The sequence below is a fragment of the Rhinolophus sinicus genome, chromosome 17 (assembly GCF_057876585.1).
Source record: "Rhinolophus sinicus isolate RSI-liver-muscle chromosome 17, RSI-T2T, whole genome shotgun sequence".
In the NCBI taxonomy this organism is placed as follows: domain Eukaryota; kingdom Metazoa; phylum Chordata; class Mammalia; order Chiroptera; family Rhinolophidae; genus Rhinolophus; species Rhinolophus sinicus.
The window spans coordinates 156,171,500-156,293,395 of record NC_142517.1 but is presented as its reverse complement, the minus strand read 5'-3'; the positions used below and the strand labels follow the sequence as shown (position 1 = coordinate 156,293,395).

Below are 121,896 nucleotides of genomic sequence, written 5' to 3'. Positions count from 1 at the left end.
GATCCTTTACATTCTCATACTTAATTCCCCTTTGAGAAATCAGGTTTGTATATTACTGTGTCTAATCCATAAAACCTATTTATTTGGTTTAGGAATACCATTATTTCCTTCTCCAACACCAATGGCTGCTTATGTAATTGAAAGGAAATTGTAGTGAATGTTCCAACAAGAAGTAACTACATCTGTGAAAGTGATCTCCTCTGGATTTATAATTAAATTCTGGCTTTCACTGCTTTGGGTGGAATGGTGGGGAAGACATGGGGAGACAGGACGACCTGATATCCATCATGATCCTACAACCTTCCTCCCCCCTCTCTCTTTAAAACATAGCATTGTGGTGAGGTAAGAAAAACCCTTACTATTCATTCTCCTCCACTACTAGAGAGAGAATCAAGAGTAATTTTAATGCTTTTTTAAAGAAACTTTTTATAGAACATTAAATATTTGTGTCCACAGACACACTGATTTATAGACACTTGAGAAACATTTTAGAATAAAATCAGTAGAAAAACAAATCCAATTATTTAGGCTCAATACATTGTAGGTGATTTTAAAAATGGCAATTTATGAGTGAAAAATCACAGGCCTGTAACAGTTTTGATTCAGTAAATTCAAGTTGGGGGTCCCCAAATATTTTTATATCATGTTTGATAAAATAGCTTATTGTGTGTGTGTGTGTGTGTGTGTGTGTGTGTGTGTGTGTGTGTGTGAGTGGCAGATGGACTTTACCACAGTTTCAAACGTTTACCTTCTAGTAGCTACAAAATATTCTGAAACCAATAGGCCAACTTTGTGCTATGAAGAAATTGCAACTTTAAACTTGCTGTAAAACTAGCTGGCTCTAGTCCTAAAAGAGGGTTCTTAATTGCAGTTTCTGCATTTTTAAAAATCAAATAACAGGTAAATTCCACATTCATTTCTGGCTCATTTTCAAAATGACAAATTAACCTGAAAAGAAAAGAGTTCATCATTTTCTGCTAGGAAATGTTTTCTATTTCTAAAATAGTAGCAACTAAAGGCCCTGTTTTTAGAAAATGCTTGGGGAAGAGCAAGGCATTGGTAGTAAATCTTTGCAGAATGCGGCATAAACCAAAAAAAAAAAAAAAAAATGTACTGGGAAATTCACATCTACAAAAGCAAAATTCTGAGGTGGTAAATTATGTTTACTGTGGGATCACATCAGTACAGTGCTTTAGAAGTGAGTTCCATTTTCCCAACAAAGCCAGGATTTGAAGCCAGGTAATAAAGTGAATACAGTGGTCCGATGTATTTAGAATCATAGGGTCTGGGTTCAAATTCTAGCGCGGGGATTTGCTGTCCACGTTGCAATCACTCACCACTCCATCAGAACACCTGCCACCACACACAGCTTGAGTGGCGTCCCCATTATATTTTCTGGGACACCATCCCAAGATCAGACCACTGCCCAGGTTTAACTCTAGATACGAGCATCCCAACTCCTTTTCCCCAGGAAGGAGCTAGCTTCATGTCACTAGGTGAGCCAAATTCCCAAACAAATTACTAGAGAATCTATAAACATTTCTGCTTTAAAAGTCATATTTCATTTATAATTCTGAGCAAAGGAATCCAAAACTCAAAACATAATGATCTGAACATTACTTTGGGAAACTGTTGGCCAACGATCAAGGATGACCCCCGTCAGCCGGCCAGGCCACAAGTTAATTGAGGTAACTTTTTTCATAAGGCAGCTGGATAAAATGTTCAGAACTCCCAAGAGATGGAAATTAGGGCGAATGTTTTGGTAACAAATTTCCTGTATTTTCCACACAAGAAAATATTCAATAGTATTCTGAGATTAACCACATGGATTCTTTGGCCTTCTGAAGTTGAGCTCTCTTTCCAAGTACTAATCACAACAGGGGATTCTCCTGTCTTAGAACTGAGTCAAAAAGACCTGGTGCAGATTTTTCCATCTGAGTGACCTCTCTTCCTCTTTAATACCCAATATTTACTGACAGTGATGATGTCCCACTACAACATTCCCTTTCTCTTTTGGGCATTGAGCAGTGAACTGCTGCCACTAGGCCCCAACAGAGCCACACCAAAGTAACAATCTAATTCTCATGATGTAGAGAACTATGCAAAAAATATAGGACATCATTTGCTTTCATTCTCTTTGCCTTGTTAGAAATTCCCTCACAGGAAAGGCACAGCCCAAGCATCTTAGCCGGGTTAGCACGTCCATGTATTCACAGGTTGAAGAAGCATTGACACATAGGAAATGACCAGTATATTCTTTCCACCTCTGCGATAAGGTTACAGAGGATTTTCTGGAATGGCTAGCATTAAGGGTGGGAGGAAAAGAAAGAAAGTTACCTTTTCATTCTTTGAAACTGGAACCATAACAGTGAGAAAGATGTAACAGAGAAAATTATATCTCAATAAATTAACTTGCTGCACAAGGATAAATAAAGTGCAGAACTAGTTCCATGGGGAGTTTATAATTTGGGAAGTGAATAAGATATGTACATAAAATTCTTAGCACAAGGTCAAAGGGGACAAATGCAATAACGTTATAAGGTAGCACATTATAGTGTTTCACTTTAATTTATCTTTAGCCAACTTTTATGAATAATAGACTTTAATTGAGTACTACACTAATTTAACAAAAACCTCATATTTTGCTTTTATGCCAGGTCTTATATGAAGAATATGTAAAGTTACCATTTTTGATAAACTCCTTTAGCTCTGACTAGACATTTCTGAATGAAATGTCTTGTGTACAGAATGACAAGATATTCATTCATGAAACATACTTATTGTGCAATGGGAAAGATGTTGGCCTATTTTTTTCAGAGTCTGTACCAGACCAGTCACTTTTTTTCTCTTATGCCTAATGCTTTCAACTTAACAAATAAGTTGTAATATTCCACAATATAAAATGTGCAGTTGTTCTGTAATTAACAAAAGAAAAAAGATTATAGCTACTGAGAAAGCAAAGAAGACGTTAGAAAAAAAAAATATGTGACCAAAAACATTGGTAGAATTTTCCATGTATAGATGGGAGGAATGGCTGTCAAGAAAAGTGAAGATTGTGAGCAAAGATAGAGAGGTGGAATGGTGGAGTATGCATTGAAAGCAGCGTGTCTTTCTTTCTTTTTTTTATTAGTTGCAGGTGTACAAAACAATGTAATGGTTAAACATTTACACTCCTCACAAAGTGATAACTGCCCTCCCCACAAGGTACTATCCATTTGCCATCATGTAAAGCATCTTGTCTTTCCATTTGCTTAGTGTCAGAGTAAACACCAGTGGAAGCATGTTGATCTGGGTTGTTCACTGATATAACCTCAGTTTCTGGAAAAGTGACTGGCATGTAGCAGGAGCTCGAAGAAGTGAATAAATGAAGTGCCACATGCCCAGACTATAAGCAGCATTTGATAGCTTTTAAGGGCTAAAGCGTTTGGATTCCTGCAGTGGGTGAACTGGTTAGGACTCCACAGAATAACAGAAACCAAGTTCAACTAAGCATAAAAGGAGTTAATTTGTGTCTATCATGGAACCTCAAGTCAGAAAAGTATCTAGGTCTTGGGAAGGAAAGTAGCTGGACAGAGGAGGTCATTGGGAGTTTGATGGCTCTGTCTTTTGTCACCACTTCTTCCATACCTAGATGATTTCTTTCCTCACGCCCTGGCTCACCTGGTCCTGAGTCTGCATTGTGAGGAAAGCTGGACCCTACAGCTGCCAGCATCTCAAGCAGCAGTTCTCTTCGACTAAGTCAGATGTTCAGACACCCTCTTCTGCTCTGTTCCTCTGTAACCAGGAGCACAGGCTCATTGCTGGGGATCAGACAGGGAGAGCAGTAGAGGGGACTGTTACGAGCAGACACTCAAAAAATTGGGCCCTATAATAGGCAATTAGAAGGCACTGAAGTATGTGGCCAGAGGTGTTCATATTTTTATGCATATATGTCTAAACCAGGAGTACTACTCGTATAGAATATGTTAGTCTGAAATTAAAAAAAAAAAAATACTGCATGTTAGTTCACATATTTTCCACTTCTTCTTCATCTCTACATCCTGGTAATTATTTACCAAATATTGCTCACCTGTCTCTCTGGCTCCTTTCAATATTTCCCGGACTCTATCACAGACTGAGCAACACCATTTCTCAGACACTGACGAACTTTAATTAACATGTTCATGCTACCTTGACTGGGCTTTGCAAAAGTATAGGATTTTTGAGTTGGAACTGAAAATGATTACCCAATTTCTTTGTTTTATAAATGAGAAGATAGGCCCATGAGTAATTTATAAATAAGGGTTAGTAAAAGCTTTGCAAACATAGAAATAAAAATTACATTCTTGTGATTCTAAAACAGGGAAAGAAAGGTGGGCTTTAGAGTATGTTGCAAAGAAAAATGGATTTTGGGACTAAAAGCCTTAGTTTTTATTGTTTTCCAAGCTGTATGCGTGAGCTTGAGCCTTATTGATACGGCTCAGAGAGCTTCAGAACACTCATCTGTACAATAGAATAACTATAATATTATGGATTGTCACTATCATACAGTCCTGTAGTAAGGAACAGAAAAAGAAAATATTAAAGGTGATGTCATTTAATAAATGGTAAAGCACATGGAATGATAGTTATCAACAATGCGTTTTGGGTAGAAAACAAGGGTGAAATATTTACTGTGAACTACTGCAAATGACCAATCACCACATAGTTAATTGTGAGTTTATGCATGACCAAATGTTAAAGACTGTTTCAGTTTTAAAGTGCAGTATATAATATAGAAAGCTCTACTTTCAGTTCCTGGAGTTATAAATAGTTTCACATGGATTCTCCATTGTCTTAACGAAAACCTGATGTATATATGGCTTTCATAATTCTATCAAGAGGTAATACTTAATTGGATTCAAAATGTGCTTACTAAAACATATTATTGCAATTAAGCTTTAAGTCATGTCCACAAGATGGGGAAACATATTGTGGTAAAAAACCGTAGACATTTAGAATAGGAAGATAATCTTTAACTGCTAAGTACAGATGAAGATGGGAACATGTAAGTTTTCATAGAAAAGTTCAATTACCTGCTAAAAGGCACATGCTCATTAGTGTTGAATTCGAAGAAAAACTCACATCTTCTCACTTTGAGATGTTCACTATAATACAGAACCTATTATTTAAACACAATATTGAAAATGATAAAAATTTTGAGTAGATCCCCAATGGAAAGCCATAGATCTGTCATAAATGACCACCAGTTTTCTTCTGGTGAAATAAAAAGACAAATAAAGTTTTATTCACAAATTCTGCAATTTGTAAAGACAACAATGATTCATAATGGGAATAAAGCAATACTTTTAAACCAAAATAAAATAGAGAAACAACACTGAAGTTATTCGCTAAACTTGAAGATATTTAGTTTTAAACTTTTTCATATTTGAGTCATTGGGTGTTTTATATGATAGAACAATTGGGAATGAAGGAGAAACAAGAGGAAGCAATAATAAGAGAGCCAAAGGTAAGAAGGGAAACAAGTAGGCTGAGAAGAGGTTCAGAAAGAATACAAACTGGCTGGATGAAAAAATATTTAATGTTTGGCCACTAGATGGCGATATAATGTAAGGTGCTGCCTCGACTTTTTTTTAACAAGCTATTTGCTGATTTGTGTTAGGTACCATAGAGTGAGGCGAGGATGAAGCCGAGAGGATACTGCAGAGGTCTCTGGTGCATGTGTGTATGTGTGCGCGCGTGTGTGTTTGTGTATGTGTGTTCTGCCCCAGTGAGACTGCAGCCCTTGTAAATACTTGCTCACCTTTTGCGAGAAGGAATCTGAACAATTGCAACTGAAGGCACGTTATCATCCGGTCTTTGGGAGATGCAGCTCCTCATTGCAGATGGGTAATTTTCCTTTTTATCAGGTAAGCCATCGGATTCTTTCGTCGCGATGTTAGGCATATTCATTCCAGTTATTGCTTTGGAAAAAGAGCCCGTGGAAATACAGTTTGGGCAGATCAGGAAGTCCATTTTTGTCTGTGAATTCGGACCAACTGACCCCCTCCTCCCTCTCTTCTCCTCCCCTTCTCCTCCCTTTCCCCTCCCCCCTCCTCTCTCAACCTTCACGAACTGAAATCAGGTTTGTTTTGCAGTTCAGCGTTTTGATACAAGATGGGATTCTTTGGCCTGAAATAGCTTGGCACCTGGCCAGTTCTTGCCTTTGCTTGTCTTCGTCCTATTCAAAGTCTCCTTTCGAAGCCCCCCTCCTTCACTGGTGCAATAGAACTGAACTAGCTAGCTTTGAATAGAGGTCATAGTGTTCCTAAGGAGGGAGCAAAAATGAGAGCTCAGTGTTAACCCCAGGAAGAGAAGGCAGGGGGGCTGCTGCTGGAGCCTAGCATCGCAGGGGTGTCCAGCCTCCCCAGGCAGAGGCTGGCCTTTCCCGGAGAAATGTCTCATGGCTTGGGTGAGAGGGGGACAAGGGTTTATTCCCCCTAACTCTCATTGAACTACGCTCATAAAGGAGCTTGAGGGAAGTGGGCAAGAATCCCTTCTTCCACGGAGCGCCAAATGGGAAATATTGAGTTACTTTTAATTACACAGAGGTCACTATCAGCAATGATACTGCAGATGCTGTTGGGTTCCCAGTGTGAACCGTCTTGCTTTTCCAAATGGCACGAGAAATGTCTAGGTGAACGTGAGGCTTTTTCACTATGTATTCCTTCTCGCCTACCTGTTTGAGGCATGTGTTTAAAGACACGAACCCCCCACCCCCACCTCCACCACGTTAACTTCTCATATTTCTTTTTGTTCCCTTCACTTATTCACTCCTCTTTAACAAGTCAGTCTAAACAGAGTGGTGATAGGTGCTTTTTCACATGTCTGAAATGGTTAAATGCAAAGCAGAGAAATGTTCTGTCCATATGTGCCTGTCACTAAATGTTTGAGGTGCAGTAGCAAACTTGGAAATTGCCAAACGCTGTTGCTATCACACTTATAAAATGTGGCTGGTTTTTCTATGGATTTACAGGTTCACGTGGTATTTCTGATGCGCTACTGTAGTAACAGAACATATTTCTCAATAAAGCACTTTAAATCATCCCAAGAGGATGGTGCCAGACAGAAATAGGAAAATTCCATGCTGAGGTTGGTGATTTCCTGCTTTGGGAGCAGTGGGTAGCTTACCTTTCCTATTTGCTGCAATACCTGGCATGCCAGGGTGATGCAATTTGGAGCTTCTGCACATTCACAGGGTGACTGACACATTCTTTCCCCTCATCTGTGCATTTTGAAAGCAGAATAACTATGGTGAAAAACTCCTGTAAACCTCCCCTTTGTAGCTGCTGCTTTTTAAATTGCTTTCAAGCCACTGCACCCCTCTTCTAGGAGCAGTGTTGCAAGTTAGGCCTTCCTCCACAGAGCTCCTTGAAGAGATTTTTAGATGTGTCTATTTTAGGAACATAATGTGTAGACAGGAAAGGATGGCCACAGAGATTTATGGGAAAACAATTTCGTGGAGAGGGTGAGGTAACATTATAAACCACTAGAAGAGAGCACAGTGGCTGGTTATATCACATGATCCCAGCAATGGAAATAGTTTCATTAAACTCACTGCGACTCATTTGATGGCTTCTTTTCTTCCCTTTTCACATTGTTGGTCTGTTACCCCAAATATCTCTTTAGCCAGCCAGTGCATCCAGAATGCTCATACTGGTAAAAATAATTTGTTGGATTTTGCTGCCAATACTAAAAGCCCCCACTTGCTGTGAAATTTTATGTATGCAGACTCATTTACTAGGGCAATTTCCCTTTAAGAAATCTAGAGGGTTCTCTATCTATGGGAAGGGAGAGGATGCACAATTGGAGGCCTAATTAATTATACAGCATCCAAGAAGGCACTTGGGGATCTCAGCCAGGATTCTTCATTACCAACCAGAGATCAGGGTTTAGGGAAAGATTAGAGACCCAGAAGTAAACTCTATGTCCACTAAAACAGGAAATGAAAACTCCGGAATCTCACAGAGGAGTCCAGTAAGAAGCATTCTAGTTCCTAGTGTAGAGGACACTCTCCAGGAACCCAAAGATTCAGAAAGGAAAAACATAAGAGCACTTTTTTTCTGGGGGTTGCAAACAAGGAAGGGAAAAATCTGGGGCTAGTTTGGAGTTACTCCTAGTACTTCACAGACCAGGCGGTCCTCGTGGGTTGATACTGGTATGAGCTTGACACAAGAAAGCATCCCTCCAAAATTTAGCCTGGGGGCCCATACCAGGTAATGTTCCTGCTGGGTAGCTGGAGAAGCCTAACCCCTCACTTTCTCCCAGCAAATACCGAGAGCACAAGACCTGATCTCCCAGCTACCTTGAAGGGGGGTGGGGGTGTGGACGGGAGGAGAAAGAGATTACAATAGTGGAGGGTGGAAGGAGAGTGGGAATCAGCAAATGAAGCTCTTGCAATGTTCAACTCAAAGTCCATGAGGCTGTGGCTGTGAAGTAATCACATCCCTTTGAAATTCTGATTAGCCAAGTAAACATACTTCAGGGCTCTGTTTAGATTATGTTGGTATAGTGTAGAGGTGGGGAGGAGATGTATTCTGAGATTAATTGTAGTCACGAAAAATGTTAAGCCCAATTTATTTCCCCCAAACTATGCTTTTCCAACTTTTTCTTTTGTCCATGTTTCTAGGTTCCCATTTATTAATTATTTCATTTAACAAAGATGTATAGCATTTATTCTGTGCCACTCACTATTCTAAGCAGTACTTTAAAAATATTTGGAAGAAAATAAAGCAGGGTAAAAGGATAGTAAGGGCGGGCAAGAGGGGCGTGCAGAGAGAAAACGACAGGAAGGAGTTGCTGAAAGTGATTTTTATCTGAATGAGGTGAAAGAAGTGCATTCTGGGCAGAGAAAACACAAAGATCCCAAAGGGCACAGTGTCTCTCAGGTATGAGGAATGGCACCTGCCTTGTGAGCAATCGTGAGAGCTGAAGAAATGGAAGGAAATGGGCCACACAGGTGACCAGCACGATCTGTGGTGTCTCAGCGAGTGTGCTTAGGATCTAATTGTCCCTGCTTTTATAAAAAAACAATTTAAGTCTCATATTTAATGGTGACAAGTTACTAGGTAAAAAAAAAAAAAAAAAAAAGAAAAAGAAAAAAACTAAACTAGTCATTTTCACACACAAAAAAAGTTTTAACAATTTGTAAAATTTTATGAAAAATACTATTGTTCCTAGAATATGGTGAAATTGGCTCAAAAGTGTTTAAAAGACACCATATTTTAAAGAAAACATTGGCTAGATTGATACAAACCATCAGTTAAAATAAAAATAGCTTCAGTGACCCAGTTGGTCTTGCTTGCCCTTAAGGACTTCCCCCTGAAATGACTAAATTGAGGAGGTACAGACCCGAGCAGACGTTAAGGATAGAAACTGTTCTGTGCATCCCCATAGAGTGGTCATATGATCATCCCCATAGAAAATCGTGATGTACAGTTCAGAGATGTTTGAACAAATCATTTTTTGCAAATGAATTAATATTAATGTGATTTCAGAGTAATAAGGTAAAATCCAAACACTACCTTTCATTTTTGTCTATATTAAACCTGTTGTTATACTTCTGTTTCTTCAAAACTCACTTTCTAATGGCTTATCTGTTTATATTTTCTGGCTCTGTGCTCCCACTCCCTCTCTGTTACCTACCGACATTGTAGTTCCTCTCCAGCAAACGTGAGTGTCTCATCTAACTTATATCATGGTTCTTATGTTATCCCTGTAGATGGCAGAAAGTCCTTGTCCTGTCATACGGCCTCTTCCTCCTTCTGGTGCTCCATCTACAACCTTCACTTTAACTTTGATGAAGTATCTTTAATCTTTGGCTTTAATTGTTTTCTTCTGTCACTTGTGCTTTTGATATCATGTATAAGAAGTCAGTGTCTAATTCAAGGTCATGAAAGTTCTTTTTTTTTTTTTTCTACAAGTTTAATAATTTTAGCTCTTACGTTTAGGGCTATGGAGCGTTTTGAGTCAATTTTTGTATATAATGTGAAGTAGGGGTCCAACTTCATTCTTTTGCATGTTGATATCCAGTTATTCCAGGACTGTTTGTTGAAAAGACTATTCTTTCCCCCATTGAATTGTCATGTTAATCTTGTCCATGTCATATTTATGTGCATCTGTGTTTTGGCATATAACTGTTAGCAATAATTTCATACCCTGGGTGCTAGGGACAACTTTTTTACTTAAGAAAAGAGCAGTGAGATGCTCATTTCTTGAGAATCCACATAATTTTGAGGTATGAGAAAAGTGAGCCATATGCCCTTAACTGTTACACACTTGTTTGACCTAGCTTCATGTCAAAATCATCTTATAATTGAAAGCGTATTAATTTGTGACAATACTGGAAATTTAAGAAGATTGTGATGTATAATTCAGTAATGAGCTAATACTTTTGGAGAAAGATAACTAGTTATTTCTAAGAAAGATCTCTATTGCATGGCACATGCTTTCCCAAAAATCTACAAATATTATCCATGTTCTTTATGATATATGTTGCTAGTATGCTTTCGTTTCACAAACTTCACTGGATCGAAATCATTGAACTTGAGATAGAGGAATTTCATTCATACAGGGTTGGTTGTTGCATTTACTTGAGGGGGCTGCCGTAACAGAATGCCACAGACTGACAGCTTAGCAACAGAAATATATTTCTCACAGGTCTGGAGGCTAGAAGTCCAAGATCAAGGTGTTAGGTAGCAAGTTAGGTTTTTTTGGAAGCCTCTTCCCTTGACATGCCAATGGCAGTCTTCTTGTTGTATCATCACATGTTTTTGTTTTTTTCTCTGTGTGTGTGTGTGTGTGTGTGTGTGTGTGTGCATCCCTAGTGTCTTCTTTTGTGTCCAAATTTCCTCTTCTTATAAAGGACACCAGTCAGATTGTAATAGAGACCCCCTAATGGCCTCATTTTACCTTAATCACCTCTATTTGGAAATAGATAAAGGCTCTATCTCCACATACAGTCATATTCTGAGGTATTAGGGGTTAGGGCTTCAATGTATGAATGTTAAAAGGATCAAAATTCATCCCATAGCAATTGCCTTTGGCTAGACTTATGACTGCTACAATAATGAACAAAGAAGATTGAAAGTGATGTCATTTTTTGTTGTTAACATTGTTGCAGTTATACTAATGGTGAATTTTCATTATTCATGCCTTCCTCCCACTGGATGATACAGAGTTGGCTGTTTATTAGTTAATAGTCCAATAAAGGCAATTAATTAGGTTTGTATTTAAAGGGACATGATGAATAATGAAGTAGGCAGAAGTAAAAATGGTGGTGACATTGATTCCATTTGTACACCTGTAATGTCATGTTTATGCTCATAATTTATGATAAGTTTACTATGCTAAGGCTCTTATTTGTGCCAATAAGAAAAGTGACAAAATATACAAAATATTGGTTATTCATGAGCAACTTATAAATAAAATAATTAATTTCAAAGTGTTTCAATAAGGAACTGAAATAGTCACTTAATTTAAGTCTAAAAGTAATGTCTTAGAATGTTGTTGTAGCTCACAGAGTTGAAGGGTAGCTAAAATCTAGACATTGGAAATGACAAGAGTAAGGAAAGCTGTGATGGTCAGGTAGCCTAGACTTTGCACTTTTTGGTGGTTTTTGCAAGGTGCTGTTATTTCCTGGGATGAGTCTGCTCAACTGCTTTCAGGCTGTTTTTATTTGTTTGTTTGTTTGTTTGTTTACTTATTTACCTATTTGTTTATTTGTTTATTTTCATTCAGGTTTAAGATTAAAATCCAAGGAAATGAGCATCTGATGGCTCCAGTTTGGTTTATGAATGTGATCCCTTTAGTGAACTGGGCCCCTTGACTGACAGTCCCACTAAACTATTTCCCTATTTTGAAGAGTAAGTCCACCCAAACAAAACTGAAAACAGTCTACATACATAGTGTTTAAAGAATCATTAAATAAATCAGGGTCCATGCAAATAATGAGATGTTATAAAGCCATGAAATGCAATGTTTCAAGGAATATTTACTTCTATGTCAAGTAGCTCAGGATATAATGATGCATTAAAAAAGGACCATGTAAATACAAATATCTAGTATGATCTCATCAAAAAACAGAAAACAAAAAAAAATGTATTTGCTTAGAGAAAAAAAAACACTGGAACTAGTGTGATAGTTATCTCTGTTTTATGGAATTGAAATTTCTATTTTCTTCTTTATAAATTTCTTTTTTAAAAAATAGAATATTGCATCTTATTTTTCTTGTAATAAAAGTAATACATGCTAATTATATAAAACAAAAAGAAAACTATTAAAGAATAAAGATGGTAAAATGACCCCATTAATTCTACATGAGCAAAATTATCAATATTAATAATTTATTTTATATACCAAAATATTTTTGTACAAATTCTCTAAAATAAGCATATTTTGCTTTAAAATCAAAATATAAGTTAGCATATATCATTTTCAAAAGGAATTGGCTAAGTCTTTGGACTTTGTGGTAGTTTCTACAAGGTGTACTTTTTTGTGCAAAGATATTTATTGTATCTCTAATCAAAATACTAAACTCAAAGTTATTGAGGAAATAGTTGAATGTTTGAATATTTTATCAATACTTTGTCAGCCCCCAAGCCCTCTGTAATAAAATTATAATATTTTGAAAATTTCATAACAATAGATGAAGGGGTCTAGTATAAAGTCAGTTTTAAAATGTCATTGTTGTCCCGAAAATTGTGTAATTCGGTAATTTAACTTCTCCCTTTAGAATTCAGCAGAATTTTAGGAAAGTCATTTTATATTCATGGAGCATCTACTATTTGCAATGATTATTTTTAGTAAAAGTCGACAGACTGAGAACACTAAACAACAAACAAACAAACAAAAAATCCTGTAAATACTAACACAGTATGAACATAAATTTTAAAACTATTTAGAATAAAACTCATCAAATTGGCAAAATCAAGTTACAAGATTTCCATCATTATCAAATGAAATGATAACAAGAGTAAATTAACAGTGTGTACTATTGAGCCAGAAGTGGTGGAGTGGAGCACTGGGGGTCATTATTAGTGTGTGTTGCAGCTGAAGATGCAAAATTGTTTGTGTTGAGGGTATAGTGGGAAGAATCTGTGTGAAGGGGAATAGACGGTTGATGACACGTCTTAGATAACATATCTAGATTATTTTAAGCAATTATTAATAATTTTAAAATGAAAAATAAGTATTGAATAAAGAAAAGAAACCAGAGTTCAGGGTTTCTAATTATATATTCATAGAGAAGGGAAAACTAAGAGAACTCTGTTACATAAAATATTTCAATCTAAGAAATTCAGTGGATTTGAAAATCCTGGAAAGAGTTACTTTGAGACGACAAATGCTACCAGGCAGCAGTTTGATATTACCCTGGAATGTGATATGCCCTTTAAAAAGGCCAGTGGTATTTTGAGCTATGTATGTCAGTGTGTTGGGACACAACCAAAGAAGCAACAGACTGATTTCATGTCTAGAATACCATAATTTCAGTACTACCAGGGCCTTGGTGTTTCAGGTTTTGGGTGATTTGAGGAATCTGGAAAATTGCACACTATATTTTAAGGCATTTAGCGGACTGTAGATCAACTTGTATGAATGAAGACAGAACTGCCTTATGAAAAAATTCCAAAAAGGAAATTTGGACATAATGAAGTTAAATAGAAATATGTAAGCAAACAAAAACAAAATAAGAGGGTGCTCTCCATTAAACTCTTCATGGAATAACAAAGAATAGTATCTCAGATTTCTCTTCTCTGGGGCCAAACCTTATCGTACTCTCTTTTAACTCTTTTTTTTTTTTTTTTAATTCCTAGATACTTTGTTTTAGCCTCTGGTTTTGCATTTGATTTCTAACCCTCCCTCCACTCAATAGTTCTGTAAAAATATTTCCACAATTGTGTTCTCAATATGTTCATAGTCTTTGATGCATTTAGAATATAATCCAAAAATAGGAACATTATTAATGTGATTTCAGCAGCTATTGTGATCCACAGATCCCCTTGAGTTCCCTAGAAACCTTTTAGGAAGTCCATCCGGTCAAAACTATTTACATAATAATACAAAATTATTTTTTGTCGTTTTCAATCTATTTATGTTTGTGTTTTTGGTGTAAGAACAACTAAAAGTCCTAGCCTTGACACGTATCAAGACAGTGGCACCAAATTGTGCTAGTGGTGATTGTATTCTTCACTGCCATTCACTCCCAGTAAAAATAAGTAAATACATAAAATTAAAAGCCAGTTTTACTAAAGAAATTTCTTTGATAGAGCAGTAAAAAGTATTAATTCTATTTCACCTGGATATGCAGTACACAAATTTTTAATATTCTCTAGTTTGAAATAGGAAGTATGCATAAAGAATATCTGCCACATGCCAAAGTATGATTATGGTTGATTCAAAAAAAAAAAAATTGCAGTGGTTTGAGTTGCAAGCTGAACAAGATGCTTTTCCATTTTTACTTAAAAGAATGACTGACAGATTGTGGTTATTCAGAGCTGGTTATTTGGCAGCTGTTTTTTAGAAAATGAATGAAGTGATTCTGTCATTTCAAGAAAAATAACTGACAATATTTGTTACCAATGACAACGTTTGAACTTTCAGGAGAAAAATAACAATTTTGGAAAATTTGTATCTGCCACCGTGTGCTCAACATCGTCTCCAAAACTTAAAGGGTTTTCTGATGTGATTAGTGATGATGTTAACGATGGATAATGAAACGTTGAACATTTCAAATATCTGAATAACTCAGTCAACCAATATTTTACAGATGAGCAATGCATAACGATATAAAATCATGCATGGATAACGGATCTATTCAAAGTGCATGATAAACCAATAGATTTGAGTGTAGCAGAGTATAAATTTACCGATATTGTTTCAGATTCGACTTGTCTAGTTTCAGTAGACTACCAAAGAAGACTATTCATAATTATGTGAAAAGGCTATTAAAATTTTCCAACTGCATGTTTATGTGAGGTCAGATTTTCTTAATCAAATGTAAATTATAACAGGTTGCATGCAGAAGCAGATTTAAGAATCTAGACATTGTCATGTATTAAAGAGATTTGGCTTTTTTTTAATAAAATAATGCCACTCAGTAAATTTTTTAAAGAATATGATTATTTTTCACCTAAGTTATTATTTTCTTAACAGGTTATGGTTTGTTGTTGTTATTTATAAATTAATTAAAAATATTTTCAGGGTTTCTCTATTTTAATTTCAAATATAATAAATATCAATAAACAACCCACATAAACAAAATGTGAATATTACTGAAGAAAATCAATATTTTTATATTAAATTTGGAAGATTTTTCTCCATTATAATGCCCAATGTCACACCAAAAATAATTAATATACAGTCGGTGAAGAACAATCATTCTTGACTTCATTCAAGTGTTGTAGTTATTGTTTCTATAAAATTCTCAAATTCTAGAAACTCTAAAAAAGGTAATAGACAAAAAATGAATTAAGATATTCTGATTCACAGAAAAAAGAAAGGAATCAAATAATTATTACTGCTTAAACGATTATCATTGTGGTGTTAGCTTCTTTTATAGTTCAGTACTTTTAAATATATTTACAGAGTTATACAACCATCACTACAACTTAATTTTTCAACATTTCCATTGAGTTGTAAAGAAAGCTAATGCCCATTTGTAGTCCTTCCCCACTCCCATTCTCAGCCCTAGCCCTCATCATTTACTTTCCATCTCTGTACATTTGCCTTTTGATATTTCATATGAATGGAATCATGCGGTACATCATGTTTTATGTCTTGCTTCTTTCACTTTACATAATATCTTTGAGGTTCATCCATGTTGCAGTAATTTATTATTTTTATTTGTGCAGTAATATTCCATTGTATGGATATTACCCATTTTGTTTATCCATTCACCAATTAATGGAAATTTGGGTGGTTTCTACTTTTTTCAATAAGCTATTATGAATAAGACTGCGATGAGTATTCCCATGCAAGTTATTACATGCATGTATGTTTCATTTCCCTTGATTAGATACCTAGGAGTGAAATTACTGTTATACCTATTTTTAACATTGTGGGAAACTGCCAACATGTTTTCCAATACGACTGTACCATTTTACATTTCCACCAGCAAGATATGAGGATTCTAGTTTCTCTACATCTTCAACAACACTTGTTATTATCTGTCTTTTTTATTACAGTCATCCTAGTGGTATGACATGGTATCTCATAGTGGTATTGATTTGCATTTGCCTCATGGCTAATGATACTGAGCATCTTTTGCTGTGGTTATTGGTTATTCATATATTCTTTGGACAAATGTCTATCCAAATCCTCTGTCTATTTTTAAATTGGTTTTGTTGTCATTTTATTATTGACTTGTGTTTTTAAAAAATATATTCTGTATACAATCCCCTATCAGATAAGTGATTTGCAAACAATTTCTCCCATTCTATGGGTTTTCTTTATTTTCTTTATGTCTTTTGAACTATAAATAATTTTTTACGAAGTCCATTTTATTGTTTTTTTTCTTTGATCACTTTTTCTTTATGTTTTTGGTGTGATACCTAAGAAATAATTACCGGATCTAAGTCATGAATAATTACTCATTTTAAAACAATTTTATAGTTTTAGCTTTAATATCTACGTCTGTGATTCATTTTGAATTAATTTTGGTATGGTCTTACACATGGTTTCAAACTCTTGCTTTTATATGTGGATATCTCATTTTTTTCAGCACCAGTTAAAAAAATTATTATTTTCCCATTGAATTTTCTTGGCATCTTTTTCAAAAACAGTTGAGCAATATCTTATTAGTTGCTAATCACAATCTCAACTGATAAAAATTCTTATCAAAGTTGTGTTTTTTTCTTATTTATTCAAGAATGAATCAGAATAAGAAAACATTACTACTTACTTTATATATATATACATATAAAGTATATATACACAAAGTATACATATATATTTTATATATATACACACACATATATATGTATATATACATATATATACATATATATGTATATATATGGAAATATATGTATATATATGGAAAACTATTTGGTCACTATAAAATTGAGACCCTCCCCAAAATTGTATTCATATCATCATACAGTGTCCTTTACTGTACAACATTCTGTCATTTTAGCTTTTGATTTTTATTATAGCTGTTGAATTTTGAACTATTGAGCTTTGCACCTCTCACTCTTGGGAGATGGCATTATTATTTCTATTACTTTATTGATTAATTCAGCAACTATTTATTGTGTGCCTGTCATAAATAAAGCACTCTGCATAGTATAGTGAAGAACGCATAGATGAATGCTGTTCTCAAGGTATTTATGGATGAAAACAGAAATAAAACACATTCAAAAGTAAACATAATGGGAGGTGGATGGCAGGTAATGTGAGAGTTGCAGCTAAATGCTTATGGGAATTTGAAGATGATTTGTGTTTGTTTTGGAGAAGTCCCAGTGGATGAAGTGATTAACAGTCTATATGACAGCAACTTTGACTCCACATTGGCCTGTAAAAGTAGTAAAGGGGTTCAAAAAGAATGAGCTTTAAGTATGTGATTGGTGAAAATAAATTAAATATATATAGCTATTAGGAAGTATGGCTTGTGGTAAAAATAATTATGAATAACGATATTCATTGTACAATACATGCTAGTTACCAATTTTCTCTCAGCTCCAAGTCATGCTTTGGTATCTACTAGCAAGCGATAGTGTATTGGGCTTTTTAAGCATTTGTCTTGTAAGGGGAAGGAGAATGCTGTACAGGGCAAATACGTAAAGAGGGCACTGAAGGGACATTGCAAGAGTCTCTTCCTGGTTCTAAATGTGACAACTTAATTTTACTTGCTCCTGGTGCATGGTCTATTAGAGGTGTGTGTGTGTGTGTGTGTGAGAGAGAGAGAGAGAGAGAGAGAGAGAGAGAGAGAAAGAGACAGAGAGACAGAGAGACAGAGAGACAGAGAGAGAGAGAGCGCGTGCGTGAATATCTGGTGATAGTCTTCCCCAACCAGATGCCCTCTTAGGGCAGTCCGTTGGTGACTTCACAGCCTAGATAAGGGCCCAGTGACCACCTTGCTACATCCCTCACAACACAGACTATGCATGCCTCTGGGCTCATGCCCAAAGCTGTTCCCCGCTCCTTCTAAAGGTCCATCCAAAATCTTGGCTAACCTGTGCCCTGGAGAGTTGTTCCTGCTTGCCGTACAATTGTGGCCCGGCTCTGACCTGAACACCTCAGCAAATTATGGTGCCATACAGAAAGACAGCTTCAACCACATGTTTTCCAATGAGGTCTGAACCCCATTCTTGGGAAAGAGAACCCTTCTATGTCTATCTTCCTTTGGACGCTTTCGTTCAGACCTAGGACACCCTTTATACTTTTCTTACAACTTTACAGTAGTTGTTTTCCCATCATAATTTAATAATTCTTCATATTAAATTTTTCATGTTTAAATCAGCCTGTGGTTTTTGTCTCCTAATTGGATCCCAGACTGGGACCTGTTTCTGCAAGTTCTTTTGCTCAGTTAATATTGGTTTTCAAGTTCTTCAATTTATAGAGGTAAAGGCTTAATTTCATATCACTATCTATGAAAAAGAATTAAACAGGCTTGACATATCATCCTCTCACCTGGCTTCACAGAAGATGGCTTTTTCACTAGTGAATAGTGGATATGGTCTAGCACTCCCAGTTAGAAATAAAAATTAGGCAGGCAGTCTTTGACCAAATATAGTGTCAGTGATCCTATTTCCAAGTCAAATGCTTGGTTTCATATTGAGTTATCTGTATAACAGTTTTCGTAGGGGTCGATTGTTTTGGTAAGCCAAATGAGATAGTCTTAAACTATTTTCATGTGGTCATTTATATGACGATTTTTTTAATGTAAAGTTTTCAATAAAGCATAACTATGTAAAAGTTTTAAGATATATGAGGTTTATAGTTCACAAAATCATGTATTAATTATGACTTTGTTTTCACTTCTATTGCCAGAGCCTTAATTTATATTCAGGCCTGGTGCTAGCCATGTTAATAATTAAATTCAGTCCCTCATCTTTAACCTTATGATCTTTTGGCAAAAGGAAGAAATCTTGGATAAAAAAGCAGTTGTAAAAATTTTATAATTCATTTTTTAAACTCACACAATTTTAGCTCAAAGATTTTAAAAACAACCAAAAATAGGAACAGCCAGGCTACACGTTCATTGACTCTGGGATCTTGTAAAAGTGAAAATATTTACCATTTTCTAAAGAAGGACCACTGAATAGGGGTGAAGCATACCAAACAAATATGTATAAAGCAATAAACGAAGAAAGCTACACATTCATATAGCAAAAGTCCCCCCAAAAACAGGATAAGCTCTTCCCCTCAGGATTTAACTGAGTTTCTTTGAAACATTTCAGAAATAAACTGAAAATTTATCTCATTTCCTTTTAGAAGTGCTCTCCCAGAGATAAAGTATTTTCTGTTATTTTTATTCCCCAAGGAAATACTTTCTTAGGACCGTGATATTGTTTTCTTCCTCACAAGCAGCTTTTCACTTTCTTACAAACAGCAGGCTGGCAAGACAAAGTGGCTAATTCATTTCAAAAGATGAAGGAATTTTTCTGTTAAAGTCTGTTGACTGAGTAATATCAGTTGAAGTTCCCATAAATAAAATGCACCTTAATTTACTTTTAAGAGGAATTATTCTAAACGGTAGATATATAAAATAGTGAAAGGATATTGGTGCAAAATGGAATGTTAGAGACGATCTGATCCATCCCTTGGTTTCATGAAACTGTCTTATAAGTTCAACCCCACATTTTGTAGATGAACAAAAGATTAAGAGGTTTGAAATGATGTATCTCTGCTCACTAAAATAAGCATCTGAGTTTTGAACTGTTTCTTCTTCTATTTAAGCCTCCTTATTCCTCTGTGTTCTCCACACCCACCTTCTCAGAGATCTTAGTCCTCTCTACTTACGGTAGCTCTTTTTCTCCAGCATATAATAGGATGTCTTTTCCTTTTTATCAAAATGCACCTTCTCCCTCTAGCTCGAGTAGCATATTGTCATTCTATCATAGTCAAGTCGCTTGAAAACAGACCTCTTTAGTGCTTCCATCTCTTATTGCCCATGCACTTTTTAAACCACCACAATCATGTTTATATTTCTAGCGCTTTACAACTTTTATATGTTCATGAAAGTGACTAAACTAATCCAATGGACTCCTTTGTGTTCTTACTTTACTAGATTACACTGTCACATTAGACAATGTTGATCATTGTCACTTTCTTACTCTCTCTTCCCCAGTTTCCTCTTCTAGAAAATGAGGATTAATTCTTTCATTTCCTGCAAAGATTAACAATTGAGTTTTAAGAATGAAAACATTTCTTTTTGACTAGTGTCTAGTTTCATCCTTTTCCTTAAAAAGTTACGATAAATCTGTTCGAGTCTCTCCTCCTTTTTCTCAGTTCTTTTCTCTACTATCTGTAAATACCACTGATGAAATTAACTGACTCAATTGAGATTGGTATCAGATCATTCACTCAGTAGATACTCATAATCATAGTACCAGGCACTATGCCACAAACAGAGATGTATTTCCAGCAAATATGATGTAGTGGAAGGAACCTAGGGCTGGAGTCAGACAAACCAGTATTCCTATCCCAGTTCTTCCTGTATACTGTATCACTTTGGTTGTTTAATTTTTCTGACTTTTTTCTCACCTGTAAAATAGTGATAATAATACATACTTGCAAATTATATGGTAAAGTCTAAAGTTCATGTTCATGGAGCACAATGCTTGGCACCGAGTAGATGCTGTTAGCGTTTTGTTTTGTACGTTTTTCCTAAGTGATCAAAAAGATTGTATTAATTTTGCATGCCTTACATGTCCTCAGAACCTTTTCCTTTTTCTTTCCGGTGAATTTTCCTTCATTTTATAAAACCCACTTTAACTCTCACCTATTTTGGAAGCTTCCCTTAGCATCATTTCTACTCCTATTTCCTATCCTGAAAGAATTGATCATGACCTCTTCTGTGCTTCCTCTATGTCTCATAGATAAGTTACTGTTACGCTTACACAATATTGTAATTTACTGGTATTTATGTATGTTTCTCCTAATAGTCTGTCTGCTCCTCCAGAACAGAAACCATGTCATATGTATATATATATATATATATATATCCCAAACTCAAAATCAGCCTTGGAATCTGTTAGGCAACACAAGAATTGTTTATTCTTCAGCAGATTAAACCATGCTTTCAGGTACAAAATTCTCCATTATACACAAAATAGATAACATCAAATATTACTGAAGCTTTATTTATTGACTGATATTTTCTCTATACCTGTTACATCTGAATAACAATGAGATATAATATATTTATAATTATTACATTATCTAAATAATTCTGGATATATATAACAATAGTTTTCTTTAATTCAGTGAATTAAATGCTTCTCAATGCTAAAATGTTTTTCACTATGAATGATAAGTGTTTTACATACTTTTCTTAGAGATCACTATCACATTAAAATACTTAAACTTCATCTTTAAGTTAACAAAGATATGACCAAGTGTATTCTAACTCTTCAGTCTTAAAGTGACTTCTTTTTTTTTAAATGCATTGATTCAGATAAATACAATAAGATTATTTCATCATTTGTTGTACTTTTAAAAGCTCAGATATTTCTTATTTATGTTATTGTTTTAAATCTCAGACAAGTTTATTTTCTTAGCTTTGAGTAGAGATGCCAAATTAAGGACTGGCCAGCCACATTGATGTCTAAGCATGTAGTAATTCTCATGTTGGATATTCATATAGTATGTTTCTGTAATTATGTATGCAATGGGCCAATATAAAACTTTTAAAATTTCAGTATCCTAAAATATAGAAATCGAAAAGATGTTTGGTTGGCAAGTAGTTTTAATTTTCAAACACATAAATTTACTCACTGGCTCTTGTTATTTTAAGTGAGGAGAGTCAAATAAGATTTATCTTTCATGTAACTTTAATGAGTAAAAGCCTTACAAATCTCATATTCAAATTGCTAGAATAAAATTCTCTACTTTATTATTAATCTCAGTGCATATATATATATATATATATATATATATATATATATACACACATATATCCTTTTTGTGAATTGTTTTATATGCAGTTGAGAAGAAAACTACATCCAAACAGATTGCACACAAATATTTCTACAATGATCTCCATTTATCGTGATATAAGTGTTCTAATTCTTCAAGTCTAAAATAAACCTAAAATCAAGAATTTGAACTTCCAGATATCGTTTCCATTGACTTCAAATTGAAGTCTCGATGGCCTCACATATAATGTTTTTGAATAGACTCCTATTAAAAGACATCTCCTTCAAACTCTGGCATTTGGAAAGAGTAAATTAATAGGGACTAGAGGTTGATGTAGAAATAGAGTTCTAGAGTCTGACATTCCCTTCCAGGCAAGAAGGGGTGAGAAGAACTTAAAAGTAGAAACAATGTATAATTACTGTAGATTTGTGAGCTATTAAATAAGAAGACAGAAAAAGCATAATAGATTTTTTAGAAGATTTCTGTGAGTTGTGATGAAAAACTAGAGAGTTTTGTTCATGTGGTAAACTGCATGAAAGGGCAAATTTGGAGGTCTGTCTCTGAGAAAAGTGATTAAAGAACTTTAGGGACCTTCATCTTAACTCAGTATATTGAAATATCCTCTTTAAAAACAAGAAAACAAAACAACAAAAATCACACATATAATGAAATTGATAGTCACCTTGAATAGTACAGATAAAAATCGCTAGACCTTGTGAATAGAAATTGTGTCAGACCAATTTAATTTCCTTCTGTGACAAAATAAAAAGTCATGTTGATCAAGATGAAAATGATAGATATCATGTATCTGTGCTTCAGGGAGGTTTTTGCATATCTGTACATGATCTTTCATAATTGATCCAAATTTTATATCAGAATTATGAAGGACTACCACATAAAAGAAGTTGTAATTTCAATGTCTGTTGATGGTAACAACAGACTGTCAAAAAGGCTTCTATAAAAGAATTTGTATTTTATTAAATACTATCGTATGTAATTTTAAAAGGATTATAGTATGAACGTGTGTAAGGCATGTATTCAGTATGAATCAAAAGCTGGAATGGGCATTGTAGATTCTTGAAACCTTTAGAATAAGGCTGAACTTGATTTCCTGCAAATATTGGTCTATGTCATATTGCTGTTAGGGTAATGTTCAAGTGATTCAAGATGGTTAACAATTATTTCATGATAATTATACTCTAACAAAATCAATCCTGAGACTATTACTGTTTAATAAATTTTCACTGATCTGAATGTTGAAACTGAGAATAAAAGTTTAAGTGGTATATAGTAAATGATATTAATAGCTCTGAGGAATATAGGAGTAGGAAACAGATACCTTGAAACCTTTCGAAACTGGTTCATTAAGACAAGAGAGACTCTAGTGTGTAAAGTTCAGCCAAAGTATAGTGTGTATGCTATTTTAAACCAAGAACAATAAGATGGTGGAAAAAGTAATTAATCACAAGTTGTTGGAATCAATAAGGCCCTTGTGTTTAACAGGAATTTGATAAATATTTGTTGTTTCTGATTAATTGCAGGAAGAATAGGAGAATCACAGGATATTTTTACATGTAAAGATCGATTTTGTTGTTTCAATCCTTTTTTTTTAATGTTAAATTGATTTGTAGAAAGAAACAGTCTAAATAAAAAAAAAGATATCCTATTACTAAAAGACTTGACAGTAATTGTAATAAGGTAAGTGTGTGCAAAAGTCAGGCATCATCTTTATGCTGTTCTTATTACCATTTTCCTATTAGAGTGTCTAAACAGATCAGTAAAGTTGGACAGAAATTGGAAAGGAGCAAATGAACAATGCAAATAATTATGTAGTTGAAACTGTTCTATTGCATTGAAAAGTTTTCAGTTTCTTAATGAGAAAACTAAAGGGAGACACATGACTGCCTTTAAGTGTCTGAGGTTTGTCCCAAAGAGAGTATGACATTTGATCTTTTATCTCTATGGAAAGGTAAGTCACTGAAATGGGCATAAAGTGGAGCAAGGGAAAGCTTCACTTGGTGTATTTCTTTTCTACTTTCAAAAATTATTTGATCTGAATTACAAAATCAAATAAAATATAAATCAGAATAATGAAGAACAAAAATCCAAAAAGGGTGGTGAAGTAGATGTCGCCAAATGCTAAAACATAGTAGTGATTTTTTTGTTTGATCTTGAGTTTAGCTTTGTGCTCCGAACACTAAAGGGACAGGTTGGGAAAACGTGGTGGATTCTATAGATAGATTCCATTGTCTACTCAGGAAAGTTAGTAATTAAAGGGGAGCACACTGTAAATCTCTGATGGCCCTATGTCCTCTAGCATGTAACTTAGCATAGTTGTGGTGTAGTAATTACTTTGGTGATTGATTGATTGGCTGATTGGTATTTAATGATCAGTTTTTGTTGAATTCTGTTCTACGTATATGCCTAGCAACTACATACCTATGCCAACTGAATAGAAATTTCTGTTATTTTTCATATCCAATTTATTTTCTGCATTTTTTGGCCCTACTTTGAAACATCTAAAACAGTAGATATTTTTATTCCAAGATTCTTTGGATTTGATGTGCCACATTTTGGGTGTTATTCCTATTCCTGCCAAACGATTATATAATAACATATAAAGCTGTGACTTCATGTGGAAAATAAATTTGGCTCAATTTAATATTCTGGGCAGAACTTAGTGTCAACTGCACTAAAACTTATTCTTTCTGGCAGATGCTCTACAAGATCTAAATTGATCCTTTAAAAGAACACTTTCAACCGCTTGACTCATTAAGTGGTTCAAAACTTCCATTTGCAGGTAGCCGTTTCTGACAGACCTATCAGTATACTCTTCTCCTCAAAATCAGTCATTCTCCAAGTGTCATTTTTTTAAAGGTCTAAGGTATAATAATAATGGCCGCTTTTTTTCCTGCTAACAATTTTTATCCATCCTTTGTAACACAGAGCTCTGACATCCCAGCTAGGTATTTGTCCAAGTGCTTAAAATTATATTCAAGACCATTTTTTGAGGATGATTTCTCCTGGAATGATTTTTTTAGTTTATTTTTATTAAAAAGTAGATAGCTCAATTTCCCAGTGAGAAAACATGGTTGGGGCAATAAATGTTTCTAATAAAATATCAGCCTTGCGGCCTAAATTTCTGGTTTTAAAACAAGAGCATTGAACTATGAAACACTAGACTCAAATTCAAATCTCAAACTTCCTATGAACTACCTGACTGAATCTAATCACTCTTTTGTCTGTGATACTTAACTTTCCTGAAACTCCATTTTCTCCTCTGTAAGGCAGGCAATTAAAATTTAAGAACTTTTTATGTGCAGTCTTTTTTGCATTTCTCTTTATTTTGGTCAGGGAACACTTGTTTTCAGGGAATAAAAACACATTCAAGCTAGTATAAGTAAAATGGGTTGTTTATTGTAAACATACAATTGGAAATCCCATGACCAAAACAGAGCTAAGCCATAAAGAGCCTGAACTGGAACTGAGAAGTCAGGAACCAAATAAAAATAACCTACTTTTTCTCAGTGGTTACATGCTTGCTTCTTGTTTTTGCTTATCTCTCCTTTGCTCTTTTGGCTGGTGTCCTTTGCTTGCTCATAGTCAGACTTCCCCTGCTTCAACTCTGTATCACTCAGTTCAGGTTCCCACAGCACTCTGACTCACTCAGTCTGACTCCAATTTAAACATTCTCCAGAAAGAGGATCTCATTGGCTCAGTTAAGCTTATGGATCGGTTGCTCTGTAATCAGTGTCCTTATTTTAACCTACAAGATTATGGTTGTGGGAGAGGGATAGGAATTTTTCAGATGGTATGAACATGGTTGTCTAGGTTCATCTTTTAGCACAACTTCTATATGGGGCACAGTTTCCAAAAAGGAGTGAGGGCTGGGTAAGCACCTAAAGTGTAGTATTACAAGACTTATTCCCATTTCATAAATGATGGAATTGAAGCTGACAGAGCTACTTTAATGTCACAATTTTATTAACGATTAGAACCAAAATTTGAACCAACATATTCTCATTCTAAATCCAGGGATCTCACCATGAAACTTCCATGGTTGAGAACATAAATCTCTGGGTCAGAAATGATCCCTTCCAACATTTAAATTAATTAAATCATGGACTCATCTTTAATCAACAAGCAAATACTTGTATGAATTAACTCAGTTCCTTAGGTAACAAAAGCTTGCTTTTGATATTTGTAAATGATGCCTTACTTAGTCCATTCTTCTACTCCAGTGTTTCCCAATAGTTGTCCATTGATCAAATACAAGCTCTACATCCTAATCACCTGGAGACATAGAATGAAAACAGATTTTGAGCCCAACTTCAGGTCTCTGAAGCAAAATCTTAGATTATATATTTTTGAAGAACTCCTCAGATGATTTTTATGAATTTAATGGTTTATATCCTCAAAGATCAGTGTTTATTAGATAAACAAGCAATATGCCATATAATTTTAGTTCTGCACAAATTACACAATATCTTCACTTAATTAAAATTTTATGTTACATTCCTAGATTTCATAGAAAATGGGAATCTTTATCAAAATGAAACTCTGAAAAATTCTGTTGTGGCTATGTTTCAGTTCTCTTAGTTTGATGATAACATGCATGTTAGAATGAGATGAGAGAGGACAGTGGTGTTGTCGGTTTTATGATCTGTGCACTGAAAAGATGGCCTAGGGTAAGCCATTAATTATGCATTCATTCATTCATTCATTCATTCATTCACTCATTCAAAATATTTAATGAGCACAGCAAGGCACACATTTTGGTTCTCCAATATGTCAGATAGACTAATTATATTTCTAAGGGAGTTGGAGAACATAGGGCTCAAGAGATTTTGTTGATTTAGTTCTCATTGAATATTTGCACAATTTGCCTTTTTCCTCAGTGCTGAAGTTGTCTTTTCTCCCTTCCTCTTTGGCAGAAAAACAAACAATGGAGCAGCAGCAGAAAGGGTCTTGACTTACTTATGCTGCCAGCAATATTTATCAGTTTACGAAAATGCCGTAGTGCTGCGTAATGCCTGCCAATGTAACAGGCCAGTCAGCCCCTTCTCTGCAGCTCAGTTAATGTCCTCTCCCAGTGCAATTTAATCCCTGATGTTTTTATAACCCTGTTTCTAAGCTCAACATGAACCTCAAACTAAACAGAGCATATAATAAATTTATCTTTTTATTTTCCAAATCTTTTCTTTATCCAAATCAGTAGCATCAAAGTCCCTCTTGTAATAAGGACCCTCTTCTTTGGGTACTAGGTTGATAAAAATATTTAAGTGCCATGTCTGTATTTTCTAAAAATTGCTGAACAATTTCCTAACCTAAAGACCTTTCCTTGTAGCTAGTGTTTAAAGCAATTAATGTTAGATTAGTGATGTGAGTTTTTGAAAAAAGGAAAAGAAAATTTCTTTTTCATCTCAGCGGAGAGCAAGCAGTGTTGCTCCAGAAAGAAATGGTTTTATTCCCAGCCTCTCTGCAGCATCTCTATACTGCATGAGTACATAGCTGCAGAACTCTGCATTGTATAACTTCTCCCATCAGTCAGTCAGCTGTTCAACTCTCTTTCCCATAAAAGTTCAAGAGGGGGCAAAAAATAAAAATATAATTCAGATTAGTTCATTATGTCCTGACATCTGTTTCATGCAGATTGTGGTGCAATAAAATGCTAGTAACTGAAATAGAATGTAATTGTAGTTTGAGTTAATTTTGGTAAATTTGGTTATTTCAAACACAAATCTTAGGAAAATGAAATTTTAAACTTGGATTATTTGGTTAAGAGTAACAAATAGCAATATGAATAAACCAATAGATAATATAACAGATTAAATTTTGGAATTTGAATATGTTTGAGGGGGTTTGCTTAAAAGATAAATTCTAATTAACAATTTTCCAATTGACCAAAATATTTGGAGGGTCTGTTAAGTACATATTATTCTTCTGGGTGTTATGGGAGGCAAAAAGGAGTATGTAACTATGGTAAATATATAACATAGGTACATTTTATAAGAAAATATCTCTCTTGTGCCCAATTAGTGGTAAAGAAAATACAATTGGCCCTTGAATAACATGGGGATAGGGGAGCCTACTCCCCCAAATGCAGTCAAAAGTCCACATATAACTTTTGACTCCCAAAAAACTTAACTACTAATAGCCAACTGTTGATGGGAAGTCTTACCGATAATTTAAACAGTTTGTTAACACATATTTTGTATGTTATACGTATTATAAAGTGTATTCTCACAGTAAAATAAGCTAGAAAAAAGAAAGTGTTATTAAGAAAATCATAAGGAAGAGAAAATGCATTTACAGTATTTACTGAAAAAAATTCATGTATAAGTGGATCCACATAGTTCAAATCCATGTTATTCAAGGGAAAACTGTGCAAGCTGTGAACTGTGGTGACTAGGGAAGGCTTTATGGCCTGACTCTTAAGAAGAACTAAATGTTGCCAATCCCTACTTACTCTTTCACTTTTGCTAGGAATACATTGCATCACCTCTAAGATTGAAGGGAAAAATATAATCACCGTATCTCTCAAAATTGTATAGGTTTATGAGTCAAATGGATATTTAAGAGAATTTTTCTTTTTGTTATAATGGCTGTTCAGGTTTAGCAGTTTCATCCATAGTCACCTGAAATTACCTTCTCTTTATTTCCTTGTGAAAATTTGCATTTATAGGACCTACTGAGTCAAGAGTGAAGTGATAAAATCAGCAAAGGAGAAAAATCATTGATATGGAAATATGCACTACCCAAACCTTTGAGGATAATCTCATGTTGATAGTCTTTATAATGAAAAAAAACTTGACTATGTATGCAGCATGTGAGGAAACATATTATCCATGCCAAGAACTGGGTTTTCAAAACCTTCTATTTGAGATTTCTGTTAAAAAAAAAAAAAAAAAAAAGGAAGCCCATGTTATTAATATAAACATCATAATTTACACATATTGAGACCATGATTAGTTAGTTAACTGGATTTATCCTGACATTTCATTCATTTCTCCTTTCCCTCAGCTATGTCCTCAAAAAATGAACAGTGGCTGTAGTAACTTTAGCACAGTGTTGTAACTAGTCGGTAGGTTGAGATTCAGGCAACCTCAACATATATTCCTACGTCTCTCAAATACCTATCTATCTACCATTCATCCTTTCAACAAGATTTGTTGTTTCTATTGGACCAGGAACTGTGCTGAATGTTTTGAAAGAGAACTAGGAAATCACAGCTGCATATTTGAATGCAGAGGTGGGTTGATCGAGTTCAGTGTACCTTCTAGGTCTCACAAAGGCAGAGCTTTAAATGCTGGAGAAACCTTCCAGACTTTATCTGAGAATACTGCTTAATTATACATTGACGTTCATAGGAAACATTATCAGCAAGGTTGTTGTTACATCACATAGATGTTTTCTTTCTATATATTGTTCTCTTGATCCATCAGACATGGGACTGAGGAAATCAAAGGTAGGGGTTTGGTCTGTTTCATGGTAACAGACTGAGTTCCTAACCATAGTGATTCGTCTGAATAATACATGTATAGATACAGTGAAAAATCTATCTCCACTACTTGGAAAGACAACTCTTCTACTTGGAAATACAGCCCCTTCTAGGAGCTGAATGACCTAGTCACAAAACCCTATACATATTTGACCCTTTTATAAATGGTGTTCTTCCTCTGAATTAAATGCAGAATACTTCTTTATTAACTCAAGTAATCATCATTGCCTAGTCCCTAAAAAAAAAAAAAAAAAGATTCTCTTTAAAAATTAAAATATAAAGTTGGTTTCACTAGTGTATTGTGATATCTCCATTTGCGAAAATCTGCTTTCTACATATTTTAACACTTGCCATTATCCATTTTTGAAAAATAAGTCCCACCACTGAGACCCCTCATTAGTTAAGCTTGTCTTCAACAGAAATTCTAGAATAAGTGAGTTTTCTCTGGCACTGCTACCTTACACTCTATCCTCATTCCATCCTTTTATAATCACTCCTTGGCATTTTGTCAGAAAACCCCCACTAAAAATAGTTCATCCACAAGTATCCTTCAATTGAAATGAGCAGTTCTCACCCAACCCCACACTCTATCTCTTCCCACTGAAAAAAGAAGTCCGAGACCCTCAGTCTGAATTTGTGGCCCACTTTGATACTGAGAAATAAGTTAGATATTGAAAAGTAAGCAGTCTCTTTAAATTACCGAACACTGGTGTATGAACAACCCATATACTTCCCAGACATATTTGTTTTTTGTAAAAACTTGTAAACAATACTGAAAATGTTAATTAATATTCATTAGTCAATGTGAAAAGGAGTTTTAACAGAGAAGCTGTTCTTCAGATTTAGGGTTGTTAGGTTAACAAATAAAAACACAGAATGTCCAGTTAAATTTGAATTTCAGGTAAATAATGTATTTTTTTTTAATGTAAGTGTACTCCAAATATTCTATAGGATATGCTTAAAATGAAAACAAAATCAGTTGTTTAGCTGAAACTCAGATTTAACTGGGTGCCATGTGTTTTTCCTGGCAACCCTATTCCGATTTCTGATATCAGCCTGGTGGTCACCAGTGCCCATCTCCCATGGCTTAAGCTGGGCTGGCTCTCCCTTCCTCCAAGCTGCCAGCACAGCCCCAGCGAATGAGTTGGTGTTTGGATACCGTTATGTCTCCTCTACCCAATACTCTACCCAGAAAAGGACAGCAGTTGTCAAAATAAATCAAGCACTCTTCTAGGTTAACTCTGTAACGTTGTAAATACAATAATGTCCTGTCTAGCTCAAGGGCGTTAGGACTTCACTGGGGATTAGAATGGAGTAGCAGGTGAGAAATGTGGGGGAATGAAGCAGAAGGAAAAATAATTTGATTGTAAGCTTCAGTTGAGTGTTATAATAGTATTTGAATTATTTATAAGGTTTTATTTAACAAAGCATGTAACTGAATGACTTTAGCTGCCACCTGCTATTGAGGATAACAAAAAGGAACTATTTCTTAGCACTTAAGAAATGTAGATGAGGGTAAAGGGGATCAAATACATGGTGATGGAAGAAGGACTGACTCTGGATGGAGAACACACAATGTGATTTATAGAAGATGTAATACCGAATTGTATACCTGAAATTTATGTAACTTTACTAACAATTGTCACCCCAATAAACTTTAATTAAAAATAAATAAATAAAAATAAAAAACAAAATACACAAGTAATCGAAACAGAAACAAGTTCATAGATACAGAGAACAAACTGATGGTTGCCAGAAGGGAGGTGTGTTAGGCGGCTGGGTTGAAAAGGTAAAGGGATTAAGAAGTACAAATTGGCAGTTACAAAATTGTCACATGGATATAAAGTACAGCATAGGGAATTATGGTTAATAACATTGTAATAAATATGTATGGTGCCAGGGGGGTCTAGACTTATTGAGGAAATAACTTAGTAAGTTATATGAATGTCTAACCACTATACTGTAACTTGAAACTATTATAATATTGAAGGTCAACTGTAATTCAAAAATTTTAAAAGTTTAAAGAAAAAAAACAGAAATGTTAGAAAATATATTGAGATGGAAGAACAGAACTGGATCCAAAAAGCATGCATTTTTTTCTTTAGGAATTTTTGTTTTAACTATCTCTTTCCAGGTATTCATCCCTGAGACTTGAGAAAAGGTATTGGCCCCACGAAACTGGTTGTTAGGAGGAAAGAATGCAGGACGTGCATTGAACTTGTTTTGTTGTCTCACATGTTTATTAACATTCATTGTGGCCTGTGAAATTTGTGTGAGACTCTGAATACAGAGAGCTGAATGATTGCCCAATTATTAAGACATGGTTTACTGATAATTCAGAACAGCGTTGCAGCTGACTGCCCCCCCCCCCACACACACACACACTGACTTGACTTGTAGGATTTAGAGAGATGTCCAGTTTTCAATGCTTAGATGATCAACCTCCATTTCCCTTCACTATGGGACTTAAAAAATGAATCCATTAAAATCAGAAATACCTAGTTCTCCAAGTCAAGGTCCAGATAGCCTAAAGTCCATTTCATAAAGCATCTTGTAAAAAGAATCTGCTTATATTGCAGTATTCTCAGTATTATTCTTTTCCACTTCCTCACTCATATTCTTCATAGCCTATGCCCACCAAGTACATGGTATTCATTCAATAAATACTTGAGTGAAAAAAAACTTGATTTCACATGTCATGTGTTTTCAACCCAGAGAGGAATGGACCTGGCGAAGGCTCTGCTGTGAGACATGCTGGACATCTGATAGCCACTCTATACAAACCTGTGATAATCATCAGCTGGCAGGCCGTCAATCTGGATAAAACTGTAATAGCAGGGGTCACGTTAACCCAGACCAGTGTACCACAACATTTCACACCCTGAGCTGTCCATGCAACATTCATTAAGAGTGAAGGGTGAAAGTCATAAGAAAAAGAAAAATAACTATGAGTTCGTAAGAACATGAATGCCTAGACATACAGTAAAGATGCTACCAAAGAGATGTATTATATTTATCTCAGAAAGAGTCTAATCATGCATGTCATGAGTCCTGAAAGGAATTACATACCGTTTGCATTATTTCACTGAAATGGTTATCAAGGTAGATATCTGCAAAGAGGGGAGAGTGTTACAGTTTTTTCTTTCAACATCTTGTGCTAAAATGCTACTGCTGGTTTCTTTTTCCTTCAATGAGAATTGTACCAAGCAGGCTTGATTTTTTTTCTCTCCCATTACTCCCATACCAATAAAGGGGCAAATACTGACACTAGCACTATTGCCCCTGGCTGCTACTTGTAGTTACATAACTCCCACCTTTAACAGCACCATCGGCACAGATGACTAGCATTGCATGAGAGAGAGCAGCAAGAGTAATGGCATTCGTTCCGTCTGTATTTTTGTGGGGTTTATATTAAATTATTTTTATTATTTTTTTTAATTTCAGCCAACACCATTTGGAACAGAGATAACTACCCAGCTGAACTTGTCATAATTTTTAAAAATATGTTTTTTAATTTTTCAATTACAGTTGTATGATACTGTATTAGTTTCAGGTGTACAGCATAGTGATTAGACACTTGTATAACTTAAGAAATGACCACCCTGAAAAATCTAGTATCCATCTGATACCATATATAGTTATTATAATATAATTGACTATATTCCCTATGCTATACTTTTTATCCTTACGACCATTTTGTAACTACCAATTGGTTCTTCTCCCTTCCCCTATTTCACCCAGCCCCCCAACACCCTCCCATCTGGTAACCATTAAAATGTTCTCTGTATCTGTGAGTTTATTTCTGTTTTTGTTTGTTTGTTTTGTTCTTTAGATTCCATGTATAAGTGAAATCATATGACATTTGTCATTTCTCTCTGATTTACTATATTCAGGACAATACCCTCTAAGTCCATCCATATGGTTGCAGATAGCAAGGTTTTATTCTTTTTTATGGCTGAGTAATAATATTCCATTGTATATATTTAACACTTCTTTATCCATTCATCTACTAATGGACACTTCGGTTGCTTCCATATATTGGCTAGCATAAATAATGCTGCAATGAACACATAGATGTATATGTCTTTTTGAATCAGTGTTTGAGGATTCTTTGGATAAATACCCAGAAATAGAATTACTGGGCCCTTCTTTATCTCATGATAGCTTTTGTTTTAAAGTCTATTTTTTCTGGTATACGTATGGCTACTTCAGTTTTTTATTTCATTTTCATGAATTATCTTTTTCCGTTCCTTTACTTTCAGTCTGTGCTATTGATCTGAAGTGAGTCTGTTGTGAGCAGCATATGTAAGGGTCTTGTTTTCTTATCCATTCAGACACCCTATGTTTTTTGATTGGAGCATTTTACCATTTACATTTAAAGTAAGTGTTGATAGATACGTAGTTACTGCTATTTTATCATTCATATTTTTTATCCTTCCTCTTCCTCTTCTCTTTCTCCTCCTCCTCCTCCTCCTCTTCTTCCTCCTTCTTCTTCTTGAAGAAGTCCCTTTAACATTTCTTTAATACCAGTTTGGTGATGATGAACTCCTTTAGCTTTTTCTTGTCTGGGAAGCTCTTTATCTGTCCTTCGATTCTAAATGACAGCATTGCTGTTTAGAGTAATCTTGGTTATAAGTCCCTAGTCTTCATCACTTTCAATATTTCATGCCAATCCCTTCTGACCTACAAAGGTTCTGTTGATAAATCAGATGATTGTGTTATGGGAGCTCCCTTACAGATAAATAACTGCTTTTCTCTTGCTGCTTTTAAGATTCTTTGTCTTTAACCTTTGACATTTTCATTATGATATGTCTTGGTGTGGGCCTCTTTGGGTTCATCTTGTTTGGGACTCTCTGTGTATGCTGTGCTTGTATATCTATTTGTTCTGCCAGGTTAGGGAAGTTTTCCATTGTTATTTCTTCAAATAGGTTTTCAGTTCCTTGCTCTTTCTCTTCTCCTTCTGGTACCACTATGATGTGAATGTTGGTACGCTTAATGTTGTCCCAGAGGCCCCTTAAACTATCTTCATATTTTTGGATTCTTTTTGTCATTTTGCTGTTCTGAATTCATGTTTTCTGCTACCTTATCTTCTAAATTGCTGATTCAGTTCTCTGCTTCATCTAATCTACTGTTGATTTCCTCTAAAGTATTCTTTATTTCAGTTATTATAGTCTTTTATTTCTGACTGGTTCCTTTTTATGTTTTCTGTGTCCATTTCTATGTTTCCTATCCCTTTGTTGAAGTTCTCACTGAGATCATTGCACATCCTTATAACCAGGGTATTGAACTCTGCATGTGGTAGATTGTTTGTCTCCATTTTGTTTAGTTCTTTTTCTGGAGTTTTCTCTTGTTCTTTTATTTGGGACATGCTTCTTTGTCTCCTTATTTTGGCTGACTCTCTGTGTTTCTATGCATTAGATAGGGTTGCAAAGCCTTATTCAGTAGGTATCCTGTGGGGCCCAGGGCACAGTCATCTGAGTCAGGTGCTCCAGATGTGTCCTTTGTGTGGGTTGTGTGTGCCCTCCTGTTCTAGTTGAGCCATCGTTGCTCTTTGTATGTCAACGGAGGGGTTGACCCTCGGGCTTATTGTTTGTGAGGACTGGCTGTGACTACAGTGGAGGAGCTGTTGTGCAGAGGTGACCCTACAGAGCAGGATTCAATTTAGCAGGGCTCTGGTACCTGCACAATCTAAATTTTGGGTGTGTCATCTTTGGAGGCAGCCAGGTGATGCTCTGGCTTGCTCCAAAGCTAGCCACCAGGCGTACCATACCTGGGGCCTCCTGACAGGATTCTCACCATAGGCAAGTTCAGCTGCAGTCTTTGCCCAGCCAGGGCACCCTGAGCCACGAAGTAATCTGAAGATGGGCTTGGAGGTGCCTCAAGAGGCCAAGCCACAAACTTACGCCCACTTTGGATAGTGCCAGGCTTAGGGCTGCTCAGCAAGAGGTTCGGGACATGCTGAAGCCAGATGCTGCTTCTTTGAGGTCTGTGAAACTTTGAGAGATTGTAGGAAAGTCTACAGCATGAGCCAAGACAGGCCGTTTGTACAGAAAAGCCATTAGAAGCTACTTGGGTGGACCTGAAAGTAGGTGGGGCAGTTTCTCAGAATTACCAGGGTGAGGCAAACAAATGGTGTTAGCCAGGTCAATGGAGATTTAGGTATGGTGGCCACCTGCACCTGCACACTGGGAGTGGGGAGGGCTCGACAAAGAAACAATGGTTTCTGTCAGCTCTTCTGGGAGAAATCTGCCCCTCCATTCCTCGCCCTGAAGCCAGATAATTCAGTTCCTCCCCTATGTCACTGGCATCTTTGTAGCTGCTACCCCAGTGCTGGAGCTCAGAACAAGTCAGTCCGTCAGTGAGTGAGTCTGTGTGCGGTCCCTTTAAGAGGAGAGCTTGGGACTGTAGCAACCCTTGTCTCACTCAGCCACAATCTCCGCTCATTTTTACAGCCAGAAGTTAAGGGGACTTCTTTGCCCAGCACTGGAACCCTGGACTGGGGAGCCTGGTGTGGAGCTGGGAAACCTTGCTCCTCTGGGTGGGACCTCTGCTGTCAAGATATCCTCCCCAATCTTTAATGGTCACATGCAGGTGTCGGACAAGTTCATCCCTTGTTTCTCCCCCTCCTACCAGACTCAATGTGGTTTCTTCTCTATATCCTTAGTTATAAGACTTCCATTCAGCTCAATTTCAGGTAGTTCTCAATGATGGCTATTCTATAGTTTCATTGTAATTATGATATGGTCATGGGTGGAGGCAAGCGCAACATTTACCTACTCTGCTATCTTGACCAGCTGTCATTATATTAAATTCGTTTTAGACAGTGATTTTCAAAAAAAAAAAAAATAAATGAGTGGACTCCTGACATTTCTACAAATGAAGGAGCAGGTTGGGAAGTGTGGGGAAGATGAGCAGCAGAACTGATGTGGGGACTCAGGAAAAGGAAGGAAATGGAGAATCAGGGAGAGAAAAGATGTGCAATGAGAAAGGGATGGTTGAACAGATGAACAGGACTGGCCACCCCTTAGCCTGCTCTCTCAGTAACCCACTTTGTTTAAAACCTGCCAAATATACCCCAGATTTAGGTACTGCCTCCCTCATTCCCAACTCAACAGGCTTGGGAGGCCCACATTCATCTTTTAGTGCCTAGCACCTCACACTTGGGTTCCCAAAATCTGCAACCACAGACACAGCCATGCACAATTAGACTTCTATCCTCTATATCCTCCCAAATCTCTGACCAGACCACTCACCCACCCAAGTAAGATTATTTTCTTACATGGAAGAATTTTATTTAAATAACTTGTTTATAATTAAAGCCATTGCTATGTTCTTGAAACAAACTATTCTGAGTTGTTCAAAGGAATTTCCTTAAATTATTCTGAGTTTGATTATCAAGAAGAGATCCAGAAATTCACAAGGTTTTCAATGTGGACTATCCACCATTCCTACTTTTTATAACTGTCTTCCCCGTAAGGAAATAAAAGCATTCTAATGATACTTATGTTCTTCACAACAGACAACAGAAAGAGACTTTGACTGAATCTAAGTCAAAAAAAGTTTAGTAGGAGATACTATGTGTTCTTATTATTGTTTAATCAGTTTACTTCTCTGGTCATTGATTAATGGCTTTCTCTGACAGATTAGTTAGCTTTGCTGTGTTAAACAACCTTTAAGTCTCAATGTTTTACAAACTTGTGAGTGGCTGCCGGTTGGCTCTGGTGGCTCTGTTCCACATATCTTTTTATTGCAGGACCCAGGATGAGGGAGCAACCTCTATCTGAGACATGCCATTCTCAGGGTAGAGGGAAAAGAGCAAGAGGCTGGCTGGAACCACAACATTGCTTTGAAAGCTTCTGTTTGATTGAAGACTATGTTTGTCATCTCACATTCCTTTGACCAAAGCAAGTCACAGGGTGAAACAACAATGGGGCAAGGAAGTATATTCCAGGAACCCCATCTACCAGGAGGGCTAGCAGGTCACATGGCAGTTGGTGGAGATGTATAATCCCCTTACAGGGAGCAAGTGATTGAGCGTATATCATAATTGAATACCACTGAAATGCCGGTTTCATCCCTTCAAGTCTTTAAGACCTGCTGCTGTCTGCCGTGTTTAGTGTGTAGGAGTTTGGGGCAAGATTAAGATACTACCTGTTAAGAATCTATCCTCCCACCTACCCCTCTGCGATTTTGTCACCTGCCTAGGACACTACCATCTCCTTCTCTTTCAACAGACTCTCATTACTCACGCATGCAACTCTCTCCCCTGTCTCATTTGCTCTGGGACTTCTAACATCATATCAATAATGCATTTAAGATTTTACCAAGAGAGAGAAGAAAGCATGGACTTTAAGTAGCTTCTATTTACTGCTGCACTAAAATTCCTGAGATAATAAAGACCTCACAATTTAATTTGCTTGAACTGATAAAGGAAAAAAATATAAGCGGAGCACACACAAATTTATATTTCCATAAACTATGCCACCACATAAGGAGTTTTCTAATGGCTAAGGCTCTCAGTCCAAATGTAGAACACATACATCTCAGTACTTCATACTCTCAAAGCACATTTTTACTCAGACATACATTAAGTGCAAGATATGTCTTGTGCTAGGTAGAGGCTGAATGGTTTCCAGAGTTCAGGAAACAAACTGATAGTATAGTTAAAGGCATAGTCTGAAAATGTCAATTTCCCATGAGACTAGACCCAATGAATTATTTTGCCAAATAAAATTTACCACAGGGCAAAGAAAACTAGAACTAAAAACAGGTTAATGTCTATTAGAGCTACATTTGAGTAGGACATTTCTGTGTGGGGCAAGAGCCTGTGGGCTGCAGTAGCATTTATATGGTCAAGACCTATGGGAACCAAACTGAGTGAACCAATGTATTTTTCTTTAATTCATTAAATACTGCCTCAAACATGTTTCCAAACTAGGATTTTATTTAAAGTTCATTGATACAATTGGAACATTGGGGCCTATTTTGTTTTCCTAAACATTTAATTCAGTAATTATACAGTAAGGCAAAAAGCATGCCCCGGTTGCACAATTTTATTAATAAAAAGGTGATGTGTTTTATATTTCTTGATTCCAAGCATGCCTAGAATGCGATGTTTTACTTTAGTTTACCACATAGTATTTTTTATCTCACTCTGTGTTAACTTTGCATTAGTATCTGAAGTAAATATAGGCCATCTATTCAGTATGTTAATTAAGTATGTAGTCAATTTGAACAAAGTAGTTTATTGATATTGGATGGGAGGCAGTAGTGGATTGAGTAAATTTTGTAGTTCATAGCTTGTTATTATGATGTCCTGAAAAATACCCTGAAAATACACAAATATAGATGTAGACATATGTGAGCTATGTGACCATATTTTATGTAATCTGCATGTAGCATGAAAATTTAGGGGGTAGATAATAATGTTTTAAAGAATGTAAATGTTTTAAACATACGTATGATTTATGTTGTTTAGTTAATCCCAATTATAATACTAAAAATGGGTAATATTAAAAAACAAGTGAAATAAAGACTTTTCTCAAAAACATACAAAACAAAATTATTTCTAGAATAGAAATTTATAAAACGGCATTTCCTAGGCTTGTGAAATTCTTTGTAAAAGCAATATCTTTCTTGGGTGTTAAAAAAAGTTATTTGAGATCACAACTGTACAAATAACATTTTATCCAATTATTTTTATTGTTGTTGGCAGTAATGTTCTTCAGTGAAGTGGGTGACAGAAACACCACAAAATCCACTGAAACACTTCTGCACGAATTGCCATGCCCAGATGGTTTATGTCCCCAAAATAGTAGTAGAATCTACAAGGAGCTGGCAGTCATTTTGGCAGCAGTTTGTTTTCTCCTCAGCATGAAATCAAACAATTTTAAGGACAGAATTGCAGGTATATGAGTTTTCTCCATATCAAATTATACTGTATAAGGTGGTCAAGATACCTAAATGTTGTATTATTATAACTTTGGTGTTAGGAAATCTTTGAGGAGATTAAATGGGGCAGATAAATTATATAATCTGCTCAGTTGGTAACTAGACGTAACCAGATTTAGCACAACATGAAAAAAGTTATAGAACTAAAATATAAAGTGGCTGTAGAAATATACTTCATTAGGTTTCAAACCTGCATAATATAGTGTCTAAATTTAAATATTATGACCATCTTTTTTTTTTTAGTATCTTCTGTTTTTAAGATTTTTAAGACAGTCTCCATTGCTGCCAAAATACTTCATTTATTAGATTTATTTTGAGTTTCTTCAAGTATATAATTGACTGAGTGAATACTAGTTTAATATGGCTACTTGTGTTATATTTGCATACATTTTATTTAAGTTTAAAATCATGTAAGTACTTGAAAACTATTAAATAACATAGAAACTGGCAGGCAGTGGTTTGGGAGTCAGGAAATAAAAGTTTTGATTCCAGTTCTACCATTAATAAGCTGTGTGACCCTGAACAAATTACATGTTTATTTGGAAGTTGGAAACACACAAATTCTAAACAGAGAAATGTTAACTTTTCTTTGATTCACTTTGTTTTCTGTTAAATGAGAAGGATGGATTAGATGTTCTCTAACTTTTCTTTCAACATTTGCTATTTCTTGATTTTGATTTACTTATCTTTGACTATTCTCTTAAAATAATTCATTTAATATTTCAGAAGTACAGAAGTTGAGGCAAACTACGTCTTCTCTGCCTGAAAGCCTGTGTTATAAACTCTAATGACCTGTCCCACATCAATATCTTTGTCAAACATTGGTTGACTATATTTATATGGGTCTATTTCTGGGCTATATATTCTGTTCTGTTGATTTGTCTGTCTTTTATTTTGCTAATTCCACACTGTCTTGATTACTGTAGTTTGAGAGTAAGTCTTGAAGTTGGATAGCAACAGTCATCCAACTTTGTTCTCCTTCAATGTTGTGTTGGCTATTCTTGGTCTTTTGCCTCTCTGCATAAACTTTAGAAACACTTTGTTCATATCCACAAAATAACTTGCTGGGATTTTGATTGAGATTGCATTTCTCAATAGATCAGATTAGATGCCAAGTTGGAAAGATCTCACATCGCAATAGTATTGAGCAGGGAGTATCTCTACATTTATATAGTTCTTCTTTGACTTTTATCCGTTTTATAGTTTTCCTCATATAGACCTTATACATAATCTGTTAGATTTATACCTAAGTATTTCATTTTGGGGGGAGGGGTGCTAATATAAATGGTTTTATGTTTTTAATTTCAAATTCAATGTTTATTTTTGGGATATAAGAAAGTGATTGACTTTTGTATATTAATGTTGTATCCTGCAACCTTGTTATCATTGCTTATTAGTTCTAGGAGGTTTTTTGTTAATTCTTTTTGGATTTTTCTACATAGGCAATTATGTCATCAGCTACAAAGACACTATTTTTTTTTTCCTTCTCAATATGTGTATCATTTATTTCTTTTTCTTGTCTTATTGCATTGATTAGGACTTCCAGTATGATATTGAAAAGGAATGGTGAGGGGGGACATCCTTGCTTTGTTTCTAATCTTAGTGAGAAAGTTTCTATTTTCTTTTCTTTCCATTGTATTTTTAAACATGTCTTATTCCTATAAAGAAAATAAATTGAGGGTTGTTTTTTTTGTTGTTACTTTTCAACCCAGACACCTTAATTGTCTTACCACTTGTAGGAATTGTTTAGATGCTTCTATTGAGTTTCATGGGCTTGCAATCTGATAATATGCAAATAGTTATAATTTTACTTTTTCATCCTTATATTAAAAATGTAATTATTTCTCATATTTAATTGGATTCATTTGTACCTCCAGAAAAAAATGTTATATAGTAATGTTGTTTTTATATTGATTTTATTGAAAATACATCTAGGATTACTTTGTTGCTGAATCTGGGGTTCATATAAATAAATATGTATTTGTATTTTCAACATACTATGAAGTTAGCATTGTGTGTTGGAGGAGAAAAATTATCTATTCACGAATTAATGTTGGAACAACTGGAAAAAATTGATCTCTACCTCACTTTACATAGAAAACAAACTGCAAATAGATCACAAATTTAAATTTATAAAATTAAACCATAAAGTGCTAAAAATGCAAGAAAACATGATATATAATATGTCCCTCCACTCCTCTAGGGACATGGGTGCTTTTATAAGCGTGACAAAAAAACCTAGAAGCCAAAGAAGAATTAGAGCTAGATTATCATATTAACATTTTTTAAAAACTTAATTCATTTTTTTAAATCTGTTGCTCAAAACCATCATAAAGTCAAAAAACATATACTTTTAAAAAGGCCCCACATCAAAAAATTAAATGGTTGATATCATATCTAAAAATGTATACTATAGATTAAAAAAGAAAATTAGAACACAGGCTGTTCTTTAGATAGACAGTCACAGAAAGAAAAGAAAAAGTAGCTCTTTAACATGAAAAAAAGTTCACATTTTCTCATAGTAAAACAAATACAAATTAAAGCTATAATATTACCTGTGTTTTTCCCCAGTCAGATTCAAAATGTTGAAAACATGATAACACATATGCATTGAGGATGCAGATGTATAGACACTGTGTTGCATTGCTGTCATGAGAATCATTGGTGCAAGCTTCTTAGAGAGTAATCATACAATTATATCAAAATTAAAGATTCACTTTACACACAGCCAAGTACACCTTTAGAAGTCAATACCATAAATATATCTACACATCTGTAAAAGTATGTGTATAAAATATATTCATTGTAGCTTTATTATAGTACGTACAAACAATGGAAAACCATGTAGCCAATAAAAAGAAAGAGTCAAATCTATAAAAACTGAGAAAGAATGACTCTAATACATATTTTCAAGGGAAAAATGCAGGATGCAGAACAGTTTGTGCAGTAAGATACTATGTATATGAGTTTTTAACTAGAATATGTGTAAGTATACATGTGCTCATGTGATTAGCATATATCTATTACATACCTGGAAAACACGTGGAGACAGTTAACAATGGTTGCCTCTGGGAAAGGCACCTGAGTGCTGGAGAACAAGGTGGAAGGGAAAATTTACACTGTATTTTTTGTTAAATGTTTTGAATTTACATCATTTACACATGTTTTCTATCAAAAAATTAGTTAGTTAAAAATAAAAACCATACATATCTCTATGTCATAATACTTCCCTTATGAGATACCTTATTTATTATCCCTAAAGTTTTATTTCCAAATAAATAAATGCCATTATTTTCCTGATGCCTTATGGGAAAAGTAGAGTTTCATTGATTTAAATTGACTTATTTAATTTTCCTATTCTTCCAGAGCTTGTAGGTAGATTGTAAGTGCTCTGAAAGTTTTGTGAGATAACTCAATAGACTGAAGGTACAAATTTAGACTTGAATTCCCCACCCCCACCTTTCTTTCTGGTCACCCACTGAAAAATATAGTCATAAACCTCACAACAATGGGAACCTCCTTCAGTGAAATTTGCAGTCTCTTTAGGACTCCTCACAAAATAGTTATGGCTGCAATTTTATTATTACAATTCATAGACACCAAAGCTAGATTAACTGTATCAGAGCTTGCTGACTTTAATGAGTTAATGCAGTATCCCAATAAAACTTGTGGCCAAGCAGTAGCTTAGGCTCTGGGAAGCTTTGGCTCAGTAATATCTGTGAAATTTGAGCTCATATTAAATATGCCTTAAAACAATACATTTGGGATTCAGCCTCTGGCATCAGATCAGGTCTGACTCTGCTATATGGAGTTGAGAGTTTTGCCTCAGGTTCTTGTAATATGTTTAGCACTATAGGACTATAGAATCAGCAAGAATAGTATTATTGCTTTAGTGAAGAAAACCACTTCAGTTGCTATTGAGCTCATGTCACCCTGTCTTCTTTCTGGTCGTTTTTCCCTGAAATTGGAGACTCCTGCTGCCCTGCATCTTTAGTTACCTGCAGCCCAATGTAGTAATTTCTTTCCAGTCAAGTCTTTCTCTCATTCTTAGTCATTTCGTTGGCACTTATCCAGCCTTGCAGTGGCTATTTCTGTATGTGTTCAAGTAAGCCAACCGCATCATAGCTAAGACATGAGCAGGTTGTAGTTCTAATTTTCCCAATCTCAGAAGAGACGGAGACCCAATCAGAACAGCAGTGACTCTCTGATTGGTCATTAAGTTTGGCTGCAGCAAACTGTTCTGATCCCCTTGGCCAGGAACCATTTGTCAAGACTAGAGGGTTGGATTTTATGTCCTCTCAGAGCCAGCTCCCTTTCCACTTCCTCCTGTTGATGAGCTAACCATTGTCTCTATGGGACAACATCCTCCTCTTCTGGTGGCTCGAGAGGAAACGCCCATTAGGAACATGGTGGCATTTAGCCTAATGTAAGTGAATTAAGGCTAGATTTGAACCACTTTCTTAACTTATGACACTGTTCCTGTATTGGCAAAACATAAGAATGAATAGACGTGGAACTCTTAACAAAATCCAACATAGAAACCATGTCTGTTAGGCCAAACTCTTAGAAGGAGAAAGTAGAATGGTGGTTGCCAGGGACTGGGGGAGGGGGAAATGGGTGTTGCTATTCGGTGGGTAAAAGTTTCAGTTATACAGGATGAGTACGTTCTAGAGATCCACTGTACATTCCGTGCCTATAGTTAACAGTACTGTCTTACACACTTAAAAATTCATTCAAAAGGTAAATGTCATGTCACATGTTCTTACTACAAAAATAATTTATGTTTTGTAATTACATGTCAATTTAGTTGGAAACAAAATTTTCAGTCCTCTAGTCATATTTCATGACAAGTGTTTATAAATACTAAGTCTTCCCTTAATCTCCTTAAAATATCAACTTTTTTTTTTAGGACTTTCATATGCAGAGTAAATGGTAATTAAAATGTGCAGGATGACAAGATGGAGCAAACAGTGCTTGTACCACCAGGACCTGACAGCTTCAACTTCTTCACCAGAGAATCTCTTGCAGCTATTGAAAGGCGCATTGCAGAAGAAAAGGCTAAGAATCCCAAACCAGACAAGAGAGACGATGACGAAAATGGCCCAAAGCCAAATAGTGACTTGGAAGCTGGAAAGAACCTTCCTTTTATTTATGGAGACATCCCTCCAGAGATGGTGTCAGAGCCGCTGGAGGACCTGGACCCATACTATATCAATAAAAAAGTGAGTGTTTTTTATCAGGCATATTTTGCTGCTAATTGCCTACGCATACCTTGGACGATTGTAGCACCAACACAGGCTGAATTAGCACAAAGTGTTAAGTATCCATCTGTTTAAGAAATAACATATTTGCATGTGTCTTATGCATACACATGAAAAATAAATTGATTATATCATAATTGATGGAGCTATCCCAAATGCACCATGACAAATACCTAAAAATAAATGTTAAGTTAGTGACAGCTAATTTAATAAATTAAAAAATTCTCCCCAGAGATTGTATTTACTAAAGAATTTTATGTTATTTGCTGCACTTGAAAATCCTGAAAATTATCACAAGTTATAAGGACTTCAAAAATATTAGTGTTCATTTCTCATAGAACAAAATTTGATGCCACAGAGGCTTTCACTTGCTATATCATGTTACATGTAATAAATCAATTGATTTCTGGAACATTCTTATATAAACTATAATTTTAAAAAGTATTCAATTTTTTGGTAGAAATATATTTCTATTTGTAAGAATGAACAAAAATATAGTGTTCTGAAGAACCTATAAACAATATTTGAATGCCTGCATTTTCTGTATCCGTGCTTGAAGTGAATACTTTGTATTAAGCACCCAACATTTCATTAAGACCACAATTTCACCAAACCAAGATGAAAAGCTTACAGAAAAAGGCAAAATCAAAGAAGATTATTGTATTGATTTTAGATTGAATTTATGAGTACTTAATTTTCAACATTTTATTATCTTTTTCATCTGCTACAATACACTTGTGTACTCTTGGTAGAAGGGTAGGGCACAAAGATTATAATTAAACAAATGGAAGTTTTTTGTTGGACATGGGCCTTATAATACCCTAGACCAGGGGTGTCCAAACTTTTTTCAACGCTTTTTACCAAGGGCCATGTGCGATAAAATACACAAACAGCCGGGCCACTCACGCGAGGTGAAGGACGTATTACCTCACCTGGTTTACTTAAGTAAACTAAATATATTTTTGGAATTTGCTGCGGGCCAATTAAAAATGGATGCGGGCCGCAGTTGGCCTGCGGGCTGCAGTTTGGACATCCCTGCGCCTAGACTGTTGTTGCTCGCACAGTTCTTGACAACATGAAGTCAGTCCTTGTCAAATGCATAAGTTTGGCAATTGTAATATATAGATTTGAGACAGTTTTGTAAATCACTTCGTATCACCTTAATTTCAGAGATAAAGACCTCACAAAAGGATGACTGGCACTACGTTAATTTTTTTTCTTTGAACTTTCAGGATATAGCTGGTTTAAGTGTAACATACTTTCCCTTTTTAAAAACTAATTTGCCCATTTTATAATAAAGGAAGAGATAAAGACTCATTTTCCAAAGATTTTATTTTCTTTCATTTAACTTTGCTTTTTAATATAATATTGCCAAATCTTAGTAGGTAAGAGATTATCCATTTCACAACTACTTTTAAAATTATGAAAAAGTTTCACTTTATCATTAAACCAGCCCTTTGGAATACAATTAAATATGCTATCTGAAAAGCTAAAGCCCAAATTAAGCCAACTATGAGGGGTTTATTTATATAAGAAAAGTCAAAATGCACATAATCCAGTTATTTGAACATTGTAATTTATTTAAAATTACTTCATTATTGAAGTAATGACTCTGCTGTGTTCTAGAGAGAAATTCACTCACCTTATAGAGCATGTTAATTTATTGATAGCTATTGGATATATCCAGTCTATTCAAAGACTGTTCTAATCATAGGTTAGGGAGCTCGACCCCCAACAGGCCTTTTGCTACCCCCTGACACCCAGCCCCTACCTCTCTGGTAGTAATCACCCTCTAAAATGTGTTAAAGGCACCAGAGTCTACCCCTTTATCAAAGAGGGCTGAAATCTAGCATCCCAGCTCATGTGCTATGTCCTTATTTATAAAACAATAAATGATGCTTTCAGAAAGACTAAACTAATGCATCTTGACAAGGGCAGTGATTTTTCATGTGAAAACCAGATCACCTGATCAATTCTTTTCTTTCAGTTAAAGAGTTTTCAGAGTGATGAAAGTTCTTGTCTTTGAGAGGATGTCCCTAAAAAAAAACGGCCACAATTGGTTTGTCATGAGGGATACAAAGGATATAAAGGCAGCTGGAAACAAAATTATGCTGACCCTTTCAAATCTTTAAAATCAAGTGTGAAAAATTAACTCTGATGGAATGACTAGTCAGCCTGACGTGACCCTTATAAACTTTGTTAGGTTCACATTCAAATTTGCCATTAACATCTTCTATCCTTATCTTCAAATGCACATTGTGTGAGAAAAGAAAAACATTTTGGCATTTTGGAACACATCGCAGTGTGCAAGTAGAACAACCTGATAAGAAACATATTGTTATCAGGAAGGAGTTTTCCCCAAGGTAAGGCACATCCATTGCTTTCACATTGAGCTGACATCCAGCAAGTCTTCAAGTAAGTCATTCAACAGCAATGCGAATGAAACTTTGGAGCACCGAAGTCCTTATAAACTAATATGGAATGCTTAGGGCAGGTGAGCAACACACACATTGAGCTGTGTGTTTGAAATTTCCTTCTTTTGTGAGTTCATGTTTTAAAGCTTTCTCTAGTTGCCTGTACACTGTTTTTAAGTCTTCAATTTTCTTTCATAATTGGATTATTTCAGTATTAAGGAATAGTCTTAACTTCTGAATTCATGTGCTCTCATTAAAGTTGGAATGCTTAGCAAAATAATAACCTGTTTTAAATCATGACTCTTTCTTTTGATATTTGATGACTGATTTTATTTTAGTGACGCACGGTATTCCGGCACAGCTGACAGGTCTAATGGTGGAAATTTCACCAGGGAAAAGGCTTCGTAGGATGAGATTTCCCACTATTACTGATATTGGGGATGTGGATTTTATTCCCTGAATGACATAGAATATACAGACATCAGTTAGGCCAGTGACTTCCCTGAGGTTTTACTCCAAGTTCAATAATTAATATGTCGTTTGTATCTATATACAATGTCTTTTGTGTCTCTCTTAATAATATATAGAATAAGCAAAGCGAGCCCACTATAAAAAATGGTTGCAGAATCTATTCTTTATGTTATACTTTAGAATAAAATACAGTGGTATTTTATGTTCAAGAAACAGAAACAACACTGAGCTCTCTGTGATCTACAAAGACAATGTCATCGAGCTTACGGAAATGTCACTGCTGGTGATGTATTTTCAGAAGGCATATGCCCACATATTTTTATCTTTTTTTGCCCCAGTTTAAAATGTGCATATTATATAATGTTCAAAAATTCTACTAAAACTGTTAAAGTAGTTTAATCACGGTCAGTGATATTAAAGAAATAGTAACAGCCATCTCATGAACATTCCTGGGGCATGGAAGCATTAAGAATTCTCCAGACCATCAGATGTTTAACGTTTTCAGAAGTAGGTGATAAGAACTAAGGAATAAAATAGTGCTATGAGAAAACTGTCGTAGAATTTCCATACCATGTGAGCTCTGGTCCAGTTGTCTTTAGAACGTCATTACAAGTTGAGTTCCTTTTGTTTATTTACTATAGTTGCGTGGCAAGGCACATTTTAGCTTGTGAACATACCTATTTTTTACACTTATGGAATTTTTTTTCCCACAGTTACCTTTTATAGCTTGGATTGATTTTGTACCATTTGGCTATACATTCAAATTCTTCACCCACTCTTTGTTATAGAAAACTTCTCTCGACTCATGTTCTTAAAATTACAGATGACTCATTAGTACCATATCCTTTTGACAGTGTGACAGTATACTGGAAATAGCTTGAGATATTTTAGATCTGTAGTGAACATGGGTAAGTTTGTTAATTATGGGATGTAGAAATGTATCCTTTTAAAAGTGTACTCCTTGCTGGTGGTCTCATGGACCATTTAAAAACAACATACTGTCCCTTTTTATCAGCTCTTTTAAAAAAGATGCATACTCCCTCTTTATTGGACCTGCATGAAGAGTCATATATGAATTTGTTATTTTAAATTCATGCTTCATCTGTCATTGCTATAGGAGTTTTCAGTTGTTATATTGGATAGAGTTATTTGTTTTGTTTGTAATTGGGATTAAGGAGTTTTTCTTACAAAAGTAAGTTAATAGAACATCAAAAAAGTAGATGGTAGTTTAAAGCTTATGAGTCCATGAGCTGTCATATGGACAGTCCCCACTTCACAACTTTTCCTTGCATATTTTTGGCTCCTCTAGAACTGCCAGTCACCGAGGTTCTCCCTTACATCCAAGACAGCATACTTGACTTCCAAATCTTTCTTCCTTAATCTCCTTTCTTTGTTACCTCTCAGTCTCTGTCTCAGAAACAATCCCAAGATATTAATGTTGGTAATAAAATAATGGTTAGCATTTATTCAGTACCTACTATATTAGTAAGAGACCTTTCGATTGAAAATGACCAAAGCCCAACAAAAACTAGTTACCAAAAAAAAAAGTATAGAGTGAATCTGGTTTTAATAGCAAAGGATCTAGTACCTAAAACTACATCATTAGGACATAATCTTCTTCCATTTTTGGCTCTACTTTCACCTGTTTTGGCTGCTTTCATAAGCTCGCCCTTTCCAAAAGACGGTAAAAATCGCCACCAGTAGCACTAAACTAACATCCTACAGCCTAGTAAACCCAAGAAAGAGCTATTTTTTTACTTCAAAAGCTTTAACAAAAGCCCTGGAATTGGTTCTAATTAGGTCTCATGGCCTCCTCTAAACAAATCAGTGTGGCCAAGGGTATGTGATGGTCTCATTGTCTAGAGCAGTGTCACATGTTGACCTGTGCTGCCAACGAGTAGGTCAGCTCCATTAAAGCCACCTGAGCAGACAATGAGGCAGAGGTTCTATCTAAAAGGAAGGCATAGGGACTGTTAAGAAGGTATGGTAGGCAGGCTAAAACAATAGCTCTGTGCTCTGTGCACTATGTATCCAGGTATTTACAGTTCTTATTTAATCCACACATCCTTCCAAGATAGCCCTTGTCTTTATTTAAAAATAATGAAAAACTGAGGTGAAGTAATTCGCCTAAGATCACAAGGCTATTAAGAAACAGAGACTAGATTTAAAACCAGATCTGTCAGCTTCCATGATCCATGGCCATGATACTTTGGGTCTGCAGTTGTTGTACTAACGATACCAGTGGAAAAGAGAAGTCAGTGATAGAATCTAAATAAACGTGTCACTGCTTTTCCTGCCCTTCTACTCATGCCGCTTTGCTATTTGTGCTCCTTGTCTCCAAAGCTGTCAGTATTTCCCAAAGCTGACTTGGCCTTTCACTACCTCTGGTCCACCAGGAGCATCCCCTGCCTTTGTAAAACCTTAGAGACTCAGTAGATCTGGATCATCTTCTAAAATAACTAGAAAATTACATTTCCCACCAGATTCTAGTAGTGTGATAAGCACCTTTTTTTTCTAAGAGGACAGACTCTGGAAACTTCATCTGTGTGCCTCTGTGAAGAAAGTCCATTTAAATTGGGATCTGAAGGATAGAAAGGAGAAGAGAGAGAAGAGTCTTCCAGGGAAAGGGAACAGCCTATCAGAAGCCATGCACTGTAGCTGGACTGTACTAAGTAAGGAGAGAATAAGATGAGGTTCGGGAGGTGGGCCTGGGGTTAGATTAAAGGGTTTGAAATACATCTTAACGAGTTTGAAGCTTAGGAGTTTGTAGGTTTGGGGTAAAGGAGTGACACGGTCCACTTTGTATTTTAAAAGATCAAGTTAAGTGTCTTTCCAGATGCTCGGTTTAGATTTTTAACAATGAAAATGGAGAATAATGGATAGGATCAGAATTTATTTCGGAGATGTGATGTATAAGTATCAGACAGGACCAAGCTAATGGCATTGTTTTCTGAATATGAAATTTGGGAGGAAAGTTATTGAACAGGAAAGTTCCAATGTGAAAATTGGCACCACTTTCAGATACATTTAAGTGTTCGTATGTATATTTGAGAATCAAACAGGCACACATTTTTAATCTTTTAATCCTTGTATTTATATGGCACTTTAGAATTTATTAAGGGCATTCACATATTTTATTTCATTTCATCCTCCAAAGAATCCTGAGGTTAGTACTACTATAATCTTCTCCATTCAGATGTAGAAATCGACACAGAATAATGTGTTCAAAGTTCTCCCACCCGTCTGCAATAAAACAGGGCCTCAAATTAGTTTTTTTCCAGTCAATGAAAAACTAACTGAGCAAGTATTCGTGTATTACAGCCATGATATGGAATAAGATACAGGGCTGAGGAATATTTGACCCCCAGATTTTACCATTTCACACGTGGTTATAGTTTTTCCTCTCTGGCTGAGGTAGAGGCAGATGCATCCAAAACCCTGGCTGATGAGAGCCCAGCTAGGTACCTCCTAGGGGGTCATCTCCTGCACTGGTCCCACCCCCACTATTCCACCCAGCTACAGGCCAGGGTCAGCAATTTCACACACTTTTCTCTGGGTACAAATTCTTCTTTGCAACAGCTTAAAGCCGAGGGAAAAAACGAAAAACTGAGGCATCAAGCTCATAGACACATTTTGTTGACTCATACAATGTTGTTTATTATTTTGAATTAATTTCCAAGATTTATGAATCTAGAGAGTATACACACTCACTCGTGCATATATACACAAGCACACAAACACACGCATAATAATGTAAATTTAGGGTTTATTTTACAATATCTGGCATCATTGGTTTCCATACTAAAAATTGGCAGGTACCTCTTGCCACCTAGCATCTGTGAGCATTTTGGTTTGTGATCGCTAGCTTATAGACCATAGGGGTAATTAGGTGAAAGCTACATATTAAAGCTAGGTGGGCCACAAGCAGGCAAGGGCCACAGGTTGTTTTTTAGGTTGAATATCCTTAGTCTAAAGGGAAAAATAGAATGAGACTAGGAGAGAAAAAATTTTTTTTAGTATTGCATGTTCACTTCAGAGTCAGGCAGAGAACCTGTGGGAAAGCTTTCCATTCCCCAGTGAATGAGAAAAAGAGGGAAATCTTGGTCTGAATCCACAGGTTATAACAGAAAAGCAGGTAAGTGGGTGAGACCATTTAGAGAGTCCACAGGAACAAAATAGAATTAGATGCTATGGAATTGGCCCAGAATGAGAAAAGTCCCCAGAGACATGTAATAATAGGAATCTCTTGACTTTCTATGCAGTTCTCTACACACAGACCTCTGAAGTGTCTCTCCTGCCACACGGCCCTTATTCCACCCCTCCCTGCTGGAAGCTCTTCTCAAGCCAGTAGCCTGGAGCTGGAAGAAAGTTGATCCCACTTCTGGCAGAGACAGACCCAGGAAATTCTAGTTCCAATGCCAGAGAGACATCAAGGGCGAGAGGTGTATCTTGCAGCCCAAGCTAGTACTATGTTGTGGGGAAATATGTTCGCAGTTCCAAACCATTTACTTCCGAATACATTTTTTCGAATGCAATGTATGTACAAGTTGAAAATTGCTGGTTTTAAATTTTGAGGCTAAAGCATACATTTAATCAACCAATAGTGTGTTTTGCATTTTTCTACTCTTCATATCATTGCTAATCTGCCTGTGTTACTTACGGCTTTTGCCGCTACATTTACTTTAAGAGCAGACAAATGCATTAAATTGGGAGTCAGTCCTGTGATTTGGTATTTTTTCAGTGATGTTTAGATAAATGCAAAATTGGATGGGCCTTAGATTTAAACTATTTACTTTCAGGAACATGGCCCCACGACTGAAAAAAAAAAGTTAAGATGATGGACATCTTTAGAAAAAGAGACTGGAAAACTATGGCTTATTAAATTCAACGTCCATCTTGGAAAAATATATAAACACATCACTAGCTAAAAAACTCAGAGACAAGATGACTAGATAATAACAAGTACAGATTCATAAATAGCAATTCCTACCAAACTATTATAACATAATTGCTTCCTTATTGACTAAGTAGTTAGATCAAGGGGGGAGATTTTAATCCACCTATACTATCATTGCTAATTTGAGCAATCTTGAAAATCCCTTGTTAATTAAAACAGATTCACAGCCCTGCTAGTGCAGAATCACCTGAATTATTTATTAAAAATACAGAATTCTAGGCATCAGAATCTCTACCGAATTGGAATCACGAGAAATTTATGAGCAAAATATACTTATCTTCATTTTTTCAAAACAGGTAAATGAGTCACAGGAAAGTCAGGTAACTTGTCTAGGATCTCACTGCTGGAGGGCCAGGCATCTGACTCCAGAGTCGACACTCTTAATACCTACCTAAATTAAAACAAATCCTACTTATATTGTCTTGATGTTGCTTTACAGGTTATTAAGATGTTGATTATCAGGAATGTTTACCTATTTTTCTTGGTTTGTCTTTAAAAGGAGAAATGACTTTTTCCCTGGCAAGTCTTGCTGAAGAGAGTCTGAGCTAGCAGTGTAGTGAATGGTGTATGTCCAGTTCTGCACCGCCCTATACAGTAGGCATTACACCCGGGGGGCTGTTGTACTTGAGATGTGATGAGTCCAGACTTTGAATTGGTGGGAAAACAGGGAGGAAAATATCTCAATATTTTAAATATCGATTTCATCCCTAAATGGTAATATCTTGGATATGTTGGGTTAAAGAAAACATCATTAAAATTAATTTCACCTCTTTATACTTTTTTTAAATATGGCTATTAGAATATTTAAAGTCACATATGTGGCTCAGGTTTGTAGTTCACATAATATTTCTATTGGACAGCTCTGGTTTACGTAAACCTTCACTTATCCTTCTCGATTTTCTTATGTTACGAGAGATAGTTGAACATTTACTAGTTTATAAGCTATCTTATAAGCTTCAAAGGTACTTATGTATCTTTGCTTTCCCTGTAAACCATAGCACAGAGCTTTGCAAATATTGTGCTAAACAATTAATACACATCTTTTGCATTGAAATCAATTCAATTAACAAGTGGACCTAAAACTAGTTACATGCTACTTTCCAGGTATCTGCAATGCTCATACATATTAACAGCTCATCATATAGGGGATCAAGGTTACTTGAGTTTGGTAACTATATATGAAAAGATAAGTGACAAACTTGACTGATATCAAATATATAGAGTTACATTCCTACAAATGTATCTTTAAAGTGATATTTCATATACAGAATCTCATTTCTAATTCAGTCAAAATGTCATGTTTTGGAATTTGGTCTGAGGCACAAAATTATTCCCATGTTAAAATGATTTCATGAATTTCCTACAGCCTTGGTGTGTCAAGAGAAGCCTGTTTCAAGCTTCTTGCTACTGTATCAGCCTCTTCTTCTCCACCACCAATTTTGAAGTTTTTCTTTTGTACTGAAGTGACTTCAGGGAATAAAAATTATCTTGAATTGTGTTTATGAAATTTGAATAGAACTCATTAAATTTAAAGGATGCTAAGATACCTCATTGTAGTAAGCCATCCAATACATCTTTTTAAAAAACTCAATACTGAGCTGTATGTTTAGAAATGGTTAAGATGGTAAATTTTATGTTATATGTTTTGCCACAATTTTTAAAAAATGACAGAAAAAAAAATTTTTTAAGTGACAGTTGAAAAGTTCATAAATCTTGATTTAAAGTTACATAATATTTGTTTATACGTTTGGCTAGTCTTTGAATTTTTTCCTTTTGAGCCCTTTCTTATCTGTGAAATAAGGAAGGCAAATATCTATATATTTGAAAATTCTAGAGTGACTTGATTACTCGTGATAAACAATGTTCCCTTCTGACTGTCTTCTCCCTTCAATATCATCAGTACCATTATTTGGAGAAACATGTATCTGAGAGTCCTTAGAGCCAAGTACCTTTCATTGGAAGTAAATGTTTGACTCTTGCAAGCAACTATAAGGAGGATAGATACAGAAAGATGAAGAAATAGACATCAAATCAGTTGCAAATAGTAAATTTGAAGTTCTAAATGGAACTTACTAACTGACATAAAGATGAAAACACATTTAAGATGCTACCTACTGGATTGCTCTATAAGTCTGCTTTACTGGAAGACTGTTTGACATCAACCCATAAATACTTTAAAGCAACATTGATGAAGTTTTCTGATAAGTATATATGTTTCAACCCGAGAAAAATAGAGTCCTCTGAAATGTTCGCCTCATGTTATTGTACCATCATCTTCCTGGGAAGCTCTAGCAAGTATGCCTTGGCTATGAGTATGTGTTGTGAAAAACTACAACAGAACAAACATTGTACAGTAAAACCTCATAATTTCATTATAAATTCAGATTGCAAGCACTTTCACATTGTACACATATTTCTTATAAATACGAAGTTAAAAATAATTATCTCCCACACATTCTTTGAATTTCGTAAATAAATAAAAGGAATACAACCTAAAATCAGTGAAAAGTTTCCATCTAAGGCTGGAACAATTGAGAATTATGTCCACTTGCCTTTCGTTTTTTTGTGTCTAAGTATTAACTCCGCTAAAAGGACTTTTTTATTTAGAATTACTTATCAGCATCACGGGTGCTGTGACTTTCTTTCAATTCACCTTACTGAGTTCCAGCCCTTTGGACTCACTTTTTGGGCCCCCCCTCTGTTCAATTTCTGAATCTTGCTTCTTTTTCATTTTAGTCTTCAGGGCAGAATTTTCCTTTCTCTCCTCCGCGCCTTTTATTGGCTTGCACAGCTTCCCCATTTGCTTTATCACCTAGTCCTCCATCTACTTCCTTCTTCCTTTATTACCTCTGCTCATGGTTTGGGCTGAAGGGTGAACACACCCGTGTCAGAGGTGATCTCTTCTGAGCATGGGCACATCATTGTATTAGGTGCAAAACCAACTGCGGTTTTTGCAATTGTTTTTAACCTTTTAAACTGCAATTACTTTTGCACCAACCAAATAGGCTGAGCCGGGTGATTTTCCTTGTCCACTGAGCTACAATCAGTACCATCATCATCCCCTTCACCCTCAAGCCCATGATTTAGGCCACCTATGAATTTCAGCTGCTTCTCCACTATATCTGAATCATGTATTTCAAAATTAGCCAATGATATTATTTTAAATAAGGAAATTCTTATTTTTAAAATACATATTCTAGGTTATATTTTACTGGCTCTCCCATTCCTAGCCCCCAATATTTCTGTTAGGTTTTATTTAGCATATTTTTTGGAGAAAGGGAGCATATGTAGTAGGTTTGCAAGGTGGACCATATTCAGTCCTGAATTATCTCTCTTTGGGCCTTTTTGTGTCCTTTCATGCATGTACTCCCTAGGGCAAAGGCATTTGCAGTGCACAAGTCTTTTCATGTTTTACAATGATCTCACAATGTCATTTAGGGACGGGGCACTGAATGAATGAGAAAAAAAGGGGGCTATGTACTGTAGACACAGGTGATTGCTCCTTCAGTAAATAAAAGTGAAACTCTCCCCTCCTACAACGGACTGGGTATATGGTTTTCTTTGTATTCTGAACCCATAGCCCTTCAAAGATGAACGAGGAAGTATACAAAGTTATACTTACAGCAACGCTTCTCAAACTCTCCGTCAGAAAGATGAGGTCACCATTCTTCTATAAAATACAATAAGGTCAATTTCTAGATAATTGCAAGAGACCCACATAACAGAGCCCCCCCTTTTTATTATTACACTCAATAAATATAAAATTAGTTTGTCAGATTGTCTTAAAAGTTTCTAAACACTTATTTGTCACAGACAAGAACAACTTAGAAACCAGCAATAGTTGGCAGAACACACTTTCTCAACCCTGATTCTGGGCACTTCTAACCATACACAGGGCAACTCCATACAGTGACTCTTGAACAACATGGGTTTGAATGGCATGGGTCCACTAATATGTGATTTTTTTAAAAAAAATCAATACTGTGAATGCATTTTCTGTTCCTTAGGATTTTCTTAATATTTTCTTTTTCTAGTTTATTGTAAGAATACAGTATACAACACCTATAGCATGCAAAATATATGTTAATTGGATATCTGTATTATAGGTAAGGCTTCCGGTCAACAGTAGGCTATTAGTTAAGTTTTGAGGAGTCAAAAGTTACAGGCAGGTTTTTTTATTGCACAAGGATCAGTGACTCTAACGGCTGTGTTGTAAATATTTTGGAGTGATTACTCTACTTGAATTTGGAAAACCCTGAAGGTAGAGGGAAAAAGAAATGAGAAATCTATGAATGACCAGAAGACTAAATGTCGTACACTCTTATCAGAAATTCTTCGTAGAATGTAAAAATAAAATTAATACTTGTTGTGTCATAATGTAATCTACACAGATACAGATCCTAAAGTGAAAAAGCAAACTTTTGAAGCATGGGTGAATTTTAATTTAAAAAGTTTGAGTTTCCTTTCCCAAGATATATTCTTCACAGAGAAAATGACTACCCTCTGCCCAGCTCTGTCTGATTATAAGTAAATTTCTTAAGAAGCACTGAGTCAGAATTCTTCATATGCTATTGTATGTTGCTGCTCAAATTTTTTTTTTGTTTTCACACTGCTAATTGCTTTTAAATGTACCTAATTTTTAGAATGCAGTTTCATTCACGTTCATGGATCCTAGATTCTGCAGGGGCTTTGAGTTTTTCCTCTGTGCTAAGAAAGCACTACATGAGACAGGCAGTCAATTGGGATTAAACTTCAGAGTGCCAGCTAACTCAGAAATCCCAGTTCAGAATTTAGCACTCCTAGTCAACAGATACTCTCCAGGGAACTTGGCCTTCAAAAATCAATTATTGGAGTATATCCATCTAACCTAAGAGTGGGTTTGAAGGAGACTGTTTTTATTTCCTAATACAAATAGAGTGATAATGTTTATTTTATAAGCGTAAATGGTAAACGAATATTTTTTTTAAATGGATTAGTTCTATTTTGCATTCCATAGGATTAATTTTCAAGATATTAGAAATGGGAAAGCTGAAATCCTTACAAAAGGAATGTAATGTCTTAGGATTTTTAGAATAAAATGAAGTATGCACCTATTTAAGACATTCACTTAACTCAGATGCTTAAAATATTAAGATAATAAATATATTTTCTTGACCAAATGTCTTCTTCATGATGAAATTGCAGGTAAGTGTCAGGTAAAAGGTAAGTGATACCATCGGATGTCCTCTCTAGTTCATAAGAGATCAAGTGACAGTTTGTCTTCATGGTGCATATCAAAAGTCGCAACGTTAGAATGATTCGTTATGACAAATAACAGAAAGTAGGCAATAGAGTTCAAATGGTTTATACTTTTATACTTCTATGTTGTGTTCCTATCTTACAGACGTTTATAGTATTGAATAAAGGGAAGGCCATCTTCCGGTTCAGTGCCACCTCTGCCCTGTACATTTTAACTCCCTTCAATCCTCTTAGGAAAATAGCTATTAAGATTTTGGTACATTCATATCCTTTTCAAGTGATCAATATTAATTTTTTTGTACATAATTTATAAGTGCTTTGTAGCTAAATATAAAATTAAGGTGAGAAATGTCCATATTTTAGGGCTTTCATCACTCTCATTTTGTATCTTCTTTTTTCATATAAACCTTTTTTTAATGTTTGCTAATCACATAGATGTCACTGAAAATTACAAAGTCTTTAACATTATGTAAATATTATGTATATATATTAAATATAGCTCAAATATATCTTATATATCAAAGTCTTTAATGTTATATACATATATATCTATATCTTTCTAAAATTACTTGTATGTATCGAGTCGTACAAATCTAGTGTAAGATAACCATATTTATGTTTACCATCTTTGTACAAAGTTTGTGATTATCTAAAATTTGCAGTGAAAAATGCAATAATAACAAAGAAGTATACTTCCAGAAACAAGATTAGACATATATATAATATCAAGCATTTTGATGTAACTGAGAATAAAACTTTAAGCATATTTTCCATGAGAGAATGTCAGGGGGCTTTGGCCAACACTTACTTAACTCTGGAACTTTCCTAATGAAATTTGTGAAGACAGTATTGGAATATTGGTTGAATTTCAAATTTAAATCATTGCATTATGATTCTGCCATTCAGAACTGATTGCTTAGTAAAGATTCTAGAAGTGAATGAAAGAAGCTGAGATTATATATATTTCTAAATGGTCTTTACGGATTTGGCTTTGTGTTTCCCACTGGCGTTAAAAAAAAAAAAAAAAAAAGACTGCAACTAAATTCATTTGTTCATATTCATTGGCAAAAACTTCATATCTGATTATGCTTCATTTGATGGCTTTGGCATTAATACATAAAGAAATACTTTTGTAATGATGATGAACTCATACTACCTTATTTTAAAGAAAAAGGTTTCCAAAATTTGAAAGTCCATTCTATTTTTAAACTGACAGCAAGTGATTCCTTAGTGGCATAAATATGCTATTTCTAACATTAAAAGATTTGAAATATAAAAAAATCATATGTTCAGCATTTTTATATTTGTGGAGGTTTCCTTATCCTAGTTTGTGTTCCTAGTGCCATCATGTGGTCATTTGATGAAAACTTTCTTTTTACTTATGGAAAATTTTGTTTTTGGCAATAAACTATAGTGGAACTATTGGAAGTGAAAGCAGGAAACCTGTGTTCTAGTCCTCATCCAAGTTATCTAATTTCTCTAGGGCTTAGGCCTTATATCTCTGATTTCTAAAATATAGTGATTAGACTAGCTGCTTTGCTAGGTTCAGCTCCATGATTCTGTTATGTCTTAGTCATTTGTTTTAGCTAACACTTGGATCATGTCTACTAATATACAGGTCTGTTCCAAGTACTTCACACGTATTAACTCATTTACCCTGCACCTAAAACTGATGAGATCTATGCTTGATTAGGGCTATACAAAAATTAGCTCCATTGTATAAAAGTCAGTGGAGACATAAAAAGATTCAGTGGCATGGAAAAGCTGAGTGACTTATCCAAGACCACTTTTATGTTGAATTTTAATTACTTCACATCATGTAAGTCTTAGCCTTCAAGAATATTCACTTTTAATGGTATCCAATGCTGCTGCACTTGTACGAACTCAGTCAAAGTTGAGGAACCTGACACCTAGCAGCATGCTGCACTTTGTACATATTTTTTTTAATATATTGAACTATATTGTATAATATGTATTTAAGAATTACAATGTTGCAGCTATGTACCTTCTTCAACAATTTACTATTTTAATCACCGGAATGAGTTCAAGCCAATGTTTTCTGCTCAAAAATTGTATGACTCTAGTTTTCCCAATAAAGTTCTCTGGATGGTAAATATATTGATTTAATAATAGTAACAAAAGCAACACTTTGTACTTACATAAAGCTTTCTTGTACATGATTTCATTTAATCTATACCATTACTCTGTGAGGGTGATATTATTAATGACATTTTATTGATGATAAAACAAATTTACAGAGGTTAGATGACTTGCCCATAGTGTATTTATCATTGAGTCCTGAGTAAACTGTAGTTTAAGGTTTTTGATGCTATTTTTATATAATACATGGATTTGGATTTCTTGTGTGTGTTCCTTAACAATAACCCACATTGTTCAGCATGCTAATTATGTGCACTATTTTGACAAACTGTGTGTTTATGACAATGAGTAATCCTCCTGACTGGACAAAGAATGTAGAGTAAGTTCAACTTATATTTTAAACCACCTAGTATGTGAGTACATATATGTATGATTGATAGATAGATAGATAGATAGATAGATAGATAGATAGATAGATAGATAGATGATAGATATAAATAGATTTATAGTCATATAGACGTAGATACATTTGTATTTAGGATTTTGAAACTATGTTTCACTGCACCTTCTAAATAAAACTGAAGAGCATTTTAATTAAGGCTATTTCTAGACATGATTACAAAGCAGGAAGACAATACTCATTGATCCTCAGGCCTGATGGTGTTGGATCTAATATCTCTCCCCTTCACCTGCACTTGGTGGTTACCAGAAGTCCATCACTCTTGGACATGCACCACTTTTCCTTTAGGATCTACAGTGACCAAAGTAAATGCGATGAAAGCAATTGTGGAGAAGAGCCAGTATGGTAGACCTTGGTTCCAGTTAAATTCCAGATGAATTCAGTGAGTTAAGAATTTATGGGGGCAAGTGATACACACCATACAAAGACAACGTTGAGTCTCACAAAGTTGTCCCTTCCATCAGGCATGTCCACTTCATGTCAGGCTTGCATCAATTTCAAGAGCAGTCACCAAAAAATTCGCTGAAAAAAAAATCCCAAAAGTTGGGATTTTAGAACTTGAACATTCAATGGGCTGAAGGCCAAACTAACTGAAGTGAAAGTTAGGGTAACATTTTCAGAAACTGACTACATTGATGGGCTCTGTTCTGGGGCACCTCTGAGGGCTGAGGGTCCAGATTTGTCATAAGAGCTGTTGTTGTTGCCCACGCTGCCCATGGTAACCACTATTGCTCTGTGGCTGCTGACCCTTAAAACAATGACCCCGAACATATTCCCAAGAACCTCTTCCATTCTTGGACACTTACAGACTGGAACCAGTCAGAAAAGGAACAAAGATTATGAAGGAAATATAACTTATATACAAATAATTCCTGAAGTTAACATGTGAAGCCCACAGGTTTTTCCTCACTATAGTTTCTGTGATTGTTGTTCTCCCAAATTCTGAACAGAAGATTTTAACTTATGTATTCCACTGACAAAATAATAAGAAATTGATGATACGCTATGAAAAAAAAAGTATTACTTTTTAATTTCTTTTGGATACTTGTTCCAGATACACCTTCACAGGAATATATACTTTTGAATCACTTATAAAAATTATTGCGAGGGGCTTCTGTGTAGAAGATTTTACTTTCCTTCGGGACCCATGGAACTGGCTCGACTTTACTGTCATTACATTTGCGTAAGTGCCTTTTTGAAGCTTCAAAAGAGATGGTTTGATTTTGTATGAATGCTTATGCTTTGAAAGTATAAGTTTGCTTTAACTGTAGAATATTTTGGTGTGATTATACATTTAAGCTTCGGATTTTAATTTAGCACCACAGAGGTCAAAGTGGCATTTCGCTTTGGCATAAAGGCTGTGCAGTGGTTGAAATTACAGTTTTCACATGTAACATCTGTCAGCAAATTTCATACATGCTGCTTTTTCAAAACACACACACAGAGATACACCCTATGAAAGCACAAGTGTATTCATAATACATCTGTGAAAATGGCTTTTTAAAATTACAGTCACAAACAACTCTGCTGGTGTCACAAACTTTCATTGACCTTATCCATACTGTGTACTCTCTCCATCTTCTTTGATTACTTTAGGAGCATAATAGAAAATAAGCACCTACTGAACATTCTGACAAATCAAGCTAATAGGAAAAATAAGGCATTTAATTATGTAGTTAATATGAAATTACTCCATCAGCAAATTAATTTTAAGACCTATAAACAGACATACTCTCTTGGCAACTTCCTATTTCTAAACTGATTCTTTTTCTTTCTTCCTCTCTTCTTTCCTATTATAATTTTCTTCCTCTCTTTCTTTACCCTCAGCATAAACCTTCTTATCCTTATCTCCTTTCCAGATACATTCAGTAATGTGCCCAGCTTCTGCATCCCTGTCCTTTTTTTGCTCTAGTGGTAAACCTCCCCAAGAAAGAAGAGACTCAGGAAAGTAATAGAAGTAAATTCACGAGTAGGTGAAATCAGAATGTGGAGGAAAGTGGTCCAGCACCATGTGCTCTCCTCATTCCTTCAACAGCTAACCTTTTTGGCCTCTGACGGGTGTAATGGGATGGACAGGAGGAGGAGTAGAGCTGATACACGCAGGTCCAAATGCTGCCTGTCTCCTAGTAATTCCTTATCTAGTCAGGAGAAGCCAATTAGTCGCCTTTCCCTCTGGTTCAAAAGAAGGCATGTTGAGACTAATGTTTTTTTGTAAAGAATAAAATAGCAGTAATGGCAGGGGCATCATTGAGCTCCCATAAAATATTGTCCTTAATTTGTCTAACTTTCACTTAAGAGTTGCACGAGGGAAAGTTTATTGTGTACAGATAGTCAGTAAGGCAAGCTGCTTTTTCATGCTTAAGATTCTCTTGGACGATTCCATGCATTATTTTTTTCTAACTGAAACTATGGCCAGGGTTTATTTTCTTTTTGCTTAATTCTCCTAAGTTACACATGATGTTGGTTGTATTGCTTTTCAGAATGGCAGCAGGATTGTACTTTATGAAGTTTACATCTAGTTAATGTGAGTAAAGAAAACAATACCAATAGACTCTAATGTCTAAATTGCTACTTACAAAATTATCATTTAAAATCTCCAAGAAGGTCTTTATAAAAAGACCCAAGAAAATAATATAAATCCTGCTTAAATCTTGAATAACTCTGATTTAATTCTACAGGTATGTAACAGAATTTGTAAACCTAGGCAATTTTTCAGCTCTTCGAACTTTCAGAGTCTTGAGAGCTTTGAAAACTATTTCTGTAATTACAGGTAAGAAGTGATTAGTGAAAAACGTAAGGCTCCTTGTACCTACAGCTCTTTCTTTGTATCTTGTTATTGTGTTTGTGTGTGAACTCCCTATTACAGATATGTGACAGAGTTTGTGGACCTGGGCAATGTCTCAGCGTTAAGAACATTCAGAGTTCTCCGAGCACTGAAAACAATTTCAGTCATTCCAGGTGAGAGCTAGGTTAAACACTAAGGCTAATCCATCATGTTTTTTTTTCAGTAACAGTTTCTTTGCTTGACATTCAGGATCACAGAAAATCAGGAACAATGATAATCAAAATAATTTAAAATAATGATAGCCAATATCAGGTGTTTAAAGAAAATGATTCTTATTATTTGGACAAAAGTTTTTATGGTCTCACATTTTTTGTCAGCCTTGGAGTTTAACAATTCCTTGCATGAGACACTGTAACATACAGTCCGTGCTTTTTTTTTTTCCTTCTTAACAGTTGTACCAAAGAGTTATTTCCTATTGAATATGTACCAATCTGTAATTTCTTGTTCATTTTTGGCATTGATGACTATGTCTATACAATGTAACCTTAATATTGCTTTAAAAGACAAAGGATTAAGATAATAAAGAATAACATGAGTCTTGTGGAGGATTTATTTTCTTAAAGTGCATTATACTCCAAACCACCTCCAGTTTTATAGCAAAATCTTTCTTAATTAGAAGTAGGAATTCAAAAACATTTATTCACATAATTTGTTACAAAAATGACAACTGAAAGTATGTCAGTTTTATAACAATGAAAATTGTGGAGCAAGTTTCACTAGCAACAAAGAGAAATACAAGTTCCTTTCATTGATATAGGCGCCATGAAGACCATGAACCTCCCGTGTTTTCTCCCAATGTAATGGGATAGGGATCCTCCTTTCATTGTTTGAATCATTGCGTATCTGGAGGTCATCTCCATTAGCCCTTCAGCCTACCATAAAGTGTTGCTCTTCCACAAGCATCGCAGGCGTTTTCAGACTTATGCATGGAATCTGTTTTCAAAAAAATTGTGTAAGGTTTTGTTTTTCAGGTGTTCTAAATCTTAATAGTAACAATATCCTTTCCTTCAGGCCTGAAGACCATTGTGGGGGCCCTGATCCAGTCTGTGAAGAAGCTCTCGGATGTCATGATCCTGACTGTGTTCTGTCTGAGCGTGTTCGCGCTGATTGGGCTGCAGCTCTTCATGGGCAACCTGCGGAATAAATGTGTGCTATGGCCCCCCACCAATTCCTCCCTGGAGGAGCATAGTATAGAGAAGAATATAACTGTGAATTACAATGGCACACTTATAAACGAAACTGTCATTGAGTTTGACTGGAAATCATATATTCAAGATTCAAGTAAGAATTACTGTTGTATAGATTCATCTTTTCAGTGTTGAGCTGCCTTCCATTTAGGCATGGGTATTTTCTTAAATGGTTGCATAACAGGTTGTAATCTATTAATCATCATAGCAATGGTTTACACATACATTTAATTGTTTTATTGATAACTATTCTAATTTTGACTCCTAAATGGCATCTTCTGTTGTATCATCAAATGGGAGGCTGAAGAATTAAGCTACAAAGAAATTTTCCTAGGACCTTTGGGTGCTGTCCATTCTTGTGATAATTGAGACAATCAAATAATATAATATACTGTAAAGCCATATGTGAACTCTAAAGTGCTATGCAGCTATAACCCATTGAACACTAATTACAGCATGCCTTTCTGTACTCGAGACTGTACAGTATGTGAGGAAAATAATGGTGATGACACATGGCTTCAGAGTGCTTATAGTTCAGTAGGTTATTTTAATTGTCATTTTATGAAATCAAGTGAGACCTAATGGTAAACAGTATTCTTACATTTATAGAATAAAAATTAAAAGTAGTATTACATCAAAGAGAAGGTAATTAAAGTCAACTAAGATTTAGGAGAGAGTAATGAAAATGCCAGATAAATCAGTAAAGATATGGGACAGTTTATTTTTATTTCAGGACTTTAGACAAAATAGTCAAATGTTTAAATAGTCTACTCTGGAAGAATGGAAAAATAATTGGCCTAATATTTTTTTCTCTTTTTAGAGTGACAATAAAAGAAGGAACGTTTTTGTCTCTCTCTTTTACTTAATTCTAGTACGTGCCAGTAGCAGTATTTCAAAAGCAGAGTAAGAATGTTATTCATGGGGAGAAGGAATGTCATTTTTTAAAGAAAAAATATCAAATATATAAAACTTATACTCTACATTTACTTATATTTAGCTATATGTTTATTATTTTAAGGTAATGACCAATATTTAGGAAAAATATCAAAGAAGAAAGAAAACCTAGTGACTGGATGTGTGGAAAAAGTAGGATTAGTCATAAAAGGTTACTGAGGTTTGATAATTCTTAAACTAATGATACCATAATAATAATATAAAAAAGTTAATCAGTGTCTTTTTATAGTTGCAGATCTGGAAAATACCTCAGTTGATACAGATTAACTCTTCTATATTAGTGATATGCCCACAAGTAATTTACCAACAATTGTAAATCTCTAGATTAAGAAAAATGCTTTGATTAAGAAAAATATGTGTCAGAGCAATACATGAAATTCTCCTTCTTCGCTTCATTTGCCAGTAATTCCACTGCTGTCATCAACTACCTGAAATCTGTTTATTTTTAAAAATTGAATACGAAGGAACTGACTATGAGGATGTCACTTAAGGTTTATTCTCACCAGGGAAAAGTTACTGGATTTCATTTCCTTATATTCAAATTCAAGGATATTTGAGGTCATTTTCAGCTCTAAAAACCTGTTTTTTATCATTTTCCCTAATAATATTCCATTTGTGGAAAAAGATTATTTTAAAACAAATTCAAATATAAACAAAGTAGTTTGTCTTTGAAAGTACTAGAAAATTAAATTTATTAAAACTAAAGATAAACGTTATGACTGAAAGTTTTATTTTCTTCAGTTTAAGCTTATAGATCATTGACTTTAATGGGAAAAACTTCACTTATAAATATCTGATATCAAAAATTAATCCAGAAATGATCCTTTCACTTTGTTTAATTTTAACTAAAAGTTAAGAAATTATATCTGAATTTTTCTGTCTATGTTCAAAGAAGTAAAGACATTGGAAATGAAAATTATATTTCCTATTATGTGTTTTTATATCCCTTACGGAACTATGCATAGAATACATTTCTCTGAAAATTTAGCATCTAGAAACTATTTCTTCTTAGAAAATCTAAACTTTTAATTCTTAAAACATTTTCTTACAAAACAATTATTTAATTTCATGTGTTTCTTCTTGTCATCCCTTTACTTATTCATTCAGTAAACTTTATTTAAAGGCCAAACACTGGTAAATGGAAATAATTAATGGTTAGATTTTCCCAAACACTGGTAAATGGAAATAATTAATGGTTAGATTTTCTTTCAAGGAGAACAATATTTGTAAACAAATAATTGCAATATGGGATAATGGATGTAATAATAATGGAAGTATTATGCTGGTGCAACCGTAATTGTGGTTTAAAAGGTTAAAAATAATTGCAAAAACCGCAATTACTTTTGCACCAACCAATGTATGCATATTACTGGTATCACAGTGAGAGTTCTCAATTTTGCCAATCTTTAGTGTGAAGGAAGTAGAGGTTATCAAGGAGTAATTCACAGAAGTGATACTTCAACTGGATATCGAAAGAATCTAAGGAATTTGCCAGAGACGAAAAGCTTTGAGATAATATATTTACCTACAGTAATTATTTTAGCTTTAGTATTTAAGATTTTTTAAATTTCATTTTAGTAATTGACATGATTTATGCATCCTTTACTATAAGCTGCTTGTGATATATTCTGAAAGTTGGTAGAATATATTATAATTAATTATTAAACATTTATAAGTAATGTTTAAAAATACAGAAAACCAGAAAAGATATAATCCCTTTATTTTGAAATATGTGACTGATTAGGGAAGGCAATGAAATTCATATTATTCTTACCTATTTTTACAGAGTGACATTTTTGGTTTTTTATGAGGGTGGTAGAAAAACACTGATACTTTTTAAAATATTATTTTAATACTTGTTGTCATCACTAATTTTATATTTACAAAGAACAAATGCTTTGTATTATTCAGTGTTTAATCCTCTTAATATCATATCTAGTGTTTGGAGGGAGAAGGGGCAAATACCTGTGTCTTTGAAGCATTTAATGTATTTAAATTACTCAATGAATTCTAAAAGTAGGACCTGATTTTCTTGTACTTTTACAAGGTAATGCGAATTTCATCATATGACTTTCTTTTTTCTAAACAGGATATCATTATTTTCTGGAGGGTGTTTTAGATGCACTACTATGTGGAAATAGCTCTGATGCAGGGTAAGCCAATAATTTGTGTGTATTTTTGTATGTGTGTATGAACGCACACAATTTTTACTCCATTTTTTTGTGAAAACTAGCAGATAATAGCCAGCTAACTTTATTTATACTAATTTGCTATAATTAAGGTTACTTATAAGGTGATAGATTATTTATATATTATGCAAGCATTTATGTTTTCTAAAACTAGAAGTAACTTTAGCTCTAATGCTGTTTTTCTTAGATGAGTGTATGTGAGCCAAGACTCATCTCTGGAGGCTCCATAGTAGGAATAATGAACGAGATATGTTAAAATGCTAATTGTCAACAGAAAATAGATTTGTAAAATATTATTAGAAATGCTATTCAATATTTTAATGATGACATCAAGTAGTTTGTAAAATTATGTTAAGTCAAAGTTGGAAATGTATTACTTACATATTTATCATACTTCTATTTCTTGAAATAGCAAATCATCCTGAGTAGACAATGTTATAAGTATAGCATGCTACCAGAATAAACAGGACTTCTTGCAATACATTTTTTCCCCCTATTTACAGCCAATGTCCAGAAGGATATATGTGTGTGAAAGCTGGTAGAAATCCCAATTATGGCTACACAAGCTTTGATACCTTCAGTTGGGCTTTTTTGTCCCTCTTTCGACTGATGACTCAGGACTTCTGGGAAAATCTTTACCAACTGGTAAGAACCTGCAGAGACACACGCTGCATTTAAGTAGAAGTATGTAAGGAAACCAACTTAGTTATGAAATTCAGACCACAGCATAATATAGCGGAAAAAGCTGAACTTGAAATCAGGAGATTTAAGGTCCTTTATCCTATTAATTCCAACACATATTAAGCATAGTCATGCCAGGGACAGTGATTCTCTCAAAAACCTACTTCCCACTCTTCCCAGACACAAGTCTTCCCAGACAGAAGACACATCTTTTCCCCATCTAACCCCTCAAGTGTTATCTCTCAGGTGGCAGGTAATGAAAATAAATTAGCAGGTATAGAAAGATGACTTTGGTTTCTTCCTTGACCTTCATCAAAACTCAGGTCTTTGATGGAAATCTCATGGTATTCTACTTTACTCTCTTTTATTCTTGGTAAATTTAAGAATTCCCAACTAGAAATAAGAACGTAAATTTATGAGTTAGGGGAGAAGGTTAAAAAAACAAACCAAGAAGTAGTCGGGGGTGTGACATCGTAATTATTGTTTATAATAGGGTCCTATAAGATAAACAAGTAAGTTGAAACTTGAAGCTACCTGTTAGATAAATAATATTGAAAAACTAATTCTGATGTGTTCTTGCTTCCAGACATTACGTGCTGCTGGCAAAACATACATGATATTTTTTGTGCTCGTCATTTTCTTGGGCTCATTCTATCTGATAAATTTGATCCTGGCTGTGGTGGCCATGGCCTATGAGGAACAGAATCAGGCCACCATGGAAGAAGCAGAACAGAAAGAGGCTGAATTTCAGCAGATGCTTGAACAGCTTAAAAAGCAACAGGAGGCAGCGCAGGTAAATTCATCAAGTCAAATATGTCCTATCTCATGGTATTTTCCTTTTTTATTGTTTTGGTTGTTACAAAATACTGGCGATAAAGTGAAAGACAGATAATTGTTTGTACTTGAGAGAAGTTGATAGTATGGGGGACTAGTAAAGATTTCCACATTTTGATCATTTATAGATCATTAAGTTTAATTATTCTAAGATGTTTAAGCTATTGACCACAATAGAACACTCTCATGCTATTAATAAAAAGGAAAATGTGATTTTGGGATCTTCTCAAGTGAAAAACTTTTATTGAACGAATATACTGGCATTAGGAGAAAATCCTAAGAAATTATCTTTTCTTACTAAAAAAAAAGGTTGATTATTATATTTAAAAAGTTCACCTGGTTCTTAGAAGGTAGTCTATTCCTTTCTTTAACCAAAAATACATTGGCTTTAATGTGGTTGCTCAGTTGCCTTTCTTACATAAATAAGAAAGTCATCAAATAATACAGTGTTCTCTGATATAGCAATGTCCAAGAGGCATATGAAAGTTATCAATTTTATAGAGATCAAGTAACCTAAGGATTACTTTTTCTTATAGTGAGGTGTTTGTATGCATAGTACAATAAAATGCCTCTCCTCTCATTTCCATTTTTCTTAACTCTAATAGTTTACCATACAAACCCATTGTCTTTACTGAAGTTGTTTGGAGAATATTAATTTATTTGCAAGAGACACTGTATTTGAGGGTACTCTGTGGACAATAATAATAATAATAAATTGGCAACTTAATACCAGTAGAAGCTGTGATCAGAAACGTTGTTTCCATCCCCTGTCCATGTGACGAGCACCAAACAGTGCCGAGCTGAAGAAGCTGGGGATGGTATTTGGAGAACTGAACGCCTTGTCTTGCTTAGCAGAAACTACTGACCCTCCCTTCTCCAGTCTGCTAGGTAGAGTATTATGGATGGGAGAGGAAGGAATTTTATCACCTTCCATAATTTTGATTGATAATATTTTGAGAGTATTGGACAGTCAAGTTTCAATAACTGGCAAGAGGACCTCAGCTCTTTACCGCATTCCTTATACGTTTGGATTTGCCCTTACATACCTCATCAGCTTTTCTTCCATGTCCCAGTTTCTTCTCCAAAGGAAAAAAGACAGTGTTAATTAAATTCCAATTTTTGAGTATATCAAATCCCAAAAAGTAGCACAATTTTCTATTTTTGTTAATGCCTGATGGATCCTTTTGAATACGTTGTCTGTAAAGCGTAATATGCAATCAATGTTAATACAGAGAAAACCAAATTAACTCTGAAAGGCTTCAATTGGTGAAAAGAAAAAATATCTTTCTTACACTTGCAGAGCTTTTTCTATGTAAGATCAGCTTAAGTCAGCTAAATGTATTTTTAAAATGCCATGCAAATAGTTGAGCCATTTTATAAAAAGATAAAAATCTTCTGTAGTGCCGTGCTAAAACCATTTCTCCTCCATGTAGCAGGCAGCAACTATAACTGCCTCAGAACATTCCAGAGAACACAGTGCAGCAGGCGGGCTCTCAGACAGCTCATCTGAAGCCTCCAAATTGAGTTCTAAAAGTGCTAAGGAAAGAAGAAATCGGAGAAAGAAAAGAAAACAGAAAGAGCAGTCTGGTGGGGAAGAGAAAGATGAGGATGAGTTCCATAAATCTGAATCTGAAGACAGCATCAGGAGGAAAGGGTTTCGCTTCTCTATCGAAGGGAATCGCTTGACATATGAAAAGAGGTACTCCTCCCCACACCAGGTACGGTTCCACTGAGTTCAATGACGCATGGATGAAGATTAGAATCCTAAAGACAGGGGGAGAATTCAATCAGACTTATGAATGTTCATCAACTGAATTGACTGCTGTGTTTATCATATTTAAACCTGTTCTTTCTTCACATAGTTATGAGAATATTTTACTCCACATATTTGTAAATTAATGGGTTGGTATAGTTGAGACAACAGTTATAGGTTGAAAGACAGGAGATTGGATTCTCATCCTGACACTGTCTGCTGGTACTTGTAACTAATGACATTAAATCTATCTGGTCCTCAGCCTTTTAAATGAAAAAAATTTTTAATTTAAATTTAAAAAATGGTAATGGGACTAATTGATCCCATTACATCTTTTTGGTGATTTCATGTTGGTTTGTTTTGTTTTGTTTTACCCCCTAACTTTTTAACAGTCACGTGTGTTTCTGAAAATATTAGTCATGGTGCGCTTAATTGAAAAGATCATCACTCTTAATTTCAAGTTCTAACAACACTGTTCCTTATAGATGAAACAGATATAATAATTAATTTATGTGATTTTAGAAAGATGGACTAAAACAATTGTGAAGAGCGCTGAAATTCCTTGGAAAGAAAGAGCAAAGAAAAATGTGGCCTTATTATGGCCATGCTGCTGTTTATCAATTGTTTACAATGTCTATAGTAATGTATTAAGGATGTTTACTTTTGAACTTGAAAAATGGTGGTTCAGGGTTTTGTTTTTCGATATCTTTTAGTTGTGATCTATCTCCCCATTCATTAATCTCACAGGCTGCAAACCTCTCTTTTAAAACTAATTTAACTTAATCGAATGCACATAGAGTGAGTGTTGATCAAAAGGGATAAATTACATTCTGTTATGAATGCTGAAATCTCCTTCAACTTAATCTTGCAAAATACATGTAAAATGGCTATATTAATATGATTTTCCTTTTTTTTTTTTTTTTTTTTTTTTTTGGTTTCAAACTGTTAGTCTTTGTTGAGCATCCGTGGCTCCCTATTTTCTCCAAGGAGAAATAGCAGAACGAGCCTTTTCAGCTTTAGAGGGCGAGCAAAGGATGTGGGATCAGAAAATGACTTTGCTGATGATGAGCACAGCACCTTTGAGGATAATGAGAGCCGGAGAGATTCCTTGTTTGTGCCCCGACGACATGGAGAGCGACGCAACAGTAACCTAAGTCAGACCAGTAGGTCGTCCCGGATGCTGGCAATGTTTCCAGCAAATGGGAAGATGCACAGCACTGTGGACTGCAATGGTGTGGTTTCCTTGGTTGGTGGACCTTCGGTTCCTACATCGCCTGTTGGACAGCTTCTGCCAGAGGTGATAATAGATAAGCCAGCTACTGATGACAATGTAAGGAAGTTTTAAATAGTTCAGGCATGGCTGGCCCATTATTGCTGCACCAGCCGGTGTTTCTACAGAATGGAACCCCTTGAGAATGAGTCCTGGATGGTCAAGCTATGAATGCAACTGCATCTTGTAATACCTTTAATAAACTAACCAACTAAAACTTAAAGCCTCAATACTCTCTTGCATAAAACCCGGATGCATTTACTTATTAAACATGCAAAGGATAAATTAGACACAAAAATAAATTACTGCCTGTTGGAGAATTTGCTATATACCCATGCTGAACTTAGATAGCAGGACATCCAAAGCCCTGGTGTAAAAGTAAATGAATGATGTCTATATTTAAGTGTAAAGGGTGTATAATAAATCTTTCCAACAGATTCTTCAATATATCCTTGCTTTAGTTTAGAAGATTTTCAGGAACACTGTGCCTAACTAGATAGAGCTTCATTGTTATCTTAAAATTTCTAGTGCTCATATTTGTCTAACTAAAAACAAAAAAAATGCTGATATAGGTCTTCTCAAAACTAATCTAAATATCTAAATGAAGAGAAACAAATTATAAATACAGACAGGTAAAAGAATTGTCTGTGTACAAAGATATGATATGTGTTTCTGATGTATACCCAGATGAGGAGTTTCTAAACACACGCTGCCTCTTACTAGACTGTTCACTCACCTGGAAGTATATCAGCATGTTGAGGCATGACTAAGTCAGAATTAGATGACTTATTGCTTTGGTACCCTGGATGAAACTGTTGTCCATGCAGCATGTGTGTGTGTGTTTCTTTTTAACATACAGTTTGTGTTGTCAATGACCATCTATGTCTTGTGTCCAGAAAATGAGATGGCAGCTACATGTGTTGTAATCATTTGTATTTCTTTAAAAATAAGTGGCTACCTTCTCAAAATAAAATGCCTTGACCATTAATATGACATTTCAACTTGTTAGTTTTCTACTATTCGTTCCTAAATTAAGGATAATGTGTCTTTCGAGAAATTCATCAACTATATCCAAATTACATTATCTCAGAAAATTATGAAATCAGAAAGAAGGTTAAAAAAACTCAGTTTTTGCTGTATGGCTATATGGTTGACAGTTTGGATATTCCAGGTTAATGATACAATAAGTCAGCAATATCTGCCATCACCAATTAAATATGAAAGTGCATGATGCATGTGTTTCATGAAATTCACTGTGTCACATTTAGTTGTTTGCTTATCATATTGCTCAAGTTTATTATTTAATACATTAGCATTTTCTTTACAGGGGACAACCACTGAAACTGAAATGAGGAAAAGAAGGTCAAGTTCTTTCCATGTTTCCATGGACTTTCTAGAAGATCCTTCCCAAAGGCAAAGAGCAATGAGTATAGCCAGCATTTTAACAAATACAGTAGAAGGTTTGTAATAAATTCCATTTCCATTTCAGTTATTTTTATTAAACTTATCTTTTTTGAAGCAAATACCTGTCTTTGTGAGTTGGAAACAGTATATTCTAAAAAGAGTATAAAAGGCCTTATTTAAGAGATTTTTTTCATTATACCTACTCATATATTCCAGGAGCTTTTAAAGTTACTTAAATTCAGTGATATTGGAATTCTAATGAATGTTTTCCTGTCTGTGGCAAGTCCTTGAAAATGCAGAATGAGCTTTTCTATTAGGGGTTTCTAATCCCACTAGTCATAGTGATCCTGTTCTGTTCCTTTTAGCTTAGGACTTCCAACATCAACCTAAATACTCTCAAGATTGGAGGAGAAGAGTCGGTTATTTTTGCAAAATAAAAACAAATTAAAAAGGTGATTCTTGGCTCAAGTTGATCCCTCCCCTATTTCTTATAACCTGAGGATGATAACTTAGCCAGACATGAACACAGAATCACACACAGTATCTGCACTTCCCCACCCCTTGTTTCTACTGAGACTTCATTTAAAAGATCATTCACTTATGGCCAAGTGCTGAGCCATATTATCAATGCATTTAAGAAAAAATCTATTCTTTGCTATCTCGGTTTTGTGTGTATTTCTGAAGAAATATCTTTGGGAGTCTAAAGAGTAAATACAGTTTGTTTGTTTTCAAATACAAAAGAGGTTGACTTTGTAGCAAATGGAAAGTGTTGATTACTGAGAAGAAGTCTAGTGGATCTGAAATAAATAAGTATATATGTGTATAAAATATATCTTTTGGTGGTTCTTATTTTTTTAATATAGAGCTTGAAGAATCCAGGCAGAAATGCCCACCATGTTGGTATAAATTTGCCAACATATTCTTAATCTGGGACTGTTCACCATATTGGTTAAAAGTGAAACATATTGTCAACCTTGTTGTTATGGACCCATTTGTTGACCTGGCCATCACCATCTGTATTGTCTTAAATACTCTTTTCATGGCCATGGAACACTATCCAATGACGGATCAGTTCAATCATGTTCTTACAGTAGGAAACTTGGTAAGCATATTGGAAGGTAAATGTGTTCAGTCTTCAAAATTTTTGTTTGAGAAACTATTTACATTTAATAGCTTATAGGAGTCTTTCTACTACACTTCCTGCCTCCTGGTTCCCAAAAGATGGGAATTATATTGAGCTGGCTACATCATACTTTTTGCCAACAATAATAGCTCTTAATGTAAAAGCAAAAACTGAGAAAGAGAGCAATAGTCAATACTGGTATTTATAACTTTGTCAATATGCAGAACCAGTTGAAGGACACACTTTTTGAAATGACATTATCACAGTTCCCCTACTTGTAGAAGGTTAAAATAAAATTGTAAACCTTTTTTATTTTGCTTAGTCATCATCACTATAAGCAATAATTTAACATCTCAAAAATGTCTCCAGCTTTTCGCTTCCAAGATCTAGGTAGGACATGGATTGTTTTGTCCAACTATTCTATATCAAAACTATAAAATATTGAAAATCTCCAGTACATTTTCTGTATTATATGATTAGCAAGGCCATTTTTGGTGAAGGTTGCCACTTCTTTCTCTTCTTTGCTTAAAAAACATAAATTATTAAAATGTCAGTTAACTCAACTTGGAATATTAGCTTTTATTTGCTGAAAGAAAGAGGTCTCTAAAGTAATACATGCATTTTCTGTAGTATTTGTTTTGAGGTTTAGGAATTTTGATGGTAAAAAGCAAAACTTATAAAACATCCTGCATTATAGTATTTATATTTTTAAAGCTCTAGTGTTTATACTGTGGAACTAAATTTATTTTTTCTTGTGCATAACAAATTGATAATAGTATTGCACATATAATAATAATACACGTGTATAATAACTATCTGATTTGAGAGAAATGAGAATAAGCTTATAGATAAACAAAACAGTTCGTGGGCAAAGTCTCCTCAGTACCTGTGCTGTATAAAGTCCGGAGGAAAGGCAGTTCTATATAATGGGAAGAACACTGATTTAAAACCGATTTGCACTCAAATCCTAGTCTGCCATATTCAAGTTGTATGATATCAGACAAGTCATTGAACCCATGTGAAGTCCTCATCAGTAAATTAATAATTATAGTACCTATATTAGCCACATGATAAAGTCCTGTGAGGATAAAATGAAATAATCTTTTTGAGAGCCTTTCATCAACTATACATTACTGTACAAATGTAAGCTAGTAATAGAATCATTATGGGGAAAATAGGATAAACATTTCGTTCCAAGAGCAAATACTGTGTCATTCTACTTTTATCATTATCTGATGGAATTAGAGTAATTTTGTTTTGATCTTAGGTTTTCACTGGGATCTTTACAGCAGAAATGTTTCTGAAAGTTATTGCCATGGATCCTTACTATTATTTCCAAGAAGGCTGGAATATCTTTGATGGTTTCATTGTGACGCTTAGCCTGGTAGAACTTGGCCTCTCCAATGTGGAAGGATTATCAGTTCTTCGTTCATTTCGATTGGTAAAAAAAAAACAACAGCAAAACAACATGTCCACAATCAGGGTTTTTGCATAGCACTGTCATAGGTTTGACCACACAACCATGAGCATTTTAAGTTTTTGTGCAACATTCACATTGCCAAAACCTGTTCATAAATGGGTAAAATTATCCCCACTTATTTCAAAAACCTTTATTGCAAAAGGCATAGTCATGTAAAGCTTACTATATTTCTCAGTTACCATTCTGACTATTGTTTCTAGAGATGACTATAGTTAATATTTCTGGATCTACGAAAATATTTTTAATGAAAATGTATCACATTTTAGTAGTAACTTGAAAATATAATAGCCCTTTGTAGTGGTAAATGACGACCAGATACAAGATGTACATCCAGAAACTTTTCCTAATTCTACATCTGAAAATACACTCCTTCCCAAAATCAGAGAAGAGAAATCTCTAGGATTACTTAACATGCCCATTGATTCCCATATATGTTCTTGCAAATCAGGGAAAGAATTATAATTATGGGAAATATTCCAAAATTTTAAATGCAGGCATATCTAGCTATGTCAATGCCCCAAAGGAACATTAATGAATAATAGACACTTTTCTCCACTTATAGCAGGGTTCACATAAGATTTACTTTGCATACTATTGGTAAATAGTATGTTAGCAGAGATCATTTCCATTCAGATGTTAATATAAGTGTCAGACATGGATGCCTTGGAACCTTCACAAAACAAATTAAGTCCAGTTGGACCCCAAGTTATCATTAAAATTTTACTCCCAGGGAAAATGATCTACATGGTTAATACATGGAAGAACCAGATTCATGCTAGAGGGTGTGAAATTAGCCATGAGCCTGAGGGGTTTTAAGGGCAGGGCAGATGTTGCAACAGTTTCAATATTAATTATCATTTCTTGATAAACAACAATATATGTGATACTTTTAAAGATCACAATAATAATATTAATTTTTTTATTTTCTAGCTTCGAGTTTTCAAGTTGGCAAAATCTTGGCCAACATTAAATATGCTGATAAAGATCATTGGCAATTCAGTGGGGGCTCTGGGTAACCTCACCTTGGTGTTGGCCATCATCGTCTTCATTTTTGCCGTGGTCGGCATGCAGCTGTTTGGTAAGAGCTACAAAGATTGTGTCTGCAAGATTGCCCAAGACTGTAAGCTCCCACGCTGGCACATGAATGACTTCTTCCACTCTTTCCTGATTGTGTTCCGCGTGCTGTGTGGAGAGTGGATAGAGACCATGTGGGACTGCATGGAGGTCGCCGGTCAAGCCATGTGCCTTACTGTCTTCATGATGGTCATGGTCATTGGGAACCTGGTGGTGTGTACCCATTTAAGATATGTATTTCAGAAATAGATTATGAACATGATAGAATGATGAGCATATTATCCAATATGATCCAATACAAAAACTGTAATTAATAATTTAAAAAGTTTCTTACCTTGTATATGCTTATAGTCTCATTTTGACAACACAGCAATATAGCAGAGACCCAACAGCATTTATATTCACCACCACTTTGTCAATCATTTCATCACATTTTATTTGAATGACAATAGAATATCGTATTGAAGACAGGCCTAATAGGATATGTTGGAAACATTTAGAAATGAAAGAGAAGTCTGAAAACAATTTAGAGAAAGCCCAATCTTACTTGCCAGTACAGGACTAAAAAGTGGCATCTTTAAGTGTTCATAGTGATTTTACCATTTCCTTACCCCTTCATGGCAATGGCATTCAGTCTCTCTATGTAATATGACAGATGCATCAGCCAGCCTGGAGTAGTCAACTCTCTGATGGCTCTCAGTTAAACAAGGGTTGGCTAATAAAGCCTGAGATTACCCAACTGGAGTAACTGATCGATTCTTCTCTCTTAAGTTTGGAAAATAAATTACTCTTTATAGTACAGAAATATATAATATATTCCAAAAGATATGTACATTAATATGCCAGTCTTAGGGAAATATTACGGATTATTTATAAATAGTTCTAATTAGTCAACAGTGGGGTATGAAAAACATGATAGGTTTGGAAAACAAATTTCAATGCCTATGTTAAGCCCCTAATTCTCATTCTGGGTCATAATTATCATTTTTCAATTAATATTCAATTCAGTATATCTGTTTATCAAAAAATAAACTATAGAATGTATCTAAATTCATAATTACAAACACTAATGATTTCTAAGTTTGTAACTCTTGTATAGCACATACATCAATCTGTTTTCTTCTAATCACACTTTTTTAAACTTAGTTAAACTTTAGGTCAGCTCATTCACATTCTTCATTTTATAAGTGGAAGAACTTGGGACCAACAGAAATCATATATTTGCCCAAGAATCTATAGTGAAGTAGCTATTGAGCCAGATCACAAATTCTAATCACTATGCTCGGGTGTTTCTTTCTCATCTAGTTGTTAGAACTCATAGTTTCTTCTACACTTAGAGGAATAACTGATTTCAATCTGCTCTTCTTTATATTGGAGTAAAATTATAAACATGTTTGTATTATTTTTAAGGTCCTGAACCTCTTTCTGGCCTTGCTTCTAAGCTCATTCAGTGCAGACAACCTTGCAGCCACTGATGATGATAACGAAATGAACAATCTCCAAATTGCTGTGGATAGGATGCACAAGGGAATAGCTTATGTGAAGAGAAAAATATATGAATTTATTCAACAATCCTTCGTAAGAAAACAAAAGATTTTAGATGAAATTAAACCACTTGATGATCTAAACAATAAGAAAGACAGTTGTATGTCCAATCATACAACAGAAATTGGGAAAGATCTTGACTATATTAAAGATGTAAATGGAACCACAAGTGGAATAGGAACTGGCAGCAGTGTTGAAAAATACATTGTTGATGAAAGTGACTACATGTCATTCATAAACAATCCCAGTCTTACTGTGACTGTACCAATTGCTGTAGGAGAGTCTGATTTCGAAAATTTAAACACAGAGGACTTCAGTAGTGAATCAGATCTGGAAGAAAGCAAAGAGGTAAGATTTGTAGTTGTAGGTAGGTATGAATTTATATGTATATACATGTATTATATTGCCTGTATTTATTATTATATATTTTCCATCAATACTTTTTTGCCATCATATAATTTTATGCTACTGAGAAATCAAAGATTTAATCCCAGGGAGATGACTGATAAATTGAAGAATAATGTAATATATGTGTGAATTTTCTCATCTTTATTACTGGATAATTGTTAGATGGTGGTGAATAAATGAATGAATGATCTGAGAAATTATGGAACATCATTTAATTTCATACTTATAATAAAAAGGAATGTGTTATTATTTTAACTTTTCAGATAAGAAAACTAGCTGAGGGAGCTTAAGGTCATAAAACTAATGAGGGATATAGCTGAGAATTGAACTTACAGCCTTTGTTTACAAGTTCTGTATATATTTCATTACATCACATTGGCTCTCTTATATGGAACAGAACTTCGCAACAAGAAATATTCTATGTATACCCTCTAATTAAAATTATATTAGTCTAAAATTGTATTAATCTTTCAGGCTGCCATACAATATGTCATACACTGGGTGGCTTAAACAACCAAAATATATTTTCTCATATTTCTGGAGACTGTAAAGTCCAAGATTAGGTGCTAGCAGGGTCAGTGTCTGGTGAAAGTGCTGTCCTTGGGTTGCAGATGCTGGCTGCTCATTCTGTGCTAACATGGGCTTTTCTGGGTGTGTGCATGTGGAAAAAGACCTCTAATGTCTTTTCCTCTTCGTATAAGAGCATCACCAGTCCTATCAGAATAAGACCCCACCCTTATGATCTCATTTAATTTTTATCACTACCTCACAGACCCTATTTCCAAAACAGTCATATTATGAATTAGGGCTTCAACATATTAATTTTGGGGGAACATAATTCAGTCCATAGCAACTTACTTAGAAATACAAGTATTAAGTTAAAACTCGAATAGATATAAAAGAAAATCCAAAAGAAATCTAGAATGAAGCACCTTCATTTCCCATTTATTGTGGAGAAGTCTTAATAGCTCATTTCTTTTTAGAGCTAAATAATATTCCACTGTCTGGATATACCAAAGTTTATTGATTCATTTACCTACTGAACAACATCTTGGTTGCTTCCAAGTTTTGGCAATTATGAATAAAGCTGCTATAAACATCCACATGCAAATTTCTGTGTAGACATATTTTTCAACTTATTTGGGTAAATACTGAGGGCAATAGCTGTATCATATTGCTGGTAAAAGTTTAGTTTTGTAAGAAATAGCCAAACTGTCTTCCAAAGTGCTTGTACCACTTTGTATCCCATCAGCAATGAATGAGAGTTCCTGTTGCTTCATATCCTTACCAGCTTAGGTTGGTAATATTCTAAATTTTGGACATGTATAGTGGTACCACATTTCACATTGCTGTTTCAATTTTCATTTCCCTGGTGGCATATGGTGTGGAGCATCTTTTTATATGCTTATTTGCCAGCTATATATCTTCTTTAATGAGATTGCAAGGTCTTCGACCCATTTTTAATGATGTTGTTTGTTTTCTTATTGTTGAGTTTTAAGAATTCATTGTATATTTTGATAACAGTCTTTTATTAGCTTTGTTTTTTACAAATATTTTCCCCTAGTCTGTGGTTTGTCTTCTGACTCTCCTGATAGTGCCTTTCACAAAAGCAAAATTTTTCATTTTAATGACATTCAGTTTATCAATTCTCTCTTTTATGGATCACAATTTTGGTATTGTACTTTAAAAGTCTGGGGTGGCCAGTTAGCTCAGTTGGTTACAGCGTGGTACTAATAACACCAAGGTTGGTGGCTTGATCCTCACATGGGCCACTGTAAGCTGTGCCTTCCTTAAAAAAAAAAAAAAAAAAATTAGTTAATTAAATTAAATTAAAGTCATTGCCTTGCCCAAGATCATCTACATTTTCTCTTATGTTATCTTGTAGGACTTTTATAGTTTTGCAATTTTACATTAGATCTGTGATCCATTTTGAGCTAATTCTTGTGAGGGTGTAAAGTCTGTATCTAGATTTATTTTTATTATTATTATTATTATTATTATTATTTTTGCTTGTGTTAATGTTCAATTGTTCCAGCACCACTTGTTGGAAAAGACTATTTTTGCTCCATTCTATTACCCTTTGCTCCTTTATCAAAGATCAGTTGACTATATTTATGTAGGTTTATTATTGGGCTCTCTGTTCTGTTCTATTGATCTATCTGTCTGTTCTTTCACCAGTATCATACTGTCTTGATTACTATACCTTTATATTAAGTCTTGAAGGCAGGTAGTGTCAGCCCTCCAATTTTGTTCTCCGTCAACATTGTGCTGCCTATTCTGGGTGTTTTGTCTCTCTTCATAAATTTTAGAATCAGCTTGTCAATACCCACAAAATGGCTTGCTGGGATTTTAATTGAAACTGCTTTCATCTATAGATCAATATAGGTCAAGTTGGGAACCACTGACATTTTGACAATATTTTATCCTTAAATGTAGAAGGTCTCTCCATGTATTTAGTTCTCTGATTTCTTTCATCAGTGTTTTGCAGTTTTCCTCAAATGGATCTTGTACATATTAGATTTATATCACAGTATGTTATTTTGGGGCGTGCTAATGTACATGGTATTATTTATTTAATTTCAAATTCCACTTGTTAAATGTTTGTATATATGCAAATGATTTAATTTTGTATATTAACTTTGTGTCCTGCAACCTTGCTGTAATCACTTATTAGTTCCAGGAGGATTGTCAGTTCTTTTGAAACAAACAATTAGTCATCTGCCAACAAAGACAGTTTTATTTCTTCCTTCTCAAAAACCTTTTATTTCCTTTTCCTGTCTTATTGCATTAGCTAAGACTTCCAGTATGATATTGAAAAGGAATGGTGCAGAGAAACATACTTTCCTTCTTCCTGATCTTAGTGGGAAAGCTTTTAGCTTCTCACTATTAAGTATGATGTTAGTTGTAGTTTGTTTGTAGATATTTTTTATCAAGATGAGGAAGTTTCTCTCTATTTCTAGTTTACTGGGAGTTCTTATCATGAAGGGGTGTTGGATTTGTCAAATGCTTTCTAGCCTCATGTAATGGTACTCCCCAACCTTCCCCATTTAAGTACACTCATCTTTTGTTTCCTAAGATTCCCCATGCTTTATCAAGCACTGTTCTTTTTACTTGTTCTCTCTGTCTGGAATACTCTTTTACCCCCCTCTTCTTCACCTGACTCACCCCCACCCAACTCATTTTTCTGGTCCCAAATGTCACTTTCTTTTAACCTGCCCTTCCTAGACTGAGTTACGTGGGGCTCTCAAGATATCCTGAACTAACCCTATTACAGTGTATGGTAATTGCTTGCTTATCTGTATCTTCCATCTGATTGGAAACCCATGAATTCAGGTACTAGTTCTATTGTATTGACTATTTTATTTTTCAGGACCTAATTTGGATGATGGGTTTGCACTAATATTTTTGGTAGTTGAAAAGGCCAAATATTAATAATTATACATATTACAAACTATACACTATTGTTATGAAAATTGTTACTATTTATCCAGTGAACACATGTTAAGCATTTTCCATGTGTTATCTTGTTTGATCATTATAACAACTATGTGAAATAAGAACCATTTTACAAATTAGAAATTAAAGCTAAAGGAATCAGGATAATTGCCTAAAATCCATAAAACCAGTAATTGTGATTCAAACCCAAGCTTGTCTGACTCAAAACAGAACTCTTAAACCTTTCATCATACAGTCCCCCTAGCCAGTAGACACTTATTAAATATTTGTTAAATATAAGTTATTTAACATTAAAAATTAACGTCAAAATAACACTAGAGACTCTATGCTCAATTCAGCAAAATGAATTTAACAATGAAAACTATTCATTTGGTTTACAATTTTGGTTCTAGCTTGGGAATTATAATTTTGCAGATTGTTTTGTGTGTAATTTATTTGCATTACAGTAATTTTTCTGTTGGTCCAATATGTGATGAGATATTATGTTTCTTATAATTTAATATTTAGTAAATATGAGTAACCCACTGAAGATTATCCTTCCAACATTCAAATTGATAAAGAAATCATCTGGATTTTAGGGATGATATGGGAATTAATGAGTTAATATTTGACTTTTCTAACTGCTCTGTGAAAGTGTTAAATCTCAGTACAGTGTCTTTTCCTTTGATATTATATTGGTGCTTTATTGAGTCTTTAATAGAGGTCATTTTAATTTTTAATATGCTCAGTGTACATTAGAAATATTTACTAATGCACACTGTACACGATGAAATGTTAATATTTTTGGGGTTGTAGAGCATCTCATTTATGTATGGTTTAAGATACAGATATCTTAAATACATATATAACAGTAGTAAAATGTTCACCTTTAAAATAATGCATGCCTAGCCTAGCTTTAAAAAATAAGCTTTTTTTCAAAATTAAAAAATGTATATGTGTACATGTATGTACCCATTACTATTCTGTACTCTTTTGACCCAGATTTATTTTTAATATATTTTTATCAAGTTTTATAAGTTGAACTATTAAACTCTGTAATAATCTCCCTGTAACAAACCAATTCTAAAATAAAAGCATGAACGCCCTAGGATCAAATCAGAGTACAAAAAAAAAAAAAAAAAACACTTAATCATTTACTCTTAAAAAATATTGTTAAGTATTTTATTTGCTTTACTTCACGTTCAAGGTGAAAATCATTTGCTTCATTAGAGAACATTTTTAAAAAGAAGAAATGCTGCATAAAGACACTGAGAAGGAAAAATGTTCTTGCCATTAAGGTTATAGTTATTAAGTGGTTATTAAATGTCCTGCCATACAAGGCAAAGTGGATACTTCAAGTATGATGAGGTCCCTGGATTCTCTGGCTCACTTATTAAGTCAACCTGCCAAAATATATAGACAATAAAAATCAGTGTAGAATTTAGCTATTGAGAATCATGTGTGAAAATATACATATTTTCAAATGAACTAGCTCATTTTGGAAGTTAATAAATTAAAGGTTGATTAATGGTTTGGTAAACATTAAAATTGATTTTTTAAAAAGTCTATTAATCTCAAAAACCACAAGAACCAATTTTTTTATTATGTGAATGGTGAATTTCAAAATTAAATTTTAATTTAAGAAGAAAAAAGGAACAATTAATTGACCTTATTGGTTTCAAAATCAATAAAATACTTGTTTAAGAATGTTTAAGTTTTGCTCTTATCTGTCCAATTTCTTTAATATTTTATCTGAATTTATATCTCATGTACTAATGTAGAAATGGACTCTTTCTACACATCTGAAAAATTTCCCCTTCCCTTTTTGAGTAATAGTGTTATTATTCCAATCAAATAAAAATCTCAGAGCTATATCATCTTTGATTTCAACAGTGAGATATATAAGAATATATTGGTAAAAATATACTGGTTGTGAGGGTTTTAATAACAGTCTTTTAGCCTGTGATAAAACAGAAAATTAAATGAGAACATGGTGATTTGAATAACATAAATAATAAATATAAATATGGTGTGAATGTATATTATCTCAAAAATTATATTTACAGAAAATTCTTATTTTCAAGTGGCCTTGGTATATTTATATAAATTAACAATATACTGGATCTCAAAGTAAACCTCAATAAATTCAAAACAGCAGCCACTGTATGGGGTTTTTATCTCAATAAATTCAAAATAGAAGACAGCATATAGGGTTATCACAATGCAGTTAAACTAGAAATTAATAGTAAAATGATAGAAAATATTCTAACCACTTGAAAATTTAGAGATTTTTCTCCTAAACAAATGTTGAGGCTTCTCTAATTCATGGGGACAGTGATTTGCTTAGTGTGTGTTTCTGATGGCTATGTATAACCTCATAACATAAAAATCTGATTTCATACTTACATTGTGAATTACGGTAAAGGAGTTAACATAGACAATTTCTTTATTTCCTCTTCTTATTCAATCCCTCTTTTGCCCTAAAATCTCTTCATTCCAAGAAGTTCAAAATCAGTTCAGAGTACTAATCTTTTCTTGCTGGGCTATTTATTAGTTACCAAAATGAAAATGATTTACTTTTTATGTCCATCTCATGCACAGAAACTTAATGAAAGCACTAGCTCATCAGAAGGCAGCACTGTAGACATCGGTGCGCCTGCTGAAGAACAGCCTGTACTGGAACCTGAGGAAGCCCTTGAACCTGAAGCCTGTTTCACTGAAGGTAAAGAAAATGACCATGATGTTAACCTTCCATTTGTAGAGTGCAGGTTTTTTTAGCTATTGATCATCCAAAATGCACCACTCATAGTAGACTAGAACTTTGTAGTAGATCTAATTCAAGTATTACCTCTAATATGCTGATGTATTTAAAATCTATTATGTTTTTGGTTATCTCTGCCCATTATGTGTAAGGGATCATAAACATGGAGAAAAATATTTTAATATAATCAGAACTAGTGACTAATTTATCATTTTAAAAATAAAATAGTAATTTCACAAGTTGGAATTAAAACACTAGTCAAAATTCTTATACACAGAATTTGCCTTTAAAATAACTTTCTGATGATTAAAATTAAATGAGTTCCAAATGCTGAATTGTATTTTTTTAGTGAAATCATCATTTTCCAATGCTTGTTGGATGAAACAGGACATAAGCACTACCCAATAGCTAATACCTGAACAGTATCTAGTTGAGCCTGGTAAAGTATGAACAATAGATCCAGAAGCTTTGTTTTCCCCATGATTAGTATTCCCCATGATCTAATTTACTTGGGAATATGAGTCTTGAAGAGATGAGTATATTTGTGTACTCTCTATTTAGTGATCTATTTCCCATATAAATTATACACATAACTCAAAGTCCTTCTCAATTTACCTTCATCTGACCACAGTGAAAAAGAGCTTCTTATTCTTAACAGCTATAATGAATATATCCATTTAATTCTCCTGATAATTAATCATACACGTATATTCTCTTAAGAAAGCTCTTTTCTTTCTCTTTTGAACTGTTTTATGTATCTTTACTGTCTTTCTTCCTCTTCTTCTCCCTCCCTTTCTCCTTTCCTTCCCTTTCCTTTCTCCCTTTTTTTCTTCAGCATACCTGCCTTTTTTGTTCTTTAGTGAGGGTTCCTGTGTTCATATCTAGTCTTGAAAACCAGAATGTGGTGTTCATGGGGGCAAGGTCAATATTTTGTACCTTTTTTTTTTTTTTTTTTTTTTGGTATCTTCCATGGTGCTTACAAAGGTACTCACATATACCTGTTGATTTAATTCTTATGTTACAATGAGTAAAAGCAGTGTAAGGAAGGCAATGACAAATCAAAGCAGGGCCATGCAAATCACATTTTATGGGCTAAATGAATGTTGAAGATTATATAAGCTCTTCTATGAGCACCACAAGAAAACTTAAACAGTAACAAATCCAGCATCGTTGGGAGAGATGTATATTATTACTCTACATCCTCTTTAAAAGGGAAGATTTCTGTTTATTATTAATTTCCATTTGAAATCGTTTTCTAGAGTGGTTTCATCAGAGAGCATGGGATGATAGAGTACAAGGCAAAGCTCCTTTACATTTATTTGTACTTTTCAAAGTTCTTTCTTTGACGATAACAGTTGAGTCAGAAAAAGCAGGTGCTATTAGCCAGGGAATCATTTAAAGAGCCTGAATAATTTTCACAACTTCTCACAGATAATGCATATGCTGTTACTACTCCAGCCTTAGAAAGTTATCCTAGCAAGACAGTGATGGCAATAGTGATGAGAAAATGAATCAAGGACATGCCAAAAGCTATTACTGAAGCAGCAGAAGTTATTTCATCTACTCCTATTTGAACATTATACTTTCAGGCTGTGTACAAAGATTCAAATGTTGTCAAGTCAGTGTGGAAGAAGGGAGAGGAAAACAATGGTGGAACCTGAGAAGAACATGTTTCCGAATAGTTGAACATAACTGGTTTGAGACCTTCATTGTTTTCATGATTCTCCTCAGTAGTGGTGCTCTGGTGAGTGAATATTAAGCAAAAGTTGTACAATACTGTTTTAGAATCGTCTAATATCAATGACTTATTCTGTTGCATTGTTTTAGTACCCTATGTATTTTTCCCCCTGAGCCCTCATTGTGCATCCATTTCCATTTCCACAGCATCAGCCATCAACTGTTTGATAAATCCCAAACTGTTATCTCTACCTATGACTTCTTCCTTAAACACACATACATCTCTATATCTCTCCACCCACCCACCCATCTACCCACTAACTCACCCTTCTACCCATCTCCAGTGTATTTTTAATTACCCCAACTTCATATCTTTCAGACTGTATACTTTATATTTAACTATGCATTTCTGAATTTACTTTTACTATATATAGATAGATAGATAGATAGATAGATAGATAGATAGATAGATAGATATACATTTCTAATAAGCTATTTATTAAATGTTGCTTATTATTAAGTAATCCAGAGTTTGTCCCTCCAGTTCATTCATTATAACCAAAGAATATGAATATTCAATTATTAATACTTATATTTTAGCAAGAAAGCAAGCATGGCAACTACAGTGTAGTTAATGGAAAGTGCTATGATTGGAAATATATAACTTCTGATGGATTTTATTTCTGAATGGCATTATTATTATCTCTTTATGAACAGTCAATAACTTCTTTTTTTTTAATTTTTTTATTATTAAAGTTTATTGGCGTAACAATTGCTAGTAAATTTACAAAGGTTTCAGGTGTACAATTCTGTAATGCATCATCTATATATCACATTGTGTGTTCACCACCCAGAGTCAGTACTCCTTCCATCACCATATATTTGATCCCCCTTACCCTCATCGGCCCGCCCCCTCCCCCCTTACCCTCTGCTAACCACGAAACCATTATCTGTGTCTGTGATTTTTTGTTTCTTCATTTGTTTGTCTCGTTCCTTTGTTGTTTTCAGTTTTATATACCACATATCAGTGAAATTATATGGTTCTCAACTTTTTCTGTCTGACTTATTTCACTTAGCATAATAATCTCAAGATCTATCCATGTTGTCGCAAATGGCACTATTTCATCTTTTCTTATGGCAAAATAATATTCCATTGTGTATATATACCACATCTTCTTTATCTAATCATCTATCAAAGGACACTTTTGTTTTTTCCATGTCTTGGTCACCATATATAAAGCTGCAATAAACATCAGAGTACATATATCTTTATGGATAAATGTTTTCAGATTTTTGGGGTGGATACCCATGAGAGGGATTGCTTGGTCATAAAGAGGCAACCAACCCAATGGGAGAAGATTTTTGCAAACAACATCTCCAATAAGGGACTAATATCCAAAATATATAAGGAACTCATGCAACTCAACAACAACAAAAAAACAACAAACAATCCAATTAGAAAATGGGCCGAGGACCTAAATAGACATTTCTCCAAAGTGGACATATAAATGGCCAATAGACATATGAAAAAATGCTCAACCTCACTAATCATCAGAGAAATGCAAATAAAAAACAGTGAGATATCACCTCACCCCAGTCAGAATGGCTATCATCAACAAGACAAATAATAACAAGTATTGGAGAGGCTGTGGAGAATGCACTGTTGATGGGAATGCAGATTGATGCAGCCACTATGGAAGGCAATGTGGAGGTTCCTCAAAAAACATCAGTAACTTCTTAGGGATCACTTCTCTGTCCCTTTTGAATTCTGTCACTATTCTTATGCTACTCAGCAAACAATGAATATTGATAGCAATAAATATTGGGCAGTGTGCCTAACTGATTCATCTAAGGATTGGTTTCTCTTTATATGAAGGTGTTCTTTACATCAGAATCAATTTACATTTATATAAAAAAATTTCAAAAATATACAGTATAACATATGTATAGCATTTTAGAAAAATACTGATACAAATGGAATACTTAGCCATGAGATAGATGATAGACAGATAGATCGGTCGGTCGATCGATCGATAGAATAGATATCTTGCTTGATTGAAACACAAATTTTCATTAATTTAAGTTTATAATTCTAATATAGGCTATATTTTCCTGAATATTTCTCTGATGAAATAAATTTTCTCTACATGCTATTTTAGACAAGAAATAATCTTTCACCATTGTACCGAATATGAGACATAGATGGAAAATATCAAGAGAGTTTCATGTTAGAAAAATACATATTGTTTTCTAAACAAGAAATAATTTTATCTTACCATTATTGTCACACAATCTATCTTCTGAAACATATAAACTATCAACAAAGTGAAGGGAGAAAAGGGGACAAATGAACCCAACTATGCAGTAAAATTGGATAATGTGATGATCAATTACAGTTTCTACTTTTATGAAAAAATTATAATTTAAGCTTCACTTTTTGTTTTTTCAATCTCCTTTTTATGGCCAAAAAAATCCAACAAAGGGAAGCAAAAAAAAAAAAAAAAAAAGGAATAAATCACTTCAAGTTGGTGTAGCACCATCAGGATATGACATCAAGAACTATTTTCTAATAAGTCAAATTAATTCATTAGAATGATACTTGCACGTTTTTCTTACAGCTATAATATCAATGGAGAGTATAACTTTTCCCTTAATTCATTAAAAGATCTCTGAGAGGAAAAAAAATAGCAATAGCTGCTGTTTCCCTGCCCTCCCATTTCAATTGAATGTACACACACATACACACACACACACACACACACACACACACACGCACATTGAGGAAAAAAATGTGAATAGAAAAAATAGCTTATAGAGTATAATAGTTTTAGAAAGCTAAAATGTATAACCTTTCTTTATAGGCATTTGAAGATGTATACATTGATCAGCGAAAGACAATTAAGACAATGTTGGAATATGCTGACAAGGTTTTCACTTATATTTTCATTTTGGAAATGCTTCTGAAATGGGTGGCATATGGCTATCAAACATATTTTACCAATGCCTGGTGCTGGCTGGACTTCTTAATTGTTGATGTAGGTATCCTCAATATCTTTGTCTTCCATTCAAGGTAGTTTATCTTATCTATGTACTAATTCTAAAACAGTGAGTCTCTGAACACTACATTGTATTGACAGTGTATGCTATTTAACTGACACTAAATAAATTCACTGAATGTAGTGTTGTTTATGTGGGAATAAGCTAATTTAGTACTGATTTAGCCTTGACAGAATGAGATTTATGGTGATTACCTCGTATAAAAAGCTGGAAAGAAATAGCAGTTTGTAGGGAAAGTGTTGAAATAAGTTGTGTTGTTTAAATTCCTTATATTGTGAATCAGAGAGACTTGAGTTTGAATATAGCCCCACCACTGATTGGTTGTGTGCCAGTAAGTTACTTGGCTCCTGACTGTAAATTTTGCTATTATATACAAGTACAGTATTAAAGGCACATAATAAACAGTGATGATGGCGGGAGCGCCTATCAATTTTTTAAATTCTCTTTGATCTCAAAGTTTTTAAAAGATAGCATTAAAGAGTATGTAATATATACTATAACTTCATTATTGGAAGTAAGGTGTACAGAGTGTAGGGAAAGCTACTTCATGCAGTGACAAGTTTCCCTAGAATGTAGACTAGATTTGTGGCAAGGCCGTAATGTACCGAACAGCCCTTCACAGAATTTGTATACCTAATGATTAATACTTCATTTGCCCTGAAAGAAGTGGCTGCCTTCATGATTTGTTAAAGTTAAACATCATATTTCATGTTATCAATTTGGCATAATTTCAGCTCTAGAAATGAGTGTCCGAAACATCACAAACTTCATAGGCAACCGCATTATCTCCAAAAGATAATAATCTAACAGGTCTATGCAGGTTTCTCACGGAAAATATTTCTAGAGCTAAGAGTCATGCATATTTTGTGTCTTCTTAATTCTGAACAAAGGCAAAGCCAGAACTATTTGAAAATCTTAATAATGTTACTATGAACAAGTGAATTGGGAGAAACCTCAAAAGAATTGCTCTATCACATCATAAAGAGAAAAAGTTTCTAATATTGAGGTTTCACACGTATTTCAAGTTATATTTCTGTTCCTCATACTTTTTCACACTAGATTTTAAATCTAAATGTAATATAACTCTTTTGAAACTTCCTGAGCTTTGCTTTTCTCTATTATGCTTATTACATATCAGAACTTTTATTTAAAAAATGAATATTTCCTTTATTATTACAAGTTGGTTTTTAATAATGATTTCTGAAATATTATAGGTAAATAATTCTATAGGGCATTTTGTTGTTTTGAAATAATAATACTTTTATTTTTCAGTGTTCTAGATTAATTATTTCATAAGGATCAGTGAATCACTAAAAAGAAACAAAATGAATTATAGTAAATCTAAAGTAATGTTAAAAGCTTATTAAATATAAGGCAAATTAATACACTTAAAAATAGAAAATTTTGCAGAAGGAGTTTCCAATGTATTTGAAATTGTCCAATGCTAGACACTTTCAAATGAAATAAATTGTAACTCTGTTTGGATGTGGAGTTTTGGTGAATTATTTTTAGAGAATTAGGTACTTAACATTTTTTATTTCTCAGTCGTTGCATATTTCATTACAAACCAAGTAAATTCATTGATTTATTTATTTGGTAAATATTTATTGATTGGCCATTTTGGGCCAGGCACCATGTCAGGAGCTGTGCCTTATAGAAAGCTATAAAGTATAGAAAAAAATTGAGGAAGTTGCATGATGGAATACCTCTTAAGTTATATTTATTTACATAGGAATAACCTTTAGATAAGTGCAAACACAGGTATTACAAGACAAAGAATCGCCATCCAAAAATCAACTGCAAGATTAATGTGACTTAGCACATTAATTTCTGAGAGTATCAATTATAATTAGTTGAATACACTAATGCAGAGTAGAGATTGCTTGCTTTTTCTGATACAATAGCTGTTTTTATATTTTACTTAGCCATAGGCAAAGCCCTGAATTCAGCAGCAACTTAGTAAAATAAACGATGGATAACCCATGACATTTTCTTACACCTGGATTTCTTTCTTTTTTAAATTAATTTTTATTTAGTTTTTCTAACTAACTGCTTTACTAATAAATTAATTGAGCAATTAATAAATTACATGACATTGGAGGGCTTTTTTATTCAACTAGCTTTTAATATCTTGAAAGCTACTTTCTTTGCAACAAACTGAAAATATTTCCTGAAAATTTTTGAATATTTACTGAAAATATGCAACCATTGATCTTCTGAATAATTATAAGCAAATATCATACATGTTATATTATATAGTAACTATAAATCAAATGACAACAATTTATTTATTTGTTTATTGCACAGGTTTCATTGGTCAGTTTAACAGCAAATGCTTTGGGTTACTCTGAACTTGGTGCCATTAAATCTCTCAGGACATTAAGAGCTCTGAGACCTCTAAGAGCTTTATCACGATTTGAAGGGATGCGGGTAAGGAAACTGAAAGAACCTTCAGTATTGCTTATAGCCAAAATTAAATTAAATTAAATTTTAAAAAGGAAAACCCATGCATGCAAAGGAATGGCAAATCCTTGCAAAACTGCTACTTTATCTTTTTACCTGTTGCATATGTAATTCTAGGTGATATGCAAGAGAATTTAGTCCTCTCTTGAAATGATAAATTATCATTTATCTGCTGTGCTTGTTAAAAAATTTTGTTTCCTAATCCATCTTGGGAGTTTCTTTACAAACCTATATACAAAAAAACAAATGCACTATTCAAGTGCTATATGTAATGCTATAATAATCAACTAAAGTGAATTTGACATCACATGCTTCTCATTTGTGATGATCTAAACGGTACTTAATGAGTTTTGTTGAAAATAATATGAATCATACATGTGCGTAAGGATAAGCATAAAGGAAAAAATAAAAAGCTGTCAGAATTTTGTCTGTATAATGCCAAAATTTGCATTATTTTAATATATTCAAGGGTAAATATTAAATATTGACTGAATTTTAAATTTTTTAAAAGTTATGTTTAAGATAGCCTGCATTTGTAACTTCATTAATCTTCTTAAATTGCATAAATAGTGATAGTAACTTAAAGATTTTATATACATATACGCAATTTCTCCTGCCAATGAAGTAAAACATTTATAATATAATGAACACAAAATATAATTTTGACTTATTACCATAGATGATTCATAAATTAACTATAACTTAAATCTCATTTATTATGATCACACAGAATTTCATATTACTTCTTCTAAGAAAATAGTAAACTATTCCCAGATTAGAAATTTTGCCATTATTGACTTGTTATTTTCCATGCCTTTTTTTAAAGCATAAAACATTAATATACAAGATCTATAACATGAAAAAGTAGTTGTTTTTTAACAAAATCAAATTTTTTTTACCAAAACAAAGATGCTGAATTAAATATGATTCCAATAGAAAAAAACATTGCTCTTTTGCTGCCTAAGGTTAATTTATGTTTATAGAAATTAACCTGTATTATAGGCTTCCATTTGCATTTTCTAAGTTGTCGATAGCCTTATGTGTTCTTCTGAAATAAAACTCATTACAAATGTCACTTTTTAAGAACATAAGACTTGTCTTCATTGTTCCTAACATATATAAAGACAAACTTTTTTATCATTAGAAACAATTTAACACAATGTAATATGGTCTTATTTCTCACAGAGATTCATATATTTTTACTAGAATATTAAAGGAAATTCTCTCCAAGGTATGTGAAAATTAAGTTTAATTTCCAATTAAAAGGTCACTTTCTATTGTTTCAGACTGGCAGGTTCAGTTCTGGGGAAAAATATTATTTTTATTATTTTTATACATTCTACTTGAAAACACGTCAGCTGAATCAAAGTATAGTAGTCCCCCCTTATCCAAGGTTTCACTTTAAATAGTTTCAGTTACCCACAGTCAACCATGGTCCGAAAATATTAGATGAAAATTTCCAGAAATAAACAATTCGTAAGTTTAAATTGCGTGCCTTTGTGAGTAGGGTGATAAAATCTCACACCATCCCTCTCTGTGGCCCCCAGGTCATGAATCACTGAATAGTCAGATAGTCTCTTAGTAACCATCTTGGTTACTAGATTGACTGTCGTAGTATCATAGTGCTTTTGTTCAAGTAACGCTTATTTTATTTAATTATGGCCCCAAAGTACAAGAGTAGTGACGCTGGCAATTTGGATATGCCAAAGAGAAGCCGTAAAGTGCTTCCTTTAAGTGAAAAGATGAGAACAGTACAATAAGGTATTTTTAGGAGACAGAGAAAGACCACATTTACATAACTTTTATTACAGTATTTTGTTATAATTGTTCTATTTTACTATTAGTTATTGTTGTTAATCTCTCCCTGTGCCTAATTTATAAATTAAACTTTATCATAGGTATGCATGTATAGGAAAGAGCATAGTATATATAGGATTAGGTGCTATCCACAGTTGCAGGCATCCACTGGGGGTCTTGGAATGTATCTCTGGCAGATAAGACTACTGTAAGACATTTTTAAAGTCTCTTAAAATTGGAACAATGCTAAGCATTTGAAGTTGTTGTAAAGATTTCAAAATTGACTGTGAATAAAATGGCTAGGTACTCCTGTATTTAACACTTTATTTTCACAACAATATTAGCTCTGTGTTTGCACTTTTAATTGTTACAGAAAAAACTTTAAGTATTGATCAATAATGCTCTTATATTATAAGAAGACTTAAATTTTTGAAACTTGCAGCTTTAAGGACATAAACTTCTTATAAATGCTGATAGATCAACTAATCATTTAAATTAACAGATTTATGAATATGGTTTTTTGCCTCATAATGATAGCATATACACAACCCTAAAAGAGCTGATCATTTTAATGTGTATTTGGCATTGTAGAGACAAAATAACCTGATTATTGATTCTATTTTTTTGTGTTTCTAGTGTCTGTATTTTTTGACTTTGTGAAAAATATAATCATGGATGATGGTGAGGATATAATGATGATTATAATTGGAAAGTGAAATTGGAATATATTCAGAAACTCTCATTTTATTCTTTTCCTTAGCAGCATAAAATCTCAATAGCTGTATAAAAGCATAAATCAGGCATTCATTTTATTTTTGTTGTTTTGTCACGTTTTCAAAGCATGTGCTTTTATGCAACATTACGTAATAAAGCATGCTGTACAATGCTTGATAGGAAGTTAGAAAGTAATAAACAAATTATCATCACGTTACACTTTATGTTTTGCATGTTTTATGCACATTCTGGCTGAGAGCTTTTAAACATTTATTGTATTTCAAATTTCCAGTCCAAATTTTTCAACTTGTAAAATTGAACTGAGTGAATTGATGTCGTGACATTCTAGAGTGAAATAAAATTTGTACTTAAATTTGTATTTTTAGTTTCCTAATCTAGGAAATTATAAAGACCTTCTTTTTCAAAAGAACTCAAGTCTTGATTGATAGGGAAACAGACAGAGAGCATCATATACAAAAAGTAACACCAAATGTTCTGTCATATCAGATTTCTAACTAATAACAAATTATATATTTCTATTTTATATAGGATAATCTTGCTCCAACTTGGATGAGGTGGAGCGCTGGTTCCTCCCCTCAGCCCTTTATTATGGGTACTGTATTACCCCTTTTGCTACCTTTCATCCTTTCACTGTGACTTGTGTAGTGGGATGAGGGAGGGGTTGGGAAGGGTACCATTGCACCACAGTAAGGAAAATACAGTATTTACATTCTAATCCCCTATTTTCAACTGTCTTGAATTTTCATTTGAGAAAAAAAAAAAAAAAACTTTTGTGAATTTACTCTTGTGGATTTGAACCCCAACTGTTGATGTCTATTAAGTTTCACTGAATATGATTTAGTTATGTGTATATTGATTTATCTATTGACCGGGAGATTGACTGATTGGTGATGGTGCAGGAACCTTGCTTTAGAATGATTGGGTGACAATTTTAACTTGTCAAGTTGATAATGCTGTTTGAAGCATAAAACCCTTGTCATTTTCTACATTGGTCTGGGTCCTAAAAACTGCCAATGAAATACCAGCAGTAGATTCTTTGCCTTGTTGACTTATGTGAGCAGATGCTAGGGTGCGATACTTCTGGTTTCATAAGACTGGTATTGACTGTGCGACCATTTTCATTTTTTATTAAGTGTAAGTTCATAGGAGTTATTATCAAAATGTAACATGGCAAAAATATATTAAGAACAAGTTGAGTGAGCATGTATGATTAATGTTTAAATGGGAAAAAGTTAATATAAAATGACTCATTTGAATTATGCAGACTAGAACACCCACACAGAAATAAAACAAAAACAGCCTATCATGTGTATTAAGATAGAATTTAATACATAAACCCACTTCTTAGAATAAGTCACCCCCAACTAACTTCTTAGGATCATAGAAGATATCAATCATAGCGGAAACATAAATAAAAATAAATCTATATTTTAACTTTTTCTTGAAGTTTGGGAATAATGTGCAAGAAGGAGAATTTTTATTTTTGAGAAATATAAAAGTTGGAATCTTTATTTGGATAATTGGTGTATCATATCTTTCAAAAATAATTACCTTAATTAAACACCACAACATAAATGTAGTCATTGGATTCTAAAAAGACTCTGTTACTCTTCTCCATACTTAATAATGTGACTTATACGACCAACTTTTGATGGTTATTCAGATAGTTTTTCTATATTTTGATTCAAGAAACATTAGAATCCATGAGTAGTACTGACTGAAGTTCAGACAATTCGATCGGACAAGAGGCTATTTCTGCATGTATCAAAATCTGTCACATTAATTTGCATATTTAATTGTTGATTCCTCATTTTGTATTGATTTAATCAAAAATACAGATAATGAACCAGAAACATAAAGAGTTTCTATAAGAGTGAGCTGTGCTAGAACAGAGAAATTCTATTTGATGATAGTTTATAAAACGTTTGTGAGAAGAAGCAACCTCTAATATTTATTCATTAAGGTAGTTCCTTTCTTAGACATCTCCTTTTATGCAGCCTGAGACCTCAATCTGTTCTTTCCAATTTATTCAGGCCAGTCTGCCTTGTGGGAACCAATTACTGCAGTTCCCTGGAGGCTGATAAGAGTTAATACACTTTCCTCTGTGCTGAACCAAGGAATAGCTGGAGGCTCTTGGGAAAAGATAGTCCTTTCCCTTTTCCTTCATTGCCTAATTTAATAAAATTTTAAATGTGAATGGACCTTTGTGTAGTTAATTCCCTAATACTATGTGGAATGTTTTCCAAAATATAGTTCTTTTATCTTCATAAAAATAACCTTTTCATATTCCGAAAGGCACTGCTGCAGAGCAGTTGCATAATGAATTCTATAGGGTTAATTTTAATGCTTAACAAATCCCCTTTTTCAAAGGAAACCGCTCAGACGTATTAGCTAACCCCAAATTTTTGGTTTTGTCCAGCTCTTTATTATTATTCCATATCTAGAAACAACATTTTAAAATTATTCTTCAATCAATAAATGCTAAGCTAATCTTTGCTTCATTCATTCATTCAATGGACCATTTTTGTACTCCTCTACTCAAAGTATTCTGTTGTATTCCTATATTCATAGCACTCAAAGCCATGGAGAATTCACGAATATACTTTTGCATCTTAAATTTAAATTTAAAAAAAACCTGTCATCTTTGAGGATTATAGGAATTCAATTGACTCTAAATACAGAGTAATACGAGTACCAGATAAGTGTGAATAACTCTGAGTGAACTTGAGTGGAAAGCATACTAGATACTACTTCTAGTCTACTTTCTGAACTTAACCTGTCTCAGCCTCATTCTTCTTATTTGCCAACTGAGAACACAATACTAAATTATCTCTACAGTTCTGACCAGCACTGGAATTCTGATTCTTGAATTCAAAAGAGGAAACATTCATCTTTATTTTAGAGGCTAAACTGAGGAGGGGGTGAAGTTAGACTCCATGAAAAAAAGTGCTGCTTGAACTAAAGCTTGTGAGAACAAAGAACAAAGGGAAATATTGGACAGGAATTACAAAGGAACTGGCTTGTCAATTCTAGGGTAATTATATTAACACACGGTAATTATATTAGTTGGGTTGGCATGAAGGCTAGGTGGCTAAGGAAGTTAAAACTAGAAATGTTGATTGTGGATTGATTTGAATATCAAGCTAAGGAAAATATTTGATAATGACTGGTGGCCAGTAAATAATTTTAAAGTGAGACTTGGGGAAGATTAATTCATCTTGTATGGATCAAAGTAAGGAGAAAGAAGGCTCTAAGGATAGTGCAAGTATGAACTAACAGAGGCCAGAACAAGGATGGCAAAAATGAAAATGGAAAAGAAGTAACAAAGGAGACAAAGGTTTTAAAGAAAAAAGTGTGAGACCTACAGATCCATGTGAAAAGAAATTCAAGAAATAGATATAGGTAACCAGTGTTCTGGTCAAGCTCCAAATTGGTTGTCGGTAAAAATATGCATTTTGACATATAGTCTGTTACACACAACAGAAATACCTTTTTTATTTGGATGGTAGGTAAGATATTCAGAAAGTAAGGGAAATAAAAAATAACTTGATTTCAGCTTTCAAATTTTGAATCCAAGAGAAATCTTACGGGTATCCACACATTTAAAAATGAAGTATAAAATAAATATTTCTTCAATCAAGTGTATAATATAGACAACCAAGTAGGGTAAGGTAAGGCGTCATGTGTCAGCTTCATAGGCTACATAGACCACATCATCTGACTCTGCCTGGATAACTCAACCAGCTTAATTTTTGCATGCTCATTTCCCCACCTTGTCATTAGTGGTTTTATCATTTCCACTGGCCCACTTATCACACTGTATTGTAACCCCAGAAGGCCCACAGTTCTTTGCAGATGTTAAGTAGTCCTTGGAAGCATATGGAATTAATTCACTCATGTATTTGTTTTTCTCAGACAGGCAGTCAAAACATTTTGTTCTAAAAATACACTGCCATCAAATGGCAGATGAAAGATATTTTGATGCCTATTGTCTCCTTTGGATCAGAATGACAAGAGGTACATAGGTAGAATTAACTTAGCTACGTGTTAACATCAAGTCTGAGGCATCATATGCCACTTATGAGCATTTTAGGACCGGTCTTATCTTCCATCTTAGATATTCATGTGCGGCTCCAATGGGAACTGTGGAGGAGGAAATAAGGACAGCCATCCCTACAAATATGTTGCCAAATATGAAAACTCAGATTTTTAATTTATGATCCAGAAATAAAGATGGGGGGTGGGAAACATACTTCTATGGAAAAAGAGCGGGTAATTATTTAGCACAGACCTTGGTGTAATCACATCAGATTTGGGCATCCCTCCTTTCCTTACTTTCCAAAGAAACTGATTTCTATTATGTTTCATTTAAAATAAGTTTATTGAATTAAACTCAGTAAATGAAACAACTGACATGACTGGAGCTTGAAATAAACGATGTGATGATTTAATGAAATACATAATGCTAAATTGTCTTGCTTCTTATGCAAAAATTATTAGTCATAGTAATGCATGAATAATTAAGGACAAAATTATATTAGGTATTTAACAATATTTTTATATTTATATATCTTAGTTTTTAGTTTATTAAAATATATTGGTCAAATCAATTCATAGAATATTTTAGTTTTGTTCATTATTAACAGATTGCCTTTTTTCAATGAGTTAGTCTGTTATAAAATTTCCTACTTCTTTTTTTTTTTATAAACAACATATATTCCGACTTTCTCTGGCAGCAAATTTCTCTGGTTTTCCTTTTCCTTTAACTTTGGAGTACTTAACTCTCTCTATTTTTAAACTTTTTTTTTTTTTTGGTTTCTATGTCATATTGTCTATATTTGTTTCCCTAAATGTACTGCTTAAGAAAGAATAGATTACATTTTAAGATTTTTTAATTTGCTTTAAAATATCATAGTATACAAATCTTGATAGTAAAGAAATTAGACAGACTAAAGATTACTAGGGGAATGTCTCATATTATTTAACAACAAGAATTCTGACTTTTCTTTTTTTCCATTTGTGTATTAGGTGGTTGTGAATGCCCTTTTAGGAGCAATTCCATCCATCATGAATGTGCTTCTGGTTTGTCTTATATTCTGGCTAATTTTCAGCATCATGGGCGTAAATTTGTTTGCTGGCAAATTCTACCACTGTATTAACACCACAACTGGTGATATATTTGAAATCAGCGAAGTGAATAATCATACTGATTGCCTAAATCTAATAGAAAGAAATGAAACTGCCCGATGGAAAAATGTGAAAGTAAACTTTGATAATGTAGGATTTGGGTATCTCTCTTTGCTTCAAGTTGTAAGTGAACACTCTTTTCTCTGAAATTTGTTTACTGTTTGGAATAATAACAAAGTAATGACATATATCCATTATTTAGTTATTAAGAAGAAAGTTTATAACATATTTGTTTTTCCTAATTTTGATTTATTGTTACCACTTTACCAGCCCAAGTGGATGGAAACTTCAGTTTATTTAAGCAGTGCAGACAGTTGAGAGTGTCCAGGAATTTCAGTTCTTTCTCCAGGGCTTTTTCTCTTCATATTGCTTTCTCTTCCATATGAAAAAATTGATTAATGCATCATAAGTTTTTTTTTTCTATTGCAATTGAAAAGCTTGTTTCACTGATAGATCATACCGCATCACACCACAAAGCACACAGACTTAACACACCTGATTGGATAACAACAAATTGGAAGGAATTAACTGCTACTGAGTTGTGTCATTTGGACTGAAGATTGGGGAATGCTGTTCAGGTTTTAGGATCAGATGCTCATAGAGATAGGAAGTAATACTGGGTAATGCCTGGACACAGAAATGAAACACAAGTAGCTGCTGTCTTATTCCAAATGACCTCTTAGTACAATTACTTACGTTTGTTTTATCTAAATAGTCATGTTTTCACTCCTGGGTCTCCAAGACTTATTTACACAAAAAACAAATAGTTCACAATTTATAAAAATGTAAAAGATAGCAGCCCTGTAAACATCTTCATATGATGCTAAGTTTAGCTGCAGTTGCATCACAACAAAGCAGTGAATAAAAACAGTCCAGATTGTTCAAAAACCTTTATAAAAATGTTGCTCGATCTTGGGTGCTGAAACTCTGCTTTAAAAAAAAGAAACTATGTTAGTTCTTCTCTTGTGGTTCTACAGAGTTCTCAGGGCAAAAATCTATTTCTTTTCACCAAGGTTATGATTTCAGTTGTGCAACCAGGAGACTAAACAAGCAAACAAACCTACACTGGTCAAAACCCTCTTGCATCTCTTTCAGAGGTGTCTGTACTATTACCCCTTTGCACGTTCTTCCCACCTTCTTGTTGGAATTTCTTATTACTCTTCTGGATGTTTCAGAGTTACTTTGAATGCTCATTCAATTAAATAGGGATTTTAAAAATCTGGCAAGTATGATTTCTTTAAATATTATAGTAGACACATGATGATATTTCCTTGGCCACTTATCCTAATCTTAACTAATAACTACACTTGTAAATATCACTAAAGCATATCACCTCCTCCATAAAATTGAGAAAAGAAAATTTCCAGGAATTCCTTAAAATATTAAACAATTCTAAAAATATATCTGAAGGATCCTGCACACATCCATTAAATAAATTCCGCTACTAAAGAAACTAAAGTACTGCTTTATACTTGGCTTTATACAGAATCACTTCTCTGTTAATTAGTAACCATTAAAATGGTTCCTTGAATCACCTTTCTCTGTTTCTGTACCTAGCGTGTAATGGACTTACTCTGTCATTGACCTCAGTCATTGACACATTCATCCTTTACCTCTTTGATACACAAATAACTTCTATTTTCTAGCTAAGAATCATTACTTTTTCTTCACTGCCATCATGCCCACCCTTACTTGGCTTTCTTCCCAGGACATCCACCACTTCACAAGTGTTAGTGTTATAAATGTGTGTGTGTGTGTGTGTGTGTGTGTGTGTGTGTGTGTTGGGATATAGATTTTGAAAGCTTTGCTAAACTTGCTCCCTAATTAAGGAAGAACCCTCTAAGGCCCATAGGACTCAATTCATGTCCTATGACAAATAACAAATTACTATAAGGTCCTTAGTGAAACTGTGAATGCCAAGTGTCTGCTGTACTATTTTCCACTTTTCTTTCCCATATTAACTCACTCTTATCAAAAATTACAGAGAAGGGTAGAATATAGGATTTCTGGATTTTATGCTTCAAAATTCTTAAAAGAATACTTGTAATGCCAGCTTTGTGTATAATTTTATGATCCTTAGAGTGTTACAACCAAGAGAAATCTTAAACTTTCAGTCACTTTGATCACCTTGTAGACAGAATTCAGCAGATGATCATTGGATCTAAGTTATAATTGTTTTGTTGCTACAGACATTGCCAAATGTGTTGGCATTTGTAAAACTTTCTGAACATATTCTGTATTTTGACAGCACTTTAAATTGAATGGTTTCATTAACTCTGAAAAATTGAGAAGTATTTATGAGTTGATTATCAAGCAGGAGGATATAGCAAATAACCATTTTGTTCATTATGTGTTCTAGAAATGAAAAGTGTTACTATGATAGTGTGTTGGTCCAAAATCCACGTAAAATTTGTTTTGAAAAGTCTTGAAAATGTTCCTTTTTAAAAAATATATAAGTAAGACTATTTATTATGCATCAGATATATTCATATTTTTTACTCCAAATTAAAGCACACATGTCCTTTTTAATAGGCCACATTTAAGGGATGGATGGATATAATGTATGCAGCAGTTGATTCCAGAAATGTAAGTATTTCCTACATCCTATCTTTTTATAATATTGGTTAGATGCTAAAATTAATTCAACAGAGCATAGCAGCTAAATGAAATGATTCTGTGATGATTTTTTAAAAACAAAGGAAAAATATGACTCAAATTAATATTCAATTATACCACTGTTTATTGGAAAGATCTTACGAAGATAAATCATGACAAATTATTTTGAAAGTCAAACTAAAGTAACATATTCATATATTTAATAAATAACAAATATCCATCTATTAAATATTTTCTGTTTCCTTTTTAGTCTAATAATTACATAACCAGTAATAATTTTGGTGTGCAAGGGCAAATGTGAAAAAATACATGATTACCATCAGTATTGGAAATGTATAGTTAATTTCCATATTAGACAGTATGGAAAGTTAGGGATGTTGCCCAGGCAGCCTTAGGTTTCTAAAACAGTCCATTTCAAATTCATTATGTTATTTAATCTTAGCATCCATAAATTTACTGAAGCCTTTACCAATGCTGTTATCACTTCTATAGCCAACAGTTTCCTTTAAGTTTATATCACCAAAGTTAAGACCTACTTTATATATCTCTTTCAAGAGCCTCTTTTCAGGCTTCAAGAAGAGAACTGAAATCCATGTTCATTCCAACTCTGCTCCTCAAAACGTTGTAAAACTTAGTATTTTCTATCAGCCTTCCTCTTTCCATTCTGAAGCCCAATCTGTTTAGTCTATCATCATAAAAAATAAGCTCTTTCCTTGTAATCTTTAAACTGACCTGATACAGCTCACTTTTCTCTTTCTTGACATGGACTTCCCGTCAGTGACTTTAGTTTTATGTTGAGTACCTTCCTGATACGCTCCAGCATTGTTTTACTTCCCTTGGTTAATTATTATTTTGTCTTTTGTGTTTGGTTGGTCTTTAACTCTTTTGTCTTTAGAAGGAAATAAATCTATTAGGAAACTATCTATAATGATTCCATTACCCCTTTACTAAGTGGTAAATGATAGTTCAATGCTAATTTACTCTATATTTAATCTATAGATTAAATTCTCAATTGAAGATTTATAAGATGGAGTGTCCAGTTATGTCTACGCAATCTGGAAAATTCATTAAGTGTTATGATGTTAAATATATGAATGATCTTTATGAATGATTAGAAACATCTATATAAATGATTCAACTCCTGTTTGCTGAATAATTCATACAGGCACAAATGGTTGCTTCTAAATAGTCTATACTCATTTACTGTAGTAAACATTTTTCACTAATAATTTTTAAATTATTAAAATTCAATACCTTACAAATTTACAAAGTTTCACACGCCACTGTCCAAATATCAAGATATTAGTTATTTTATAGTTATAAAAATAGATTATACAGTGTCCTAATAACAATATTTTTCACATGAAAACATCCATAAGGGCTATGTTCAGAGATTTTTTTTTTTAGAGGTAGCTGATTGAGAGGAAAAAAAGGAAAGTACTGCTTAAGTATTATTAGGAATTTTCTATTTTCAAGAAAAAGCTTCAATGACTTCCAGCATTAAAATGTATTGTGATATTTTACAAAATATTCTCCTTTGGTAGGTGGAACTCCAGCCTAAGTATGAGGAAAATTTGTACATGTATCTTTACTTTGTTATTTTCATCATCTTTGGGTCCTTCTTCACCTTGAACCTGTTTATCGGTGTCATCATAGATAATTTCAACCAGCAAAAAAAGAAGATAAGTATTTCTAATATTTTCTCTCCCACTAAGATCACAAAATTATTTGAAGTGTTCTTGCTACCAAATGGTGCTTTAATTCAGACATCAAATGGGTGTATATATTAACTCTCTTTTTTCATCCTCCCACTCTGCTATCCACTGCCCATCTCTTTCAGAGTATGGAAAGCCAAGAATGATTGTGCTGCATATTTCTTTGCATAGGCTCACAGAACCTCCCTCCCCTCTGCCATGTTTTTTTAAGCAGTGACCACATTTTCTACCTTTTGAAAGAAAATAATTAGAAAAGGACTAGAGAAGGACCCAGGCACATGCGCCTTTCCCAAAGTCAACTTTTGTCCCTACAACTCCTTCCTGAAAATAAATCTTCAGTTAAAACCCTTAGAATATTTGCAATAAATTAATCATGAGTTGTAAACTTCTCTAGTGTTTCTTTTCACATTTTTTTTTTACTTCATTGTTTCCTTTTATATATTTTCACTTCATCCGCCCTGATATCTAATTGTAAACTATCAATTCCAGTCTTGAATTAAGCAGCTCTTTATTTTATTATCATTTGTAAAGCCCATTTTATCATTCCAAATATATGCATTATATATATACATTATAGAAATATATACTTATGGAAAATATGGAAAAGTAAAAAAATACTACTTGGGAGAAACCACTATTCACATTCTATGTTTTTCCATTCAGACATCCTCTAAATATATTCTTCTTGTTGAAATTATTTTATCTATAATTATAAATTCTCTTTTTGACTTAACATAAGTATTTTCCCATTTTCTTAAATCTTCATATATACATTATCGTAATCTACTTAACCATTTCCCAATGGATTGATGTTTTAGGTTGTTTCTAATCTTTAATGATTTAAATTTGCCCTTTCAAAAGTCCTTGTGCCAAAAAAAAAATAAAAGACAGAGAGTTGTTAATTATTTCCTTAAGATAAATTCCCAAAGTGAGTATTTTGCTTCCCCAAAATAATATCCCCACTCATACTGCCAGTAACAGTGTATGGATGTGCCCAGTCACTGCTGCTTCACTGGCATCGAACATCCGCTGTTTTTAATACTTGATATTTGATAAATTACATTTGCATTTACTTTTAAGTTTTATGTCTTTTACTGGTAGGTTTGAACATGTTTTCAAGTGTTTTTTTGCGGTTTTTATTTCTTACTTTGTGTACTGCTCCTTCATCTGATTTGCTCAGTGTGTTTTCTTATTACGTACTGAGTACTTTCACTCATTGTATGAGACTCTTTCACTACAGAACATTCCTGTCCCTATCCCCTTTTGTTATTATTATTGATATTATTCTGTAGTCAATATCAGGATACTCTGTTTCATTTATTAGCCTCAGTTCTGATCCTCTGAACTATCATATACTTGCTATATCATATACCTGCCATATTTGTGATACCTGACTTATTCCCTTGCTATTTTACCAACTCGTCCAATTTTCTTCCCATCTTTTTGCACCAATTCTTGGCAGAGTGAAAGCGGCTTTTTATGAGTATTCTAGGCTATCTTGCAATATACAGACTTTAACTCTTTGCTACATGTGACTAAAACCTATCATTGTCTTTAACTTTTAAAAGGCAGTATGTATAGTGTAAGGAATCAAGTATTTCGTGTCTCAGTGAACCAGATTTTACCACTCAGTGAGTCTTGAGTAAAATATTCAACTTCTCAGTTTCTGGGTTTTTTCTCTGTAAAATAATAATGAAAATAATAAAGTCAATTACGTATAATTGTGAGAATTAAATAAGATTGTATGACCTAAAAAGTACTTTTAATTTTTCAAATTTAAAATTCCAGGCATAATTATTCTAACTGGGTGAATTTTGCATTTACTTTCTTAACTGTACCTTTCCTATTTTAAGTTAAGCATTGAAAAATTTTGTGCAAAGGGACATACTTTTAACTAGTTTTGATTTTTCTTTTCTATACTTTGGAGGCCAAGACATCTTTATGACAGAAGAACAGAAGAAATACTATAATGCAATGAAAAAATTAGGATCGAAAAAGCCACAAAAGCCTATACCTCGACCAGGAGTAAGAAACACCAAATGATATGGGAAAAATATATACAAAAACAAAAACTTACGTGGGTATTCTTACAGAAGAGATAGCAGCAAACATTTGCAGCAGCAAAGATTTCTTCCACTTTTAGAGTATCATTAATTCATATCTTTTCATGGTAATGGTAAAAATTATATAAAAAGAGAGAGACCAAGAAAAAAGTAGAACAGAAAATGCACCCTTGATTTCAAGGGATTGAGAATTCTACATCTAGAATCCAAACTAAATGGCTAAGGACCCATAGGTAATGTGATATGCACAAGAAAAAGTTGATCATATAATTCAAAAGTAGTTACTAAATAATGTCAGGGAGAGGAGTACACTTTGGATGGAGTTAAAATACATGCCAGCTTTCTGCTAGATTATCAAGTTGATGAAATCTTGAGTGAAATAACACCTTACTTCCATTTTATTTTTCATTGAAGGTACTGAGTGTTTGGAGGAGGAAAGAATTCTAGTATCTACTATTCATGTATATGACTGTAAAGGTTAGAAATTACTAATGCCTACAGAAGTCAGAGTCAGTAAATATAATTCATGATAACAAATAATACTCTCATGTTTCCATGATGAACCAACCAAACAACTACTGTGAAACGGAGAAGCCTCATCCCACACTGTACTGGTTTTTATGCTGATGCTATGTGAAGTTAAAATAATTCCTGGGATGCATTGGGGAACAAAATACTAGTGAACATTCATATTATGCTAGCCAACAGTTACCTTCTTGAGAATGATAAGTAAAACATATTTTCCCTTATTAAGCCTTAATAGTGGAAGTAGAAACGAGTCAGCTATATGTAGGAAAATGTGAGATAGAAGATATCCTCAGAGTTCCCCATTGGCCTAGGGAAGTGAGACAGGCCATGGCCTGCAGTGACTGACAATGGCAGAACTGGGGAGCAGAACCACGGATCAGTGACAAGGGATATGAATTTTTGACATCAAATCATACGTAATGTCATTCTGGTCTGATTACCCGTGTGTAGGCTCAATCAACATTCTGTGTCTGACAATGTCAGCAAAGACTGTTTGATGCAAGTATATCAATACTGCCATTCATGAGCTTTAAATACTAATGTTATAGGTGTGTGCTGGAAATCCCAAGTTCCCTTTAACAGTTCTATGAAAATAAGACAATGGAATGCTAATAGATACTGCATTTTGAAATAGCGGCATGGGCCACCTGATTGTCAGATATTCTGGTAAAACAAAATGAAGCAGGCTTCTTAACTTCTCATAATCTTAACTCATAATCTCATAATGTTAATATGCATTTTGTGTCTCTGAGAGAAGCGTATTAGTGTACAATGTTTCTTATCAGAAACCTCCTTCGGCAAGGGATTCTTCTGTGGAATAAACAAACATAAGTAGTAAATAGCAATTTAGATAACTAAATTTAAAAAATTAATGTGCTATAAATCATCTTTTACAAAATTCAGGGTGAGTGATTACTATGTACAATACTAGAAAGTCAATTAATGCAGAAAGTACTTACATAGATGTTTACTGTGTACAGGAAAACTCTTCTCTGTTGCTAAAAGCATTTCTCTTTCTCTACAGAATAAATTTCAAGGAATGGTCTTTGACTTTGTAACCAGACAAGTTTTTGACATAAGCATCATGATTCTCATCTGTCTCAACATGGTCACGATGATGGTAGAAACAGATGATCAGAGTGATTATGTAACTAGCATTTTATCACGAATAAACCTGGTGTTCATTGTGCTGTTCACTGGAGAGTGTGTGCTGAAGCTCATCTCCCTCCGTCATTACTACTTTACCATAGGCTGGAATATTTTTGATTTTGTAGTTGTCATTCTCTCCATCGTAGGTAAGAAATATTTTAAGTCTCTTAAGTTCAGCTCAATAAAAGTAAATGTTGGAACAATAAAATTTAGAGATCATCCCATCACTCAGAGATAACCACTGTGAAAATGTTAATGTATTTTATCCAGGTGTGTTTGTTTTTCTTATAAAATGAGACTTCTGCTATATATACAGCATTGTATCCTATTCCATCCATTTTAGACATTAGGTGTATTATTATTTCAATACAGTAAAGTTTCATTCATTTGAATTAGAAATGTGCTATTAACTAAGACAAAAATGTTTTTGACAGGTTGAGATGGAATAGCCTATACAATATTTAGTTGTCTTTGTTAAGAAGAGGACTAGAAATTTAGTCTGGTACTTAGGAAATACATTGCACCAGAGAAATGGACATAAAGTCATCAGCATGTAAATAGGATTGAAAAGTCGATGGCAAGATAAAGAAAAATATGGAGTGGCATGAGAATAAAGAACAATGTTAGCAAATACAGATGGTAGGTCTTTTAAGGGTATGGGGTAGAAATTTTCTAGATCACCTTGAAATCAGTTTACAGTAACAATGCACAAGGCAAGTGAGGTGGCATGGGATATTGTTTCATCAGCCATGTACTTCAAAGCCTAAAATGTACAACAAGCACATGAGCAATAGCTCATCTCATTAAAGATACGACTCTAACTCCAGTGAAGTAAAAAAGACTGTCTGTGGACCTGAAGTATTCATTCTTTCCTAAACCAGATAATATGATTGGGTCAATATTTCACCATCTCATATGGGGCACTCTGTTGGGAAGATTTTCTTTAAAAAAAAACACACAAAAAAGACTTATTAAAATTAGCTGACATACAGTCATATAGTTATATATGTCATACTGTTATATATGTCACAGTGTATGTCATAATATTACATAGTTTCAGGTATACACCATATTCAACATTTATATACCTAAAGAAGTAATCACAGTGATAAATCCAGCAACTATCTGACATTGTATCACGCTATCACAATATTATTGACTATGCTGTACATTGCATCCCATGACACGTTACATCCCCAAGACTTACTTGTTTTATACTTTGAAATTTGGACCACTTATTACCCTTCACCTTCCCCTTCTTTTTAATTTTTCAATTACAGTTGACATTCAATATTATTTTATATTAATTTCAGGTGTACAGCACAGTGGTTAGACATTTACATAATTTAAGAAGTGATTCCCTTGACTAGTATCCAGCTGACATCATACATAGTTATTACAATATTATTAACTATATTCCTTATGCTATACCCTACATCCCCATGACTACTGTGTAACAACCCATTCTTACTCCTTAATCCCTTCCCCTTTTTCACCTACCTCCTCAACCACACTCCCATATGGCAACAATCAAAATGTTCTCTGTATCTATGAATGTGTTTCTGTTTTGTTTGTTTCTTTATTGTGTTCTTTAGATTCCACATATAAGTGAAATCACATTGCATCTGTCTTTGTCTGACATATTTCACTCAGGACTTACATCCTCTAAGTCCATGTATGCTGCCACAGATGACAAGAACCCATTCCCTTCTATGGCCGTGCAATATTCCATTGTATATATGTACCACCTCCTCTTTAGCCATTCATCCATTGACAGACACCCAGGCTGCTTCCACACCTTGGCCTTTGTAAACAATGCAGCAATGAATATTTGGATGCACATGTCCCTTCAAAGTAGTGTTTTGGGTTACTTAGAGTAACTACCCAGAAGTGGGATTGCTGGGTCTTTCTTTGTCTCTTGTTATAGTCTTTGTTATAAAGTCTATTTTTTCTGGTATAAGTATTAGTACCACAAATGTTGTTCTTTTTTTTTCTCATTTTCATGAAACATCTTTTTCCCATCCATTTACTTTTAGTCTATGTGTGTCTTTCGATCTGAAGTGAGTCTCTTGTATGCAGCATATGTAAGGGTCTCATTTTCTTATCCATTTAGCTACCCTGTGTCTTTTGATTGGAGCATTTAATTAATTTACATTTAAAGTAATTGTTGATAGAGGTGTAGTTATAGCCATTTTATTCTTCATGTTTTTTATCCTTTTTGTCTCATCTTAAAGAAGGCCCTCTAAGATTTCTTGTAATACTGGTTTGGTGGTGATGAACTCCTTTGTTTTTTTCTTGTCTGGGAAGCTCTTTATCTGTCCTTCAATTCTAAATGATAGCATTCCTGAGTAGAGTAATATTGATTGTAGGTCCTTGCTTTTCATCACTTTGAATATTTTTTACCAATCCCTTATGGCCTGAAAGGTTTCTATTGAAAAATCAGCTGACAGTCTTATGGGAGCTCCTTTACAGGTAACACTGCTTTTCTCTTGCTACCTTTAAGATTCTCTCTTTGTCTTTAACCTTGGTATTTTAATTTTGGTGTTTCTTGGTGTGGGCCTCTTTGGTTTCTTCTTGTTTAGTCTCTGTGCGCTTGCTGGACTTATATGTTTATTTCCTTCACCAGGGAAGTTTTCATCATTATTTCTTCAAATAGGTTGTCAATTCCTTGCCCTCTCTCTTGATTCCTTCTGGTATCCCTATGATGCAAATGTTGGTACATTTCATGTTGTCCCAGAGGCCCCTTAAACTACCCTCATTTGTTTATATTATCTTTTTCTTTTTGCTGCTCTGATTGGGTGTTTTCTTCTGCCTCATTTTCTAAATTGCTGGTTTGAGCCTTTCTTTCATCTAATCTACTGTTGATTGCCTCTAATGTATACTTCATTTCAGTTACTGTATTCTTTATTTCTCCCTGGTTATTTTTTATATTTCTATATCCATTTTTATGTTTCTTATGTCTTCGTTGAAGTTCTCACTGAGATCATTGAGCGTCTTTATAATCAGTGTTTTGAACTCTTCGTCTGGTAGATTGCTTGTCTTCATATTTTTTAGTTCTTTTTCTGGGGATTTGTTTCTGTTCTTTCATTTAGGACATTTCTTTGTCTCCCCATTTTGGCTGCCTCTCTGCGTTTGCTTCTATGTATTAGGTTAAGTTACTGTATCTCCCAGTCTTAGTAGAGTAACCTTATGTAGTAGATGTCTTGTAAGGCCCAGTGGCACAGTCTCCCTGGTCACCTGAGCCAGGTGCTCCAGGTGTGTCCCTTGCATTGGTTGTGTGTGCCTTCCTGTTGTAGTTGAGCCTTGATTGCAGTTGGCACATCAGTGGGAGGGATTGACCCTCCAGCTGATTGGTTGTGAGGAGTAGCTGTGACTACAGTGGAGGAGCTGTTGTGCAGGGGCTGACCCTATGGCACAGGATTCACTTTAGCAGGGCTCTGATGCCTACACTCTATATCCTTTGGGTGTGTCAGTTTTGGAGGTAGTTGGCTGGTGCTCTTGTGTGGTCTGAAGCTGGCTACCAGGTGTGTTGATTACAGGACCACTTGGGAGGGCCTCTGGTGCAGGCCAAGTTCAGCCACTGCCTGTGCCCTGCCTGGGGCCACTTGGTATGAGCTATAAAGTGATCTGAAGATGGTTGCCACTGTTCTGGGCTTGGAGGTGCCAGGAAGAAGCTAAAATGTGAACCGAGGCTCGCTGCCACTAGTACAATTTTGGGCTGCTTTATAAGAAGTATGGCACAGGCCAAGACCAGATCTGCTTGTCTGAGGTTAGCTGAATCTTTAATATATTTTTAGGAAAGTCTGAAGCATAGGCCAAGACATGCTTCATGGAAAAGCCACTAGAAGTAGTTTGGGTGGGCCAAGGTATCGGGGAATCACCTGATCGGGGTGAACGGTGTTGTCCAGGTTGATGGAGACTCAGATATGGTGTTCACCTATGTCTGCACTCTGGGTGAGGGTAGGGCTCAACAAAGAAACAATGGCTTCCACCATCTCCTCCATCTGGGAGAAAGCTCCACCTCCAGCTCTCGTCCTGAAGCCAAACAACTTAGTTCCTCCCTGTATGTCCCTGGTGCCTGACAATGCCTGCTGCCCCAGCTCTGGAGCTCAGAGTGAGTGAGTCCATCAGTCAGTAAGTTTGTGCATGGTTTCTTTAAGAGGAGCACCTAGGACTCCAACATCTCAGGCTCACTCAGTGACAATCTCTACTGGTTTTCACAGCCAGAAGTTATGGGGACTTCTCAGCACTGGAACTCTGGGTTGGAGAGCCTGGTGTGGGTCTGGGACCCTTTGTTCCAAAAGGGACCTCTGCAGCCAAGATATCCCTCCCAATTTTTAGTGGTCACACACAGGTGTGGGACCAGCCCATTCCACATCTCTGCCCCTACTACCAGGCTCTAGGTGGCTTCTTCTGTATGTCGTTAGTTGAAGGGCTTTGGTTCAGCTGATTTAGGGTGATTCTCAATGATGGTTGTTCTATAGTTTAGCTATAATTTTAATGTGGTCATGAGGAGGCAAGCACAGCATTTACCTATTCCTCCATCTTGGAAATCCCATTTGGGCAGATTTTTCATGTCATTCCCCCCTCTGAAGAAGTTGGTCATATATCCAACTTATATGTTGTATGTGGCCTTTGATTCATATACTAACCCGTAGTGTAATCAGTTGTCATTTATGGATAGGATACTAAAGTTATATTCTCTCCTCTCCTCTCTCTCTCTCAATCTCTCTCTCTCTCTCTCTCTCTCTCTCTGACATACACACACACACACACACACACACTTATGTAAGCCAACTATTTACCCATTACAGAATTAGACAGTGTAGCTCAAAGTCACTTGATTTCTTTAATTCCTTTTCAGTACAATTATTATTTCATAATTTAAAAGACAAATGCAGAAAGAAACTTAAAAGTAGAAGGCTGAGAGACCAAAGTGAGACACAGGAGACCAAAAAAAGCACCAGCATTGGATCCTTTTAGGGATGCACCAGAGCATATATAAATATATAAGAATATTATAGAGGAAGCATAGGAAAGCATCAAGTTTATGGAGAGATGAAAATAGCATCAAAAACTACAGATACTTTTAAATGGATATGGATAAGGACTGAAATTGGATATGTGATTTGGCAATTTCAGAAAAAAATTTTAAGTAAACTAAAAATAGTCTATAAACACTCCTCAACGGCAAAAGGTACTGTAAAATCCTTATTGAACTGAATATTGTCTTAGTTCAGACTTCCATAACAAATTACCATAGAATAGGTAGCTTTAACAACAGAAATTTATTTGTTTTAAATTCTGGAGGCTACAAGTCCAAGATAAAGCATAGTGGGTTTCTAATGAGAGCTCTCTTCCTGGCTTGTAAAAGATCACCTTCTCACTTTGTCCTCACATGGCTTGGGAAGGGATAGGAGATAGAGAGAGACAGTAAGCTCTCTAGTGTCTCTTCTTATAAGGAAACTAATCCCACCATGAGAGCCCCACCCATATGACCTCATCTAAATCTAATTATCTCCAAAAGGTTCTATACAAATACTATCACATTGGGGGTTAGGACTTTAACATACAGATTTGGGAAGTACAAAATTCAGTCCATAGCAAATATTAAGTTAATTTAATATTTAACATAAATAAATATAGCATATTTATGTCAAATTTAAGATTATGTAACTGCCTTGACAGAAATTTAGCTATTATTTTAATTGATAAGTTCTTCACTGTTTTGCATTCTCATTTTTTTTTATCCACAGGCATGTTTCTGGCTGAGCTGATAGAAAAATATTTTGTGTCCCCTACCTTGTTCCGAGTGATCCGTCTGGCCAGGATTGGCCGAATCCTACGTCTGATCAAAGGAGCCAAGGGGATCCGCACGCTGCTCTTTGCGCTGATGATGTCCCTTCCTGCGTTGTTTAACATCGGCCTCCTGCTCTTCCTGGTCATGTTCATCTACGCCATCTTTGGAATGTCCAACTTTGCCTATGTTAAGAGGGAAGTCGGAATTGATGACATGTTCAACTTTGAAACCTTTGGCAACAGCATGATCTGCCTGTTCCAGATTACCACCTCTGCTGGCTGGGATGGTTTGTTGGCACCTATTCTCAACAGTGGACCTCCTGACTGCGACCCTGAGAAAGATCATCCTGGAAGCTCAGTTAAAGGAGACTGTGGGAACCCATCTGTCGGGATTTTCTTTTTTGTCAGTTACATCATCATATCATTTCTGGTTGTGGTGAACATGTACATCGCCGTCATCCTGGAGAACTTCAGTGTTGCTACTGAAGAAAGTGCAGAGCCCCTGAGTGAGGATGACTTTGAAATGTTCTACGAGGTTTGGGAGAAGTTTGATCCCGATGCCACCCAGTTCATGGAATTTGAAAAACTATCTCAGTTTGCAGCTGCTCTTGAACCCCCTCTCAATTTGCCACAACCTAACAAACTCCAGCTCATTGCCATGGATTTGCCCATGGTCAGTGGTGACCGGATCCACTGTCTTGACATCCTATTTGCTTTTACCAAGCGAGTTCTGGGGGAGAGTGGAGAGATGGATGCTCTCCGAATACAGATGGAAGAGCGATTCATGGCTTCCAATCCATCAAAGGTCTCCTATCAGCCAATTACTACGACTTTAAAACGAAAACAAGAGGAGGTGTCCGCTGTTATTATTCAGCGTGCTTATAGGCGCCACCTCTTAAAACGAACTTTGAAACAAGCTTCATTTACATATAATAAAAATAAAATCAAAAGTGGGGCTAATCTTCTTGTAAAAGAAGACATGATAATTGACAGAATAAATGAAAACTCCATTACAGAAAAAACTGATCTGACCATGTCTACAGCAGCTTGTCCACCGTCATATGATCGGGTAACAAAGCCAATTGTGGAAAAACATGAGCAAGAAGGTAAAGACGAAAAAGGCAAAGGGAAATAAATGAAAACAAATAAAAATAATTGGGTAACTTAATTGTTTACAGCCTGTGAAGGTGATGTATTTTTGTCAACAGGACTCCTTTAGGAGGTCAATGCCAAACTGACTGTTTTTACACAAATCTACTTAAGGTCAGTGCCTACAATAAGACAGTGACCCCTTGTCAGAAAACTTTGACTGTGTAAAGGGGAGATGACCTTGACAGGAGGTTACTGTTTTCACTACCAGCTGACACTGCTGAAGACGAGACGCAATGGCTACTCAGAATGTAGGGACCAGTTCAAAGGGGTGTAAACCTATAATTGGGGGTTGTTTAACATGAAACACTTTAGTATAGTAATTGTATCCACTCTTTGCATTTCAACTGCCACATTTGTCACATTTTTACAAAATCTGTTAGTGGATTCATCTTTTTTTTTTTAAATCCATGTGTTGTTTATTATATGTGACTATTTTTGTAAACAGGGTTTCTGCTTGGAAATAGACTAAAGGACCTCTTTAACAGGTATGCCATGGGGGTAATGGCAATCACGTGGCCCTCCCATCTGCACAAAGTGGTTTGCATGAGGGCATGCTGCACTTAGAGATCATGCATGAAAAAAGTCACAAGGAAAACAATAAGTTCTTAAATTCCATCCATATTTCTGGGAGCGATAATTAGGTGATAATTGGAGGTGCTTTGCTCATCTTGTTTTGTCAAATCTAGTCCCTAGACCATGTGGATCATTTTTGGGGGGTACGCCATTAAATCTTAGCAGGTGCAAACTTCATTCAAATGTCTGAAGTCATAAATGTTATGTTTCTGTTTATTGTATTAAAAAACTGAATAATGAGCATTGCTTCCCCCTTGAAGACCGATTTGACCAAAAGAACCCTTTATAAATTTCTGCTTAATCCTGCCCTTTGTTTAGCCATCTTCAGCTCAGCAAGGTCAACACTGTATATGTTAATGAAATGCTATTTATTATGTAAATAGTCATTTTACCCTGTGGTGCACGTTTGAGCAAACAAATAATGACCTAAGCACAGTATTTATTGCATCAAATATGTACCACAAGAAATGTAGAGTGCAAGCTTTACACAGGTAATATAATGTATTCTGTACCATTATAGATAGTTTGGATGCTATCAATGCATGTTTATATTACCAAGCTGCTGTATCTGGTTTCTCCCACTGCTCAGAATCTCATTTATGAGAAACCATATGTCAGTGGTAAAGTCAAGGAAATTGTTCAACAGGCTTCATTTCTTTAAGCCATTAAGCAATAGTTTGCAGCACTTTAATAGCTTTTTGGTTATTTTTAAACTTTAAATGGATAACATATGGTGTATAGCCAGAGTGTACAGACATGTTAAAAAAAAAAAACTGCTTAACCTGTTAAAAATGTGTTTAGTATTTTATAAGTAAATATAAATACTGTAAAAAAAAAAGTCATTTTATTTTATTTTTCAGCATTATGTACATAAATATGAAGAGGAAATTATCTTCAGGTTGATATCACAATCACTTTTCTTACTTTCTGTCCATAGTACATTTTCATGAAAAAAAAATTTGCTAAATAAGAAATGAAAACAAGACTGGGTAGTTGTAGATTTCTGCTTTTTTATTACTTCTGCTAATTTTAGATTATTTCATAATTTTAAGGGATAAAATATGTTCACCACTCAAATCCAAGTTATGCTTTACAATTGGAAAGGGTATAAATTTTTTTTTTTTTTTTTACATTTTTAATAGTGCCTGCATTAACTGGTTGAAGACAATGTTTAGTTTTCATGTGTGTCCTTTTTTTTAACTTCTCCTTATATTTTCATTTATTTGGAGTTATGCTGCTCTAGGTTGCTCTATATATGATGTGGGTTTCACTTTTTTTTTTTCCACAAGAAGAGCGTAGTGAACTTATATAGTCAATTACATCAGGACATTTTGTGTTTCTTACAGAAGCAAACCATAGGCTCCTCTTTTTCTTAAAACTACTTAGATAAATTGTATTTGTGAACTGCATGTTGGAAAATGCTACTATTACCCTAAATGATGCTAACCAACATTAAAAATGTGCAAAACTAATAAAGATTACATTTTTTATTGTATTGTTTGCCGAGTTACTTTTTGTTAAAAGTATTTTATGGACATCATAGGAATGGCGGCAACGGGGTGGTCTTATTGAGTTCTCCTCCAGACTTACCACAAATTGAACATCTATAACCTATCAAAGGACTTTCTGCTCATCACACAGAACTCATAAGAGACCCCTATGAGGATTACTTGAAGGTGGGTGTGGGGACAGAGCCCCAGAAAGTAGTTTACAGGCTCTCGGCCTCACGTGGAAAGGTGCTGGCTCGGGTAGTGGATGGCTGTCGGCTGTGGCTGATTGGCCGTTGGCTGTGGCCGGTTAGCCGATTGGCCGCTGGTATAACTGCTGCGGCTACGGAGGAGAGCCGAGGAGAGCGGAGGAGAGCAGAGGAACAGAGTGGAGGAGAGTTGTCGGTCGGTCGGTTGGCAGAAAGGCGGACGGCAGGTCGCGCGTCCGGTGGGCCCAGCCTCCAGTGAGACTATAGTGGTATGACTCCCCTACCTATGGCTCCGTGGGTGTTCTTTTTTGGCCTCACCATATCCTGCGTTCTTGTGTGGGGAGCAGCAGCAGAGACCCCGCAGGCCGCCCCGCATGACAGTGGGCAAACAGGGCGAGCAGGGGAAAAGAGAAGGGAGTGGTGTGGAGACGTGGCCATATCTACGGCTGCCGGGATGCGAGGGCCTCAAGTCACAGAACAGAGATCACAAGAGCCAGGAGGTGGGCTCTTTCACTGCGTCCCACAGCTGATTTCTCCTGCCAAGAGAGCAGCATATCCAGCATTTGAGGCAGTAACCTCGGCTGAGGTCTCCAGCTGGGCCCTAGGTCAGACAAAAAAGACAAAAGGCAAACTCCATACCTGGGCCCCTCTCCCCACTCTCCCACACCAATCCTATCCCTGCCTTTCCAGAGTCTCAAGCTGGTCCCTGAACTGAAGAGTAGTGTCAGATTTTAGAGGAGCTGTAATGCTCAGGACCTAGAAAAAGCCACTTCATAGCTGGGACGTAGGGAAGAGGCTGGGAAGAGTGTGACACTACTGGGCTGGGAGACAGAAGAAACCTCCCTTCCCAACCCCCACCTTTTCTGAGCTACAGCTCAGGACAATTACAGCTACAGAGACACATGCAGAGGTCAACAGCAGGTGGCAGAGGCAGCTCTGGGCTTTCAGCAGCTCAGAAATCTCACGCCCCCCACAGCCCCCCAATGGAAGAAGTGCCCTAAGACTCAGGAGACCTGGACACAGGAAATAAGCCCTCCTCCCAGTGGCTGGCTGTGGTGCTCTCAGACTGTGTTACGTGCAGGCAAGAACAGAAACAGCACTGACTCTGTAAAAACTACCATCTACACCCCATAGTCCCACTCATCTAGAACTGCAGTGCCAGGGTCACTCTGGACGCCAGGTGGCCAGCTCTGCCTGCACAAGACGCAGAGGAGTCTTTGTACAGCAGAGAACAACCTGGAGATTGTTTGTTGGGCTTAAGCCAAGACTGGTGCTTTTTTTCCTTTTTTTTTTTTTATATTTTTGGTCATTTTGCCTGTGTTGAGTGTGGGTTATCAGTTGTTTTACCTGTGAGTATATCTGGTCTTTTCTTTGGTGGTGTTGTTGCTGTTGTGCTTGCTGATTTGTTTTGTTCTGAAATTGCCATACACCAGGACCCAGCCCAAAAGACACAAGATTCAACATACCCAGAGACCAACTCCAGACTAAACCAGAGTATTGCCAGGTTTGACTTACAAGTGACACACCCAGAGGGAATTCTCTACAGGCACAGGAACCCACAGGGGCCAAGCCTCATCTGAGCGTTCAACCCTCACGCAGCAGATCATCCACTGTGGGTAGAGCCAAGTCTCACAACTAGTCAGCCTAGGAGTCAGTCCCATCTACTGACAAGCCAAAAGCAATTAAAGCTCAACTTTAACAGGAGAATGCATACAACACAAGCATCACCTCTGGAGCACATGCACAGGAGAATAGGGAAGTGGTGAAAGTCAAATATAAAGGACACATACTACATAAGACCACCCAGCAAAGACCGAGAACCCTAAGGGATCTACCTAATACATCGAAGCAAACACAAAGAGTCAGCCAGAATGGGGAAACAAAAAAACATGTCCCAAATGAAAGAACAGAAGTAGCCTCCAGAATTGGAACCAAATGAAATAGAAGTAACCAACCTATCAGAGACAGAGTTCAGAACACTGATGATAAGAATGTTTAAGAAGCTTAGTGACGACATAAAGAAGGATAGAGAAATCATAAAGAACAACCAGTTAGAACTAAAGAATACAATAACTAAAATAAAGAACACACTTGAAAGAATTACCAGCAGGTTATATGAAGCAGAGGATCGAATCAGCGAATTAGAAGACAAGTTAGGAGAGATCATCCAAGCAGAACAACAAAAAGAAAAAAGAATAAAAAAATAATGAAAATGGTTTAAGAGATCTCTGGGATAACATCAAGTACAACAACATGCACATCATAGGAATATCAGAAGGCAAAGAGAGGGAGCAACGGATCGAGAACATATTTGAAGTAATAATGACCGAAACTTCCCTAACCTGGGGAAGGAAACTGACATACAAGCCCAGGAAGTGCAGAGAGTTCCAACCAAGATGAACCCAAACAGGCCCACACCAAGACACATTATAGTTAAAATGGCAAAGGTTAAAGACAAAGAGAGAATCCTAAAAGCAGCAAGAGAAAGACAGCAGATTACATACGAAGGAACTCCTATAAGACTATCAAATGACTTTTCTACAGAAACATTGCAGGCCAGGAGGGAGTGGCAGGAGGTACTCAAAGTGATGGAAAACAAAGGCCTACAACCTAGATTGCTTTATCCAGCAAGGCTCTCATTTAAAATTGAAGAAGAGATAAAGAGCTTCCCAGAAAAGAATAAGCTAAAGGAATTCATCACCACCAAGCCATCAATGCAGGAAATGTTAAAAGGGCTTCTGTAAACAGAAGAAAGATGAAAACAATCTAACTAATGACAAACAGAAATAAAAATAACAAAATGGCTATAACTATGTACCTATCATAATCACTTTAAATGTAAATGGATTAAATGCTCCAATTAAAAGATAGATTGGCTGAATGAATAAGGAAACAAGACCATTACATAGGTTGCATGTAAGAGACTAACTTCAGATCAAAAGACAAACACACAGGCCGGCCCGGTGGCTCAGGCGGTTAGAGCTCCATGCTCCTAACTCCGAAGGCTGCCGGTTCGATTCCCACATGAGCTACCACAAGGTTGCCAGTTCAGTTCTTCAACTCCCACAAGGGATGGTGGGCAGCGCCCCCTGCAACTAAAATTGAACACAGCACCTTGAGCTGAACTGCCGCTGAGCTCCCAGATGGCTCAGTTGGTTGGAGCACATCCTCTCAACCACAAGGTTGCCGGTTCGACTCCCGCAAGGGATGGTGGGCTGTGCCCCCTGCAACTAGCAACAGCAACTGGACCTGGAGCTGAGCTGTGCCCTCCACAACTAAGACTGAAAGAACAACAACTTGAAGCTGAATCGCACCCTCCACAACTGAGATTGAAAGGACAATAACTGGACTTGGAAATAAAAGGCCTGGAAGTACACAGTGTTCCCCAATAAAGTCTTGTTCCCTTTCCCCAATTAAAAAAAAAAAAAAAAGACATAGGGTGGCTGAGTGGATAAGGAAAGAACATCGTTGCACATGCTGTAAACAAGAGATTCACCTCAGGTCTAAAGACACACACAGGCTGAAAGTGAAGGGTTGGAGTAAGATATTTCATGCAAATGGAAATGAGAAAAAAGCTGGAGTTGCAATTCTTATATCTGACAAAATAGACTTTAAAATGAAGAATATATTAAAAGACAAAGATAGGCACGATATAATAATAAAGGGATCGATCCAACAAGAGAACATAAACCTAGTAAACATCTATATACCAACATAGGAGCACCTAAATATACAAAACAGATATTGACTGACAAAAAGGCAGAGATCAACAGTAACACTATCATAGTAGGGGCCTTCAACACACCACTGACAACAAGGAACAGTGCCTCCAGAGGGAAAATAAATATGGAAACAGCGACCTTAAATGACACATTGGGACAGTTGGATTTAATCAATATTTTCAGAGCATTTCACCCCCAAGCTGCAGAATACACATCTTTTCTGAAGTGCACATGGAACATTTTTCAAGATAGACCACATGTTAGGCCACAAAATAAGTCTCAATAAATTTAAGAAAATTGAAATCATACCAAGTGTCTTCTCTGACCACAGTGCCATGAAATTCGAAATCAACTACTAGAAAAAAAATTGGAAGACACACAAATACATGGAGGCTGAATAACATGTTACTAAATAAGGACTAGGTCAACAATGAAATCAAGGAAGAAATCAAAAGATATCTCGAGACAAACAAAAATGAAAACACAATGGCCCCAAATCTATAGGATGCAGCAAAAGCAGTCCTAAGAGGGAAATTCAAAGCAATGCAGGCCTACCTAAAGAACCAAGAAAAA

General features: G+C 34.8%; 1 protein-coding gene across 4 annotated transcripts; it reads left to right on the top strand.

The window, feature by feature from the left end:
• The first annotated feature begins 5,636 nt into the window (after window positions 1-5,636).
• LOC109445183 (sodium channel protein type 1 subunit alpha) lies at window positions 5,637-117,400 on the top strand. Of its 4 annotated transcripts, none has more exons than XM_074337350.2 (27): window positions 5,637-5,888; window positions 44,460-44,772; window positions 58,037-58,157; window positions 60,283-60,370; window positions 61,506-61,634; window positions 63,318-63,409; window positions 64,308-64,577; window positions 67,527-67,590; window positions 68,130-68,271; window positions 68,894-69,100; window positions 70,575-70,859; window positions 71,844-72,140; window positions 73,492-73,624; window positions 74,432-74,670; window positions 75,959-76,132; window positions 77,102-77,458; window positions 78,656-79,138; window positions 85,235-85,355; window positions 86,984-87,138; window positions 89,933-90,106; window positions 92,436-92,558; window positions 100,152-100,433; window positions 102,843-102,896; window positions 104,471-104,608; window positions 106,562-106,666; window positions 108,257-108,527; window positions 114,138-117,400. In XM_074337350.2, exons 2-27 carry the CDS (start codon window positions 44,509-44,511, stop codon window positions 115,313-115,315), a joined length of 5,946 nt encoding a protein of 1,981 aa, XP_074193451.1. In that variant the 5' UTR covers window positions 5,637-5,888; window positions 44,460-44,508; the 3' UTR covers window positions 115,316-117,400. The 4 variants fall into 4 exon arrangements, with proteins under 4 accessions (XP_074193451.1, XP_074193447.1, XP_074193415.1 ...); XM_074337346.2 differs by having other exon boundaries at window positions 71,844-72,191; XM_074337314.2 differs by having other exon boundaries at window positions 71,844-72,224.
• Window positions 117,401-121,896: the final 4,496 nt, after the last annotated feature.

Coding starts and splice junctions, on each gene's coding strand:
- LOC109445183 (XM_074337314.2), top strand. CDS start 44,509: ATGGAGCAAACAGTGCTTGTACCACCAGGACCTGACAGCTTCAACTTC. Junction 58,158..60,282: donor TAAGATTTTGGTACATTCAT/ATCCTTTTCAAG, acceptor AATAACCCACAT/TGTTCAGCATGCTAATTATG. Junction 108,528..114,137: donor TGTCATTCTCTCCATCGTAG/GTAAGAAATATT, acceptor TTTTATCCACAG/GCATGTTTCTGGCTGAGCTG.